The following is a 144179-nucleotide window of genomic DNA, read 5'->3' on the forward strand; positions in this document are numbered from 1 at the left end:
CACATGGAAAGGCGGACTATGAGAAAGGGGTGTAAGACCTCAAAAACATTCTAAGTTCCTCTATAGGGATACATTAGATAAAGTTGCATGATTGAATAAAGGTCTTTAGATGACAATAACAATACAATGATATAATGCTTGAAAGAGGAAGGTTTTGGATCCATGTAAACCCTATAATTTATCTATAAAACGAGGATAAATGTCATAATCAAGATATTCATTGTCTAAAATTTAAATATTTTCATTTGTCTCATTCAGTCACTCACTTAATAGTCGAAGTGTTTATAAGTACACCTTACTCTATTGGAATCCACTATTTCACCTAAATTAAATTATTTATCAATATTCTTTAGCTTTTTCTATATTGAATAAGTTATCTTAAGTTTGTAAGTGGCCCTTATAATGTGAATCACATATTCATTTTGAGCTCCAATACAAAGACAATCACAACTTCTATAGTACACCTTAGTTCAGAATGCGATTTTTTCCCTATATACCACAATATTGAAATAATTATCTCAAAATGCCACACTTTAAAAATAATGTCCCAAAATTCCATACTTCTAATAACTGTTCGTCCAATGAATGGTCGAACGAATGAAAAGAATTTTTGGACCCCATGGAACGGCCGAACGACTGAAGAAACTTTCTAGGCCTTATGGGTTCGTCCTTTGAATGGTCGAACGGATTTCTTTTTATAATTTTTTTTTTCGTTTTCAAATTTATTAAGATTTTTTACGCCATGTTACTTTTTTTAAACATTAATATCAAATTACTACACTCTTGAAAAAAATTTCCAACCATTGTCGAGCTAATTCCAATGTTTCCAAATTAAAATTAAAATTAAAATATTATTTATAATATTTTTAAATCAAAATCAAAATGAACCGCTTAAAATTTTTGTAAGTATATTAAATGCAGTAATATTATTATAAAATATTACATTCTTATTAAATTAGCATAAATAACATTGTGCGCTCATTTGATTTGATGCTTAATCACTTACCACCATCTCTCTATTCTTTATATAATTAGTTGTATTTAAATAAATAATAAAATTTAAATCTTTAACACAATTGCAATGTTTTTTAATCGACATAAAAATAAATTCTAATCAAGTTATTATAAATTAGATTTTTAATTTGCATAAAAATATCAAATAAACTTTTTAGTTTAAAATTATATTGCAATTGACTAATAGTTAAAAATGAATGAATTTTGAATACATAAATTTCATGTGATAAAAGAATCACATATTTTTAAGGTCACTTTATATTTATTACTAGTTTATTTCAAATTTGTGTTTTTTTTTTCATTTTTTAATTTATATTTAAAACTTAAGTTTATTTCACATTTTTTTCTAACTTTATCAAAATTCTAATTTTTTTTTTCGTCTTGACAACTCATTAAGCTTTATAACAAAATTAAATACATTGTGATTGTGTTAAAGAATTAAAATTTATTATTTATTTATATACTATTAATTATATAAAGAATATAGAGATGAGTGTAAGTGATTTATGTTTATTAAGTTTATTTATGGTTATTTAATAAGAATGTAATATTTTATAATAACATCATTAAATTTTGAATACATAAATTTCATGTGATAAAAGAATCACATATTTTTAGGTTTTTTTTTATATTTATTACTAGTTTATTTCAAATGTGTGTGTGTGTGTTTTTTTTTTAACTCATGTTTATTTCACAATTTTTTGTAACTTTATCAAAATTCTAATTATTTTTTGTCTTGACAAATCATTTAAGTTTTATAACTAAATTAAAAATGTTGTGATTGTGTTAACAATTCAAAATTTATTATTTATTTAAATATATCAAATTATATAATGAAACTATATAATAAATATATAGATGAGTGTAAGTGATTTATGATAATTAATGTTATTTATGCTTATTTAATAAAAATGTAATATTTTATAATAACATTATTGAATTTTGAATAATATAAATTTCATGTGATAAAAGAATCACATATTTTTAAGTTTTCTTTATATATATATATATATATATATATATATATATATATATATATATATATATATATATATATATATTACTAGTTTATTACAAATTTATGTGTTTTTTTTATTTTTTAAACTTAAGTTTACTTCACAATTTTTTGTAACTTTATCAAAATTCTAATTTTTTTTAGTCTTGACAAATCTTTAAGCTTTATAACAAAATAAAATATTGTGATTGTGTTAAAGATTTAAAACTTATTATTTATTTAAATACAATTAATTATATAAAGAATATAGAGATGAGTGTAAGTGATTTAGGTTTATTAATGTTATGTATACTTATTTAATAAGAATGTAATATTTTATAATAACATCATTGAATTTTGAATACATAAATTTCATGTTGTAAAATAATATAATCACATATTTTCTAGGTTTCTTTATATTTATTACTAGTTTATTTCAAATTTGTGTTTTTTTTTTATTTTTTAAACAATTGTTTGTAACTTTATCAAAATTCTAATTATTTTTTTCGTCTTAACTCATCATTTAAGTTTTATAACCAAATTAAAAATATTGTTTTTGTGTTAAAAATTTAAATTTATTATTTATTTAAATACAACAAACTATATAATGAAACTATATAAAGAAACTAATAATGAATACATAGATGAGTGTAAGTGATTTATGCTAATTAATTTTATTTATACTTATTTAATAAGAATGTAATATTTTATAATAATATTATTGAATTTTGAATATATAAATTTCATGTGATAACAGAATCACATATCTTAAAGGTTTCTTTATATATATTACTAGTTTATTTCAAATTTGTGTGTTTTTATTTTTTATTTTGAATAAATGTCCATTTTAGTCCCTCACAAAAATTGCAGAGGTCAAATTAGTCTCTGAGAAAAAAGTCATTAACCGAGTCATGTTAGTCCCTCTATTAATATTTTTTTCAAAATGGTTTTTCTTACTTTTGAACCGTGGTTGGACTGTCAGTGAAGACTGATTTTAGTTTCTCACAAGAAAAGTGAGTCCAAAATAATTCATAAAAAAAATATTTAATCTATTACAAAATTTAACTAAGCTATATTAGTCGTTCTTTTGACTAAACTTGACAAGATAGAACTGCTTAAAAAAAATTTGGACTCAAAAATTCCTTTCATTCGTTAGGTTGTTGATTGGATAATGATTATTAGAAATATGACATTTTATTATATTATTTTTAATGTGTGACATTTTGTGATATTTATTTCGACACTATAAAAAATCTCAAAATGCAAACCACCGTTTGGAAATATTTGTCAACATTAAAAAATCGTGACATAAACCTCGGTCCTGTCTTTTTATTTAAAATCCTGATTCTATGTACTACAAAATGCTAACATGATGTGATGTATGTCTAAGAATACAAAAGCAGAAACAAAGTGCAATATTGTGTTGGTCTCGGTCCCTCTGTCTCTTACTATATGTGCTAGACACTTATCCTTGTTGATATTTTTTTCAGTACATAATTCACTGTCTTCTTTAGTTTATCTTTTCAGATGCTGTTGCAGCTTTAGTCTTCAAATTGGTTTCATAAAATGCTTTTAATCTTTAATTTTTATAGGTTTATAATATAAAATTCATTTATTAATTAATTCAGAAAAATAATCGGTTATCAGAATATATTAATATGGTTAAAATTTAAGTTTTTTAAAATTTATTTATTTACTTACTTTTGTCTCTATATTTAACAAAAATTTATTTATTTTTAGGATAAAGCTAACATGTGCCCAAGGACACATGTTAAGAAATCTAAATATAGTAAATTTGTATTGGAAAACGTAATAAACACATTAATTATAAACTTTTTATGAAAATAATGCACAATTTTTAAGAAATTTTTTTTACATAGTTCTTAACATGTGCCCTTAGGACACATTTATTTTTATTAAGTTTGACCGTGACTAAAAGACATGTAAGAATAGCATTACTCTTTTTAATATTTATTAATTTATAGTATATGAAAAATTTATAAGTCTAAAATGAATGATTATAGGACCAACTATTCAGCAATTCAGCAATTGCACACACAAGTCACAATAAATTATTTTGTTCTCTATAAAAACAAATTTTGTCGCCAGTTTAAGGCCTTCACTTTTACAAGTGTGGGAGAGTGTGGCCCATATTTAACGTTTTCAACTTTATCTATGTCTTTTTTTTTTCTTTTTGCATTAATGTCAATGCATAAAAATACTAACTTTTCCTTAATTATTTTACTCCTTCAACTTTTTGTCTGTTTAATTAAATCTTCTTATACTTAGTTTTTCCCCTTTTGAATTAATATTAATGCATGATAATTGGTGCTTTTGCTTCTTAGTACTTAATTAATTTCCCTTTGTATCAATAAAGGGCCCTAACCAACATAATTCATTATATACACTTCTTATCCTCTGCCTATAAATACAACTCTCTTGGCTCCCATTTCAACCATCATAAATACCTTGAGAAACATCACAACTATATTTTTATCCATTTAGCTTCTACTTAAGTTTCACTTCATCAAATCACTTTCTCATGGGAGATAATGTTGTAGTGTCCAATATGGAGCTTGAGAGGTTGTTTAGCATGAAAGGTGGGAAAGGAGAAGCTAGCTATGCCAACAATTCCCAAGCTCAGGTAACTCCATTCTTATTTTTTTTTTTTCTATCCGGTCAATTGTCAATACTGCTGACTTGTTTCACTAACGACTAAGCAGAGCGTGAACATCACGCGCTCTGTTAAGTTTATTAGTGACTTCTTTTACTAGTGACTAAGCATGACTAAGCAGAGCAGAGCCTGTTGTACAGGTTCTGGTTCTGTTTAGTGTTTTTCAATGTTAGGTATAATAAATAATAAATGAGAAATAATTATTTATTCAAAATCAATTAAATTTATGTAGGCCATACATGCAAAATCTATGCTTCATCTTCTAAAAGAAGCACTAGACGGAGTTGAGCTTCATGCACCAGACATTCCATTTGTGGTGGTGGACTTGGGCTGTTCATGTGGAAGCAACACAATCAATGTTATGGATGTGATCGTAGAACACATCATCAAGCGTTATGAAGCATTGGGGCGCAATCCACCTGAATTCTCTGCTTTTTTCACTGACCTTCCGAGGAATGACTTCAATACCCTCTTTCAACTTCTTCCTCCTATGGCCAACTATGGTAATAGCATGGAAGAGTGCCTTGCTGCTAATAATCATCGTTGCTACTTTGCTGCGGGTGTCCCCGGTTCTTTCTACCGGAGACTTTTTCCGGCTAAGTCTGTTGATTTTTTTCACTCTGCATTTTCTTTGCATTGGTTATCTCAGGTAATATATTTACACCTCTCTGTTTTTATCTTCTGTATTCCGATTATTTAAATAGGTACGTTTGATAGGTTTAAAAAGTTTCTTTTGGACTCTGAGGCATAACTTTTTTAACTAAATAGATTTATATAAAAATTTAGGTATTTTCTATTTAAAAAAAATGTATAATCTGACCTGAGCCTGTATAGACAAAAAATGTATAATCTGACGTGAGTCTGTATAAACTAGCAGCTAGCCTATAAATCCTTATTATCGGCCTGACCTATTTCTCCACCGTTAACATCCCTACCCCACACCATCAAAGAATATAGTCATTATATATGCAGTAGTTAGAAGATAATAATACTATAATATTCTATATTAATGCATTAGTTAGAAAGTATAACCAAACAAATCTAACTAATCCATTATCTCTAGATTAGTTTCAAAAAAACAATCTTATATTTTTTGTCCCATGCATGCATGCATGTAGGTACCAGAATCTGTTGAAGTCAAGAGATCAAATGCATACAACAAAGGAAGGGTGTTTACCCATGGAGCTAGTGAGATAACAACAAATGCTTACAAGAAACAATTCCAAACAGATTTGGCAGGTTTCCTCACCTCAAGGTCAATAGAGATGAAAAGTAAAGGGACCATGTTCTTGGTTTGTTTAGGCAGGACTTCAGTGGACCCCACAGACCAAGGTGGGGCTGGTCTCCTCTTTGGGACCCATTTTCAGGATGCTTGGGATGATCTTGTCCAAGAGGTAATCATCAAAATTTTATCCAAAAGCAAAATCCAAACACTGTGCATGTTTTTTATTGGCAGACCAAAAAGAACTCGTGACACAAAAACATATAGTATCATACTTTCTATAACTTACCATGATTTAAAAAAGTTGATGTTATATGTTTCTTGGCCATATGCATCATCACAATAGAAATAATCATTGAATGCTTTGATCATGACATTTTCATATCACATGGATTATGATTTTAATTAATCATGTGGTTAATCACTTCATATAGGGGCTAATTACAAATGAGAAAAGAGATGATTTCAACATTCCTGTTTATGCACCAAGTTTGCAAGACTTCAAGGAAGTGGTTGAGGCTGATGGTTCATTTTCCATTAACAAACTTGAGGTTTTCAAAGGAGGGAGTCCTCTTGTGGTGAACCAACCTGATGATGCAAGTGAAGTGGGAAGGGCTTTGGCTAACAGTTGTAGAAGTGTTGCTGGTGTTCTTGTTGATGCTCATATTGGTGATAAGCTAAGTGAGGAGCTTTTTCTTAGAGTGGAGAAAAGAGGCACCAATCATGGCAAGGAGTTGTTAGAGAAACTTCAGTTTTTTCACATTGTTGCATCACTTTCTTTTGTTCAATGAGGTGGAAGGGAAATAAAATTGTTTTGAATTGTGTGTAGTGTGATTTTGTGGAATCAAGCAATTGACCGATTAATATTAATTGGACAGTTCGAATTTCAGTGTAATTTTGTTTTTGCTATTAAGTCTAAAAATCTGACTTTAAATTAGGATTGTTTAATTTTGGAAAGGGTAAATCTTGGGCTTGGGACAGGGGATAGGGAATTGACCGCGTTCATTTCTTCTAAAGCTTTCCAATTTCATTTTTTTTCTTCTAAAATCGTCTTCTTCTAAAAATTAACTACAATTTTTATTTTTATTTTAATTGTAATCTTCAAAAATCATTCTGTCCAATGTATTTTGAAAATGGATCGAGTGACTATGGATAATTTTAGGCTATTTTATGAAAAAGAAAAGTGAAAAATATAATTAAAAAACTAAAGAGAAAATGCGTAGGAGAAAGATAAAGACAAAATCACTGAAACATATCTCATGTATTTTAGAAGATATTCTTTTCAACAAGTTTATATAAGTCAACTATATATACATAATTATAATATATATATATATATATATATATATATATATATATATATATATATATATATATATATATATATATATATAAAAATAATATTTTTGGTCTTTATAAATATTTTAAATTTTATTTCTAGTTTCTATTAAAAAATATATATTTTGGTTTCTATAAAATTTTATTGCATGACAGTTTTAATCTCTGTAATTTTTTAAAATTCTTTAATTAACCTTTATGTTTTAAATTTTTAAATAATTTTATATATATATATATATATATATATATATATATATATATATATTTAGAATACTGTATAATATTTAAATATATTTTTGTTAAAAAAAAGTACAAATGCGTGGAATCTCTATGGTGGTAGGAGTGGTTATTATAGGCCTCTAGTTTTTTTTATCAAGCGTGTCGTCGAATTTCTGATATGTGTCGGTCATCTTGTTTTAGCTTTAATTTAAATTCTATGACTCCGATTAAGACACGAGTTAAAGTGTTTAAAAGTTGACACGTAGGACTATACCATAAAAATGTATCAAGAAGTAAAATGAAAATTTACTCAAATAAGTGTTAATAAGGATGAAAATGTGCAATGTAGATTGTGGACTAACTTGGGATGCTAAAATTGAAGGAGAGGTTCTCTTGTAGCTTCAAAAATGGATTGAAAGAATGTTGCTTACAAGTTCCATTGAAGGAAGAAAATTTAATCAAAAAATGAAAAAGGAGAAAAGGAAGGATCTACGCGCGTTATATATAGATTAAAAACATTTTGAGATGCATCTTCGAAATTTTTTTTTGGTTTAAAAACAAGAGTTAATTCGGAGGCACATATGCGAATAAATTCTTAAATTCATTAAGAGATGTATCTCCAAACTAAAATTTAACAAAATGATAATGCTTAACAATTAGCATTTATTTTGTGTGAATATAATAAATCCGGAAATCTATAATATAAGAAAATAACATGTTCTAAAAAATACTCAATTGTCTTTTTGTTATCTTAATCTAAATAAATAATTTAGGGGCAAAAAATGTCTTTTGTTAATTTTTTTCAACTCACTTTTCATTTTTTCACTTTCCAACTCACTTTTCACTATTCATTTTTTCACATTTTACATTTCACTTTTCACTTTTTCACTTTTAACTTTTAACTTTTAACTTTTTATCACTTTATTATTATTATTTCTAATAAATTTTTAATCAAAATATTTCAATAAATTATTTTTTAATAAAAAAATTATTATGATCATTTTGAATGATTGTCAATTACATTTAAAATAGTATTTAATTTTTAAAGATTAACTTTAGTAATTAAATATTAATAACGAAGAAATATAATTTGAAATAATTTTTATTTTAAGATACAATACTTTTTAAAAAAATAATAATAATTTTAGTTTAAAAAAATATTTCAATTAAAATGAATTTAAAAATATACTTAAAAATGTGTGTTATTGGATAAAATACAAAAGTGTGTGTCAATTATTATTAACTTTAATTCTATAATATAAGAAAATAACATGTTTTAGAAAATTTCCAATTGCCCTTTTGTTATCTTAATCTAAATCAATAATTTATGGGCAAAAAATGTATTTTGTTGATTTTTTCCAAATCACTTTTCACTTTTTCACTTTTTAAGTCACTTTTCACTTTTTTACTTTTTCACTTTTCACTTTTCACTTTTTATTACCTTATTATTATTATTTCTAATATATTATTAATCAAAATATTTCTATAAATTATTTTTTAATAAAAAATGGCTAAATTACAATTTTGATGTTTTCACGATTTTAGTCCCCTATTTTGTTGTTAAACACTTTTGGTCCATCATGCGTCACTTTTTAAAATATGTAGCTCATCCTCAAATGAGGATGAGAGACCAAAAAACGTATTTTAGCCACAAAAAAAAATAGAAGGACCAAAACTTTAATTTAGCCAAAAAATTATTATGATCATTTTAAATGATTGTCAATTTACATTTAAATAGTATTTAATTTTTAAAAGTTAATTTTAATAATTAAATATTAATAACAAAAAAATATAATTTGAAATAATTTTTATTTTAAGATACAATACTTTTAAAGATAATAATAATAATTTTAGTTTACAAAAATATTTCAATTAAAATGAATTTAAAAATATATTTGAAAATGTGTGTTATTGGACAAAATACAAAAGTGTGTGTCAGTTATCATTAACTTTAATTTATATGATTCAAAATATTATTATATTAATATATGTCATTAATGATCTAAATATTATTATATATGAAAAATGCTATTTATGATTCAAAAAAAATTTTATTCAAAAAATGTATATGACTATACGGAAAAAAAAACTATTATTAATCTAAATATTTTTATATACAGAAATTTACAATTGATTCACATATTTTGTAAACAACCTAAACATAAATAATATTTGTATATGAGAAAAATCTATTAATGATATAAATATTTTTATATATGAAAATTTGTATTTATGATCAAAAAAATTGTATTAAAAAAATGTATACGGGAAAAGTACTATTATTGATCTAAATACTTTTATATACGAAAATTTACAATTAATTAAGATATTTTTGTAAAATGATACCTAAACATAAATAAGATTTGTATATGGGAAAAATCTATTAATGATCTAAATATTTTTATATATGAAAAATTGTATTTGTGATTCAAAATGTTTTAACTAAAAAATGGTATATGGGAAAAAATCTATTATTAATTTAAATATTTTTATATACGAAAATTTATTATTGATCCAAATATTTTTCTAAATAATACCTAAACATAAATAATATTTATATACGGCAAAAATCTATTATTAATCTAATATTTTTATATTAAAAAAATGTTATTTATGATCCACAAAATTATTTTTATATTTGATTTTGATTTAAAATAAATATATTATTTAAACAAATGTGTGTACCAAACCAGAACCCGTGCATATGCACGGGTTTGTTATTATGCATGTATCTCTAAATATAAGGCAACATTTTTTAATTTTTGTCGGAGACTTTATAGAACATTAAAAGGTGGAAAATGAAATTGTCTAATTAATATTACACCTTACTTGTGAATGTAAACCACCATTTGAAACTATTTGCCAAAAACAAAATTGTTACATCATGACATAAATCGCGTTCGTCTCCTTTTATTCAAAATCCTGATTCTATGTACTACAAGATGCTAAATGATGTGACGTATGCCTAAGAATACAAAAGCAGAAAACAAAGTGCAATAAATCCAACCTTGCTTCAAAATTTAGATGGAATTTGTTTTTGTTTAAATAATAACCTGTCTGAATATGAATATGAAGTCTGTCGTTTATTCATTTTAAGGTATATTGTGTTGGTCTTGGTCCCTCTGTCTCTTATATGTTTCAACTAGTTTAGCAACTAGACACACATCTTTGTTAATGTTTTTCTGGTTTGTGGGATTGGCTCACTGCCTCACTCTAGACTCTAGTGGTATACTATTAAGTTGGTAGTATTTTTAATAATTTTTATTGTACTTATTTATTCTGTAATTCCAGTACATAATCCACAGTCTTTAATTTCTCTTTTCAGAAGTTGAGATGAGTACTGCATGTTTCAGATGATCAGGCAAGACTAGTTCAAAAGGAATGCGATTAAAGATGGTGCAGCTTTAGACTTCAAATTGGTTTTATAAATATTACTTTGAATCTTTAATTTTTATAGGTTTTATAATATAAAGTTCATTCAATAATATTTTCAATAATCCATTCAGAAAAATAACCAATTATCAGAATACATATTGTTGATTATTTAATATTGTAAAAACTTGAGGTTTAAAACCTTTTTTTAATTTTATTGTTGGTGACTTGATGGTAACTTTTGAAAAAATTTATCCAAATCTTACTTCATACCTATAAATTTAAAACTTTATTGCTATTAATTTTTTATTTTTTATTTAATTTAAATGTCCTAAGAATGTATATAATCAAAATTATACACAAATAATAGATAAATTGACCACAAATTGCGTTGTTATATTTTTTTAAATGGAAAAATTAATCATTTTAAAAAGGGTTAAATACTAGTCCCTATAAATATCTAACCCTGCAATTTTAATCACTCTAAAATTTTATCGTCCCTAACATTGGTCCCTCCCGTTAGTTTCCACTAACGGAGGCTGACGTGACACGCCATGTGAAAGACAACTTGACAAAAATCTTAAAACGTTTGAAATTGCAGGGATTTTAAACCTCCGCTAAACTAACCCAAAAAAAAAAACAAAAATATTAATTATGAACTTTTCTCAAACACCTCACAAGTAAGTTTGGCAACCCATAAATTTCGTCTCGCTCCATCCCTTACAAACCTTCGCCACAGATAAAAATCCCGCTAATGCCAACCTCTTCATTCTCCACCTTTCTAGTTATGTGCATCATACTTGAATTACAAAGATAGAAATAGCTATTTCAACCATTTCACGTAAGGGTTTAATGGATATGCACTGACAGTGTAAAAAAGTTTTACACTGACATCCAATAAACAAGCACCAATTTGCCATATCATTAAATTTTTTTTAAAATAAAAGAGTATTTTAATTGGATACATGGTTGTGATTGGTTGACAGTGTAAAACTATTTTACACTGTCAGTGCATCATCCCTTTTCTCTTCACGTAATTCTAAAATATATGTGTAATTTGACATAATACATATGTTTTATTGAATGTCAACGTAAAATTATTTTACATAGATGATGCATGCTCTATTTTCTTTATTAAACTAGTAACAAACCTATCCATACGCACGGGTTCTATTCGGTTATGCGAATTCTGATACATTATTTATTTTAAATAAAAATGTTAAGAAAAAAAAAAGATAAATAATTGATTATTTCGTATATAAAAATATTTAGATCAATAATATATTTTTTTCCCGTATACCATTCTCAGATTAAAAATATTTAATCATAAATACCATTTCTCGTATATAAAAATATTTAGATCAATAATAATTTTTTTTTCGATATACAGCTTTTTTTTTAGGTATCATTTACAAAAATATTTGGATCAATAGTAAATTTCGTATATAAAAATATTTAGATCAATAATAAAATTTTTTCCGTATGCCATGTTCGAATAAAAAATACTTGAGTCATTAATACAATTTTTTTTTGTAAATAATAGATTTTTTCCGTATACAAATATTATTTTTGTTTAGGTATCATTTACAAAAATATTTGGATCAATATTAAATTTTCAGATATTAAAATATTTAGATCAATAATATATATATATTTTTTCCGTATATCATTTTTGGATCAAAAACATTTGATCATAAATACCATTTCTCGTATATAAAAATATTTAGATCAATAATAAATTTTTTCGTATACAGACTTTATTTTTGTTTAGATATTATTTACAAAAATCTTGGATCAATAGTAAATAACACTAAATATTATAGATATTTATATAATTTTACAATGTTGTTTAAAAGATATAATTATTAAGTGTTTGTATAATAGCACTAAATGTAAATGAAAATAAAAAGTGACATAATATGGGCAAATAAATAATTTAAGAGAGTTTTATACTTAGAGATAGAAGTATAAAATGAAATAAACGAGGTAGGTTCGAAGACGGGTTTGGGATGAGTACTAATCTCTCATTACCCGACTCGTCTCTATATTTTGTAATCGAGAAAAACCTAAAGTCAAAGTCAAACCCAAACTCAATTAAAGCGGATTTTTCCCGTCAACTTTGAAGCGGGTTCGGTGGATATCCGCGGGTATGGATTTTGTTGCCATGTCCAGTACTCTCTTTAATATTTATTATAAAATGTTATATTTGCAATTTATTAAATAATTAATATATTTGATTTATATAGTAGTTTAAAAACATTAATAATTAGTTAATAACTGTTAAAAATACTGTAATTGTTAAATAAGACTGAAGGGAGTATTAAATACGTTTTATATGAAATATTGATTTGTCTAGTTGGGATAGACTTGTTTTATGTGCTAGACTCAATCCAATTGTTAATGCATTGCCTATTTTTAATTATGAAGCACTAGATTTCATCATAGAGATGAAAAACATTCTAATTAGCAAATGGTTACTTTGAATTTGAAATGATGAAAAGTTCTTTTGATTTTATTGAACTAGATTAGACTACAGTTATTACTTCGTCTAAAAAAGACTAGAGATATTATTTGGATCCAGCACACTAATAATCATTTATAGGCAATCTGAGACCCACAAATTATCATTTTTCGGATAAAACCAAATTAATATTTACTTTACCCTGATGTGAAATAATCATATTTATCAACTTATTATTTTAACCATTTTTTAAAAGAGAGAGGAGTTTGGGAGACTCATCAAAACGAATTTTTACTAACTAGTCATGATAATACACTCTAACGAGACTAGTTGAAGATGTATAAAGTTTTTATATTAAATAAAGGCATACATTTTTTTAATAAGAAAAGAGAAATAAAGTTGATAAAAACAATTAATACAATCTAATAGTAGCATACTCTTTTCATAACTCATCATCTATTTTTCGAACTATCTCTATAAAATTTAGGAAAACAATATACTACCAAAAAACAATATATTAACATAATAACAGTGAACGGTATCTAGCAACACATCATTGCTACCTAAGTTACGTAAATTTGATCTAACAAAAACCTTTTTGTGATAATGTTTATGTGTACAATTACTTTTTTGCTAGTATGTCTATATTGAACACAAGGCATAGATCTTGTCACCCTTGTCCTGTTCAATATTGGGCCCTTAGAAATTTATCCTATTATGAAGGATGGACAAATTTCATCTAGGTCACTCATGTCCCTCAACATGCTTTGTGAAGTACCCATCAACTGATTTTATGATCATCCAGTTACGGAGAACGTAATAAAGCACTTGACTATACTTCTAGGGTCCATAGTGGTTTTAGGTCGAAGGGTGGTATACACCACTTATCACCATGAGAATAACTTATGACACTTTGCATAACATTTTATGTAGTATTCTCATAGCAGGTCAATCCAATATAAATATTAGACTACAGATACTTTAAGAATAGTGTCCTTATGTTTAATGATTCTCATGATTTTTTTTTTTTGTGTAAGCAAGAGATGATATATATAAGAGAACTAAGGGTTCTCCAACCTTGATACACAAGAACGGAACGAGTCCGACAAAAAACGATATTACAAACCAATTACAATTACGACATAAAAGACAACGGGTCTTTACTAAACTCGTAAAAGTTACAATTGGAATAAGCAATGTCGCCGAAGGAAGACCACCTCCATATCAAAATCTTGATGTTCCAAACAATATTATTTACGTTCCACCCTTCATTCTTAAAGCAAAAGCTGTTTCTTGTCAACCAAATAATCCAACAAGTGGCCAACCAAAACACCCCCAATTTACCAATCTTGATACTTTTCACACAACCCATGGAATACCATTCCATAAAAGACGGAATACAATCTTCCTCTTTCCAACTAGAATGATCCACCCACACACCAATTTCTTTCCCAACCACTTTAATTACATCACATTTAAAAAAGATATGGTTTCTATCCTCCAAATGAGTATTGCAAAAAACACAATTTAAATTAGAAGTAGAAAAATCAATACCTCTAACCAACAAAAGATCCTTAGTCGGTAGCCTATTACCAAAAAGTCTCCACGCAAATGCTTTAATCTTGAATGGGATCTCCATCCTCCAAATCTTTTGCAAAGCTTCGTCGTGCCTATTAGGAGGGCCAAAAGGTGTACGATAAGAAGTATAACGGTGATAGCACGAAGAGACCGTGAAACATTTCTCCTTTTCAAGAAGCCAACAAACGGAATCTTTTTCGGTTTTTAAGCCCCCGAAAGCCTCCAAAAGCGCCTTCAAAACCGCAAGCTTATTAGATAAGCCCGCCTCCGCCGCCCCCGCCTCCGAAATACCTAAATCACCCCAAATCCACCCTCCATCGCACCAACCTCCCATAGCCGCTACGGAAACTTTCTTCAAAGAAGATAAGTCGTAAAGTTCCGGAAAAACCTCCATCAAAATAGAGTTATTCAACCAACAAACTTCCCAAAAAGGAGTAGAGAAACCATTTTCCACTTGAAAAGAACAATTAGAAACAAAAGGGTCATCATGAAAAGAATTAACAATACCGACCTTTAATAAATCCCGCCACCAAAACGAAGAGGAAAGAAGTTTTGATGAATCCCCTCCGCATAAAACAAGCAAACTAAGATCTCCATATCGGGCCTTCAAAACCTCTAACCACAAAGCACTCCCTCCATGAACAATCCTCCATCTCCACTTGTTATGAAGAGCTAGATTAAAGTCTTTAATATCTTTAATAGCTAAACCACCTTTTAAATAAGGCAAAGTAACAACTTTCCAACTTACCCAATGAATGTTCCTTTTCTCGACCACTCCGCCCCATAAAAAATTACTTTGAATCTTAGTAATTTTCTTAACCACTTTAGCCGACATCTTATAGAAGGACATGGTGAAAATAGCCAAGGAACTCAAAATAGACTTCAAAAGAGTAATTCTACCTCCGAGGTTTAAAAAACGATTCTTCCATCCGTTCAATCTATTTTGCATCTTTTCCACAAGCGGGAGCCAAGTTGCCTCCTTCCTAGGATTGCATCCAATGGGAATACCAAGAAAAAAGAAATTGCTAGCTTCAATCTTACAAGAAAGGTAGAAAGAGGCGGCATCCAAAAAATGAGGCGACACGTTAATCCCTATCAATTTGCTTTTATGAAAATTGATACCAAGACCCGAAACCAACTCGAAAGCTCTCAAAATAATCTTCATAGCCTTAACATGCTTCCAAGAACCTTCACCAATCATTAAAGTGTCATCTGCAAATTGAAGGATATTAACATCACATCTCCGCTTAATCGACAAACTCTCAAATTCGCCGATATCAATGGATTTTCGCACCAACCTAGAAAGAGCCTCCGTGACAATGACAAAAAGAAAAGGTGATAAAGGGTCACCTTGTCTTAAACCTCTCCTTACCACAAATTCCTTAGTAGGACTTCCATTCACCACCACCGACATGTCACTTTTAAAAATCAACAATTCCATCCATCTCCGCCATTTTTCTCCGAATCCCATCTTAATCAACATAAACCGCAAGAAATCCCAAGAGACTTTATCATAAGCTTTCTCAAAATCAACTTTAAAAAGGAGACAAGAAATACCTTCCTTCTTAGCATAATCTACCACCTCGTTTGCTACCAAGACTCCGTCAAGCAATTGCCTACCCGGAACGAACGCGCTTTGACAATGGGATACCACCTTATGCAAAACAAATTTTAGTCTCCCCGCCAACAACTTAGACAAAACTTTATACAAACAACCCACCAAACAAATGGGTCTATAGTCATCCAAACTTAAAGGGTTAGAAGACTTCGGAATCAAAGCCAAAAAAGAGGAAGTAATCGCCTTTGATAATTCGCCTCCCACAAAGAAATGATAAAAAAACCTCAAAAAATCTTCTTTTAAACTTAATATTTCATTAAACGAACTAGATATTCTAGAGACTTTATTATTTTAGAAAAATAAACATAATAAAGAAATGTCTTTTATTATTAATATATAATTGAATACAATTACCAAAAGTATTGACCTCAAAGGTTTACACACACATCTATCTATCTATCTATCTATCTATCTATCTATCTATCTCTCTCTCTCTCTCTCTCTCTCTCTCTATATATATATATATATATATATATATATATATATATATATATATATATATATATATATATATATATATATATATATATATATATATATATATATATATATATTGAGAATGAGTAAGTTATATGAGAATGTGAGAATGAATTTGAACCATTAGATTTTAAAATAAATGGTAGAGATTATATGTCATTCTTTTTTTCTCTCTACTCCATCATTTATTTTAATAATGGAGGAGAGAGAGAAAAAAGAATGACACATAATCTCCACCATTTATTTTAAAATCTAATGGTTCAGATTCATTCTCATATTTCCATATAACTTACTCATTCTCATAATATAAGTTATATATATATATATATATATATATATATATATATATATATATATATATATATATATATATATATATATATATATATATATATATATATATATATATATATATATATGGCATATCATATGATATGAGAATGCCTTTTTTATATGAGAATATGATATTGAATCTGAACCATTGAATTTTAAAATAAATTGTGGCGATTATGTGTGAATCTTTTTTTCTCTCTCCTACATCATTTATTTTAATAATGGAGGAGAGAGAAAAAAAGATTCACACATAATCTCCACCATTTATTTTAAAATCCAATGGTTAAGATTCATTCTCACACTCATATAAAAAAGATACTCTCATATAATATGCCTTCATATATATATATATATATATATATATATATATATATATATATATATATATATATATATATATATATATATATATATATATATATATATATATATATATATATATATATATATATATATATATATATATATATATATATATATATGAGGAGGGATATTCTTACTCCAAGAGTAAGTTATCAAGACTTACTCCTCATCATGACCATTGATTCTTTTCAATCTAATGGTTAAAATTAATGAGTATTATTTTTCCCTCTCCACATTTAATTACTTATTAATTTTAACCATTAGATTGAAAAGAATCAATGGTCATGATGAGGAGTAAGTCTTGATAACTTACTCTTGGAGTAAGAATATCCCTCCTCTATATATATATATATATATATATATATATATATATATATATATATATATATATATATATATATATATATATATATATATATATATATATATATATACACAAATCAAACTGTGACATCTTTAATTTTTTTTTAAAAACAACTTTTTCCTATTTTTTTTCTATAAAGAATTCACTCGAAATTATTATTAAAAATATAATTCTTGTAATAGATATTTTTTTATTATAAATAAATAAATTTTATTTTTATGTCATAAATAAAAATAATAATTGTAATATTTTATTATAATTTATTATAAAAATTATATACAAGAGAAATGTATGTCTTTAAAACCACTAATAATACCAAAAGTATTTCGACCCTAAAAATCGCAAATTCTCTCAAAGTCAACTGGGCTAAGTGTGAATCCAGCCAAGTGCAAATTGTATTGTGGTGGCCTGCTGGAGGAGGACAAACTGGAATTGGAGCAGATCACTGGGTTTACAAAAGGACAGCTTCCTTTCAGGTATTTGGGAATCCCACTTACTAGTAGGAACCTATCTAATAGCCAGTGTATGGCTTTGGCTGATAAAATAGGTGGTCGAGTAAGACATTGGAGTGCCAAATTACTCATTTATGCTGGGAGAATTCAGCTCATAAAGAGTGTTGTGTTTGGGATTGCAAGCTACTGGATGAGATGTCTGCCACTTCCTAAAGAGGTGATTAAAAAAGTGAATGTGTTATGCAGGTTGTTTATGTGGACTGGGAAAGGTGAAGTCACCAGGAAATCCCCTGTTGCATGGGAAAAGGTTTGTTGTCCTAGGAACAATGGAGGGCTGGATGTGGTTAATTTGGAGGCCTGGAACAAAGCATCGCTTGCGAAGTTGCTGTGGAACTTGGCTAACAAAGAGGACACACTGTGGGTTAGATGGGTTCATTCTTACTATGTTAAGAATCAGGACCTGATGAAAGTGAAGATCATGGACAATGGCTCATGGATTTTGAGAAGCATACTCAAGCTTAGAAATGAAGTGGAACAAATGGAGCAGTGGCAAAATCTGATCATGGAGAAAAAGTTTAAAATGAAGAACTTCTATGAGGCATTCCTGAAGCAAAACCAGAAGGTTGAGTGGAGGGGTTTGCTGGTGAGAAACTATGCTCGACCTAGGGCAGTTTTCACCCTATGGCTAGCATGCCATAAAAGACTTGCAACTAAAGAAAGGCTGGCAAAATTTGGTGTACATACTGATCAGAAGTCCGAATTTTGTGACTACAGTGAGAACATACAGCACCTGTTGTTTGAATGTAGGTACACAAATGAGGTATGGAGCAAGGTTCTGCATTGGTTAAATGTGAAGCATCAAGCCAAGGGTTGGGACCAAGTGATGGTTTGGCTGGAAAAAGTGTGTAGGAGCAAGAATTGGAGAAGTAGCATTGTCAAGGCTGCTATAGCTGAAACGGTGTATGCGTTGTGGATGCAGAGAAATGATAAAGCGTTTCATAATGAATATAGAGATACACAAATAGTTCAAAGGATTATAGATACAATTGTAAATAGAATTTGGGTGTATCCAAAATATAGGGACAAAATAGCTAGGATGCTAGTAGTTTAAGCTGTTTGGGACTGTTTTCGCTGGATCCTATGGGTCGCGATTTGCATTAAACTGTTTTTTTTATATATAATCATTATTTCCAAAAAAAAAAAAACCACTAATAATACTATTTTTCTCAGGACTTATTATATTTTTTATTTATTTCCACTAAAAAAACCACTAGACCTCGGTTCAAAAAACTAAATGCACTTTAAATTTTTAAGAGTTAGTCTTAATAATTTGATGATTGTTTCGAAATAAAATCATACTACCTCCGTTCCTTTTTATAAAAGAAAATTCACTTTTTAGATTCATTGAGTAATTAATGTATCTAGTCTATAAACAGACCAAATACATTGGTTATTCAATGAATCTAAAAACTCACTTGTCTCTTATAAAAAGGAACGGAGGTAGTAATAAACATAAGTATTGTATTAAGTCATATTACAAGTGCATAGTCATTGAAAAATAATATCTCTTTTATTATTTATATTGTTTAAATCCAATTACGTTATGAAATTATTAAAATAGTTATCATTTCCATATTTACAATACTTATCGAATAAATTTATCATAAACTCGTGCGATAGCACGGCTGTTAACCTAGTTTTGGCTATATTCTAAATCAGATTTTAACAGCTGAATTAGTTGTAAATTCTTAAGTATTTAATTTTAAAAATATAATTTAGAAAAATTGATATACTTAAAATAATAGATTTTGAAAACAAATTATGATTTTGCACCTCTTGTTAAAAAAAGTGTAAAATAGAGTTTAAAAACAAGTTGTATTTTTTATTTATTTTAAAAAATAGGACTAAAATATACTAATTAATAATTAAAAAAATATTTAGTAGACCCTGCAAAATCTGAGGCTCAGTACAGTAGCACGGGCTATACTTGCATTGAATCGACCCTAATTTTATGGATAAAAAATTGTTAGGGGTTATTTCTCACAATTTTTCTCTCGTAAAGTTGCCAAGAGTCTTGTATTAATTAAAATATATAATTAAATATATACTATTATAATTAAAATATAATAATAATATTAGCATAATAAATATTTAAATCAACATATTATTTTTATATAAAATTTATTAAAGAAAAAAGTTAATATAAATTAAAAACTATAATGTTAATAGGAGGATATTTTTAACATGATATGTTCATTAATTATAACGCATAATATTATAGTCATTTAAAAAATAATTACTTTTATAATTTATAAAAAATAAATTATTACAAAATTAAAATTTTATTTAATCTCTTTATTCCTTATTTATAATAATTTATATTTAAGTTATTCTTTATTAATAATAACTCACTTTAATTATATTATAACTATATAATAAATAAATATTTTTTTTTAAAAAAAAATTGTAGGGTGTCTTCGGATTTGTATATCCAAATTATCCAAAATCTCAAATTTTTTAGGGTGTCTTCGGATAGTAAACATGGACTTACCCTAGAAAAACACCTGATTTAGGCTAATAATTGAAGGAGTACCGTAAAATAACTTAACAAATTATATTCTAACATTTGTCTGATGGATTTAAGTTTACAATAGATACAAAATTATAGCATATATATTATTATAAGATTAAATCATGAACGGCGTATTTTTAGGATTGAGAGTTTTTTTTTTTTAAATTGAAACAACGTCAAAGACAATATGGGAGGATTATTATCCTCATTGTCGTTTATGATGATTCTCGAGGTTAAGAGAATAATATATATCTCGGTATAATAAAATAAGACTTGTTAGAATTATTGAATATTTTAAATTCTAATATGTCATATTTTATAGTGCACGCGAGAATATATGACAATATGAGAATAATAATCTAAGTTTTTTTTCTTCAGATTATATTATTTTGTGTGCACATGCACTCCTACTGATCCAACATAAAAAAATAGAATATACATTTATCAGAGCCCACTAGTATTAAATACTCGGATTATACAATTGGGTACTAATTTTATTTTTAATGCAAAACTAAACAGATAAGTGGTTATATAATATATCATCATTAGAGTTTAATAAACTCAACCACATATTTTGTACGTAAACAGAATACGTATAAAATTAGGCAATATATAATTTAATAATAAAATTAGGTATATAATTAGGCAATATATAATTTAATAATAAAATTATTATAAATTTAAAAATAGAATATTTACATCATTTAGATATTTTGAATTTATTATATAAAATTTTTTTGAATACGTATAAAATTGAAATTTATTTCAAAATCATAAAATATCAAATAATCAATTATAACACTTTGAAATATATCACAACGGCAAGGAATATTCTCCCAAAACAACAACAATATTTAATGTTAAATATTTAGCTGAAAAACATGGTCCTCCCTACCACGGTTCGCTTTATGCATAAATTTTTTTCTTAGTTTATCAAAACAGATTTAGTCCGGTTCGGGGTCAATTCTGGTATTAAGTGGTTTTAACTCCCTTCTGATCGTAGCTGCAGAGGATCAAACCATGGTCATTCCTACCAAGTTTAGGGTCAATCACCACTGAATCAACTAACAATTGGTTATGCATAAATATCTTTGTTTAAGCCATACAAAATTGAAATATGGAATTTGGACATTATCATGGGAGATAATAATTTAAAACACATTATGAATTCATTAGAGTTAACATTTGTTAATATTGGATTGATAATGTCATTTATCAATTTTGTCACTAGGCATATAAGTCATGTTTCGACAATTATAAGATTAAATAAATAACAAAAATCATGTTACGCTATATTAAAATTTCTACAAGAGAAACATTATCTAGAAGAGTAATTTTAATTTACAAGCTTCGTTCAAATTGACAAATAATAGGGCTATATAGAAAAACCAGAACAACACGATATATAAAAATTAAGGGTCTTGCTAATCAGTGCCCAGAGCAATGGTTAAGCATTCCAAAAAAAGAAAATATTTTATAGAAAATTTAATATTTCAATTTTCGAGATATTAAATACGTAGATTACCGGGATAAATTTACTATTTTTAAAGTCTTAACCATTGCCCTGAGGGCACTGGTTAGCATTTCCCAAAAATTAATCATGTTTCAAAAGTAACTCACAAGCAACATTCAATATGAATCACATAAAATTAGTGTATCAAATTTAATTATTTAACTTGCCTGACTCTAAACATATACAAGCCATACACCAATTCAATTCATATAAATAATAGCTATAAAACGTATCTATATAGCTCTGATACCAATTTATGGATTTAGCTTTACGATAGATACAAAATTATAGCATATATATTATCATAAGATTAAATTATGAATTACCTTTTAAGATAGAGAGACTTTTTTTTTTAAATTGAAACGTCCTCAAAGAGAATATGGGAGGATTACTACCCTTAATGTCGTTTAGATTTTCCACTGTGTCTTAATCATTTAATGAGGCAACGCTTAAATAGTTAAACGGCTGAGACCTTTCATTGGGCTTAACTGAATGGTCAAACTCATCATAATCCATCAATAATTAATATTTATTTATAATTGACCATAATATAATTAATTAATAATTAATTATTTCAATTCATATTTGATTAATTAAATAATTAATCTAACATTGTCTACCTGGATGGTGATGATTGGAATAAAGGTCGTTAGTCTTTAGAAAGCATAATAGAACCCCTATATAAGGGGCTGTAAACGTCAAATTAAGGTACACATTCTCTAAAACCTAAAAATGTTACTCCTTGCCTTATTAATTCAATAACTTGGGTGTCACACTATTTGCAGGTGCATCCTGTTTTCCCTTAGTCAAGAGGGGAGATTTTAAGATAAAATGCCATTAGATGTCATCATATTATCAATTTCAAACCTCCTTTTTGAATATTTTAGTCTAGAAGGATCATTGGCGCCTTATATAGAAATCTTTGTGTGTGACATTCTCTCTTTTCTCCTCACAATAAGATGATACAACCTAGTGGCATGCATGATTAAAATGATCAAAAATGGGAGAAACCCCATCGAAGGATAACACATATGTGATCCCTGATCAAGACTCTCACCCTCTAATTCAAATGAGTGTTCAATCGATATTAGTTTATGTCTGGCATGTGGAACGTCGTTGGACCTTCACTCGCCCGATGAAAAGATCTACCAGTAAAATTGATGTTCATCAGCAAAATAGGAGACCCATTTCAAAGTCTCATCATCAACGACCATCACTCACCTCTCTACAAGAGTCATTCTTTCCCCTCGCAAAGGAATTCACTACTCATAAACACTTATACCATCGAGAGACCTAATCTTCATTCCACGACAAATAGATGGTTAACGTTGTCCCAACCATAACCGTCAAGGTAAAAATGGTTGGTTGTGACGTTCGGCGCATACCGGTCAGGAGTCCTTTAAGGTACGTAAAACTTCCAGTGGCCTTTGGGACTAACAATGAAATGAGAATAATAAGGGTAAATTTATTGACCATTCACCTAAAGATCAAATTCCACACCCTGAAAAACCAATTCGAGGTGTTGGAAACTGATTTGGAATCATCATGGGCGTGTTTCCTAGCCTTTCTCATGAAGAAGACACGCATGAAGGAAATTCATTTCTTGAATAATAAGATCAAAGGAACACTAGAGCTAGATTATCAACTAGAAGAACCTTTCCCGATGAAGTTGAGGAAATAAATGAGGTGGCAACATCAAAGGCAAGAAGAAAAACAGAGAGGCTTGAAGGAATCAAGGATTTCACCGCACTCTTCATAAGGGGTTATGCATCTAAAACTATCAAAATACACTGCGCCAAAATTGATATTTTGTATCGCCTAATTTAATAGCACTTTTAAATAAAGTTCTATTGAAAAGGAAAAAACACATCTATAATAGCACTTTATGGTCGGGCGTTATTGTAGAATACAGACAATGTGGTTTTGATAGCACTTTGTAAAAAAACGCTATTATTAAACTTCAGTAAGATAGCGCTTTCTACAAAACGCTATTAATATTATACACTAAAATAGCACTTTCGTCAAAACGGTATTATTAGTATTCACTAAGATAGCACTTTCGTCAAAACACTATTAATATTATTCACTAAGATACCCTTTGTTAGCGTTCATAAAAAAGCATTATTGTTTTCACAATATTTAACTAATAAAATAAATAAAAAAATAAAATATGTTCCAATTAATGTACCTAATTGCTATTATTTTTATAATTAAATAATTAATAAAATAAAATAAAAACAAAACACATGTTTTTGGCGGAAAGTTTTCATTTTGCCGCATAAATTTTTGGCAAAGGGTAACCCTAAGCCACTTTCCCTTCTCCACTTCCACAACTCACTTCCACCGATTCACCACCCTCAACTCATCTTTGTCGTTATCTTCTGGTAACCCTAAGCCAGAAAAGAAGAAGCTCGGATGAAACACCAACGACTCACCACCGTCAACCATCGATTCTCACCTTCCGTCGAACCATCGATTCTCACCTTCCGTCGAACTCAGTCCTTCACCCACTCACAGCGTCGAACCCATCAACGCGCTATTCTCCATACATCTTCACCGAAATCTTCGAAGGTAGTTATACATATTCTTCTTTATTTTGAGCTTTTTTCAATTACTTATTTGTTCTGTTTGATTCGTAAGATTAGAAAAATATGGATTTCTTCGATGCGTGCAATTGAGATGATTTTGATCAAATATGATATTTATGTTTAAGGTAGTATCTTAAAATCTTATTTTCTCGATATAAACTTAGAATCATCCACAAATATCGATTGGTTGGTTTGAGCCTATGAATGAGAAGTTTTGATGCTGAGATCGATGTATCTGACTGTTCCTGCCGCTTTCGTTGGTATGTAGTCTTGATCATAATCCAGACTCATTAATGATAATTCGAAATCAGACACTCTCGCTGTCTAATTCGCGTCAATGAGAATGTTTGATGACTTTATGTCTCTGTGCAGAACAAGGTGTTGCTGATTGATTTGGTTGTGTTATGCATCATCCATTGAATTTAACAAACACCTTATGTGCGTTGAAGTTAGTGTTTTTTATATTTTTCTTTAATGTTTAGTTATTTTTTATTAGAATTATTTATTCTCTCACTGTTATTCTTAATGTGCTTGTTCGACTATCTACTGTTATTCTTAACTTGTAGTTTTGTTGGATTTTTTCTACTGTCACAACCTATGTTGTGTATGAAAGCCATGGCATGATAAATTCTGAAACTATCAAACATTTCTAATTTAGCTATTGAAGAAGATCTCTTTGCGAAGTCGTGTATGTCATGCATTTATTTTGTGTTGATTCCAATCTAGAGAAATTTAAGATTAATTAGCTAGAGTGCTCTTATCCCTTATCAAACTTTTTACATTCAGCTTTCTTCTTGGTGGCTCAACAGAAGGAAGATCTATGCCTTTTGTGTCAAGGAATACATTGATCCTCATATATGTGGAGATTATAAGGAGGTTAGTTAATTTTATACACGATTTGTTTTTTTCTTGGGCACAAGATGCAGCTTCTATGTTAAGCAATGATACAAAAATCTATGTAGAACCAACTTGCACAACCAGGGTAAGCATGTACCCCTGTTGACATCTACTGGAGCTCTTTCCAGGTCGATTTCTTAAAGAGGATTTCAAATTCTATTTACATAGTGTAATAAAAATACTCGAATAAGAGTATATGAACTTTTAATACCCTGAAACTTGCAATTGTTATGAACTTAATACCCTGAAACTTGCAATTGTTATGAACTTAATACCCTGAAACATGGGGTTATTGCTGTGTGATTCTCTTTAAAGTATAACTTTGTTAAATAAGTCTATTAAGTTTTGGCTATTGATAACATATATATTGTTGTATAAATTTATCTCAAATGGTTTCAACTAGGAACGTTATCTCGATCTGATTGATCTTTACAAACTTTGCCAAATGCATGGGCATGACTTGGTTGGGCAAAAAACTAACTGGAAAACAGTTCTTGCAAACTGTGTTGGTTCTCTGTTTAGGTGCAATGTAATTTTAATACCTGAACTGGAGTGAACTGGACTGCTACAATTACTAACTATAATTTGTTTTAACCGATCTTAAAACTTGATCTTGATTATGGCATGTCTTAAACAGATCAAAATGTTGCCTCTAACGCCCGGAAAAATAAGTATATGCTTAATTTGGACGTTTGTGACATTTATTGGAATTTTAGCGTTTTGAGTCGTTTCAGTCGGTATTAGTTCGGGATGGCGGGCTAATATTTAATTGAAGGTTTTCATATTTTTTGTACTGGAAATATTATTAAGGTAATATTCTGCGTTTTGGGGTTTTTCTGAGCAATTGAGTTTAGACCGTAAAGTAGATATTTTGTTGAGATATTTTGGAGAAGTAGGGGGAAGATAGAAAAGAATATAAGAAAAGAAAAGAAGAAAGGAAAACAAAAAGGAAAGAAAGAAGAGAGAAAGAAAAGGAAGAGAGAAAGAAGAAGAGCAAAGATGGAGAGAAAGTGAACAAGGGAGTTTTGGAGAAGATGAAGAATCTAACCAAGGTAAGGGGGTGAATCTAATTTATCTTGAATGTATGATTCTTATAGTCTTGTTTTTGTTCTTGTTCTTGTTCTTCTTGTTCCATTTCCATAACTTTCTTGTGTGGTCTTTGATTGATCTAAGCTTGTTTAAGAATGATTGTATGATGATTAAATGATATCTTTGTTGTGTGTGTTTGATGAGTTTCCATTTTCTTTCCCATTTCCATGGCTTGATTGAGTTTGAAGAAAATGTTAGGTTTTGAGAAAGATTAATGAATCAACCATGAAAAGTTTGATGTTAGGTTGTTTCTATAGTATGTATGTATTGTATTGGTGTTATAATGATGTTTTAGAGTGGTTTTGGTGGGTATAAGGGGATTAGAACAGTTCTGGTTCATGCTGGTTTTTTCTGGGTTTTCGCAGGTCCGCTGAGCGGAGGGGGGTCCGCTGAGCGGAGTTTTTGTTGGCTCGCTTCTGGCAGGGTCCGCTAAGCGGTGCTCAAGCGGCCAACAGCATTTTCTGTTTTTCCGAAATTTTGAAACTTCGTATCTTCTGAACCGTAACCCCGATTTTGTCGTCGTTCGAAGCGTTGGAAAGCTAACGCAATGAAATATACTATGATCTAATAAAATGATTCATAGGATGTAGTCTCCTATTATTTTTATTAGGATCAAGTGATGAACTGTGTAGTATGTTCAATTATCCAAACTTTGAAGCCTTGTAACTTTTGATCCGTAACTTCGTTTTATACGCCGTTCGAAGTGTTAGGAAGCTAGTTGGATGTTCTATATGATGGTATAGGCTTGGTTAGCTTGTGAGTAATTGGTCATGAGGTGTTGTTGACGAAAACACATAATTGTTTATATGCGCGATATGATTGGTAAATAATCATAATGCTTGGTTGTAATTGTTGTTGTTGTGTGGATTAACATGAAATCATGTTCGTATGTGTTATGTATTAATGAATGTTCATTCTTGATATGTGACGATGTTTGGTTGTTTGTTGTTAACACGATATGTGGCCTTATGGCAAGTAACTGTTGTTATGAGAATGATGTATAATCATTGTTGAATTGTTGTCATTACAACCTGTTATTGAGGTATTGATGAAGTTGTGGGCCGATGGCCAATATTAATTTGATGTGTTTATGTGTGTTATACGTTCATCTATGCCGATGCAGCCAGTATGTTTTGACGGTGAATGTGTGTTGTGTGCTTATGAACGCCTGTGTGGTAATTATGGTGTGATATAATTGATAACGATGTTGTTAACTTGTGATGTATCCTTTTGGATAGAATATAAACGGTGTAACATGAGTTTGTGACCGTGTTATATTGTCTATGATGTTGTTGTCATGTAATAGAGTCATATATTTGCACAGCATAACATTTCAATACGTTAATGGCGGAATGCTATTAACAGGTGGCCTGAATTGGAAATTTTTACCAGTAGGAGCTTAATGCTCAGTAAAGGTGTATTTGCCTGAGTGGCAAGAGGTCATCAGTGGGGGCTAAATGCTCGATGACGGTTTATCGTGGCTTACTGCTCGACAACGGTGTATTTTCCTGAGTGGAAAGAAGTCCCAGCATAATGCTCGGCAAGGTGTATTTGTCATAATGACAAGGAGGAGTTTACTCCGGATTTGGGTACCACATGCATATGCATAGTCGAGTCTCATTCAGCATTGTCTGTCTTTATAATTTATGTTATCATTCATGTGTCGCATTACTTATATATTGATTGTGGTTGACTTAGTGGATTACTTTGTTGTATGATTCTTGATGATACTTGTTGGCATTACTATATTTATCATGCTTCTTCATTATAAATTATATTCTCACCCTTCTGCTGATTTGATGCTTGAGTGGCATTCTGCAGATTAGCCACTTTGGGAGTCTTTTGGAGGAGGTAGTTCTCCAGTTGGTCTTGTCGGTTGCTCTGATACGTAACACCGGGTAGTCGGGAGTCTATTGTTATTTATTTGTATATGACTCTTTTGAGCATGTATATGTGTTGATGTGCTGATGTGTATTGTGAACACTTTATTTTGGAAAACTCCTCTTTGAGAGTGAGAGCTATACGCATGTATATATGTTCATATATTCCGTATGTTATGTATCGTTTTATAGGCAGGTGTTGTATGCTTTTGGCATCGCTGATGGCCGTTTGTTTTCTAGGTGTTTGTTTGGTTACTTAGTGTAACATCCTAATTGTGTTGTGTGAAATTTTAACACTCTGATATTTTCTTGCCTAAATGCTTGGGTAGAATTGGGGTGTTACATTGTCCTGGCTCAAAAACTTATTTTTAAGTTTTGAATTAGTTTTAGACAATTCCTAGACCACTTGCTTCTCTTATCTAAACTCTTCCATAACAGTTCAAAAAAATTCATTTATTAAACAAACCAGTAGCAGTTTCTGGAATAATATCACTACCAGAACAATTGAACTCCGGAGAGAGAATGTAATTATAAAATAAAATTCCATATTTTGGATTTAATAGTGCAGAATTATTATTAGAAGGTACACCTATTATAGACCCTATCAGCCACAAACATTTCTAATTCACTCTCTTTAAATCAATCATCGCCTAGTTGGATTTATGATGAGAATTGCGTTAAATCCCATAACCACAAAAGGAACAAATGAACACTTTGAAGTTTGAGAAAACACTTATAGGGGGGTTGAATAAGTGTTTTTTTAGGAAATATAAACAGAAAATAGTTATTTTTATCATGGTTCGGTTGCAACTCAAACTACTCCTGTCCATCCTCCTCGGGTGATTTTCCTCTCTCAATCGAGGACTTAATCCACTATAATCATAACTTGATTACAATTGCACAGCCAACTGTTGTGACCAACAATACAATGCACGAGCCAAACTGCTGGTGACTGACAATTTGCACAAACCAACTGTTTGTGACTAACCAACTTCTAACACTCAACTAGTCCTAGACTTCTTGAGACTTCTGACCCAACTGGTCTCTCAGGGGACTGTTACAGAGTAACTTCAAATGACAGTGCTTAGAATTGCTTCTATAAAGCTTTAATCACAACTGTGATATTTCACTAAGTTTAAGTACAGCAAGTTTGAACTCGGAATATGGATATGGACTTTTTCTTTAGCGAGTTTTGAAGGATCTTCACACTTTGATAGTTTTCAGACTTATGATGTTCGTGTGTGAGTTATTGTTGTTATTTTGTTGTTTCAAACGAACATGAATATATAGCTTAAGATTTTGTCCGTTAACTTGATTCTTGAACAAAACATTTAATGCTTTGCGTGTTGCTTTTTTTCATTTTGTTTTCTCCAATGAGCTGCATGTGGATAGCTTCTTCAATAAACCTTGGGAGTTGTGCTTTTTGAGTGTTGAAGTCGTCTTGCTAATCTTTATGTCTTTAACGGTATCTTTCTTTTTGAATTAGACTTCATAATCTTCTGTTCAGCTTGGAATAAATCATTTGTATCGGTATGCAACGGTTTTGGTGCGTTATCAGAAGTTGCTTTAGGACTTGAGCATTTTTGCATTTGTTCATCTTTGCACATCAAGTTCTGATGGTACTTGTATTGAATCATCTTCTGAAATTAGAAACACTTAAATTAGAGTGCCACATTTGCTTATACAAAATTTATTTGCTTGTTATCATCAAAACACGACAAATATGTTTAGAACCAAATTATGTTCTAACACACTTTATGCACTCCAAAGTGATGTTTAATACCTTAAGGAACAAATGGAATCATGTAGATAGTTCTCTTAACATTATTGAGAAGGCAAAGATCTCTCTTAATATACCATTGCGTTCACATGTTCCTTGCTCTGGCATTTTAGTAGTAGAAATCCTGAAATTCTCACTGACTTTTTTTTCAAGTGCAAATTTGTTTTAAGTGATTAATTTTATATTTTTTATTCATCTGGAAGAAGTAGCTTGATAACCTTAGTTTTTCTCTAAAGAGGAATCATAATACTAATTTGATAGCTATGGTGTGATGGTGATGCTACAGGGTGAACTAGAATTTAGATATATACTTTATGTTCCTGCCTATGCTCCATTAGGGAAGGATGACGTGATCAATTTCAAGATCACGAATATAAGAAATTAGGTTAAGAGATTGTTCTTTTGAGATGAGTTTGATGGAGAACTGGTATAGTAACTTTGTTGTACAATCATTTTGATTTGTATTTTGTCATACATAATCTTGTTAATAATATGAAGGTCCCTTAATAGTAGCTCTTTGGTTGGCTGAATTTTCCAATTTGAAAACAGATTGGGGATTGATTTTCTAGTGTTTTGTATGCTTCCAAGTACTTTGGTATTTAACGTTGCTTATTTTGTGTTTGAAACAACTGGATGTTGTTGTTGGAGGGGACAAAACTGATACTGACAAAAACATGTCAACCGTGTTTAACATATTGAGGGAAAATAGTAATGTGTAGCTTGAACACTTAATTTTGAATAGATTTTTGTTTGTCGAGACAATGGAGAATTTTATTTTCTTACTATCAACTGCCTACTTATTATTATTATTATTATTATTATTATTATTATTATTATTATTATTATTATTATTATTATTATTATTATTATTATTATTATTATTATTATTGTACCTTCTATACTTACATATAATTTGTCACTAAGGTGCAGTTGTGAAATGGTAAAGTTTATGAGATATGTTAAATAATCTTCATATGGCTACAGTATATTTCAAAATTTACAAGAGAAATACAATATTACATGAATTCAACAAGGTATAGATTTATATCATATTAATTAACTATATATATATATATATATATATATATATATATATATATATATATATATATATATATATATATATATATATATATATATATATATATATATATATATATATATATATATATATATAAGTGTATCAATTTAATTTATCTATGAAACCTTTTTCATTAAATTTATCTTTCTATCAATTATATCAATTATCAGTAGTCCAACTGCCACAATATTTAAGAGTGAAGGAGTAGAAGATTCAATGTCCCCTAATGTAGCTTCATTCATTTACATCAAAAGGTCCAAACCCAATTACACTGAATACTCTCAAGGTAACATGAAAAAGATATATATATATATATATATATATATATATATATATATATATATATATATATATATATATATATATATATATATATATATATATATATATATATATATATATATATATATATATATATATCCAGTGAGAACTAATATCTATCGTGAGAAACGAGAACTATCGATATCAACCATCTGATTTAATTAACGCTTAAGATTTAATTATTTCATATTAAGAGCACTTTATAGAATCTTTTCTATTATTCTTAATATTAAAAAATTTCATAAAAATAAAATCTTACCAAAAATATAATTCTATATGCTATTTAATTTTATATCAAACATATCAATTTTAATTTTTTTTTCATGTTATCTCGTTTTTTTTTCAAACTCTCTTGATTCTTTAGTTTATTATAAAAAATATTATATTCAATATTTTCTATTGTTGGGTATTTATTTTATTAAAATAGACATGATTGTAAAATAGACATGTCTAAGTGTAGAACTTTATTTAATTTTTTTATTGCAGACTTTATTTATTTATCTCCTATATATTCATTTATTAAAAGTATTAAAGAATTTGAAATTATTAGTTATATTTTACTTTGTTTGATTTATTTATTTACAAGTTAGAAATTATTATTTTAACAAATTCTACTAAATAAAAGTACATCATTAATTTATCATCTATATTTTTATTTGATTTTTATGATTAAAAATATTTCTTTTATAGAAAGATATTTTCATTTAATTTATCACTTATGTTTTATTAAAAATATTAAAGAAATGTGAAAGTATTGCCAATATTTTAATTTTGTTGATTTATTTATTTGCGTGTTTGGAAATTTTTTATTTTTATAAATTTTACCATTGTAATTATTTTAATAATTGATACTATTGTAATAGTTTTTTAATATTTGTGACCCCTCTTAACTATTGATAAATTATAATTTTTAATTTTATTATATATATATTTTTAATATAAAATTATCATTCTTTCAAAAATGAAAATATTATTTTATACGCTACTTGCAAGAATAATAACTTAGAAAAAATTAAATAAATAATAAGATTAAAATATCTAGTTTGTGAATATTCAAAAGAGTCACCTTAGTAAAATTTGTAAAAATAAAATTATAAATTTGGATATAAAGAAATCAACAAATTAAAATATTAAAAAAAATCCTTAACAATACAAAATTTAGAATATAATTTTTTTTACTAAATTATAAATTTAGACATGCATATTTTAGTAAAATAAATAATAAAAAAATTCCATAACAATAAAAAAATTCGATTTTATTTTGCAATAGATATAAAGGATCAAGTTAGTTTTAAATTTTTTTTACGAGATATCAAGGAAAAATTAAAATTTATATGTTAAAAGGTAAAATTAAATAGCATATTGAAAAATATTTTTGGTAAGATTCTATTTTATGAAAAGTTTAAATATTAGACATAATAGAAAAGATTCAATGAAATGCTCTTTATATGGAATTATTAAATCTTAAGCGTTAATTAAATCTGATGGATGATATTGATAGTTCTCGTTTCTCATAAAAGATATCAGTTCTCACTGGATTTGTTCCATATATATATATATATATATATATATATATATATATATATATATATATATATATATATATATATATATATATATATATATATATATATATATATATATATATATATATATATATATATATATATATATATTGTATAGAATATGCATAACTAAGTGATTGTACTTTTTGTTTGGAATTTGGTTTGAAGTACTCTTAGTTGGACCAAATTAATAACTTGTGGCAAAAGTTTTAGTTTAATTTCATTGAGACCAATGTTGAATATGGTTTGTTAATTTGTTTGTTATCATTTACGACTATTATGTAGTGTAGATTGGTCTATATACATAGATACAATTTCTTAAGTGTTTATTATGGCAGTGGTAGATATATATGGTATCACATTTGTTCTTGAATAAGTGGTTCTATTTCATTTTCAAATATTTTAGTAGGTTAATATTTTTTTTAATGAATTCTCATGTCATAAAATGCAAATGCCATATATATATATATATATATATATATATATATATATATATATATATATATATATATATATATATATATATATATATACATACCAAAAGAATGATTTAGTGTAAAAAAAGCGTACTACAATAGCGTTTTGTAAAGAGAGTGCTATTAATGAAACTTACTATAATAACACTTTTATGGAAAGAGTTATCAAACATGTGCCTTATAATAGCACTCTGTTTGAAAGTGCTATCAAAATCAAAGCAAAATAAGTATTATACAACACAAAATGTCTACTTCTGTAGCGCTTTTGAAAAAATGCTATTAAATACCGGTATTATAATAGCGCTTTTGGAAAAATGCTATTAAGTACCAGTACTATAATAGCGCTTTTAAAGTGCTATCAAACGCAAAATATTTACAATAGCACCGTGGTTAATAGCGCTTTTAAGCGCTATCAAAAACAAAAAATGCTATTAAATAGCTTTTCTGTAGTAGTGATAGGTGTATATCTACATGAGCTCTTGTGGGAGGCACTGGTAGTATGCCTACAAAGGAGCCATGGCCTATTCCTCTGGTCGGCATGAGAGATGATGGGTCTCAGTCCAAAAGTAGTATGCCACACTTTGGACCTTGAAGATGATTTCCCATATGTAGCGGATCATTGAAGGAAACAATCACCAGAAAAGGTTGAAGAAACCAAGAAGGGTGTCGAAGAGCTCCACAAGACTGAGTTCACACCCGAGGCAAAGTATACAACCTGGATGTCTAATGTGGTATTGGTGTAAAAATATAATAAGAAATGGTGCATGTGCGTAAATTATTTGGACTTAAATAAAGCTTGCCCAAGGACTCTTATAAATTCCCCAATATCGATAAGCTCATCAACATGTCATCCAAATTTAAGCTCTTATCTTTCATGGATGCATATTCCAAATATAATTAGATAGAAGTGGATCCCCTCGATCGCAACAAGACAACCTTTATGACGAATGAATGGAACTTTTGTTACAAGGTAATGCCATTCGGCCTAAAAATTTCCAGGGCCATATATCAATGAATGATGAACAAATTCTTCAAAAATTATATCAGGGACATCCCAGAGGTTTACATGGATGGCATGATTCTTAAATCCAGAGATCAAGAAGAACACATAACTTATTTGAGATTAGAAAGTATGGGATGCAGGTGAACACCGAGAAATGAACTTTTGGATTAAGGTCTAGAAATTTCTTGGGACATTACCTCACAGAAAGAGGGATATAATTAAACCCAATCAATTGTTGAGAAGTGGTCGACGTGGAAGCCCCAAAAACCAAGAAGGACATTCATAAGCTAAATGACATGTTGATTATATTGTCTCGGTTTACCTCTAGATCAATACATCTCATATTAATATTTTACAAACTCTTAAGCAAAGAAGCATCATTTAAGTGGAAACTTGAGTGCAGTATCACATTCATAAAACTCAAGGAAGTGTTATCGCAACCCCCTATTTTGGTCCGCCCAGGGGAAGGATAACCCATCTTCATTTATCTTCCTGTTTATCCCCGTGGAAGTTGTCTTAGTGAGAGAAACTAACTCTTTACAAGACCCCGTTTATTTAATTGGAAGAGTTTTACCAAGATCAAAATTCCATTATTATAAGTAGAAAATAACGCCTTAACACTCGTAATGACATCCATAAAAATGAGGCACTATTTCCTCATCCATACCATAGTAGTGACAATTAATTAGTCCTTAACACAAATACTCTACAAGCAAAACCTAGCATGAAGAATGACGAAATAGGGAGTGAAGCTATCAAAGTTCGAAATCTCATATGAGCTAAGAAAAATCCTTCAAAGCTCATGTGTTCACAGATTTTGTAGAAGAAACCACCATTAAGGAATGAAAATATCTTAGATAGATAGGTTGTATTTGTAGGTGGATCATCCAAAGTAAAAGGAAGTGGCGCATGACCCTTTCTTGAAAACAACTATGGCCTTAGGCTACAAGTTACAATGAGGTTTTAATTCTCTAACTCAAATAAGTAAGCAAATTATGAAACAAGTGTTGGATTACAATTGGAATTTGAGATAAGGGTAGAAGAAGTAATAATCAAGTCAGATTCGCAACTAGTTATGTCACAAGTCTGAGGCGAGTGTCAAGCCAAAGACACACTCGTGCAATAATATTTGAAAAAGGTAAAATCCATTATGATAATGTTATGGAAAACACATACTCACCATATCCCAAGAGAAGAAAATGTTTTGGAAGATCTCCTATCTAAGTTATCCTATTCAAAGACACAAAATAACAATAAGATTATCATACATGACGCACTGCCAAGCCCTAACATGAGCAAAGAAGTTAACATGGTGGGAGAAGATGAGCAAATCCCATTAAGCTGGATGACACATATAATAAGATACATAATAATTAGAGATCTTCTGGAGAACCATAAGGAAGTAGCAATAGTCAAAAGAGAGTATTGTTCATATTCATTGGTGAATGGCCAACTTTATAGGTGAGGCTTCACCAACCTGTTACAAAACAAGCTGTGTTTTAAAAATATCTAGTTAGATGAATGATTTTGAAAGGCTTACCATATAGTGTGAACATCCCCATAATTTCTTTCCATAATTGATAATTATTATTTCTCTTCAAAGCACGACGATATCCCCACACTTATAACTAGGTGTCCATTGCAACTTCGAGCTTGAATAAACCTTTGAATCAAAGTTAGTACTATAGTATTCATATTTATTATATTGTTTCGCAATGGAAGAAGAACGTTCGAAACTCATTTGTGTTCTTCGATTGAGATGACAAGATGAAGAGAAGAACATGCATGTATCATTTATGATCATAAATAGAAGTTATAGAGAAGATGAATAGAAGTGGTATGAAATATGAGGTTATGAAGATTACAATGAGAAACACGAACCTTGTTCTTGCCTTAATTCAATTTAGGTTTAAATGTGTCCGTATGGAGAAGAAACCAGAGAAACACAGTGAGGGTGATGACACATATGCCAACTGGGATACCATGTAGATCAAAATAAATCGTGTTTATGGGAATTAGACGGTAAGGATGTATCCTTTTTAATAAGTCCAAGGATCAGATTATTCGTTTTAAAAATTGAAAGACCAAAATGAACTTTGACTCAAAGTTACAAGACTAAAAGCATATTAAACCCAAAGAAATATAATAAATATATGCTTAGATGAGTAAGAAAAAATTGTTGCCATACAAAATATTTTTTAACTTTCCTATTTTTCTCATCTTACAACATTTGTCCTCCTTAAATTGGGGTTTGACAATAAGGAATAATTATGATTTATATGGTCTCCATAACAGCTCATTTACTATTGTGATTGGTGTAACTTCATCGCTATATGAGTTTACCCGTGGTAGACTAGTCGTCTAATATATTACACTAACTACAAATTATGCCCACTGTAATATTTAGGGGTGGACAATGGTACGGTTCGGGCCCAAACCACTGAACCGAGCCAACCCACGGGTAAGAAGTGCAGGCCCGATTTCCGACCATTTTGTCATTCGGTTTTTTCGGTTCGATTTAATTCGATTCGGTTAACAAACTCGATTTTTTTCGGTTAGCAATTTATTGGGCCATATCAAACTTTAGGCCCAAATTAAATATAATTAATTTCTTTTTCTGAATTTTTAGTTAGTCATATTAGTTACTGGGTCAATTTAAAATTGTGGCCCAACTTAAAACATTAATTTTTCATTTTAATAAATTTTAAAATTTGTAATTGAATTGCTTTCATATCATTTAATATATTTTGATTAAAAACTATTAAATATTGATTAAGCCTAAATTTTTCTTAAAATTATTTAAAATAAAACATTAAAAATATATAGTTAATAAAACATATTTAGTGATGTTCAAATCTATAATATTTATAGGTTCAAATTTGAGAGCATTAATATTGTAAGAATAATCCTGTTCTGTCTAATGTTTTTGATTTGTCCATTCTTTCTCCAAATGCAAAATCTATAAAAATTGATTTGTCCATTATCTATAAAAATTGATTTGTCCATTCTTCCTCCAACTAGATTCATGGGTTCATGTAAAACCTGTAAAAATTAAAAATTAAACCAAAGTGATAATAGTACAAAACTATAATTCAACTAATAAATCAATAATGAGTAAAATTCAAAATTAATAAATATTAGCAACGAACACAATTTTAATGCTATTTAAGTTTTATTAGAATTTTAAATTAAAACTCATAAATTCAATATATTAAAACCATAACTACTTTCTTATAATCAATATTTGATTTTATTATCTAACATTAAAATTCATAAATTCATAATTAAATATCCATTCTTATCAACAAAATTAATTAATCATCCATAAACAAATATAAAAACATTTTTATACATGAAACCAATAAAATGTTTATTTTGCCATTATAATATTTAGAAACATGAATATACTAAAACTATAAATAATTTTCTACAATCAATATTTGATTTGATCCAAACATTAAAAGTAATAAATTCTCAAATTTATTCATAAAACACATAAATAAGAATAAATGATTAATCAGAAGAAAAATAATATAACTTTTTTATTGGTTAACATAAAACCAGTAATGTTGATTTTGCTTAGTTTTAGTATCATTAACTCTAAAATCAAATGAATAAATAGAATATTTTATAAATAATTAAAATAAGCCAAAATAAGAGTAATAAAGGAATAGAGAGTTTAATTTACCTGAACAACACAATCATGGAATAATTTTCGATGTACACATTTGACATTTTTTTATTCTCTTCATCCCTCTAAGACCAGGTCAATAAAAGAAAGAAATGAAACAAATGAGTCAGGAAAAGATTAATAATGATGGATGAATAACAAAAGTAATTCTCAGATTTACAATAACTATGAAGATCTTAGGCAAAACAGATCCAGATCTAGAAAATTTTAAAAACAATTTCAGGTATAATAACCCATAGAAACCAACTGCAGAAAACAATCTATATGAAAGAAAAGAAGAATCATAACCTTAACAAACATAACTTTGAGATAACATTCAAAGGTTAGTGTCAAAATCTTAACAAATATTACCTTTAAAAGAAGAATCAAACATTCATTTCAACACTTCCTGGAAGAAATCAAATGCGATTATAAAATTATGTTAGTAAGTTTTGTAGAATTTTTTATTTCTTATATTGAGTTTGTACATAATAGAATAGGATATAAATAGTCTAGGGAGTACAAGTAACTAAAGAAACTAATTAAATCCTAATTAACTCTAATTAATTCCTATTTACAAGAAGGGGAATATTCTATATGGCTGTGTAAATGAGTATAACTGTATTCATATAATACAGCTATAAAATCTGTATTGTTGTCCCTTATTAATGGCTGCATAACTATGCCTTAATGGCTGCAGAACAACTAACAGGTCAGCAACCAACACTCCCCCTCAAGTTGGGTCATAGATGTCTATCATGCCTAACTTGAATCTTAAGTTTTCGTAGTTAGCTCTAGGAAGCGCCTTAGTCAAGATATCAGCTATTTGATGACTTGAGGATGTGTGCTGAAGAGAAATTAATCCATTGTCAATCTTCTCCTTCATGAAATGTCTATCAATTTCTACATGCTTTGTCCTGTCGTGTTGCACAGGATTTTTAGCAATACTTATGGCAGCTTTGTTGTCACACAATAGAGTTACTTCATGGTAAGTATGAACTTGTAGTTCCGCAAGCATCCTTTGGAGCCACATCCCTTCACAAATCCCATGAGCCATTGACCTAAATTCTGCTTCAGCACTGCTTCTTGCTACCACAGATTGTTTCTTGCTTCTCCATGTCACTAAGTTGCCCCATACATATGAGCAATACCCACTGGTTGATCTTCTATCAGTTACTGAGCCTGCCCAATCTGCATCTGTGAATATTTCTATTTTCCTGCTTGTGTCCTTATTGAAATGCAGCCCCTTCCCTGGTGCCTTTTTGAGATACTGTAGAATACGGTTAACTGCTTTCATGTGAGTCTCTTTGGGATCGTTCATGTAGCGACTAACCATGCTGACAGAAAAACCAATATCTGGTCGTGTATAGGTTAGGTAGATAAGTCTCCCTACTAGTCTTTGATACATCTCTTTATCAGTTGGTGGACTCTCTTTTTCCTCTCCTATTTTCACATTAGATTCCATAGGAGTGTCTGCTGGCCGACATCCTAACATCCCCGTTTCTTGAAGTAAGTCAAGAGTATATTTCCTTTGAGACAAATAGATTCCAAATTTTGATCGTGCCACTTCCATTCCAAGAAAATATCGTAACTGACAAAGGTCTTTAACTTCAAATTCCTTAGCTAGTAACAATTTTAACCCTTTAATTCCAATATAGTCATCACCTGTAATAATAATGTCGTCAACGTAAACAATGAAGATGGTTACCTTGCCTTCCTCTGAACGCTTTAGGAACATTGTGTGGTCTGTTTGGCATTGAGAGAAACCATGCATTCTAACTACTCGTGTAAGCCTATCAAACCAAGCCCGTGGGGATTGCTTGAGCCCGTATAGTGATCTTTTGAGTTTACATACCTTGCCTGAATTTTTTGACGTCTCAAGTCCTGGTGGTACTCTCATGTAAACATCTTCTTCAATTTCACCATTTAGGAAAACATTTTTTATATCTAGCTGATGAAGTGGCCAATCCAAATTTACTGCCAAAGAAAGGAGAACACGGATTGAGTTTAATTTTGCTACAGGTGCAAAGGTCTCTTCATAGTCCACACCATAAGACTGTGTGAATCCTTTTGCCACCAATCGAGCTTTATACCTGTTCACACTCCCGTCCACATTATATTTCACCGAGAATATCCATTTGCATCCAACTGGCTTCTTTCCATCTGGAAGGTGACAGAGCTGCCATGTACTATTCTTCTCTAGTGCCTTGATTTCTTCCACAACCGCAGCCTTCCACTCTGGAACTAGGATAGCTTCATGAAAATTTTGAGGAATGTGGGTGTTGTCCACTGCATTGATGAAATTCTTGTACTCCTGCGACAATTTTTCACTAGAAACATGGTTCCCAATTGGGTGTTTGGTACAAGACCTCACTCCCTTTCTTATGGAAATAGGTGAGTTTAAGCTTTGGTCATATGTGTCAGTATCCAATAAATTAGAAGATGAATCAATGCATGGTAATTTACCTTTGTGAGTAGGTTCAGAATCTGAATTTTGGGCAGAGCCTTGGTTATGCTTCGGAAGAGTGCATGTTTTTACTTCCTTAAGAGTTTGAAGCTTGTTTTTCTTCCTTGTGTATACTTGTACTTCTTTTCCTCCATTTGTTGTCTTGGTAACCGCAAGAGTGGTTGCTTGCTGGTCCAGTTCAGGTTCAAGTATTATTTGGGCAGATTCCGAATTTTTAGTGGTTGAGCCAGGTTTCGGTGGGTTAGATTTTGGAACAGATTATTGCAGGACAGATTCTGGTATATTTTCTGCAACGGTTTCTGGGACAGATTCTGGTACGATTTCTGGGACAGATTCTGGGACATATGGGACAGATTCTGGTACAGTTTCTGGGACAGATTTTGGTACAATTTCTGGGATAGATTTTGGTATAGTAATTTCCCAAGGTTGGTGTTCATCAATTGTCACTTTCTCCCCCTGAATGGCAACCTTGGAATAAAAAGCATTCTCTTCATAAAACGTGACATCTATAGTGTGATAGATTCGTCTTTTCTGAGGACAATAACATTTATATCCTTTCTTGGTAGGAGAGTATCCCAAGAATATACATTTTATGGCTTTTGGGTCCAGCTTGTTGGGATTTGGCTTTTGATCATGTACAAATGCAGTACATCCAAAAATCTTTGGTGGGAGATTTGTGATGAGTTTGGTAGAAGGATAAAAGGACAAGAGGGTTTGGTGAGGTGTGTTTAGGTTGAGTGTTTTGGAGGGCATTCTATTTATTAGGTATGATGAAGAAAGAACCGCATCTCCCCAAAAATGGATAGGTACATTCATGGACAACATGAGGGCTCGAGTGACTTCCAATAGGTGTCTATTTTTCCTCTCTGCTGTTCCATTTTGCTGGGGAGAATATGGACATGAAGTTTGGTGTACAATCCCATTTTTGGCAAGGTATGTACCAAGGGCGTGGTGGAAGTACTCCCCCCCCCCCCATTATCAGTTCTTAGGATTTGAATGTTGCTTTGAAATTGGGTTTGAACCATTTTATGGAAGTTCTCAAATATACTCCCCACCTCTGACTTTTCTTTCATGAGAAACACCCAAGTGACTCTTGTATGGTCATCAATAAAGGTGACAAACCACCTTGACCCAGTAATATTGCTCACTCGTGAAGGTCCCCACACGTCACTATGAATAAGGGTGAAAGGTTTAGATGGCTTATAAGGTTGTATGGAATAATGAGACTTGGTGTGTTTGGCTAGTTCGCACACTTCACATTTGAAAAAACTAGAATCTTTATTAAATAATGATGGAAACAACTTTTTCAAATATATAAAATTTGGGTGTCCTATGCGGTAATGCCATAACATTACATCATTCTCATTCTTTGATGAACACGTAAGGGCAGCCTTGTATGATCTTTTATTTTGTTCTTCAACTCTTAGGTAGTAAAGGCCTGCACTCTCCTCAGCATTGCCAATCATCTTCCCCGAATTCATATTCTGAAATTCACACAAATTTGGTAAAAACTTAGCTATACATCCCAAATTTTTGGTTAATTTACATATAGACAACAAGCTGCAATTTAATTTTGGAACATGTAAAACTGAATCCAGAGTAATATCTTTAGAGATAATCACTGAACCTTTACCAGCCACTTTAGAGGTAGTACCATCTGCTATTCGAACAAAAGATCCATCTTGACAGGAAGTGTATTTGGTAAACACATTGATGTCCCCAGTCATGTGATCCGATGCGCCAGAATCAACAATCCATTGGTTTGTTTTCTGGTGATTAACATGAAGGGCAGTAGGAAAATTACCTTTTTGAGCAAGAGTAGCAGTGGAAGAGGAAGTACTAGTGTTTTGTATTGCTTGCATCATTTTATGCAACATCTCTATTTGTTCTTTGTTAAAAGGGCCTGCCTCTGCAGTATTTTTTGATTTGCCTCCATCAACAGCAACAGCATATGCGCGTGTATCCTTGAATCGTGGTTTCAGATCCGTGGGTTTCCCATGAAGCACCTAACATGTTTCTTTTGTATGTCTGGGACGCTTGCAGTGATCACACCATCCTCTACCTTTCTTTGGTGGACCTCTTGCTATAAGGGCAGAGCCTTCAATGGTTGCTCTTTGACTTCCCAACATAACTTTTCTTCTACTTTCTTCCCTTCTTACTTCTGCAAATGCTTCACGAATACTTGGGAGAGGTTTAGTTCCAAGAATCCTTCCCCTTACTTCATCTAAATTTTTATTTAGTCCCAATAAAAATTGATAGATTCGATCCTTCTCGATCAATTTTTTGTATATATTTTCATCCTCCGGACACTTCCACTCTGTATCGGCATATATGTCGAGTTGCTGCCAATACTTTGTGAGAGTGTGATAGTACTCTGTTACTTGAGAGTCTCCTTGTTGAAGGTTATGTAAGAGGCTTTTGATCTCAAATATGGCTGAAGTGTTATCCACATTTGAGTAGGTCTCCTTGGCAGCATTCCAAATTTCTGCAGCATTGCCATAATACATGAAATTTTCACCACATTCATTTGTCATGGAGTTAAGTAACCACGACATCACAAGACTGTTTTCAAGTTTCCACTTTGCATGGTTTGAATCAGTCTTTGCTGGCTGCTTAGCGTCGCCGGTGATGTAGTCTTCCTTTCCCTTTCCTTGGAGGAAGAGTCGGACAGATCTGGACCATTGTGTATAATTCTGTCCATTTAGCTTGTAACAATTAATGAGAATTGTCTCATTATGACTGGTGGTGTTTCCAGTCGCAGCCTTTGGATCAACATCTGAGATGCTCGAGCTGTTTATTTTTTCCTCCATGGGAAAACCCTAATTTTTATTTCGGATCAGAACTGTAGCTCTGATACCATGTAGAATTTTGTATTTCTTATATTGAGTTTGTACATAATAGAATAGGATATAAATAGTCTAGGGAGTACAAGTAACTAAAGAAACTAATTAAATCCTAATTAACTCTAATTAATTCCTATTTACAAGAAGGGAAATATTCTATATGGTTGTGTAAATGAGTATAACTGTATTCATATAATACAGCTATAAAATCTGTATTGCTGTCCCATATTAATGGCTGCATAACTATGCCTTAATGGCTGCAGAACAACTAACAGGTCAGCAACCAACAAGTTTAAGAAAAAATAATTGACAATATATAGTTTGTAAATTAAATGTAACAAGAAACCTTATAATATGAAGTAATGAGAATACCAACAACTTCTATGATATTATGGAGTTCCTTTTACAAGCTGCAAAAAGATTAGAAAACAACTATGGTTAATGTCAAAAACTTAACAAACATTAAAGAATCACCCTTCATTCCAACATTTAGTTGAACTTCAAAATCAGAACACAACCAAAATCAAAACACATCTCTAAATTCATTTAAATTTCACCGATCAACCGATCCAGGAGATGATTCACTCATCCAATAAAACTAATGAAGTTAAGATTGTAAACTAGCTTATAATTACATGACGTCTAATGCTTTTGCTAATGCTAGCTCTAATCATGATATGACTTAAAATGGATTTAACTACATTAGAATCCAAATTATCTTGATTGAACACCTTCTTATTTCTTTGCTGCGAAATACCATACACACTTTCCGCGACGACAATCTTCAAAAGGCTTCTTTTCCACCATTTCCTTTTAGTTTCCTCTATAATCCACTGTTTTTCCTGTGACCACACCAATGGTGTCCTCTCATAACCAACATGCTTGAGAATCTCGCACCATATGTTGGATGTAACTTGACAACCAAAGAATAAATGCTCCATACTCTCGATACCACTATAGAAAACACACCCCTGATCCACCTGTATACCAAACAGCAACAATCGGTCTTTCGTTGAAAGACGATCCTGCATACACAGCCAGAGCATAAAATCTGACCTAGACTTCACATTATTCTTGTGCAGAACTCTGTTCCAATCAACTATGTTTCTATCACCTCGCAACCGCTTATAAACAACCGCAATACTACATTCTCCCTTCTGGAAAATCTCATCCCATGCACCTATACTTTGTATACTGTCTCGGCTTTTGATTATGCTAGCAAGAATCCTCGACCCTCTGTGATGATTCCAATCCATAGCAGCCTGGTTTTTCATATAGTACACACTAATCCATTTAACCTACAATTTGTCGGCTTTGGATTGAATGTTCCAGAATAGCTTCCCCATGGTGGAAATATTCTATTCCCTAAGAGATATGACATTCAACCCTCCTGCACTCTTTGGACTACAAACCGAATCCCACACAATCGGGGCCTTCTTTGAATTCTCCTCCTTGCCGCCCCATAGAAAGTTTCTACAGATAGCCTCAACCTGTTTTATTACACCTTTAGGCAAAGGGAAAACATTCATCCAATAGGTTGTGATTCCAAACAGTACACTACGGAGAGCTGAAACCTGCCGGCATAACTAAGAAGCCTCGACGTCCAGTGTCGAATTCTTGCCAAAATTCTGTCAACAAGCGGACTACACTGATGGATAGTCAACTTCCTGCTAGACAGTGGGACCCCAAGGTATTTGAAAGGAATATCCCTTGCCGTGAAACTCGTGATTATCGAAATGTCTGCCTTAGCTTCCTCCTTGAGCCCTCCACAATAAACTCTACATTTTGTTGGGATGGCCTTTAATCCAGTAATTTCTGAGAAATCTTCAAATATGTCTATCATGGCTTGTAAAGATAAATGGTCACCTCTGCAAAACAACATTAAATAATCCGCAAAGCAGATATTAGTAACTTTAATTTCTCGCACTTCGGGTGGAATTTGAAATCAGGCTGAAGTTGTAACTTCTTAAGGCAGCGATGCAAGTACTCCATGATTAACACAAATAGCAGAGGCGATATGGGATCGCCTTGCCGTAATCCTCTCCTGGCTTTCAAGCATTCACTAGGATTCCCATTAACGACATATCTATAGGAAACTGTACTTACACACACCATAGTCCATCTTACAAACTCAACAGGAAAATTAAGCTCCTAACCCTATATCACTTTTACAGTTAACTAAACCCTATCTAACAACCCTTAAAATTAAAAATCAACAAAAATAAACCTTAAAGTTAAAAATCGACAAAAATAAACCTGTGGTAGGATTTTGTTTCATCAGTGGTAGAACCAGATCTCGTAGCTTCGAATCCGTTGAACACCTGAAAATAAACATTATTAGTGGTAGAACCACCTCTCGTAACTTCCAATCAGTTGAACACCTGCAAAATAAATAATTTATGAAGATGAGATGAAATTGATAAAACTAAGAAGTAAACATGTGATGTTGTGATGATAATAGAAGGAAGTCAAGATGATACAAGGAAGGATGGAGAAGGAAGATACAAGGAAGGATGGATGAAGATGGACACGGCGGCGGAGAAGAAATACGAGTGAGAGAGTAAGAGAAAAATTTAGGGTTTTTTACTCTGCTGATGAAAAATAACCCCTTATATTACCACTAAATTTTAATAGTATAATATATATAATTGGGTTCGGTCGGGTTCAGGGTCCGACGGGTCCAATAAAATTATCCGAACCAGACCATACGTATCCACTTAAAACCGTAATCTTCATCCGTCCAACCCGTAGAACCGAAAAGAACCGACCGAATGGTTATATTTTCATTTGGATCGGTCGGTTACACACGGTTGGTACAAAGTTGTCCACCCCTCACTAATATTGATGTAAACTTCCTTCTAAATTATAATCAAGTGGCAATGGGATGCATATCCTTAATGAACATGTAATACTCTTAAGCTAGAATTTTTGCTATCCAATCGTATCTTGACAAATTTCTATCACAAACCTTTTTATTGGGCTAGTACGAAAGTACATAAGGTCATAACCCAATATCATATTTAATTGTGGATGATAATGTGACCTTTATCTAATCCTCCAAGAATAATTCATTAATTGAGGAATGAGAAACATTAATTGTTCTCTCACAATTAACAATCTTAACTACACGAGAGTTTACAATCTTAAAATAGTACAAATAGGAACAAAAGATTATAAATCCGAATACAAAGGAAAGGCATAAACTAAGAAAAGATTTAAAGGTTTGAAAGATAACGCGAATCTGGCAATGGCTAAAAATGCAAATAAGGAAATTAAGAAAATGAGTGATGGAAACACTACATCAACAATTGCAAATGTTGCTTATAAATTAATTATTATTTTTTTTTATAAGCAAAATATATTATATTAACAAAAATATTGAGTACAAAGGGTACTCGGCACGGAACATAGAGTACGCTCAACAAAACTTATACAACATTGATAGAAGCTAAGGGAGCTTGAAACCAATTATAGAAAGACAAAAACTTCCCCCCTCTCGTGCCAATCGCTTATAAACATTATAATCAAACTCCAAGACACAAAATCGGTAAATCCGACAGACATGACGGTGTCTAAAAAATACTATGATCACAAAATCAATTCGTCTAATTGTTTTTATATGCATATACATGCCGCCTTACTTTATTTTTGGTATAAATTGAATATCATATAAGCGCAATGTTAGAGAATAACTCTCGAGCCGGGGAAGACCATAATAGACAACAAAGCTTTAAGGACCATAATTGACGATAATATTTTTCCTCAAGAGATTTAACACTACTGCGTACCTAAAACTGAATTCAAACTTAAAACTTCTAATTAAACTCGAAGAAATCTTTTTATCTCAATCAAGTGTTATCAGATTATATCGGTTACTTTTGCAATTGTATAAGTGGGATTTTTAATATTTGGCTTAAATGCATTTTTGGTCCCCCTAATTTGATGATTTTTAACATTTAGTCCCCCCATTTTAAAAGCCAGATTTTTTATTCCTAAACTTTACTTTCCTTGGGATTTCCATAGTTCCCCTCTAGTTTTGCAGACATAGCATTGATGATTTGGACAAAAATATTATTATATATTATTTTCAATGACATTACATTGATGACTATTCTTAATTAATATTTTTTATAGATAAACTAGTAAAGGACCAGTGCGTTTGCACGGGTCGCGTAAAATCGATATAAATATTAAATAAATATTATATAGTTATGGTTAAAAATGTATATTAATTTATACGAATTAACATGAAAAAAATTTCAATGTTGATTGTCATATAAATATTAATTTAATTTATCAAGTTGTAGTAAATATTATAAAATAAAACATATTATACACCAAAAAAACATATTGGTTTAATAATTTGATTAAATTTAATGAATTGAATAATATTATGTTTGTTAAATTTGTGTAGTAGTTTAGAAGTTATATGCTATAGTAATTCAGAAGTTATTAAACATATGATCTCTAATATTTATTAAATTTAAGTAAATATTTAGGTTCAGCCCGTCGCGCATGCCTATAATTTTAAAATTCTTCTGTATTATAAATTTATGGATTCTATTGATATTATATGATTTTATCCATCTTTCTTATAAATATTTAATACATAATAAAATAAATTAAATAAAAATAATGACAAATTTGAGTATTTCATAAGAAAATTGTGTTTTCCATATATCATAATTGTCTCATGTTTTTTGTTGAAACAAATATTATATCAATTTTTAATATAAATGTTATTCCCTTCGTTCCTTTTTAAGACTCGTTTTAGAAGAATTTTTTTGTTCTATGTAAATGTTATTTTTATAGTTTAATGTTATAATTTGTCAATTATACCCTTATATTGTCAATTAGAAATATTAATGCATTATATTTTATCTAGGGTTGTCATGGTGATAACCCTAGACAAAAATCCTAGCCTTTGCTTATGTGTCATCATCACATAGCCTCATGTTTATGTGTCATCCTCACAAAATTCTACCAATTAATAAAATCTCATTTCTAATTTAATACATGAAGAAAATATGTCATCCTCACAAAATTCTACCAATTAAATATAATAATTATAATAATAATTATATGTTATGTGATTTTTGAGACTTATTTTGATAACAATTATTAAAACAGTTTCAATTCAGTTATAACCTAGTTTAAACCAGTTTTTATATATAAATTGGTTTAAAACTAGTTTGTAGTTGTAAACTAATTTTATATGAAAAATTGTTTTACAATCAATTTATTTTGAAATTTTATTTTAAAAAAATCATTATATATATATATATATATATATATATATATATATATATATATATAGAGAGAGAGAGAGAGAGAGAGAGAGAGGAGGGTTATATTTACTCCAAGAGTAAGTTATTATAACTTACTTCACATCTTGACCATTTATTATTTTCAATCTAATGGTTAAAAATAATAAGGACTAGTTTTCTCTCTCCACATTTAATTACTTATTATTTTTAACCATTAGATTGAAAATAATAAATGGTCAAGATGTGGAGTAAGTTATCATAACTTACTCTTGGAGTAAATATAACCCTCCTTATATATATATATATATATATATATATATATATATATATATATATATATATATATATATATATATATATATATATATATATATATACATATAGAGGAGGGATCAAATTACACCCGAAGAGTTACACCACGAGTTACACTCATTCAATAACTACATTTTGAATTAATATTTTTTAAATTCAACCGTTGGATTGAAACATAATATCATATAGATCATACCTATAAAGTTTGAGCTTAATCTATAATGCTTTACTATGTCATTGAATTACATCAAAATTAACGTTATATGAAAGCTCATTTTGACGTTAATCTTTGGATATCTTGATCGTATAGTAAATCATTATAGATTAAGCTCAAACTTTATAGGTATGATCTATATGATATTATCTTTCAATCCAACGGTTGAATTTAAAAAATATTAATTTGAAATGTAGTTATTGAACGAGTGTAACTCGTGGTGTAACTCTTCGGGTGTAATTTGATCCCTCCTCATATATATATGAGGGATATTCTTAATCCAAGAGTAAGTTATCAAGACTTACTCCTCATTATGACCATTGATTCTTCTCAATCTAATGGTTAAAATTAGAAAATTTCTTTAGCCACCTCCCTATGGGGGTCACCCCCAGCGAAAAACCCAAATTACCCCTGCTTCGGAAATGAACTTCCGAAGCTTTGATTTTTTAAAAAATATTTCTTCAATTCGGAAGTGCGTCTCCGAAAACACCTCATGGGGGTGTGTTCGGAGATGAACTTCCGAAAACACCTCATGGGGGGTGTGTTCGGAGATGAACTTCCGAAAACACATTTGTTTAGATTTTGAGGGGTTTCGGAAATGCACTTCCGAATTATGCAGAAACAGAGTTTTTTTTTATGTTTTTCTTAACAGTTTCGTATTTTTAATTAAAAGAAACCGGGAAATAAAATAAACGACATATAAAGGTGAAAATACTAATATGATAAAAAAAGAAATATATACAAGCTCAACCAAATCCAAATAATAATAATACTGTGCGAAAGATACAATCCGAAAACAAAAAATAAATAAATCCGACCACTACTGGGTGTGCCTAACCCTCTCTCCCTGGGACCTCCTCTGCCGCCTGTATGTCGCTGCACGGCCCGCATCAGTGACGATCATCTCCATCACGGCAACTGCCTCTGGACCGCCCTGCTGAACGACACCTCGATCCAACGCGTCCCGCCCAAGCATCTCTATTCGCTGGCAGATCGGCATGAGATCAATGGCGTGGTCATCCTCGGCCTGCTGGTTCTCCAGGATCTCCTCGTGTGCTGGCCTAGGAGCGCCGGGAACGTCGGGTCTCATCAGAGGATGTGACACCCGATAGAACCATGTGACGTATCCCTCCTCACTATGTCAGTCCTGTGTGACCCGAGTGAGACGGTACTCCTGCGGTACCACATGATGCTGCCAGTCCTCCCATATGGCAGTGAGCTGCACTCGGATCACTGTGTCGGGAGCAGCCTCAAAGGGTGACCTGGGTATCCGCTGCACGAATCCGAACTGACGCATGCACCGCTCAGGGAGATACCGGACCATGATGGTAGTCCCGCATGCCAGCCAGCCTGAATTTAGAGCAATGTCGTCAAAGGGGACAATCTGAGCGTAGTCGCTGAACGGCCTCCAGGTGACGTCGTCGTGCATCGTGCGGTCCAGGTATCCACGGTATGGTCCCATCGCATCGTTCCCTCTCTGGAGAACGTATCTGGCGGCCCTGGGCATGGCGTCCACGTACGCAGGATCGATGTGAAAGCCGTGGATGCGGGAGAAGTAGGAGATGATCCAGCTCTGAAACAGAAACACTATAATGTATTAAAAATAAATACGAAACATAAATAAATAAATAAATAAATAAATAAATACGATAATGTATTAAAATAAAACGTACCGTAAGTAGTATGCAGGATCCGACCAACTGCCTCGTCCTCCAGTTGGAGGCCTCATTCAGCTTCTGGTAGAGGTATGCCAGAGTAGCTGCCCCCCAGTTCCACTGGTGAACGCTATCCAGGTCCATGAAGTAGCGGAGGTAGGTCACGTCGACGTACCTTGCACTCTTGTCCACAAAGCATGCAGCGCCTACCACATGCATGTACCAACACCGGAGAGCGCAGCCGCGGTGATAGTGTGTGAATAGCTCGTCACCCGCCTCCTCAGCCTCGGTCGCCGCGTCCAGGTGGTGCTCAAAATAGCAGCTCAGTGTGGTGAACCGGACATGAGGCCCAGATGTCGTGACACACTCAAAGTGAGCAACCTCGTGCTCCATGCCCAAATAGAGCGTCATCCACTCAATGGCCTCGACCCTCTGGATCCGGGAGTGGTGCAGCAGCGGCCCCCTAATCGGCAGGTGGAGAAGACACTGCACGTTGTAACACACCGTTAATTCTTGTTTATTAATTTAATTATTATTTTTAATTAAATTATTAGAATTAATAATTTTTGGGAATTATTTGGAAAATGATGAAATATTGGCATTGGGCCTAGAGTGGTGGTTAGCAGTAAGGGGGTGTTAGCTAAGCAAGCCCATTATAATATTTTATTTTAGTTTTCATAAAATAAAAGAAATTAGGAAAAGAGGAGGAGAAGAAAAGGAGACAGACTCTGAGAAAGGAAGAACACGTGAAAGAGAGAAGAGCCAAAGGGGAAGAAGACCTTCGAAGATTCGACTCTGAGGTAAGGGGGGATTCTTCGGGTTAGTGATCCTTATGCGATTGTAGGTAGTATGATTGATTAGGATTGTTGTCTAATTCAATCGTACGTGTCGGGTTTGGGAATTTGTTAGGTTTTGATGAATTTGTATGAATTACATGATTCTGTTAATACTCATGATATATGCTGTTAATACTTGGATAAAACTTGTCTGAAATGTGTGATTATGGGAAAATTAATGGTATTTGTGTGCCATGTTCGTATGTACATGAAATAGGGGAAATGGGATAGGGTAAATGCTGTCAAAATGGTGAATTTGGCTGTGCAGGTACGTAGGAACCGGTTCCCATGTGGGACAACCCGGTTCCCCATAGTAAAAATCAGAGGCGTGTTTTGGGAAGCAGCCAGGAACCGGTTCCCATGTAGGGACAACCCGGGTTCTGCAGCATTTTTTCTAAAAATGTTTTATCTTTAAAAACCCATAACTTTTGATCCGAGTATCCGATTTATGTGCCGTTTTGGGCGTTGCGAAGCTAATTAGATGCTTTATTTGATAAAGTGAGAAAATGGGCAGTGGCCGACTTTATTTTTAAAACTCGATTTAAATTGTTGATGAATGGAAATATGGTGTATGTATATGTGCTTATATATATATGACTATTGGTGCATGTATTTATGTTGGTGATGGGATTATGATATCCAATGAGTGATGTTGTTATATGACATGTTGTAAATAATACATGTTTTTGTGATTATACTGTTGGGTGATTTTGGCAACTTATTACATTGTGTGTAATGATGATAGATTTAACGATGCATGATTGTGATGAGGATTGCTGATTTGTGAATATTAATATGTTGTTAATATTAATATGTTGATTTGTGATGAATGTGTGTGAATGATTGAATGATGCTTGGACATGTACATACTTGTTGTGATGATGTTGGTGAGATGAAATGAAGTGATGTTAAGCATCGGATTGGTGATGATATAAGTATGTGTCATGTGTGCATTATTCATAAATCATTTGCATTGGAAGGCTAATTCCCATTGTGCGGAGATTAGCGGGAAGTCATCGTGTGCCCATGTGGGGTGTGAGCGATGAGGCAGTAGTCGTGTGCCCATGTGGGGTGTGAGCGACTAGAGGGCAGTATCAAAGAGAGAAGTCCTGTGAATGTGATTCACAAATTTTGGTACCACATGCATAGTGTCAGTTGAATCATATGCATTGGTTATAACATGATTGGATGAAATCCAGTGTTATGCCTTGGTGTGTTTATGTGATTGATGTATTAAGGAGTTGTTGTTAATATAACTTGATCATTGATGAAATTGATGAGTTGTGGGCTGATGGCCAATATTGTTGAATTGATGTTTGCTTGTTGTGATGACTCCGATTATATGTATGTTTGAGTGGATGATAATTGCTATGAGATTTTATTGCTTATGACTGCATAATGGTTATTAATTCGAATGAAACTCACCCTTACTTTGATGATTTCAGATTAAGGATGTAGCGGCGTCTTGATTGGGTGAAGATAGCTTGTAGGCTAGCCCGTAGTTCGTGTCGAGTCATGCTCTGATTTGTAACACTGGGATCGATTAGTCTTAGCGTTACTTGTTATACATTGTTGCCATTTTGGCTATGGATTTATGTATTGAGTATTTGTGTGGAGATGTTTCCTAATACTGCTGAATTAAGTTCCGCTGTGCTAAACACATGTTTGATATTGGTTAATTTCTAATAAAGCATGACAATCGACTTGATGTTTTTATTTATTTAATAATTGTAGCATCCTTGATGTGTTATTACTCTGAATATATTATATTTTTCCGCGGGGGTTTAGAAGGGTGTTACAATAGTGGTATCAGAGCAGGTCGGTCCGTCCGGCCAATTGTAGAGTCAGTTGAGTTGCACGATAGTTGAATATTGTCGGCATATTATCCCTTGGTACGCGACATGTGAGTGAATCACTGTCGGTACTTGGTTGTTTGTTGCGGAAGTTGGTTTGAAACAAGTGGGGGAGAAGCTTCGTTTCTCGGTTATGTTTCAGTTGTAAGATGATTGGTTCAGTAGGCTGTTGTTGGCAACAGTGCAAGCGTTGTTGGAGTTGTTGTTTTCCGAATTGAAGGTGACTTGAAATTAGGACTTGACTGGTAGTTAAGTTGGAACATCTGGAAGGAAAATGATTAGAGGTAATTGATGATTATTTGTAGGACAGGGAAATTAAGAAGTTGTAATGTATCAACTCTGCTGATGGGCTGCGAAGTTGTCAGTTGAGTAGCCGTGCGTCTCGGAAGAGGCTCAGCTGCAAGTTTGCAAAGAGGATTGCTGTCGTAATGTTTCAGAAATCGCACTTCGGCAATGGGATGTGTTGCTCAAGTTATAAGAATGTTTGGAAGTGAAGAGATATGATGAGGGGCTGTTTGGAATATGATCGAGTTGAAGAGAATGAGTTTTGGAGTGAGATTTTCGTATGCTAAACGCAGGAAAATTGCTGAATAGTTGCAGAACTTCGAAAATTCATAACTGGAGTTCTGGACATCCGATTTGAGTTCCGTTTGAAGCGTCGGAAAGCTAACGAGATGAAATTTGTTATAAAAATGGTTGCAGCAGATGTAACATATTTAATTGTGACAGGATGATGTTGGAAAGAGGTGAAGTTGCGGTTACGCGTGCTCTTAGAACTAGACTTGTTTGTTGGTACGGCACGGGATGTCAGTGTCAGAGTTGAACGGAATAAAGGAATAATTAAAGACTTGTTGATAAGCAATTCTAGGAATTAAATGTACCAATTGAAGAGTTTGGAGATATTGTATAGAATGTCGCAGCATGGTGTCGGTGTTGCAAATTTGGATAACGATTGGAAACGTCGTATCTTGAGCTCTGAATGTCGGATTAATGTGTCGTTTGAACCCACGAAGATGAGAGATTATGTTCTACCTTATGGAAGAGTTATAAATACCATAGAGTGGTCCTATGAGGAGATATTATGATGTCGGTTAAAGAAGCATGAACAAGTGTTGAATAGGGATGCCTATTACCGCGATTGTTTGAAACGAAGTCGAGTAGAATATGTCGTTGATGAATAAGATGATAAAGATGATTTAAGTATCGATGGATTTGAGTGATGAGTAAATCAGTAGAAAGAGTGAAATGGACTTTGGAACCATTTGTGGTATATTGTGATGCGTCGTTGATGGGTAGTGTATTGATGTAAAATCAGTAAGTAGTAACTTATGCGTCGGGACGATTGAAAGCGCATGAAAGGAATTATCTGACTCATGATTTAGAATTGGCAGCCATGGTTTTGTTTTGATGTTGCAGTGACATTATTTGTATGGTTCGAGGTTACCTCTAAAAATGTCGATGCTGATGGTGAAAGAGTTGGATTTAATTGAACAATTCAGAGAAATGGTGTTCTTGACGAGATTAGAGAAAATCAGAAAGCTGATGTTGAGTTGATCGATAAGTCGACTTTGAATTACCAAGGTAAAGACGGTGAATTCAGAATTGACGAGGATGGTGTAATGAGGTCTAGAAGTTGCGTTTGTGTTCCAGATGTTACCAAGTTGAGAAAGAATATTCTAGAAGAAGGACACCATAGAGAATTTTTAGACTATGACAATGTTAATGAGTTTGGGTGCAAACTCGGAAAAGACACTATTATGTAGTAACAACGGTTTATGCTTAAATATGATTGTCGGCTATCTATTGACAAATTGAGGACTTGATCACCCTTAATCTCTTGTTGATAGTAGGCGGAATCATATAGATGGTATGAGATTGCTTGTTACCTTAATGGTATAAGATGTGATGAATGCTGAGATGTGAGAATAACCACTCACCATATTGTGGGAACTTATGAGGAAGTGAATATGAAGGAGTGCAAAGTATTGGACGGTGACTTAAGATGAGTAGTCGTAGTCGTACAGCGAAAGTATGATGTAGAGTGGTGTTATGAGTGCTACTCGTGAGCAGTGAGGAATTAATATGTCGGAATTCTACATAGAGAATATGTGTTTATCTATATGTTGGGTTTAGAATCTCGTGGACGTAAAGATGTCGTGCCAAAGGATTCGGACCCTTTTGAATAATTGCCGAGACGATGAATATGTTGTTATGGTTGTACGTAGTTAACGAGTATGTATTCGGAGAAGTTAAGATGAAGAGTTGATACTACACGATGCTATAATAATCTTGTGATGTTGTAAGGTGTTATGTAAATTTCTAAATATAATGAAGGATTATACTCTGCGAAGGACGAAGTTAATTTGATTCTTAGTGGAGAGCGGGACTCAGTTGAGCTATCTTGTAAGCAATGGTATATTGAGGATGATGAGCTATGTAATTATAACTACTGATGTGTGCTTGTTCCGATAGTGGGAATGTTTTTAATAGATAAAGTAACTCGGGAATTTGCTTTGAGTAAGTGTAAGTATTACTTTATCGCTCAATTGGAAGAGTGTGCCTAAGGTTGGTACGTGGGTAAATGGAATCCATTACTACAGTGTTGATCAGTTGTGATCATACCATGGATTGTGTAATTGTATTATTCAGTTATTGAGCGTATTGTATGGATCGCACCTCAAAGTTTCATTGTTGTTAACCGTTGGAGTTATAGCGAGTGGTATACCTGGGGATGGTCAAATGCAACGTAAGAACTGAGATTGAATGCATGAGATATGCTTATGTTGGTTATGTCAGATGAATTTTGAGACTCGACCAAGAAGGTGTTAACGGAGAATGGGAGAGTCAAATGAAGGACTCTTATCTGGGACTTTTCACTTGAAGTATGTTTTCGAGGACGAAAACTCTGTTAGTGGGGGAGAGTTGTAACACCCCGTTAATTCTTGTTTATTAATTTAATTATTATTTTTAATTAAATTATTAGAATTAATAATTTTTGGGAATTATTTGGAAAATGATGAAATATTGGCATTGGGCCTAGAGTGGTGGTTAGCAGTAAGGGGGTGTTAGCTAAGCAAGCCCATTATAATATTTTATTTTAGTTTTCATAAAATAAAAGAAATTGGGAAAAGAGGAGGAGAAGAAAAGGAGACAGACTCTGAGAAAGGAAGAACACGTGAAAGAGAGAAGAGCCAAAGGGGAAGAAGACCTTCGAAGATTCGACTCTGAGGTAAGGGGGGATTCTTCGGGTTAGTGATCCTTATGCGATTGTAGGTAGTATGATTGATTAGGATTGTTGTCTAATTCAATCGTACGTGTCGGGTTTGGGAATTTGTTAGGTTTTGATGAATTTGTATGAATTACATGATTCTGTTAATACTCATGATATATGCTGTTAATACTTGGATAAAACTTGTCTGAAATGTGTGATTATGGGAAAATTAATTGTATTTGTGTGCCATGTTCGTATGTACATGAAATAGGGGAAATGGGATACGGTAAATGCTGTCAAAATGGTGAATTTGGCTGTGCAGGTACGTAGGAACCGGTTCCCATGTGGGACAACCCGGTTCCCCATAGTAAAAATCAGAGGCGTGTTTTGGGAAGCAGCCAGGAACCGGTTCCCATGTAGGGATAACCCGGGTTCTGCAGCATTTTTTCTAAAAATGTTTTATCTTTAAAAACCCATAACTTTTGATCCGAGTATCCGATTTATGTGCCGTTTTGGGCGTTGCAAAGCTAATTAGATGCTTTATTTGATAAAGTGATAAAATGGGCAGTGGCCGACTTTATTTTTAAAACTCGATTTAAATTGTTGATGAATGGAAATATGGTGTATGTATATGTGCTTATATATATATGACTATTGGTGCATGTATTTATGTTGGTGATGGGATTATGATATCCAATGAGTGATGTTGTTATATGACATGTCGTAAATAATACATGTTTTTGTGATTATACTGTTGGGTGATTTTGGCAACTTATTACATTGTGTGTAATGATGATAGATGTAACGATGCATGATTGTGATGAGGATTGCTGATTTGTGAATATTAATATGTTGTTAATATTAATATGTTGATTTGTGATGAATGTGTGTGAATGATTGAATGATGCTTGGACATGTACATACTTGTTGTGATGATGTTGGTGAGATGAAATGAAGCGATGTTAAGCATCGGATTGGTGATGATATAAGTATGTGTCATGTGTGCATTATTCATAAATCATTTGCATTGGAAGGCTAATTCCCATTGTGCGGAGATTAGCGGGAAGTCATCGTGTGCCCATGTGGGGTGTGAGCGATGAGGCAGTAGTCGTGTGCCCATGTGGGGTGTGAGCGACTAGAGGGCAGTATCAAAGAGAGAAGTCCTGTGAATGTGATTTACGAATTTTGGTACCACATGCATAGTGTCAGTTGAATCATATGCATTGGTTATAACATGATTGGATGAAATCCAGTGTTATGCCTTGGTGTGTTTATGTGATTGATGTATTAAGGAGTTATTGTTAATATAACTTGATCATTGATGAAATTGATGAGTTATGGGCTGATGGCCAATATTGTTGAATTGATGTTTGCTTGTTGTGATGACTCCGATTATATGTATGTTTGAGTGGATGATAATTGCTATGAGATTTTATTGCTTATGACTGCATAATGGTTATTAATTCGAATGAAACTCACCCTTACTTTGATGATTTCAGATTAAGGATGTAGCGGCGTCTTGATTGGGTGAAGATAGCTTGTAGGCTAGCCCGTAGTTCGTGTCGAGTCATGCTCTGATTTGTAACACTGGGATCGATTAGTCTTAGCGTTACTTGTTATACATTGTTGCCATTTTGGCTATGGATTTATGTATTGAGTATTTGTGTGGAGATGTTTCCTAATACTGCTGAATTAAGTTCCGCTGTGCTAAACACTTGTTTGATATTGGTTAATTTCTAATAAAGCATGACAATCGACTTGATGTTTTTATTTATTTAATAATTGTAGCATCCTTGATGTGTTATTACTCTGAATATATTATATTTTTCCGCGGGGGTTTAGAAGGGTGTTACACACGTCATGCAAGGTGATCGTCATCTCCCCAACCGGCAAGTGGAAAAAGGACGTCTCCTTGTGCCAGCGCTCCACAAATGCCCCCTGCATGCCGGTGCTGATGGTGGTGTACCCCGTCATGCAGAGCCCGCTAAGCCCTGAACCTCGCACATGGTCGTTAAACCACTCAGCTGCTGGTTTAAACAGACTGAAAATTTTCCGGGTGTGGTTCACCATTTTCAACGGCTCTCTCTCCTATTACAAAAAAAAACAAATAAGCGACATATATTAAATAAGCGACAAATAAACGGTTAAATTATAAAAAATGGTGACAAATAAACGGTTAAATTATAAAAAATACCTCTCCCTCCCAGATACGCCGAGCGACGTGATCGTGGTAGTTAATCAGCACGGAAGTGTCAAAGGGCCCTCCCGGATAGCTGTCATCCTGCTCATCCTCCTCCCCGGCTGGAGGGTCAACATCCGGTACCCCCTCCGGCTCGTGGTAGGGCACTGCCGCCACCTCATCCTCCTCCTCCTCTCGCTGGCGGGAAGAAGATACCCGAGTCAGCCGACTCCTAGATCCTGAAGCAGATGTACCCTCTCCCTCGCCCACGGGAACTCGCACACGTCGTCCCCGGCCCTGCCCCCGTCCCTGTGTCGACGCCAGCTGCGCCGCCGCCCGCTCGCATCTAGCCGACGCAGTCTGGGTCTCCCTACCCTGTCTGATGCGTGCTGGTTGGTTGTCTGACATGTTCCTGTAAACAATTGAAATCGATTAATATGCGAGACAAAAGAAAAAAATTGCACTTCTGATACAATTCAGAAGTTCATTTCCGAAACTGGGAATGGAGGTGTTTTCGGAAATGAACTTCCGAAACACCCCTGCGCAGAACTTCTCTGCAACCTCCAATGGCAGACCCCAAAAACCTAAACCAAAACTACTTTTATGCCTACTAAACAACCTAATATCAGTACCAACCTATTTTAATGTGATTTTTTCAGTTTCTAAACACCATAATATAGTAATGTATAATGGATCTAAAAATTGAAAAAAAATGATAAACTTACCAATTAGTGTTTAAGATGAGTTTGGTTGAGTTTGGAAGAAGAGTTTGGCAACCTCTGATACTTCACACTTGCTTTTGCAGAATTTTTGAAGAGGGTTTGAGTTTGAAAGAAGATTAGGGTAAATGATTTGGGGGAGGGGGGCTGTTTTGCTTAATCTGCAAAACGCGCATTATTTCGGAAGTTCATTTCCGAAATGCTGTTTTCGGAAATGAACTTCCGAAATAAGACAATTTTTTCAAAAAAAAAGCGCTTTCGGAGATGCATCTCCGAAAACACCTTTTTCTTGCATTTCGGAAATGCATTTCCGAAGTCAGGGGTAGTTTGGGTTTTTCACCAGAGGTGGACTAGAAGGTTGGGAGGTGGCCAAAGAAATTTTCTAAAATTAATGAGTATTGTTTTCTCTCTCCACATTTAATTACTTATTATTTTTAGCCATTAGATTGAATAGAATCAATTGTCATTATGAAGAGTAAGTCTTGATAACTTATTCTTGGAGTAAGAATATCTTTTCTCCTATATATATATATATATATATATATATATATATATATATATATATATATATATATATATATATAATCCTAAATCTGCTCATGCTCTATTCCTAGAATAAGAATAAAAGTTGTAAATCAAATTTCATCAGTCAATTCTTTTTATTGTTTTTTATTTGCTCGTTTATGTGAAAAGAAATGTGAAATTTAAATGTTCTTGACTTTCTATGCCTGCAAGAAAGAAAAGGTTGGGAGAATTAAAATTGTTGAAGAAATTAATTTATTTGTCTTTGTATATCAAAAGTGGTGTGGGTGAATCATTTTCATATTGGTGGTAAGGAGTTGAAAGAAAACAAAGTGAACAGTAGGAAAAACGAAGACGGTAAATCGCAAGAGGCATTGCGAACATTGGTTTTTTTTTAAGGGATTTAATGTGATTTAGTTATTAGATTGGAATTAACAGGAAAGAAAAAAAAATCACGTCGCAAATTTAATGAAATAATTTAATTACGTGCCTAGAATTGATTAATCAAGATAAAAAATAATTTTATTTATATTTTCAGTCGAACAAATTAATTGGAAAGGAAATTTGACATGTAATACCTCAGTTCTGCGACACCGGTATTTTCCTTTAATTGATTATTTGAGTAATACAAGGATACATTGGTCTTGTTTCAATCTAATGGATATTGTGTATATTCACATGTCAAGAATTATTAAAGGAATTAGTTGGATTATAACTAGATGGCAAACTAGTAATTTTGGCATGGTTAGAGGACAAGTTGGTCATTAAACATGGTTGCATGAACTCATAAGGCCTTGTTTGGTATGATGGTGAGACAAATCAATTTTTCATAGTGGAAGAAGGGAGAGAGAAAGAAGAGAAGTTTATGTTCTCTCTCACAAACTCCATTTTCGCACTTGGGAACAACCTTCACAAAAAGGATAATAACTTTCTGTTCATAACTCCGATTGTAATGATTTTGGTCTTGTTGGAAAGCTTACGAAATTCTCTTCAATTTGCATATAAGTTTTATGCTCATAGCTTGCTTATTGATGGAGATAAACGCGTTTGAAGTTGAACAATTGATGCTGAAAGTTGGCAAAGAGAGAGTTACGGGTTTGGCTAGCTTGAAGGTGAAATGTTGGTCAAGAAGGATGTTCTATAGAAGCAAGAACACTATCTTAATCTCCATTTAGCCCAAGGTGAGTTCCATTAGATAGGACTTGGGTAGGAAATTGAGAATGATTTTATGCTTGGGATTAGATTGTGATTGAATCCTTGCATGTGAGACTAATTGTTAGAAATTGGGAGTTATTATGAGATAGTTTCTTTGCATGCTTGATCTAATTGATGGAATTGTGCTTTACAATGAGTTTGTATGTATTGGATCATTGCTATGTGTTATAATTTAGTCTGGAATGATATTGAGATGTTAAAGGTGTTTGGATTGAAGTTGTATTAGGGTTAGAACCTTCAAAATGCAGAAAAATCGATTCTGCTTCAGAGTAATCGGTTACTGGATTCTGGGTAACCGGTTACCCTGTATAAAATTTGCGTTGCTGGGCATTTTTCATGCGAGTAACCGGTTACTGGACTCTGGGTAACCGGTTACCCTGGGCAAAAGTGCAAAAATCAGCAAACTTTAGAAATTCGTAACTTTTGCGTCGTAAGTCCGTTTCACGCAAACTTTATATCATTGGAAAGCTAGCGACGTGTACTTTCTAATAAAATTAGTCCCTAAACCAAAATGTTTGATTTTCTAATATTGGAACCCCGCTTAGTGAGCCTTGTTGGGTGAAGTTTTATGTAACTATTTTCCCCGAGAGCAATTCCGTTCATAATAGGGAACCGAATGCCTCCTTAGTCATGTGAAACTGGTTTAAATTGTATTTGAACATGATATGTTGTATATGATCATGAATGTGTTAATTCCAAGTATGTGAATAACTATTTGATGCATTATATTGTTATGCTATGTGATGATCATATTGTACTTTCCGTTGTTCCGGTCGAACATTCGGAAGTTGTTTACCTGTGTGGCTGGATGATGTGATTGATGTATGCTTGAATTGAAGTAGACCTAGGCTACTAGGTGGTAAAGCGCACATGACAGATATTACCATTTGCGGCGGCTGAAGGGGTTACCTTCCGTAGGAAAACATCGGCATCTTGGTAAGTCATACACACCTGAGCTACCATTGCGATGCGCTCAGAGGATCTTTATGGCGTTCCTCTAGCAGGTAAACATCTGCGTGCTTGGTATGGTGGGGATATGATGCCATGTAGGCAATATCATGTCAGGAAAACTCACCTCTAATGATGTCACGTAGATAATCACTAGGCTTTCACCCAGTGGGCTTGTGTAGTCATTATGGCGTATTTGCTCTAGCGGTTACACATCTGCGTATAGATGATCGATGGGGTTGTGACGCCACTTAGGCAAGGTCACAATAGGAAAACTCATCGCGGATGAAATTCCATGCAGGAATGATCCGTTTCATCTAGCGGTGTGGTGGGCATGTGCAAGTCTTTTGACGCGTAGGCACAAGAGGTAACTCATCGAGGGTGTGGTATTGCGTAGCCAAAGTAGAAAGGTAGAACTTACTTCTGGATTCCTCGTACACGGGTACGGGTCTGCATACTTGCTTGTGATGGCGATGAGCATGTTGTTGTTTGTTGTTGTTACCTCATTGGATAGTTATGGGACTTCCAATGATGGTGTACCCTTGTTATGTATTTGTACCAGACCGTGAGGAAAACCCCGGGTCCACGGCGGATCCGTTTGCTTGCATGCACCTTGTAGAACCGAGTAAACCCATAAGATAGGGGGACTCACTGAGATTTAGTAATCTCACCCCAATCAACTTATATTTTTTTCAGGTGCAGTTTAGTAGATTTTGATAGATAGCAGGTTCGGATTGATGGCTTGAAGTGGTGTTGGCTCGAAGACCTCGTTGGTTTTGACATTCCGCTGTGCAAGATCCATTGAAGACTTATGTATTGTGCTACTTAGTAGAATTTCATGTAGTATTTTACATGGATCAAATATTGTATCTTGACTTATGTATGTACTTAATATCAATTTTAACGTTTCATGCATAATATACTAGTCAGTTATGTATGGGGTGTTACAGACACCATATAATAAGCATAGTATTAAATTTGTTATATTTAGCCTTTATAATATATAGAGAGTTGTTTTTTTAATTTTTGAAAATTTGTAAAAAGAAATTAAAAAATAAAATAGTTAAACAGTTCAAAGAAGTTTAAACTGGTTTATAAACTTAAATTTAACTAACTAGATTGTTTATAATATGTGGTTCAGTTCATTAACCATTTAAATGGTTTAGGTTTTTTTTTGTTCAATGCAATTCAGTTTAGATATATGGTTCAGTTAAACATATTTTTGCACACCCCTATCCTATATGCATTGAAACCAAATCACTAACCATTTCAATTGAGAGAGGAGTAGAAGTCTATAACTCATTTCGATTGAGAGAGGAGTAGAAGTTTATAACTCATTTGATATAATAATGAAGTAAATGTAATTTCATGAATTTGGGATCAATCTCACCTTAATTTAACTAAGGGAAATTGACAATCCATATATTTATAATATATCTCTCATCTACACATAATTTGATTCATCATTCTTTAGATAACTGAAAAAGCATAAAAGGGCAAATAGAGTAATCATTTGAAATTATGAGAATATTTTATTGAGTGGATACCAAATTTGTACCAACTTTCTTTCTTTCCTTAAATATTATCCTACGAAATATTGCCAAAGTTGTCCCATCTTTCTCAATTATTGAACAATTGCAAAAATAAACCAAAACTGCATAAAGATAGACATACAACCGATGTTAGAAAATTATAGTATTTTTCAGAGTAGTATTTTCGTTATTTCTCGTTATAATGACCCGGAAGAGAGCAATTTGGGCTTCATGAGCGGCATAATGTTCTTGTCTCCTACTCAATTTTTATATAATTTACTAATCAAATTGAAGAATTGAAGAGACAGTGAATAACACAAAAGAAGGTTAACAAATTTCACTAACAATTTCATTCAAGAAAAAACTAATCAAGAATCAGACTAAAAGATAGAAAATAACTACAACTTGTTGAAATGTTGAAATGAACGGAGCATCGAGTTTACTGAAAGATGATTGAGGCGCTATAGAGAAATGTGAATATCCCAAACAGAGACTTGTGGTATGAGAAACTACAACTTTGCTGCAAACAAAAATAATTTAAAAAAAATTAAAACTTTCTTAAACCACATGACAATTTCAATAGTACTAATCTCTCAACAGAGAAGCAAAAAACCCTAAATTTCAAAATGCAAGAGTTAGATCAGTGAAAGGAACAAATCAACCATACAGGTTTGATACGAAAATTTAAAAAATTAGGAAAGAAATTACTGCACGATGAAAAAGAAAAAAACTCAAAAATATGGTTTGATTCGAAAGTATCAAACACGATTTACCTTTGATTCAAAATTTATTTGCAAGAATTTCAAATCAAACGAAACTGGACGATAATGGAACAAAATCTATTGATGAAAAATAAAAGAGGAATAGAAAATGAAGAAGAAAATGTTTATATATCAGAATCAACTATGTAATTTAAATCGGTTTAAATAATAACAAAAATTAAAGAATATGATAACACATTTACCACAACATAATTTTCAAAGAATTGAAAACACAGTAATTAAATATGCGGAGTGAAGAACATAAATCTGATAGATGGACTGCCAACCTATTTTTGCAAAAAACGTGAAGAATTCTGGAAGTGGGATGGAAGAGGCAACAATTGATTATTTAGATGCGTGAAAGAAAATATTTAGGGAATAAATAATAAATAAAAGAGCAAAAGAAGGAATCAAAAGGAAAGTGTGAAAGGTTTATGAGTGTTTCCAATGCAATCTATACATTGAAATTAGGTTTGTTTCACATGGCTCAATGTCTGTATAAGCCTTGAAAAATGTCACACACGATGCATTTTTATAAGAAATAATGAGCTTGGTATGTGAATGGTTTAAAATTTATTATTTGAAGGATTATTTATTTAAATTATTGTGTAGTCATGATTACTTAGTGCAAATGACGATTAAGGGCATAAATTAATGAGAATTAGATGCGGTAATTAGGATAATTAAGTAATTATGGTAGTATACAACTTGCTTATATTGTTGTTAGATTAATAATTAATTATTTTAATTAAGTTTATTTCGATATACTTATTAATTAATACTATTTCAATTAAGTTTATTTCGAAATACTTATTAATTAATATAAACTAGTGTCTTACCCGTGCGTTCGCACGGGTACCCATCGTTTTCGCGCATTGTGATTGAGAAAAATAAAAGATATTAGTAAAAGATTAAGTTTTGGGTAAAATTGAAAAAGTTATAAAAATAGTAATATTTTATTTAACAAATTATAATGAAGGAAAAGTTTTAAAATTGCAAATTCACGAATTATAATGAAGAAATATTCAATCAAATTATATAATTCAATTAGTGATAACTATTAGCCCAATATCAAACTATCAGCTAAGGAGAATCGATTATTTTTTGCTAGATAAGGAGAAAATTAATTATTTCGGCTCAATTATAACTACAAACTATCAGCCCAATCTCAAACTATCAGCTCTGTCTTGTAGGCCAATGAGAAACCACTACAAACTCTATTTATAATAATGATTCATTCAAAATGCATAATTAATAGAAAAATACTTTGACCAGTTACTTCATGTTCCCGTTAATATTCATTATTTTGATAAGTAACTTCGTATTCCCATTAATATTTCAAATTTCTTCCCGTTAATTTTCAAAATTTTGATCAGTAACTTCATGTTCTTGTTAATATTCATTATTTTGATCAGTAACTCCTTGTTCCCGTTAATATTCATTATTTTGATCAATAAGTTCGTGTTCCTGTTAATATTCCAAATTCGTTTCCGTTAATATTCAAAAAAATTATCAATAACTTAACGTTCCTGTTAATATTCAATATTTTGTCAATAACTCCGTGTTCCCGTCAACATTTATTATTTTGATTAGTAACTTTGTGTTCCCGTTAATATTCAAAATTTGTTCCTGTTAATTTTTAAAATTTGGATAGTAACTTAATGTTTTCGATAATATTCAAAATTTTGATCATTAACTTTGTGCTCCCGTTAATATTTAATATTTTAATCAATAACTCCGTGCTCCCGTTAATATTCAATATTTTGATCAGTAACTCCGTGTTCCCACTAATATTCAATATTTTGATCAATAAACTTCATTTCCCATTAATATTCAATATTTTGACCAGTAACTTCATGTTCCCCTTAATATTTAATATTTTGATCAGTAACTTCGTGTTCTCGTTGATATTCAATATTTTGTTCAGTAACTTCATGTTCCCGTTAAAATTCAATATTTTGATCAATAACTTCAAGTTACCATTAATATTCATTATTTTGATCACTAACTTCGTGTTTCTGTTAATGTTTCAAATTTGTTCCTGTTAATATTCAATAGTTTGATTAATAACGCCATGTTTCCGTTATTATTCAATATTTTTAGCAGTAACTCCATGTTCCCGTTAATATTATATACTTTGCTCTGTAATTTAATACTCACGTTAATATTCAATATTTTGATTACTAACTTCATGTTCTCGTTAATATTCAATATTTTGATTAATAACTTCATGTTCCCGTTAATATTCAATATAGTTTGATCAATAACTTTGTTTTCCCGTTAATATTCAATAGTTTGATCAATAACTTCGTGTTCTCGTTAATATTCAATATTTTGATCAGTAACTTTATGCTCTCGTTAACATGCCATTTTTTATCAGTAACTTCATGTTTTCGTTAATATTCAATACATTTAATATTTTGATCAGTAATTTAATATTATCTTTAATATTCAATATTTTGATTAGTAACTTCATGTACCCATTAATATTAAAAAAAATTCTATTAATATTCAATATTTTGATTAATAACTACATGTTCCCGTTAATATTCAATTTTTTTATCAGTAACTTCATGTTTCTATTAATATTCAATATTTTGATGATATTTTTGAAACAAAAATAAATTAATTTTAACATTGTTTAAAAATATTTGATGATAATTAATTTTTTTTATAATAACAAAAATCTTAAATTGACAAATTATAATGAAGAAATATTCTATCAAATTATATAATACAATTAATAATAAATATTTAATATAATTGATTAAACTCAATTTACAAATCAAATATATTATTCCATATATAAAATATTTGAATCAATAGTTAATTATTCCTATATATAAATATTTTTGTTTTGGAATTATTTATAAAACTATTTAGGCTTAATTGCAACTTTAATCCTCCTATTTTGTCTTTTTCTTGATTTTAATCCTTCTATTTTAAAAATCACTATTTTAGTCCCTTTTTTAAGTTTTCTGTGCAATTTTCGTCCCTCTATTTTGTTTTTTTCTGCAAAATTAGTCCCTATTCCTGTCTCTTTTTCATTAGAAAACTCAAAAAGGGGACCAAAATCGTGGTTTTAAAAATGGGGGGACTAAAATCGAGAAAAAGACAAAATAGGAGGACCAAAGTTGCAATTAAGCCAACTATTTAAATCAATTGTAAACTTATTCTCGTTATTACATTTAATTAAATGTGTTAATATCAGTACCATATGTGCGTACCATATAATTACTTGTGTGTATCCGTAATATATTATTTTTGTATTTGGATAGAATTGACCCATTAAAGTTTTAATGGTAATATTTCAATTATATTATATTATATATAGATAAATATATATATTGATTATTGATGAACTTGTTCAATTAAATTTTAAATTTTATGAATGACAAACAAATTGTATGATTAATAAAAAATATCATACAATTTTGATATTATTTACTCATATATTACTTATGTTTCATTCTATTACTACTTATTCATACATTACTTATGTTTCATTCTATTACTATTTATTCATACAATATTTATGTTTCATTCGATTACTTATGCTTATTAACACCCATAGTTATTTTTAAATATTTTTTTTTTAAAAAGTCAATAGATCTAATATATTTATTTTATTTAATAATCTCTAAAAAATTTCATTTATATATATATATATATATATATATATATATATATATATATATATATATATATATTTATATATATATAACTTTCATATTTTATATTTTAAATAATTTAGTAGTATTAGTAAGAAATCTTATTAAAGTGAAAATAGAAAATAGTAGTTAGTTTTTCTATACAGAGAATGACGATGGCACATGTTGTATTTTAAATATTTTGAAAATATACTTTATTTTTATTATAATATCTATGAATTTTTTATCAAAAAACTCCATACAATATATAAAAGCAATGATATGCCTAAAACATTTTATTAAAATATGTATCTAATAATATTTATCCTTTTGTTAAATGAGAGGTTAAAAATCTTCTAACCATATGAAATTTGGTTTCAAAATTATGTTGATAAATTCATTATTTTGGAAAGTTTCTATTAAATAATTTTGAAGGAAATCAAGTGAAATTTGGTTTCAAAATTATGTTGATAAATTCATTATTTTGGAAAGTTTCTATTAAATAATTTTGAAGGAAATCAAGTGAGATAAATTATATTTATTAATTTTTAATGATAATATGATTCACTCAATTTTTGGTGATACAACATCAATATAATTGGAGTACTAAATATATTTGTAACGTATTTATTTTATACCAATTAAGATATTGGTAAGTAATTGATATGATTTTAATGTATTGATTCTATATCAATTAAATTATTCCCAACGTACTGATTTTAAGGTATGGGTCCTTAAAAAGGCTTTTATATCTTACAAAGTTAGATAATTTTAGGTAAATCATACAAAAGTACAATATTTACTCAAAATTATATTATTTTTAGGTAAATCATACAATATTGTAAAAACAATATAATTTTGTAAGATATAAAAGTACAATATTTTCTCAAATCTAATAATTTAAATATACATATGGTAAGTACTAAAAGAATAAGAAATCAAAAGTTGCAATCACATGCATTAAATCATAAATTAAAAGTTGCAATCAATCGATCAATGATTACTAAAGATAATTATGATATTTAACTTTTTTATAAGTAAATGATTTATGTCTTTTCATTCTAAACTCTTTATTTACCTAAAAAAATATACTGTTTTTTTCTTTATTCTTTGATTCTATTTTCTTATACATTTCAAAATTATGTATATGTTTTGAATTTGTAATATTTTATTATATTCTATATTTATTTATTTTTGTTCGACCTTAGAATAAATAAATATCAATAATATTTTATAAAACTAACTTTATAAATTATATATATATATATATATATATATATATATATTGATAAACTTAATTTTTTTAATTTGACCTAACTAAAATATTCTTTAGTTATATAAATTAATATACAATATTATGTTATTTATATATTATAATATCTATAATTTTTATAGCTACTAAGATTTGATATAAATATCACTCAAAGATAAAATCAATTAATCAATGAAATTTATTTATTAAAATTTGCAATAATATACCAATTATTTCCATATCAAGAAAATAGGTGTGCTGCTTCATTATTTCAACAAACCATTCTTTAAAATCACGTTCAAATCGACCATAATGCTTGGATTATTATGGATAAGAAGTTAAAAATTGTAATCACATTATATCAAAAAATTAAAAATAATAAATCAAAAGTTGCAATCAGATTAAATCAAAAATTAAAGTTGCAATCAAGTAAAATGATTATGATATTTAATTTTTTTATAGGTAAATGATTTATGTCTTTTCATTTCAAAACTCTTTATTTACCTAAACAAATATAATGTTTTTTTCTTTACTCTTTGATTCTATTTTCTTATAAATTTCAAAATTATGTATACATTTTTAATTTGTAATATTTTATCTTTATTTTTTATTTTGTTCGACCTTATAATAAATAAATATCAATAATATTTTATAAAACTAACTTTGTATATATTGATAACCTTATTTGACCTAACTAAAATATTCTTTAGTTCTATGAATTAATATAAAATATTATCTTATGAACTCTCCATTTTCTTATAAATTTCAAAAAAACTAACTTTTCTTTAGTTCTATGAATTAATATAAAATATTATATTGTATATTGACATCAGCCAACTTCAAACGAATCGTATTATAATATTTACAATTTACATAGTAAATAATTTGTAACTATTATTGGGCTTGTGGCCTTATATGTTTAGACTTTTTCTCAACCCATACCTAGACACTCCCAATTGTTTGAATAATCTATATAAACAGTGAGTATAACTTTAATAAAACCGATGTGGGACTGACATGATATAAGTAATATTATTTTTTTTTGCCAGTAATAGTTGAAGGATTGGAAAATATCACAACAAGGCTAAACTCTTTCATGGAAGAACTTTTACATTCTCAACAAACACTCTTTCATGGAAGAACTCTTTCATTCTCTACACACTCAACAAACACACTAAGAATTAAATAATCAAAGTAGGACTAAAAAAATCAAGGTAATTAATCGTGATCATTTAATGTGTTATGATAATGCTCATATGTTTAAGGTTGTTGTTGATTGTAATTATTAAAGCTTTTGCATGCAATTCAAGAATTAAAAGAAAAAGAAAGCCATGTTATTTGCTTGTAACAAAATAACACTTGAAAGTGGATTGTGGTTTCCATAGCATGAGCGCAATAATGTACTCACCATTGCTAGACGTATCAGTAGTTTTCTATCTGCAAACATGGTCGTATATTAAACCTAAGATAGAGGTTAAAGTGAGTGATTTGTCCCTTTTCATATAGTGTGGGTACATTTCTACATTCAAATCATTTGGAACTTGGATTTGTAGTTGAAATTTCATATTAAATACAGTGGTACTCAAAATTTTTGATTCCTAAGAATTACTCAAGGTATACAAATGGTACATGATTGCTTTTTTATTATGTCAATTTATTAAGTTGTGAAATTAAATTATTCATGTTTTTTATTGCTCTTTTTCTATCTTTACATACAGTTAAAAGGAAGGCGTGTTGTTAATCTACGTGCAGCTAAAGCTTAAAAATGGAAAATATAGAGTTGATGGAGCTTGCAAAAGAAGTGGTGGTGCGTCAGCTATGGCTTTGGAGCTTCTTTATGACTCTGATACGCCTAAAGGTTATTGGAAAAAAAACATTACTTATACAATGTTAGTCCCACATGGATTTTATTAGAGTTATATTAATGGATTATACAACTTATTCAAACAATGGTAAGTGTCTACAAGTGGGTTGAGAAGAAGTATAAGCATATTTAGGCCACAAGCTCATAAATATTTCTTTTAAAATTTGTATTAAAAATAATAATTAATTTGTAAAAAAAAGTAGTATTTTATGTATTTTGTTGTGGTTTCGGGATTCGGTTAAAAAACTCTAACCCAACGGATGTGGACGTGAGTGTTATTTTGCTACATGAACAGTCTTTGGGTTCGGGTGCTAATTTTGGATGCATGTTTAGATAATGTGAAATCTGCACCCGACCCGACCCGTTATCATCCCTTAATTATAATGGTAAAGCTATCTACTTTACACGCGGATACCCTTGCTCTCACTCTGCAGTCACCATCGCTCCTCTGAGAACCTTGACTTGACTGCAACAAACAAATTGACGACACTGATGCACCCATCTCTATAATCAACAATCCCTATTCCACCACACATCCTTTTTCTACAACAACCAATTCACTTGTCACTTTCTCACTACCTCTTCGGTGTCGCGTGAAGACGCTACTACACAACACTTTTCTGTTCCATTCGGTTCCATTTCACCGACAACACAATGGAGACGGTGGGTTCTACTAGGATGGGTCGAGCTTCCTCTCGCTACGGTGCACCCGCGGTGTTCAGTGGCCCTGTTAGGAAATGGGAGAAGAAATGGGTTCATGTTTCTCCTTCTTCCTTTAACAACAACAGCAACTCTAACAGCAAAAATAGTAATGGTTCGTCGCGTTTGCTTCTTCGCCGTTGGACTCCGGTTGCTAACCGTTCTTCCGCTGAGGATGCCCGTGATGTTTCTGATGAGCCACCCAGAAGGAAGTTTCGTTATACTCCGGTAAGTTTCAATGTTTATTTAGTTGGGGTTTGATTTTGGTGTTGTAAAGTTTCGATTTTTATTGTAATGTTTTGGTGGGTTTGTGGATTTATGTGGAGAAAGCTATTGTTATGTGATTGGGTTTGGTTGTATTGTATAGTATTGGAATTTATGCATGTGAGGTGAATTCGGATTTGAGGTACGTAATCTTGATTCTAAATTTGAGGTACTGACTAATTGTGTTCGAAATTGCGATTGTGGTTACGCGATGAATTTTGGTATTGCTGCAAAATGAGGTCAAATATGGTGGATGTTGTTGTAATTGCAGTTGTGATACCATTGCTGACAAGTCTAAAATCTAAATTATGTGTGTTGTGGTTTAAAGGGCGGTGTCTGATACAATTAAGAACTAAGCTGAGAAGAGAAGCTGCTTTCTTTGAGTTTATGATTGAATTTTACTTGTTATGTTACTTGTAGCTTTAGGGTTTGTTTGTGATTAGGGTGGAGTGAGATTGTGGTTATCAATTACTATTAGAGTTTTATAATTTTTTTTAAAGTAAATGAGACTATAGGCATGATTTATGCTGTTACAGCTGCTATCAGTATAGAAGATGAAAGAGAAACGAAAGTAAAAGACAATGAATACGATTGATCTTTGACTTTTTGTTAACACAGTTGGTCAATGGTGTCTACCTCTTGCGACTATAGAGCAGCTATAATTCCTTCTTATTTCTGCAATGAATTAGGGTTAGTGTTACAACTTACAAGCGAAGCAATATATATAATAATACAATTCATATTACAAAAAGTTGGGTCTAAGACACGTTTGGGCCAAACACAAAGGCCCAAACGTATCTTCTTTGCTTTGTAGTCACAACAAGATATCTTGTTGATGTTGTATTCGCTGTGTTCTTACCATATGAGTCATACTCAACATATGCTATAACATGATGGTATTGTTTGTTTTATAAAGATCATCTCATCTAAGCCTTTACTTTTCTTGTTGGATATAAAGAGGGTTGTGTCCTATGAGATAGAGAACAGAATTACAGACAACAATGCATTAGTAGAATTAGAGAAGAAAATAGAAACACTGGGATAATGATGTTGTAATTCATAGGTCAGACGTGTGTTTGTGTGAGTAATTCATAGGTCCTGCTACATTATTTTTGTGTGATTTTGTATGTGGGTGAACCAGTTAATTACTAGATTTCCTTAATTGGAGTTGCTAAAAGAACAACCAATCAAAAAAAGTTGTTAAAGAGAATCGTGTCCTGTCAAATCTTATTAACTACCATCTTCTTTGTTGGATGATTGTCAAAGTTAAATAACTGTTTTTCATTATAAGTGAGATTGGTCATCAATGTCATGATGCAGATTGCAGTGCTTGAAGAACAGAAAAAGGGAGCTGTGGAAAAGGTTGAAAATGAACCCATAATTGAGACTGACCAATTGACAGCTAAACAGACAAATGTGAATCGTGAGGTGCACAGGAAGCTGAATATGAATGAAATTTCGGAGGACTCAAAGGTAAAGTAACCAAAATTTTCCATTTCTGGTTTGTATGGTTTTTAACATTTCTCTAGTATAATATTTTACACTTACAAAGTGCGCACTAGGCTTGATGTTCTTCAAGTTTTATCTTTTGCTTCAGTCATTGGTTTACATATATTAACATCATAATGAACAATGTTAACATTGGTTTTCATATATCTGTCGGTGTTACAGGATTCAAACATGAGTAAGGTGGATCTTGGTTTGGACTTCCAAGGAAACAATGGTGAAAACAGCCAGAACAGCGATGAACCAGTGGGTGGTCCATGAACTAAGAATCTTGGAATTATAATTTCACTTGGGTTGGAATCCTATATTCACATAGATATGTAGTTAGGATTTTGTATATAGTAAGTAATTGGTTCTTATGTAGTGCTCTATATAAGCATTGGCAACTACTGTAGATCAGCATAGTTGCATTATGTGTTATGAATGATTTGAGGCTGTTTAGGACCTGAAGTGTAGGCAGATAGTAGTATGTGTAAATATTTCACCACTCTTGGGCATGTTTTATTTTCTCAGCTGCTTTGGACTTGTGGAATGTAGAAGTTTTAGAATATGAAAGCTAAGAAAATGAGTTTTAGTTTTTTACAAAGTAGTTGGTTGGATGCAAATAGTTAATAAGTTTCGGTTGAAATGGAATTGATAGGGAGTATTTGAATTTGATTCATGAACAAATCAATTTTTGGCCAAAATAAATTCTGATATCACGGCCAAATTATGGATTTGAGGGTCTTTTCTCCCCGATGGAATGTTGAAACTAGGCATCGCAACGGGGCAGGTCGGGGACGGTTTTTACCTCCGCCAAACCCGAATCCCCAATCAATTCCCGTTACCCAAACACGTCCTTAACGGGTTCGGGTTGGGTTCGGGTATCCACGCCCCGCCACCATGTATTTCTTAAAATTAATTTTTTTAATAAAAATATTTACTTTTTCAAAAATCAAATTACATTATAAATAATAAAATAAAACAATCTTAAAAAATTTCATACATATATTTCAAATATTTAAAATAATAAATATAAATCAAATTATTAAAACATTAGCCACATATTTAATAATATAAATTATGAAATATAAATAATAATGTACATATTGAAATAAACAGAGCGGGTTCGGGGTGGGTACTAGTGTCCCCATTACCCGACCCATTACCATGTTTTCTAATCGGGGAAAATCCAAACCCGAACCCAAACTCAAACCCAGTCAAAGCGGGTTTACTCCGTCAACTTCGAGGCGGGTTAGGGTGGGTACCCGTGGGTCTGGATTTTATTGCCATGTCTAGTTAGAAACTAAAAAATGAAGCTGAAGTTTGCTTATTTGGATGGATAATAGTAAATTAATAGGTGGGTCTGGATTTTATTGTCATGTCTAGTTGAAACTAAAAAATGAAGGCTGAAGTTTGCTTATTTGGATGGATAATAGTAAATTAATGGGGGATCGGTCCCTTTTTGAATGATAATAATAATAATAACTTTTAATTTTTTTTAAAATATCATTGGTCTCCTAGGTCGAGCTAGCTTGTTTTGAAATATTGCCAGTCTATAGATTTATTTAAGGGATATTCATTACACCATTTATTTCTCAAAAATTCTATAGAATTCCAAAAATATCCTCATTTGGTCCCCCAGACCGAGCTAACTTGTTTGAAAATAGGGTTATTGACATAGTAAAAAAAACATAGTACAAAAATATCAGAACAGGAAACCTTCTCCTTCTTTGGCTATTGAATGGATCTTGTTGCAAATGCAGCTCTCAAGAAATTGCTATAGATAGGGGTTGGTCTAAGCTTTGGGTGGAAAGTGACTCTAGTTTGGTTGTCAAAGCTTTCTCTAACCATAACTTAGTTTCATTCGTTTATAGAATTCGTTGGCGCCTTTGCGTCCTTCACTCTAATTTCACGCATCTAACTTTTATCCATATATTTAGGGAAGGTAATTCTTGTGCCGATTGCAAAAGGAAGAAAATATGTTCATTTCTTGTTTGTTTTTTTTTCATTTTAAAAAAAAAAAAATTCCATGTAGGCGCTTAATTTTGATTCCACCAAGTGTTGAATCAAAATATTAAGCGCCTACATGGAAATTCTTTTTTTTTTAAAAATGAAAAAAAAAACAAACAAGAAATGAACATATTTTCTTTGTATGTTAATATGTTAAAAAAATATTTTCTTTTTTTTTTAACTGAAAATATGTCCACTAGGCCACATCTATTCTTTGTATACTAATTGCAATGCATTTCTATATATTACATAATGCAGAAATTTATTTATTAAATAGATTATTTTTTGTTTTGAGTTTTGGTATTAATTTTTATTTTTATTAAAAAGTAATAATAAACAATAATATATACAGTAATATATAAACTATTAATATTTTAACTATTAAATTTATCAACTAGATTAAGCACTCATGAAAGAACTCACATTGGTCTTAGATAGATTAAGCAATGAGATGAAAATATTAATAGATGAATTATTTACTAAATTAAATAATTATTAAATAGTTAAAATATTTAATAAACTAATAATTTTAAATACTAATTAGTTAAGGTATATTTAACTATTGAAACATATTTTTAAAATGGAATTGGATATTTCAACTATTAATATTTAAAATATTAATAGTTGATAGATTCAATAATTAAAATATTAATAGTTTATATATTAAGTAGTTGAAATATTTAATAAATTAAATAGTTAAAATATTAATAGTTGAAACTCAGATTTAGGGATCTAAACAAAAAAATACAATAGCAGAAATTCAAAATTAGAGACCTAAACCAATATATATATATATATATATATATATATATATATATATATATATATATATATATATATATATATATATATATATATATATATATATATATATATATATATATATATATTCAGGGACTAAACAAAACACACGCCAACAAATTAGGGACCTAAACCAAAAAATATATAAATTAAATAATTAGTTTATTAAATTCAATAGTTAAATATATCTTAACTATTTAACATTGAAAATAATTATTTTTCTAAATATACCTTAACTATTTAATATTTAAAATAATCAATTATTTAATAGTTATTCAATATTCAGTTAAAATAATTAAGTTTTAATTAAAATAATTATTTAATATTTAATTAGTTTATTAAATTCATACCTTAACTATTTAATTTTTAATTGATTATATTTAATATTTAACTATTTCATATTTATTCGATATTAGTATTAGATAAATATTTGAAGTCTTAAATAAATATATTTTTTTATTAATCTTTCAACTATTTTTAATTATTTATTAATTATTTAATTATTAATGTTTCAAATATTTTAACTATTTATTGATACTGAATCATTTATGTAATATACATGTTGTTGCATTCCAATGACAGAATAGAAAGCGTGGATTAGCGGTTGAACATTAACATGTGAGGGTAAGGGGCATGGGTTCAACCTTTGCTGGGATCAAAATTTTAGACGTCTGAGCCGTTAGCCACATAAGCGTTTGACCCTAACTTACAGGGACAAAAACACTATTTAAATTTAAAAAATGCCACGTGTACAGCAATTACACAGTCAGCAGATATGGCAGGGGTAAAAGTCATTTAAGGGATACTCCTTGCAATATTTATTTCTCAGGAACTCTATAGAACTTCCAAAATATCCTTATTCATTTGGCACAAGTTATGTCTGTTTCAGACATATCACTTATATTATTGTTCATTTGATCTCGAACAATAAAAAGGAAAGGGCGTGTCTGTAATTTATTTTTTGGTTAGTGTCTGAAGAAATTCACACACACTTATTATCCTTTGTTGTACATTTGACATCACTCTAAAGGAGTTTGTCTTGAAGATAACTTCCTGACTAGGGGTGTTATAGGATCTTCAGAACCGAGAACCAGATCGGTAGAGCCGGACCAATGGACCGACAGAGATACGCATTGGACCGGTACTGAATAAAAAATTTATTCGTTCCCGGAAGCAAGAACCGGACCGTTTATGCAACGAGTACCCGGTAGCTTATCCTATTTAAAGTTATTTTCATTCATTTTGTTAAATTTTTTCTCACTCCCTTTCAATCACTCTCTCGTCTCTCTCCCTCTTTCCCACTTCCTCATCCATCTGTCTCCTTTCATAACACTATGGTCCCTATCTGATTTTACGTTGTTGTTTGTTATTACTTAGTGTTTCTTTGTTAGAAACTTTGATTCTTAGGTTGAATCGTTGAACTTGAAGCCATTCATGTAATGTATTCTAAAATTCCTTCCTTTTTATTTTTGTATTTGTATGTATATTTATTTTGCTTGCATGTTTCTATCTTACTGAAATTATATGTTTGCTTGCATGTTTGATACACAATGTTTCAATTTTAACCTAAATGGAAGAGTTCAGTGAGTTTGACTTAGATTTTACCCTAATTTTTGTTGCGATAACAATAATTCTTTTGTTGCGATTTGAGATTGTTCTGTGTTGCTGAGGGTTTTTGAGTAATTAATTTTGAGCATGATTTTAATTTGATTCAATTATTCTTATCGAAGAGGTTGTATACTTGAACGTGATTTTGATTTGATTCTTAGTAAATAGTTTGGATTATTTTATGTTGCTGAGGTTGTCTTTGACCTATTATTAATTTTGTTGCTGAGATTGTTCTATTGTTTGATTGATATTTTATTTTATGCCATGTCTTTTCAAGATTCTTCACTGACTCCTCCTCAAACTATGACTGATCTTATTGATATTAATATGTTGTTTGATTTGGATGAAGAAGAAGAGACCATGGATGGAGGAAATTTAGAGGTTGGAGAGATGATTGACATGATGGAACACCCAGTTCCTATTCCAACTGACAACACTACCAGTACTCAAAACATAACTACTACTCAAAATACAACTACAACTACAACTGATGGGGCAACCCTTCCAGTTGACCCAGAACAGAATTCTCAAAGTCATTTAAATTATGTTGGTAAGGCCCCTCGTCCTAAGAAATTTGTTGTTCATATTGAAATGGTTCTTGTTGAAATGCCAGATGGTGCCAAGAAGTGGAAATGCAAATGGTGTGGCAAGCTGTACACCTATGATGCAAGATGGAAAAGCACTTCTAATGGTAAGAAGCACTTAGAGGCTTGTGTCCAAAGAAAGCTGAGGTTGAAAGGTAATACTAATAAAGATGTGGTACAATCTAGGTTAAATATAGGTGGTAGTAGTGATGATAGTACACCTAGTATTGCAACTTGGACTTATAATAATGTTAGGGTTAGAGAAGTTGCTGCACATATGATTTTAGGTCATGAATTTCCTTTTTCTGTTATGGATGGTGTTATCTTTAATTAGTTTCTTAGAGAAATTTACCCTTGGTATAAAAAGATCACTAGGCAACAAGTGAAATTTGACTGTGAGACATTCTATGAGGCTGACAGAGCTAAGATGAAAAAATCTATGTCTTTGATTAATAGAATTAGTCTTGCAACTGACCTTTGGTGGTCTAGTCAGCAGAAAATTGGATACATGACTGTGATTGGTCATTTTATTGATTCAAAATGGCAACTTCACAAAAGAGTTTTGTTTTTTAAGAACGTGCCACCACCACATTCTGGGGAGGTTCTTTGTAGGGAGTTGATTAATGTGATGGATGATTGGGGTATAAGGGATAATGTTGTATCAATTTCTGTTGATAATGCTAGTGAAATTGATAATTGTATTGCTAGGTTGAAGAGAGATTATTCTGGTAGGAGAAATCTACCATTGAATGGAAATTTGTTTCATGTGAGATGTTGTGCACACATCTTAAATTTGCTGGTTCAAGATGGTCTTGATATGATTAAGGAGACTGTTGATAAAATAAGAAATGGTGTCAAATACTTATTAAATTCTGATACTAAGACTAGGTGGAACTCCACTTGGTTGATGTTGTCCACTGCATACCATTACAGAGATGTCTGGCCTAGATATGCTGAAGAAAATGGTGCATTTCTAAATTTTTTGCCAGATGCAAATGATTGGGAAGATGTTCATGATATTTGCAAGTTTTTGGAAATTTTTGTTGATGTTACTTCTATTATTAGTGGCACATCTTACCCTATTGCTAACTTGTTTTTGGCTGAGCTGTACAGGGTTAAGGTTTTACTTGATAAACAACAAGTATATCTAATAATCCCCAGCTACAGGCCCTTTCTAATGAGATGAAGGTGAAATATGACAAATATTGGTATGAGTCTAACACATTAATTTCTATTGGTGTTGTTCTAGATCCAAGGTATGATGATTTCAACCTTGATTTTTGATGCCTGTCTCTGCCTGTGATGAATTTTGAGGCAATTAGGTTGCTTAATTATGTTGTTATTTATGTATGCCTGTGATGATTTCTGAGGCCAATTTTGTGTGACTGAATTGTATCTTGATTCAATTACGTTGCCTGTTTGCCTGTGATGATTTATGGGGCAAATTTTGAGTGACTGGGTTGTTTCTGATTCAATTATTTTTCCTGTCTTCCTGTGATGATTTATGAGGCCAATTTATTGTGACTCAATTGTATCTTAATTCAATTATGTTTCCTGTCTGCCTGTGATGATTTCTGAGGCAAATTTTGTGTGACTCAATTGTTTCTGATTCAATTATGTTGCCTGTCTTCCTGAGATGATTTTTGAGGCCAATTTGCCTATGATAAATATAATTTCTAAGGCCAAAAATGTTTAAAAATATACTTGTTCAAATAGGTATAGATGAATTTAAGTTAGTTAACAACTCTACTTGTTCAATTAGGTATAAAATGATCTTCATCAAATGGGTATAACCCTTCTTGTATCCAAATCCTACTCAAGCCACTAAATATGAACAAGAGTTGACAACTAACTTGAATTCTCTCTTTGAATTGTATCAAGAAACCTATGGAATAACAGATGATATATCCCCTGTATCTGGAACCCTAGAAGTAGGTTCTAGTTCTGGGTTGGGAAGGAGGGGTTTTGAGATATTTTTAGAGACTGTTGTGAGTAGTAATTCAAAATCTGATCTTGAATTGTATCTTGAGGAGCCTCCATTGAAGGTTCCACCAAAATCAAAATTTGATGTATTAACTTGGTGGATGGGGAATGAAGTAGTATCCTGTTCTTAGTAAATTGGCAAAGAATATCCTAATTGTTCCAATGGCCACTGTTGCTTTTGAAGCAACTTTTAGTGCTGGTAAGAGGATTATTGACCCTAAACGATCTTCGATGAAAACTAAGACGGTTGAAATGGTTGTTTGTGGGGGTGATTGGGTGAAAGAGGGGTATAGAATCTAAAAGGGTTGCACTGCTAGTGCTCTTGAAGAACCACGTGATGAACCTTTATCGTATCATTTTGGTGAGGATCCAAATGTCGCCGCTTCTACAACTGCATCTTGAAAATATTTGATGCCAATGATGAGATTGTTCTGAGGCAACACAAAATGTAATCTTATTTTGTTGTTCTTTTAAAACAATGCATGAAGAATATGTGTGGCAAATCTTATTTTGAACAATGTTCTCTAATCCTTTTTTGAAATATTTTGAAGTGTAATGTTATGTTATTTATTTGGTATCTATTGTGTACTTTTTTTTTCAACATTATTATATTAAAAGTGAATATAATTTAAGAAAAATTGAAGTTATGAAAATATTTAAAAAATTCAATTATTTCGGGTGGACCGGGTATCCATCCGATTAAAATCGGTCCGGTCTCAGTTCCACATAACTTTCACCCAATAATTCGGTTCGATTTCGGTTTACCCGACCGATCCGGTCCGGCTTCGGTTCTTTTTTTGGACCATCAATGTTATGGTCCGGTCCTGGTTTACCCGATAAGAGCCTCAGTCCGACTCTCGGGACCCTTAATATCCAAACCGGTCCGGACCGATAACAGACCTATTCCTGACACACCCAAACAAAATCAATTGAAAGTAAAGGTGAGTGGGAAAGATGATTTTTCAAAAAGAGGAATTTACCATGAGCAAATAAAATTGTTTGTGGTAGTGTTAGCAAGGTGTCTACTTCAAAATTACACAGCATAAATAAACAAAGACAATTTCTCATCTTACTCCATAAGTTTCTTACGCACCACTAAATTAATCAAAATGTCCTCGTGTTTTCGTAGATACAATTTCGGAAACATTCTTTTTTCAAAAAAAAAAAAAATTTCATAGATGTATCTACAAAAGCTTAAAACATAGTAAAATTTGAGATCCGTAGATACATTTATAAAACACTCTTTTCAAACTCTTCCGTAGATGTAGTTACAAAAGATTTCATGAACTTAATTAATTTGGAATAAAATTCCAAATTAATTTCTCAATTAATGGAGAAAATCTCAAATTTATTAAATTCATGAAATCTTCCATATTCGTAGATGCATTTATGGAAGAAAAAAAAAAACTAAATTTTTCAAAAAAATGAGATGTTTCTGAAAGTACATCTACGGAAACAGAGAATAAAAATAGAATTTCGCGCGGTGTGTAAAAGATTTGTGATAAACAATATATGATACATCTCTAGAAAAAATTATTACAATATACTATATGATCCGTAATTCTTTTGGTTTGACACATTTTCTACTCCAATCTTGAGACTTGATATCTTGAGAGAATTTTTAAACTTACATCTAATTCATCTTTTGGACAATTTATGAAGTTCAGATTCACACTTCTTAAGATGAGGATTTTTTAAATGGCGGGGGCGGGGCAGGGATAGCCCAACTTCTTCACTTGGAAGTGGTCAGCCAAAATGACAATTACACACTAGCAATACAGGGAGAGTTCCTTCCAGCTAGCATGGTAACCACACATTTAAAATGATTAGAAAAAAAGTAATAAAAAAAGAGCACTCATTAACAAGGTCATCACTTATCACCCTGTTAGGGTACTTATTAGTATTTTTCCCATATAAAATGGAAGGGCAAGAACAATGCTAGATGCTTTTCAAAACAAAACAAAAAAGAAAAGAGCAACATCAGAAAAATAAAAATAAAACGGTTGCATCACCTCAAAACTTACTTAAAATCTTACAATGATTGACATTCTCCCCCTACAAATCATGATTTGGCAACAGAAAGGGACACAAGACCAAACTAGAGAGCTCCTGAATTATATGTGGGGTATGTAAAGGTACCAATATAATGAATAAATAAATACCATGAATACAACCAAAATCTCATGGAATCAAATCCAGATACTGTTTTGTTATGATTATTAAAAAAGAACTCCGGATATAATATAAAGGGAAAAAATAGTCCTCTCCATATTGACGAATTATAGCTCTGCAAAAGAGAACTAGAGTGTGAACTACATTAAAAGACATTGGATGATATCCAATAAGTACCCAATTACTCAGGCATTTCTTCATGCCATGATCATTCATCAGTTTTGTTATCCTCAACTTCGTGTGTTACCCCAACTTCTGCTGGACGAAGTACGCGGTCATAAAGCATATATCCTGCCTGCAAATATAACCAAAGCAGTCCCTTTTCATTCACATGCAAAACTACTATTTTGATTGAAGATATGAGAAGGGGAGATATCATGAATGGAAGGAATGGAATGAAATGACAAATGGCGGTATTTACAATTTTTATTGCTACACCAAGCAAAATAAAACCTCCTATTGAAACTGTTTGGAAAACGCATGGCCTTTGACAATCAAATGAAAATAATCAATATTTTGATGCAATAAACAGAAAGTTTGTCATAAATAATGACACATCCAACCTAGACCTAAACACACGCCATTTGTCATAAATTACCATTGAAATTTGGCTGAAAAGGTATTAACACCAAATAGAAAACACGAACAATTTTGAAGGTCAAAGCCAATTTTGAAATCGTAAAAGAAAAACTGAATCACAATACCAACAAACAAACATATGTAAAGTACCTTCAGAACAGCTCCAACAGTGCCTGGAGGCTTGGAAGCATCGGGTATTTGGAATATGGCATTATGCCTGTTTGGATCAAATGGTTCATTTGTAGGATCAAATTTCTCTACACCATGCTTTTTAAGTACCTGTAAACAAATAATAGGATTGAAAACTGTATTATCCATTTGAAGCACGTTTCTTCAAGAAAACAATAATACAATGCAACCAGTTTACTCTCAAAAACATGGTAGTCAATTTACAAGATTGTTGTTATTTATGTTTTTTTAGCTTTACAATGCAGTTACTTCTATTAATTCTATACTATTCAAACTACATTATTACAGGTATTTTTAATAACTTCAATATTTAGTGGTATAGATGTATGGACTCATAATTAAACAGACGGCCACATCTAAGGTTTTTATGTGTGTCGATGATCTATTGGGATTTTAGTATAATAGAGAAAATCTCAATCTCTTGAGATTCTGATTCTATTCCTAACACTTGTTGGATGAGTAATAGGAAACACTTTACTCTTAAATTGAATGATCACATCTATAAATTATCAAAGCGTATTCATATGTTCTTGGAAGCATGACACAATCAAACACGGTGGGTGATTTTCTAGTTTTCTTTTGTTCTTTTCTAGTCTTCTATGCGCTTTCATTAATTTACTAGACAACCAAGACTTGAACCTTCGAAGAGGATAAGGAAAATTCAACCCATCACAATCAAACTTTCAGAATCCACCTATTTTCTATCACTAAACAGAAATAAAAATCAATCAAATGACTCAGAAAAGAATGGACATAGATTAGCTTTGAGTCTAACAACTAAAGAGCTACAGCATAAAGTAGAATAATAAACCTCTGCAAGTTGTTTCTCAGTCATTTCAACACCTTCCAGAAGCGTTTTCAGGAGTGGTGCAGCTTCATCAGATTCTTTAGGTGATTCAATTTTTGAAAAACTTTCCTTTACAACTGAGGAAGCTCTTCCTAGATTGTCAGCAACATCCAGTAAACTCTTGGCGAAATTCTACATCACAATAGAAATCACTGAGCAAAGACTCGAAACTAAATCATTAGAAAGCAAGACGGCTACATCACAAAACAAAAAATGTCAAAACATAAACCTGTATAGCAAACTTTTTTGAATTCTCTGCATTGCGTTTAGTCCTGTCCATGACATTCTCCATCTCTGCGTAAGTACGTAAAACTTTATCCTGCATTTTTTCAATCTCTTTGTGCTTCAACTTCAAAAGTGCTTCCTTCTCAGTCACAAGCTTAATTAACTCGTCTCTGGATAGATCACATTCAATCTCTGAATCTGAATTAAAAAAATGAACACATTTTCGTTTAAAATCTGCACACTTTCTGTCGACAGATTGACATCGAAAATGAGATTCTGAAATAAACCTTAACCTGATTCTTTCGTTTGATCTTCACCATTATCTTCTTCATTCCGATTAGTTGCATTAGCCTCTTCACTTGTTTTTGAAGACTCCGATGAGGCCGAGGAAGAAAATCCAAATCTTGGAGTCAAGGATGAACTTATTGAAGGACAAAACAAATTGGCTTGAATCGGAATAACCTGGAACATTAGAAATCACACATAGAACTTAATGAGAACTTCACAAAGCATAACTAAAACTAAAATTACTTAGACAGATAATTAAGAGGAAAAACACAATCTAGGAATATACAACAACAATAAATTAAAGGTTTTCAGTAAACCAATGTTTTCCCAGACGCAACTGCACGGTTGTTCTAAATAGCAGAAATCCATTTAAGAGGCTAACCTCTCCCAACCATGGTTTTAAATTGCAATCATAAATTGCAATTGTGGCCGCAATATTGCTGATCCAGTAGACTCCACAACCGCATCGGACCACAATTGCGGTGTGAATTAAAACCATGCATCCGGCCGCCATAAGAAATCACATCCGACAATTTCGCCCATGTTTCTTCAAGTAGTTTCATCAAAACTCAAAATTTCATAAACCCAAAACTCAATTTACTTCCTATATAATGAAAAATCTTAACATTAAGTGTTTTATAACCGTAAATTTCAAACACCTCCCGATTAAAATTCACACTGCAACAGCCGCATTGAGCATCACAGCGACCGCAATTGCAACACCCGCAAACGGCATCCACAATTTAAAACCATGCTCCCAAAATTATGTTTTTTTTCATACATATCAAACAAGGATTGAACCCGACCAACTGGAAAAGAAACCTAAGTATCTACTACCACTTGGGTCATATCATCACGTTGTACAATAAATTTAAGGGTACCCTAAATTTAAACTTAGTTCAATAGTTCCTAGCCAAAACATCAAAAAAATAGCAAAAGAAAATGTAAAGGTGCAATAAATTTAAAATTAGTTGAATAATTCATAGACATGACATCACATAATATATATTAAAAAAAGAGAGAGAATCTAGGGTTTATGGTTTATGACTAAATCCTAAAACCCTAGCAAAACCCTACAATACAAAATTGAGAAAAAAATTACATTTTTCGTATTCAGTATTACAATAGAGATACCTTATTAGCTGATTGATGAGGAAAAGAACTGAATTGATGGAAGAAAGTGGTGGAGAGGGGTTGCGGCTTCTGCAAAGCAGAGAGAAGCGTGAAGCTTCTGGAAGCTCGAGAAAGTACCCTATAGATGGACATGCTGAAGAGGAAGAAATTGAGAGGAAATTGAGAGGGTTTGGGAAAAAGGATTGGAGAGGGAAAGGGTTTATGAAACTGGGGCGGTGGTTTTGGAGGAAGAACGGAGAGAAAGTGAGGGGAAATTAATAAATGGTGGAAAATTTGCTTGGAAAGAAAGAAAGAAGAAAAGTGTATTGGGTCGGGTCGGCGGGGGAACGTGGGTTTTGGCGTCGTGTAAGAATGGTGTGGTTGGAAAATTGAGATCAAATATTTTTCTTAATAATTCTTTTTTTAATAATTTTTAAAATTAAATCTAGTATCTACTATTTTTTTATAATTTTCGAAAATGTTCAATTTTGTTTTTATTATTTTTAAAAATATTTTTTCTTTTTTATTTTTAAATTACAACAGTTGGTTTGTGAAGGTCGAGAAACTTGACATTAAATATCAAGTGGAGAAGGGACAGACTCTAAGTCATACATCATTCATTACACCTTAAATAGAAAAACGCTCACTACAGTTTCAACACATGACCGTCTGTAACTATACGCTTGCTATCAAGCATCATCGGTCATCAGCAGAGTCTCTCACCTCACGTGAGTAGAACTCCTAAATTATCTCAAAACACTATTGTATAAGACTTATCATAGTTGTGGGCAAAACCTAACCATCATATCCTGTTATAAATCTACTAAGGTCTCTGAGTCTCCCTTTGATGAAAGATGCAAGTTGCAATCTTAGCATGGTGGATTGGTGACTTGTCCCAAATTCGAGCAGGGTGGAGTTTGAGGTTCGAGAAAGGTGAACTTGATTCCTAAATGAACCAATTGTTGATGACATGGTACCATATGCATATGAGTCTAGTTGATGTTATGAGTCTCATTGCATAATTTAAATGATGAATATGTGATTGTATTGAGTATGTTGATGGATTGAGTGTGAGAATGAATATGTGTAAATGTTGTGATATATGTGTAGATGTTTGTAATCTCCATTTTAGCTTATGTCGTTTATCTTAGTGATGTGAATTCTCACCATTTGCTTTGATGTTATCCACCATGGTTATCTTGCAAATACTCGGGAGTAGAGTTGTTGCTGTGAGTGGAAGATAGCTTTGAAAGTTATTTCCATTTAGTTTCGTTGTTTATTTAGTGGCTATGCCCTGATCATGTAACATAGGAGCTGGGACACTTGTTTTAATTGTTGAATTTTAATTAAAGTTTTGAGGAATTTTTATGATGTTATTTTGTAGTTGAGAACAAACATGATTTGGTCGAGTATTTTAATTTAATTTTCCGCTACTATTTGAATAAAGTTGAGATGTTTTGAATTTGGTAACACTTTAATCAACGTATAATTTTTTATATATAAGTATCAAGGTTAGGGCGGTATAATGGTCGTACCACACCACTTCGCACTCCACCACCAAGGAAACCTTATTTTCCATGGTATACTGAGGCGGATGTCGTGCTACCCGTAGAGATCAACACACCTTTATGGTGACAATCCCAGTTTAATGAAGAGGCGAATGAGATAGGCTTAAAATGCGCAGCAGACCTAATCGGCGAAGTGAAGGAAGTTGCCCATTTCCGAGAATTTACCGCCAAACACATGGTGGCAAGGCGATATAACTCCAAAATCTAACCGAGAGAGATGCAGGAAGGTGATCTGGTCTTAAGGGAAGTAGCTCTAAATGCATAGTAGGTAAAGACACAACCTAATTAGGAAGGATCATATCGCATATATCAGAAGCTCATCCACAGAGCGTACAAGTTGTAGGAACTAGACAGACTGCTTTTGCCCAGAACCTAGAACACTCTTCATCTTAGATATTATTATAGTTATAATTATTTGTAATTTTCTACTAAAAATTATATATCTTTGAACAATTACAAAGTAATTGGTTTCCCATATGGATGTTCTTTCCTGAAAATGCTTCTTTGTTGGACTTCATAGTGAAGATCCTTACCACCCTTCTGGTCAACATCTCTCATGTTAGACATCACAATAAAGGTCCTTACCGCCCCTCTGGGCAACATTTGTTATGATTGACTTCATAGTGAAGATCTTTGTTGCCCCTCTAGGTAACATCTCTTATGTTGGACTTCATAGCCAGAATCCTTGTTGTCACTCTAGGAAACATATCTTATATAGAAATTCATAGCAAAAATCCTTGTTGCTCCTATGGGAAACATCTCTTATGCTGGACTTTATAGAAAAGATACTTTCCACCCATATGGGCAACATCTCTTATGATGGACTTAATAAGGAAGATCCTTGTCTCCCTCTGGGAAAAATCTCTTATGCTAGACTTCATAGTGAAGATCCTTGTCGCCTTCTTGGCAACATCTCTTATGATGAACTTCATAGAGAAGATCATTGCCTCCTTCTGGGCAACATCTCTTATATTGGACTTCATAGCAAAGATCCTTTATACCATTCTTGCCGCCCCTCTAGCCAACATCTCTTATGCTTGACTTCATAGCGAAGATCCTTGCGGCCCCTCAGGGCAATATTTCTTATGATGGACTTCATAGGGAAAACCATGGACACCTCTCTATGCAACATCTCTTATGCTGGACTTCATAGTGAATATCCTTGTCGCCTCTTAGGGCAATATTTCTTACGCCGAACTTCATGAGGAAGATCATGGCCGCTCTATAGGATCATGTTGATAAGCTACTCTTACCTAAAAGACTTAGTGCACCATTAGGAAGGACATGACTTAAGAATCACGCCTAAGAGGAGCGACAAACATTTAACTTTAGAAACTTAATTACAAATTTTTCTTGAGGGCTCAATGGAATTCTCGCCCAAGTAGGTAAAATGCCTCGCTTGAGGGATTTATAATCTCATCAGTCGAGCTATATACAATTATGCATGGAAAACTTAGATTCTCTAGACTAACTAAACTTTCGCTTGAGGGACTTAATGTCTACTTAGGCGAGAAATGTCTTAAAAATCACGCCTAAGAGGCGCGATAAACATCTAACTTGAGAGACTTGATAACAAGTTGATCAGTGGTTTTTACACATGTTTTTACCATTGTTTTTAGTTGCATTTGAAGTATTTTAATTAGTGTTTTATTTCTTTATTCCGCATTTTATGCTTTAGTTGTGTGTTTAAGTGTTTGCAGACTCAAATGAATGAAGTGGAGAAAATCAGTGCGAAACGTGAAGAAACTGATGAAAAAGCACATGGCCTGGCTATACGCGTCTCCACACGCGTGTGGAGCTTGTAAAAGTACATCCTGCTACTCAAACGCGTCCCCAGACGCGTGTGGAAGTGAAATATTGAGGTCTGCTGAGCAAACGCGTCCCCAGACGCGTCTCCTGACGTACATGGAGACAGAAATCACTATTATGCCCAAACGCGTGCCCAGACCACAAGATGCGTGCCCACACGCGTCCCAAAAGCCAGAATTGCAAAGGAAACTTCCCCTCTGCCCAAACGCGTCCCAGGACGCGTGTCGCCAGCATCAAACGTGTCCCCACACGCGTGTGCACGTGAAGATTTGGGCTTTCTTGCTGAAAAGCCTAGTCAGACAGAAATAAAAGGACCAGAATGCGTTTGGACAAGGGTTGGACAGTTTGGAGTGCGAAAATAGATGAGAGAGGCTGGAGAATTCAAGATTGATGCAAGGAGTGAAGAATTCTATGAGCTTTTGCCATTGAAGATCTGATTCCTTCATTTATCTGTAATGTCAACAATCAAAACTATGGTTTTTGTTATTTTTATGAGTAGCTAAACCCCCCATTGCTAGGGGGTGATCTTGATTCTGAATGTGATAACTTTATTTCTTTAATGCAATAACAATTCGGTTTTCATATAATTGGTTTGTTCTACATCTGTTCTTCATGCCTTAACCGTCGGAAAAACGGATAATGAATTTGTTTGAATTAATTTAGCTGTACAGCAATTATTCATTGACAAGAGTAACAACATAGGATAATAATTATCACCTAGGTCTAGGGATATTTTATCTTAACCGGAAATTGTCGGTATTGGAATGCTTGATCATAATTATAATTATCTATGGACATAGTAATTAGGTTGTGACGTCAAAGATCTTTTCACTAAGGACTTAGGATTAGATATTCTTGAGAACCGGTAATTAATTGTGAAACTATGTTATTGCATTGAGAAGGATAGTTGTTATAGGAAGAATCATTCACCGACCCCTAGCAACCTACTCATCTCTGTTCATCGTTTTAATATTTTGCGTATTTACATTATTTGCAAAATCAACCAAAACCCCTATCACTTTTGTTTAATTGAAATACTAAAAAAAAAAACTCTGTATCGTCAAGCAGTCCTTGAGATTCGACATTCGGGGAATTTCCCCTTGTATTACTACAGAGGCAAGATAGTACACTTGCTATTTTCTTATCACAAGTCTTGCACGAGGACTCGATGGAAGTGTTCTCTAAGTAGGTAAAACGCCTCGTCTTAGGGACTTGTAGTCTGATCAGTCGGGCTATATACAATTCTACCTAGAAGACTTAGATTTTCCAAGCTAAATAAACTCTATCCTAAGAGACTTAGTGTCTCCTCAAGAGGGACATGACTCAAGAATAACGCCTAAGAGGTGAGACAGACATCCAACTTGAGAGACTTGATAACAAGTCTTTCCTAAGGACTTGATGGAAGTCTCACCTATGTAGGTAAAATGTCTCGCCTGAGGGACTTATACTCTCACCATCAAGACTATATACAATTCAACCTAGAAGACTTAGACTCTTCGGGCTAACTATACTGTCTCATGAGGGACTTAGTGTCTCTTAGAGGCTGGACATGATTTAAGAATCACGCCTAAGAGGCGCGACAAACATTCAGCTTAAGAGACTTGATAAAAAAAATTAATATTTCATCTTTTTTCTTAATGTCTATTATTTTTGTATTATGCTTGTCGATCTATGAAGTGCGTATAAGGTCTCATAGGTTTAGACCAAGGATACTTGTGATTATGCTTTGTAAGACATGATAGTTTATAACATGATATATGAATTTAACTTATGTTGAGAGGTGATGTTAGATTTACACCTAGATAATCGTCTATCATGAGTTAGAGTCTAGACACAGATCTAGACATGATATTCACATATATTGTTGAAACACAATATTGTTGTATTATTTATTAGGATGGGAGATTGTCTAATAAACAATACGACTCATATCACAATGTGTGTTATACTTATATCATGCTTGTCGATCTATGAAGTGTCGAGAGGGTCTCATAGGTCTAGACCAATGACAACTTTAAAGAAATGATCATTTATAACATAATATGTGGATTTAGCTTATGTTGAGAGGTAATGTTAGATTTACACCTAGATAATCAATCATTTATCATGAGCTATAGTTTAGACACATATCTAGACATGGCTATAATCTAGACACAGATCTAGACATGGTATTCACATATATTATTGAAACACAATGTTGTTGTATTGTTTATTAGGTTGAGAAATTGTCTAATAAACCATATGACTCATATCACAAAATTAATTCTGACAAGGATTAATTAAATTAAAAAAAAAAAGTCTTTTACTTGTACTTGTACTTGTTTAACCATTAAAAAATACCTTAACAAATTTGATTAAAAAAACACAAATATATTAACATGCACAATAATATAGGAACTCATAAAACCTTTATTTTCTCTTTCTTCCTGTTCAATTTCATTCCTACCAAACAACTAAATTTTCATCCCATTTTCCACTCACTTTCCATCTATCGTTCTGAATCAAGTTGCACATTTTGTTTGCAGGGTTTCCCAAACATTCGAGGACTCCTCTTCCTCTTCCTCTCAAGTTCAAATTTTGATAAACCCATCTCGCAGTAATAGCCATTACAATTCGCGTATTGAAGTTCAAAATGCTTCCTCAGCGAATGAAGAAAGCTGTTACCGATAACCCTAAAAAACTCGCAAACTTGATTGATCTCGTTAACCTTCCTTCCACTCTCAGAGACTTCGTCGGTCAATCTCAGACTTCTCGATTAACCTGTTTCATGCGCGTTTGGTCCTACATCAAAACCAACAATCTTCAGGTTCTGCTTTGTTTTTACAACTTTATGAAATTGATTCACATCAAAGTAATTTTCGGTATTCGAATGATTTAAAGTTATTGTTATTATTCTGTTTTCTTAATTAAAAGGGGTTTACTTTGAATTTGAAACCTTGCTTTTCAAATTGATACTTGTTTCACTTCTTAATGTGTGGAGTGGTATTGATTGGAATGGGGCTGGGATATTCAAGAACTAGTAGTTGTGACTGATAAGGGAAGAGGGTGAGAAATGATAGGAACAAGAGTGAAATGAAAGTGGAGAAACCCTATCACTGTTTTGGTGTTTTTCAATTGTGAAATTCCTTAAGTTCTCCCAACAAAAAGTCCAAACATTTAAATCTTTAGGGCTCTTATGGAGCTACCTCGCTGTAAAAGCTACTATAGTACCGACCTGAGCTGTTTTAAATTTTTGGTGACCATGTGTAGGTTAGCTATGGTACTATCAAGAGGCCCTATTTAACCTCATTTTAACAATCACAAAGATTTTATGAGGCCCTGACAAATTTTAGGTTATGTGCGGTAGCCTGCCTTGCACGCCCTCGAACTCTCTGCTATCGTGTGTCCTTTAGTAACCAAGGACCTTTTCACTAACCGCCATAATCTGCTATTGACTGCGCTGATGCATTAGTAAGCATTGGTTTAGGCTAGTCTAAACCTGGAAGAGAAACTGTGTTTTATAATGTCCTTTGTCTTTCGAGTCTTTATTAGTGTATTAGTGTGAGATTGTTTTTAAAACTATGCTAGTGGAAGAAGGTCATTAACTTTTAGAGCTCACTACTTTGTAATCTGGATCTTGTTTGAACCATGCACTATGTTAGACCTCATTAGGAATTTCTAAAGTCAGTTCTGTGGAAGTTATGTTTTCATGTGTGATGTTTTTATGATGTGTTACAGTTATGTGTGAAGTTTTGATCATATGTTTATAGTTTTATGTGTTTTGTGAATCATAATAAATAGGGCAGTTTGACAAAGGGACGGGGACTCAGTTTTTTGTTTAAGGATTGAGAGGGAGATATCCAAGCTCTCTAAACTTGGGATTGGGAGGGAAACCGTGTATTATAATGTCCTTTGTATTTTTAGTCTTTCTTAATGTATCGGTGTGAGATGGTTTTTATAAATATAATAGCGGAAAGTCGGGCACTAACATGGCAGTCTATTCGCTTTTCTATTACACTTAATTGTATGGCTATTTATTGTACCTGATATAAATTTTTTGGCATGTATCAAAATCAAATAATTTTGACAAATAAGATCAAAATAAGCTCCTTGACATTTTTCCTATTGCAATGCAATGTAAACACACTCAACATAATATTCCCCAATAAAGAAGGCCTCTTTCTGATGTTATTGAGCAGTTATATGTTTTTTTTTGTTATTAAACTTACTCATATGTGAAGTTATGAGTTTATAAAATGCGTGTATCCAGTTTCAAGTTTAAGTTGGGGGTTACCGCCATATTTTCTATGATGTCTTGGCTTTGGTGTATTTATTTAGTATGATTAGTAAGTTCAATTGATTGACTAAAAGATGGATTGTTTCTTTGCTTGAGCAGGATCCAAATAACAAAAACGTGGTAAACTGTGATGAGAAATTAAAAGGTATTCTACTTGGGAAACCTCAAGTTGAGTTAGCAGAACTTCCAACACTTATCAAGCTACATTTTCCGAAAGAGCCCAAGTGATGATGCATGTAATACGAATCAAGATGTATGTCTTATAGGAAATGGAGAACATGCATACTCTTCCTCATGATGAGTCTCTCAATTGTTTCCGGCATTTCTTCCCCCCCATAGATTCCGCACCAACATTAGTATAGGAACCTAGCAGTAGAAACACCAAATTGGCAGTTTTCTTTGTTGTGTATGAATGTATTAGATTAATCTTATCACATGTGATCCAATTTAAAAATGTCCTGTTTCGCTGCATGCTTTTGCAACTACTTATGTTGTTTTGAAGAAATTTTCTTGTTGGGGTTGTGATTTGGTCTGCATAAATTGTGTATATTATTATCATTTAAGCTGAGTCGTTTTATTTTTCCTTAGGATTTGGAACCTCTGTAGCGGCTGCAGAACTATTGCATCCAAAGTCTCTGCAGTCGATACAAAGGATTCAGATAATCCCCTACCCTCTTTCATCTCCATATGCATACTTCTTTGTCAAGAATCATCTTGAACTTTTGCAAGTTGTGATTTCTCTGAAATTCGATAATGCTATCTATGGCTTCTCCACAGTATGCATGAGTAGCGTCGACCACAGTTACGATAAGGAGATTGTATGCATTGCAATCGGTTGAGTTAAAATTTGATTGCTTCATGTTTCTCCCAAAAGCATAAAATTTCATAGTCCAAGTGCTTGGCACTCTTTGTTTACTAGGAATGAAACCTTCCTCATTTGTAAGAAATCTCTGTGTGTTTACTATTAGGGTGTGTTGTTTGATTTGCTAAAAAACGAGGTACTGGACAGAATAACTTTTTTTGTACTCTGTTTGATGGAGAAACTAATCATGGTACTGGACAAAAAATATGGCAAGGTACTGGACAAAATCATAATTTCTTGTCCCCCACTAAATCATGGGACAACTTTTTGTCTCAAACACTAATTATCAACAAAATATCAAAAAATTAAGTTTACTCTCTTTTTTATTATTTAATATTTTAATTCATAAATATAATATTAATATTATATATCAAAAAAATGTTATAATAAAAATTATACTATTTTTATTCGGTTCATTGACATATCAAATAAATAAAGTAGAGAAAAAAATCTCAATTTATTATTTTTCTTCTCTTCTCATTATTTAATATTTTGATTCAAAAATATTATATAAGAAATTATATTATTTTGTCTGCTGCATAAACATATTAAATAAAGTAGAGGAAAAAAATTATTTCTTCATCTTTTTTCCTCCTTATTATTTAATATTTTGATTCATAAATATTATATTTTATATATCAATAAATAATATTATATTAAAAATTATATTATTTTGTCTGGTGCATAGACATATCAAGCAAAATCGAGAAAATAGTTGTCCAGTTCAATAACCATCAAACACAGTACAATACAAAAAGTTGTCCTGTACTGTCCAGTATTATTCTGTCCAGAACCTCATATTTTGCAAATCAAACGCAGGGTCAAGTTGTTTGTTTAAATCTGCATGAAGGTTTATATCATAAAGAGATTTTATTAGGCTCAAGAGATAATCTCGATCTCACACAACCAAAGTTCTTGTTCAGCTCTTTCTATAATGGCCTTGAGTTTTGTTTTTTGTAAGAACTTTTTTTCTCCTTCATAGTTTATTTATGGAGAATCAAATATACTACGATGTCGAGGTAAATTGTTGAATGATTTGGAGTATGTTTCCTTCATAGTTTATTTGTGAAGAATAAAATATACAACAACGATGTGGGAGATAAATTGTTGAATGATTGTATGATCACACATGTGGATTTTTGTTGGTAGTATTAAAATTGGAATGTTCCTTGGTTGGATGAGCTTTACTCTCAGAGAAAAAATTCATAGCCTTGAAGAAGGATCTCAAGCGGTGGAATAATGAGGTTTTCATTGATTAGGAGGTTAAGATTAATGCGGTTCTGCAGTAACTGTATTAAAATGGGATACATGATTCAGTCATGTAACAAAATTCACCAAACCAAAAAAATAGAAGAGTAAAATCATAAATTAACAAAATTAAGAGGTTAAAAAATGTATTGAAAGCTTAAAATTAAATGATTTTAGAATATCAAAAGTGAAAATTAATTACATTAATATACAAAGATAGTTTATGACTATTCACATAAATTCATTAAATATCAGTTTTGGTAAAAATTGTAAAATGTAATATACTGGACAGTTGTCTCTGTATGACTACCAACTGAATTGATTTAACAGGACACAAATTTATCATACTTATATGGTGACCTATATGGAGACCTTGAGAGGAGCACACTCTCAAGACCCAAGCGTTTCACCGTTGGACCACACACTCCCACGATCCATATCTTTTTTTTTTCTTTCTTTTTGATTATTTTTCTTTTAATTTCATCATTGAATGCAGATGTAGAATGATAATAATAAAGCTTCTTCATTGAAGAAAAAAAAATCTCTTCTCAACAATTAGAGCCATGATGGTGAAGTCATTACATTGATATACACCACATGATACACATATATGTCACAAAGCATGTACATAACTATGCTGATATGTATGCATTCTTTCTTCCGTATCATTTCTCTTGCAAACTTAACCATATGGATTTCTAAAAGACTTTAACAGATTAGGAATATCATGAGCAAGCATTTCATCCACTGCTTGTATCGTTTTCGGTTTCAATTTCTCAAACTTGTCAATGTTATAACCACTCAAAATTTCTTTAAAATGATCAATATCAGGAAAGTCTCCGGCCGGTAGATGGAACTCTCTTTGTACCTGTAATAAATGTATTTCAATTTTCATTCTCTTTCTCAATATCATAACATTTTGAGAAATACAGAGTTTGAGGATTCATTCATATATAATATACCTTTGCAAATTCGTCCTCCAAATTATCAATGAGTTTTTGTTGAGCTTTAGCTTTCCCCATCATCGCAGGCATCTGCTTCTTTAGATGACTGATAATATACGCATGTATAATGGCTGCTCGAGCTCGTTTTACAAATTCATTGATCTACATTATGTATAAGTGTTGTAGTTGAGATTATTATTACTATAAAAAAAAAAGTTGATAAAATGAAAAACCCACTTTACGATCACAAGCCTTCTTCGGTATGTCTTTTAGATCTGCAAGAAGGTCGTCTTGTTCTCTTTCGAAGAGTTCATTGCCAAGTACACCGTTGACACTATTATTTCCTGGCTTGTCATTGAAAGAACTGCCAAAACAAGTCAAAGGATCAAGACAGCATTCAAGATAAGCACTTATAAGATAAGCATTTATGCTATAAGCGCTTCCTATTTATTCAAAAATTGGTATATATGAAGTGACCTACCCTATATACACTCGCATGACTTCTGGAACATTGAGCACCTTCCCAAGCGACCACATTAGTGCACCATAAATTCTCATTAACTGCGACGTTAGGACACAATCACATTTACAATATGCAAGTAAGATTTCCCTATTGATGTTGCCAAAGATTTGTTAAGTAAACAAAAAGAAGATTAATGGCTTATGTTATCTTACTTGTTGAGTATCAACTTGATCCGCCTTGTTCAAAACCACTCGGATTTTGTCATCGTGTCCGTGTAGGGATGAAATCACACGTTTGAACTCGTCGCTTATATCAAGTTTGTGAGGATCAAATAGAAGAAGTATTAAATCTGACTTAGCGGCAAACCAAGATGTAACACCCGTAAAATCATATGATCTTTGCGACCGTTGCTTTTCTCCTGATAGAACTCCTGGACTATCCACAAATGTAATGTGCTCCAGTAACTTCGGACAAATGAGATAAAGTAAGCCCCAAATGAAATTACTCATTTTTGGGTAAAATTCTGTAGAGAGACTTACAGGATGAGGCATTTGAGAACACTCAAATTTGGACAAAAATGCTGTGCCAAAAGTCGTAAGCCCACTAAACGGCATGTCTGCTTGGACAGCAACAGTATTACCGGGAATACTTCTCTCATCAGGTCCCGACTGCGTACATAAAAATCACTTCATGATATTAAACTTGGCACTCAAGCTATCTTAGCAATCAATTTAAGATCTAACAGCTGAAGATTTGTGACCGTCTTCTAAGAATCTATCCGCAGTAATTGGTAATCGAGAGTAAGTGATTTCGTACATACCATGACAACAACAAACCTATCGGTTGTTGGTTCAGGTCCAATATGAGCTCCTAATGACAAAAATAGGAAAACAAGTAAATAAAATCAGTATTATATCTTGTTTATCACTCGAGTAAAAATCGACAATGGTTTGAACAACTTGCCTGGATAACTACTTTGAAGCATATGTTTGATAAAAGTTGTTTTCCCTGTTGAGTATTGACCCAAAAGCATAACCATAGGTTTGCAATCAAAATCACTATTTGTCTGCAAGAATTCAATGCAAAAATAAGTGAATACTTTTGTCGATATTTAAAACACAGTCATAACACGACGACGTAGGGAAAAAAAGTTACACGAAATCACCAAGAGCCGTGTACTGACCAATAAAGGAGATACAAAATCATTGAACCGATAAGCAACTTCTAAAGGCTTCAACTTCTGTATGTAAAGTCTCTTCAAACCATCGATAATTGACGTCACAGAGGAACCAGACATCTAAGGACATAATGCACAAAGTGTAGAAGTGAAAATCTCTACGAATGCATTTGACAATTTTTTTTCTCTAAAGTTAACAATAGCAAAGAATTCGCAAAGAATATAAAGAAGCATATTCAGTCCCAAGAACATGTCTAGAATAATATCAGAAACCAAATTAGAACGATATGAGAAAAAGGCATATTTTGTTAATCCGAAACAAGACAACAGTAACAAATTCAGAGTAATAATACTGACGAAATGTGTACCTTTTTTGCTGACTTTGCAGTAAACCACTTATTCGAGGGCGGTGGCTGAGTACTTACTGCATTATTGCAAATTAAGTGAACTTGGAATTTCAAGAGAAATAAAACCAACCAAAATCAATGTGAAATTGTGAATGACCTTAGCCAATAAAATGAGAGATATATATTACCATTATTATCTTTTTGTTTGCGCTTTTTCTTCTGTAGAAACAAAGCCAATTATGTACCGATAAGTACTTTAATTAAATCAGCTTAAATTATTAACATAAAAATGAAAATACTTACCGCAACTAATGCATCCAAACCTTCCATTATTGGTGGTTTCACATCTCTCAAAACTGAAATAGAAGTTAAGCTTCTGTTAGATAACTTTATCGCAGAGATACTCACAATCACAAGCAACAAAAACATTCATTGCAATTCTATAAAGCGCCGACGCAGAGACAAATATCAGACACAATATTGATACTAACACGTAGATGTAAGTAATAATTTAAGAAAATGTAAGTGATTGGATGTAACCAAGTATTCTAGTGTCATGGTTGAGACAAAACATGGCATGTGTCGGGCTCTTGAAACGCCTTCATTCTGACGTGGCGGTGCTACGTAGTTGCAAAATCATTAACTAATACATACATAGAGTTAACCACTTATACAATAGAGGAAAAACCTAAAGATACATAAGTAAGAAAACTTACTATCACCAGTTAGAAGATCATGTGTTATTGTGTATCCATTTTGCGCCAAAGAAACAAGCTACAATTCAAATGTGTTAAGAACAAGAAACCGATTAGTATCAAGCTTTGATAAAACAATGATTCTCATTTTAATGAAAAAAATAACCTGCATAGAAATGACAAATTCTTTGAAACCAAGATATCCTTCTCGCTTTGAATCTGCGATCGCCCACACCTTAGTAAGGGGAGCACCAAAGAAACAATTTAGATTAAAGGAAGAAAACAACAGGTGCAGAAAAGGAGAGACTAAACTGTCAACTTGGACAATGCACAAACTAAGCGCGTGTTTGTTTGCACGACAAAACATGCCACAGACGCGCATCGAGCTAAAGCTAAAATTTCTAGCTTCTGAATTCGCGGCAAAAATGGCGTTGAAACGTACATTTTTTATTCTAAATGCCAAACCATACACTTACTACAATAAACAAAATTCAAAACCTGCTTAAGATCTTGTCGAGACACATTCGACATGGCGAAAAACTTCGACGCTTCATTCCCAGTAAATCGACCATCACCATCTGCATTAACAAAACAAACCAAATTCCCAATCATCATAAAAATTTCAATTCTCACATGCATTTATCATATCCCTTGATAAAAAGCAACACAACACCATAGAAATTTCAATTAATGCAAAAGTGTAAAAAGATTGAAATTAGGTTTAAAGATGAACCTGCATCTGCATAATTGAACCACTCTTGATAAAGGTTAAGATTCTCTTTCGAACATGATTCATTTGGAATTGTATCAATTTCCATGACACGCATGAACAAAAATCAATAGAATGAAATTGAAAATTTGGATTTTTTTTTTTATGATTTCTGTGAAAGAGAATTGAAGAGGGATTGCAAAATGCAGAGAGAGGTTAATTGATCAAACGAGAAGAAGGGGTTCCATTGTGGAAACAAGAAATGGCGCAAAATTGGTGCTTTTTATTATTAACCAGAATCAAATAATTTGAATTCTCGTTAACAGTTGGACACGTGTTATATATATGAGGTAAAAATATGTATGTGTTTTTTTGGGTTTAAATTGGGTATGGTTTTGGGTTGGTAATATTATTCAAACAACTCATTGCATCTTTCCTTTTACCACATGTTATTGTAGTATACCTTCAAAGCATATAGCACAAAGCCTAATGTGAGCTTTGTCACATGAATTTAAGCACAATCTTGTATGACTTGTGATGCAAGTTTACTACAGTGATTCCTTAATTATGAACCTCATCTTATTCCTTCAACCTTACATTCTTATTCATAACATTGTGGAAATTAAAATATATATTTAAATTTTTAAAATTTTCATTTTATCAACTAATCCTGTTGTGGTTCGAACAATAGTTTTTCAATATCTTTATGAAACTTGTGATAGATAAAAAAGTTGGATAACCCAAACCCAAGTTATTAGGATTTAGGGTTGTTATTTAGTACTTAGTTATATATAAATAGACATCATGTAATTCAATTTTATCATTCAATAATATCAATTATTATTTCTTTATTCTCTTTTTCTTTCATCATTAAAAGTGTCTCACGCACTAACATATTGGTGTTTAGAACTCTGATTAGGTTTTTGATTGTTTTTTCAAGAATCACGCGTGTTTCTGAGATTGTGGATTGTTAATCAATTGCCACAAAGATGAATGGTACTAATGACATTCCGAATTCTATTTCAATTCTTGACGGAAAAAATTGGAACCGATGGAGCAAGCAAATGAAGTCCTTGTTTGGTTTTCATGAAATCCTAGAAGTGGTCGAAAACGGTGTTCCTGAGCTTGCTCAGGATCCAACCGACGTGTAGAAAACTGCACACAAGGAGGCGAAGAAGAAAGATGGCAAGGATGCGTATTGCATTCAATCGGCAGTAAATTTGGCGAATTTTGACAAGATCTCTCATGCTGAATCACCGAAGTAGGCATGAGATATTTTTTTCAAGTACTATGAAGGAGGTGAGAAAGTAAAAATCATCAAACTGCAGACTTTGCGACGACAGTATGAATTATTGCAAATGGGAGAAGATGAAAAGATTCACATTTTTTTCTTCCTCGTAACTGAGTAACACAAACAATAAGGGATAACTATTATTTTGAAATTTGGGATTGAAACGATTATATAACCAAATTAAAAATTAGGGATTACAAATTATCTTGTTCAACCCACATCCATAGAACCTGCGATCTGGATTATGAGATGTTCAGACAATCACAAGTGGTGAGTCCAACCCACAATAATATTGCATCCTTCTCCTCCTTGAATGAGAGAAGTTGCTTGAGATGCTAACAGATTCAGATGCCATCAAAATGATTTGGGAAGAAAACGAAATTGGATAGTGGATAGAAAAAGATTGATGAACATATTTAAAAATGAAATTAGGTATTAGGATGAAGAACTAAAGGTAAAAGGGGAATGGGTTTCACTTATTTTTAAGTCATTGCACCATCTCATGTAAATTTGACTGAAGAGGATCTATGCCCCTAATTTGACTTTTCATATATTTATTTTGATTATCTTTAATAAATTATAAAAATTATAATTATAGTAATAATATTTGTATCCAATATGTTTTACACAAACTAGGTTAAATAAAAAAAAATTGGTTTAATAATATAATGGTTGAAATTTCACTTCTCTCAAATGTTCTCATATTGTGAATAATGAGATGTCCTTATAATAAAATATATCTTAGCATATCTGTCAAGTGAATATCTTAATGCTATAATACCATTTCATTATTGTAACATAATGTTGATTACAATATTAACAACAGGAAAAAAAAGGAGAAAGAGACCTATTGCTATCCTCTCATCCATTCTCAAAGTAAGCAGCCGGTAATTGAGTTCAACAACTCTAAGATAAGTGGCTCACAAACAACATCTATTTATATTTTGTGCCATGATACATAACCTATAATGAAACCAAATAGAGATTCTTCAAGAAATGCCTATGGTTTTTCCAAGCAGCCAAAGAACTAGTGATAACTGAATACCAAATATGGTGTGGAGTGTACTCCTATCCAACATGAATCCATATACAGTAATTCCTGCCTTATTGTTCTCAAAGTAATTTACTGCACAAAAAATATCAAATAGTTCTTCAAACATGTTTATTTATTTACTTAAAACACAAGAAATCACAATTGGGTGTGAAAATTTTACCAAGAGCTTGTCTTTTCTGATAAGAAATAGTACTGTAAGAATATGATGCAATCCACTTTGTGTTATCAATTTCATCTTCTTCATCACCAGCATCATCAGCCTCCGATTCCCCATCCGTTCCAACCCTAGGATAGATTATTTCGTGAGAGATCTGAGCCGATAGTCTTCCACCTTCGTCCGCTCCATCAAAAGAATCCAACGTCGCACAAACATGCCACTTGGCAGCTAACCCTGTGATCGCTTGTGCTTTGTGTGTTATCTTTGTCGCACTACGGAACATTATGGACAGTGCAGAAAGTAGCGTTACTGAACACAGCTGTAACAAAGTACAAAAAACTATCGTAACAACTTGTTTACATTAATACATAAATATAAATAAATACTGTCTGACAAATATTGTACTCAGAACCTGCAATTTACAACTTGAGAAAGTGATTACTTACCACAAGCTCACCGGTTTTGTAGATACTAAGACCATATTTAGCCTTAGTAGTCTCGAGCAAACACACAAACTGGCTTCCAGTAATCAATATAAGTGCGAATAGAATAAACCGTCGGTATCTATGACTTATGATTCTCAAATGCCTTCTAATCCTCAGGTGTTCCGACATCACTGATTGCACGTCCGAATCAACATGAAAGTACGTGGCGAAGTCTTGTAGCCGTAGGATCTGAAGCTGACAGATCAAACGGAAGAGAACACAAACAAGGAATATGACAGTGGTTCGGTACAACCATGAGCAGAGTTCTAATATGCAAGCTACTGTATCACTGACATACACATTTCCTAAGAATGAAATATGTGATCCTCCTGATGAGTACCACCAGATTTTGTATGCAGACATTGCTATAAAGCATGGACCCGCAAAAACCGAAAGGAGCTTCAATGATCTCTGTGTAATAAAAATATGAAAGTTATATAAGAAAAATATTGAAACAATTCTCGTCTAGCTCATTTGGTAGGCGTGACATCCAACATCAGGGGAGTTCGAACTTGCTACATCTATTACACTAAATTACTAAAAAAAACTATATTGAAACAAACAGAGAAAATTTCACAATTGGAGATAATAGAGAGATGGAGGAAACTAACATTGAGTTGTGCCATGTAGTTCATTCGAACGGTCTCGCTCTCATCACAAAGCTTATCCAGAAACAAGAACCTCCGAAGCCCATACTTTCTAACAAACGACGAAAGGCACAAAAACGACAGCGAAGCAACCGAACTCAGCGACAGCTGAACGACGGCGTCGTACGGCCGGGAGTGTCTCGAATCGCAATCGGGACAGGCGATAAAGAAGTGCGAGGCCGCGGGAACGGCCAGCGCGAAGATGAAGAAGACGAACCAGGAGAGAGTGGCGGTGAAGGCGTTGGATTGATCGACGCACATCCAGCGGAGGTAGCATCGGAAACTGTAGAGCTCATCGTTTACGTGGGAGAGGCTGCGACTGTATTTGCCTTTGTTTTTTATGTTGGTGTTGGTGTTGGTGGCTTGTAAGAGTGATTCTTCTGTGAATCGGGTTTTGGGGGTGGAGGGTTCGTCCATGGTGAGAATTTGGGAAAATATTGGATTGATGAAGGAATGAATTGGGGAATGGAAATGATTTGATTGATGAATAGAAATTTTGTGATTTGTTACTTGTTGTGTTTGTGTATCTGTATCTGTGTATAAATAGGTTGGCCATAACTTGGAAATGAATTTGGGGATTTTGTTTTATTTTAATGGAAAGTTGTTAAACTTCTATTTGTATTATTGTTATAAGAAATTTAGGCCTAACTATTAAGTAATTTTATTACAAAAATACTAATTTTGGCCTAATTGATTTTTACAAGCAAGAAGTACTAGTTACTATACTCTTTTTAACTCTTCTATTATTTGCATCTTTGTGCTGTTGTTAAAGTTAAACATATATAACATTTATGTATGATATTTATTTAATTAAATTTAAAATAATTAAATTATTGAAGAACTTTTATTTAAATTTTAATTGATAATATTTTTCAAAATAATAAATTATTTTATCATGGAAAATTAAATATACAATGGTGTTCTTTCTTGTAAATAAAAAACATTTATCTGATAATGAACTTAGTTAGGTCTATATTCACGCTTAACAGGTTGGGAGTTGTACTTGCAGGATGTAGAGACTTTGATACCCAAATTAGTGACTACAAGATGCGAAAGGTATAAAGATTAAAAAACTTTATGTGTATGTTAGATTTGACATTTCTGGTATTTTATATAGGAATTTCTCTAGGATTTTTGGAGGTCTAAAATCATTGGTTGAATAATCGTCATCCATAAAGAAAAATGTTAGAATATAAAGCGTTCTATCATATGACGATCATTCTCCAATCGTTTTCTTGGATCAAGTGCTTTGATTGTCTATGTTTATTCCTAAGGTCTTAGAACATCTTTTGGTTTACATTTTGGACTTTGTGAGAATCAGTATTTCGTCCTCTAACGTCATTATGACATATCAACATGAATTTCTCTTTTTTATTGGGCTTCATTCCTTTGAGTCTCATACATCTTTGGGATGTGACGCTGGTTATGTACCACAGATAAGAACAATTTCCCCCAAGCCTAGTCCGTTGTAGTCGGGGTGGTGCTTGCAATCTCATACAGTCCATGCCTACTCCCTTGTGGCTAGAAGTCTTTAGACTTCTATTAGATTTTGATTGGTGCCCTATCTCTTTCTGATACGATAAGTAAACTCGGCCTAATACAATTTGTTTATCATCTTTTAGTTTTGGATACCTGGTTAGATCTTTTTACATATACCTTTAAGTTATTTTTTCGTCTGGACAGAGCTTGCATCATTAGTGAATAATCGTGGCGAGTAGAGTTTCCATAGGAGATGAATGTTAATTTGGATTATTCTTCTTTTCCAATTTCGTTGTTTAATGTGACATAAGGCACATCGATCATATTCCAACAGTTTGTAGGTTCGGGGCGCTCTCTTTTCTTGGTGGTGATCATTGTGACATGGGAATATAGCTAACTACCTAGGATTATTGGTGGTTGGTGTTGAGTGGTGATTTTCGCTTCATGTCTAGGGATCTTTTATAAATACCACTTTCTTTGTTTTAGACGTTTTAATTTATTCTAATTGATTCATCTTCTTGTCTCCATTACTTATGGTGAAGTTTTTCTGATGAGTTTTTTTTTTACTTACTTTTGAGAGTTTCTTTTGCTTCTTTCATTTTCTTCATACTTTTCAATTGTGTAGATGATTTTCTCTTTTTGTAATGTTTCTGAAAAAAATAACAAAATAATTCTAATTTCATATTCCTCAAAGTAACAATTATATATGCTCTTGTGTTTGAAAATATCTAATATAAATTTTGTGTTTGATAACGATGATGATTTGTGTGTAGAATTCAACTTGAAATTCATCAAAAATACAATTATCTACAAACAAAATGAGAGAATGTTGCACATACCATACAAGTGTTGCTTATGTTTAAGTAAAATGGAGCTCCTCCTCTTCTACCCTAGCCGTCACTTTTCTTCTTTATCCTTCCTCTCTCTCAAAGAGGGGTGATTTAGGATCAATTTTGATCCAAAATCACCCCTCCAAATCGTTTTTGTTTATCTATTACTTAAATAAGTGATTTTCACACCTTTTCTTTTTGTCTTTTTTGTGATTTTGTGCGTCATCGTTTGTTTTGATTTCCCATATTTCTGTGGTGTATTTTGATTTCTCGTCTTTGTGCGGGTATTTTGTTTTTCCGTTTTTGTGCGGTGTTCATTTGTTTCAGGTTGAAAGATTAGTTTCGATCTAGTGCAGATTCAATCAATGACATTGGTGCCGTCAACGCTACAGATCCGGAAGCATGAATATTTCGGACATCTCAATACATTCAATACATTAATATTTGTAGGCATATGCAATTTGCCGTTTTATGCTATTAACATGGATGCTGTGGATTTGTTCGCAGATTCATCCTTTTTGTTTTTGGCGATTTTGAATTTGTATTGCAACGATGTACTCTATCGATTTAAATGAATGAATATCATTTATTTTCTGTTAAAAAAAAAAGTAAAATGGAGTTTTTTTTTAATAAGCCAAAATGCATTAACAAAAATGAATGTTATTTCAATAATTGTGAACTAAAATTTAAAAATAGTTCATGTGAACTATTTTCTATTCTTTTGGTGACATTAATTTCTGACATTAAATAAAAATGAATGTTAATCATTGAATAATTATTGTTTTATAATTTTAAAATTATTAGTGAAAACATACTGAATAATACTTTTAATAAAAAATTATAAAAAATATCTAATGGAATAATAATATCTATTTATAATATATTAAGGCTTAATTATATTCTTTGACCCCTAGTTTACCTCACAATTTACATTCTCTTCTCATATTTTGAGGTGAAATTTAATGATGCATCTATTTTTTTAATGATATTTATTTTATATTTTTTTTTCATCTTTAAGGGTTAATAAATATTTTTAATTCATTTTTCAAAATTTTGCACTGAAAGTTGATGGTGTTATTGTTTTTTTTAATGACATGTAACTTATATTTATTATCTTTGAAGTTTCACATAGATTTTTATAGATGGTTTATCATATTTCATAATATTTCATAAGTGATATGTTATTAAAAAATAGACACATAATCAATTTTAAATGCAAACATGTGAGGGATCAAAATTATTTGAATTTGAAACATTAATTTTGTAAATAAAATAAAATAAAGAAATCAAAATTATAATTAAGCAGAGTTTTAATAATATAGCATGAAACATATAGATAAAAAAACTAAATAGAAAGAAACAAAATAAGCATGATAATAGAAAAAGAAAGGCTTTTGAAAGAGTTTAAAAAAATTCATGGATTTCGGTGAGATTGTTCATATTTAAGGTGACAAATAGGTCGAGTTGCCTAGCATATTCATCCAACCTAATATTTTTTATTGACTAAGTCAAGGTTTCTGACTCGCATCTTTTACTATGTCCTCCCTCTATTGTATTCTTTTTTTTGCAGGCTTTGGTATATGGGAGCAATAATCGTGTGAACATGAATTTTTGTCACTTTTAAGTTTTAGGAGTGCAGTTTCGCGTAAATCATATTGTCTCGCTTATTTTTTTTTAATGACAAATCAAGATTTTCAGCCCACCCTCCGATATATTCGTCCCGTCCAATCTTATTTTTGATGGACTTAAATAGAACAAGCTTGCTCATTTGTCACCCCTAATTGATTTATGAATTTTTTACTAAAAAGTCTCAAAATTCATTCAACTGACATTTTTTAATTATGATTTGTGAAAGATTTTAATTGAATATCAACAAAAAGCTCTGAAAAAATCGTGATTATCTTAATTGAATATCCCAATATTTATTTGAATTTTATAAACGTTTGGATAAAGTATCACAAATTTTTTTATCCTAAAAAATCTTTCGAAATTCTTTAAAATCTAAATCTACTACATCTTTCTTTTTTATTTTATTTTATGAAATCAACAAATTATACCATTAGAAATCATGATAATACATAAAATGTATGAAGTGTATTGGATTGGTATTTTATATGCTTATTTTGATTTACAAAAGTTTTAAAAATTTTAAAATAATTTATAGGATTATATTGACTTTTTAGATTTTTTTAAAGATTGTTTACATTAAAATATTCAGTTTGAATTTTAAGAGTTTATAGATTTTTAAACATTGAAAGAATTTAATATATTTTTTTTAGAAATGCATAAATAAAATAAAATATAAATAAGTTATAAAATAAATACAAATATTAAACCTTATAATAAATCATTTTTTACTTAAAAAATTAGTAAATTGATTCTAAATTATCATTATCAAGTAGAGCTAAATAAAGAGATGACAAATCTTGCTGACAAGCAAGATACTACATGTTTTGTCTCTTTCATCATTAATCGCCGCAATCTAATAAGTAAGTGTTTTTAATAATGAAATAATGAAAAAAGAAAGGAATAAAACATCATAAGATACCAGCTGGAGATGGGGCCATAACATGGGAGTAGTGTGGTAAGAGAAAAAGAGAACCAATGCAACGCATCCATTTGTATACTAACTATAATATGTGTTACTACCATAAAGCACCTGCCATTAATGATGGATTCTCTCGGTACAAATAATACAAATTAACGAAGTCATAGGTAGGGGTGTTCAAAACCAAACCAACCCAATAGAAAACCGCAAACCAAACCAAACCAAACCGAAACCGCAAAAAACCGCATTTGGTTCGGATTAGTTTGGGTCATTTTTTAACAAAACCGCACGGTTCGGTTCGGTTTGCGGTTTGTATTTTGTAAACCGAACCAAACCGAATCAAACCGCATTATGTTACAACCTAAAATTTACTTAACTCACATCCAACCCAAACTTAAACCTATTATACATTAGCCTTATGATTACAGACAATTTTCTCATTCTTACACATATAATTTCAGTCCTGATCTTCTCAAATCTCTAATAACATTATCGCACCTTCTTTGCCACATACATCTTCTTTCTTCTTCTATAGTCTCTGTACTCTCTTATATTCTTTCTTTTTCAACTTCTCATTTTTATGTAAATGTTATGTATTTCAGTTTCGTTTTTATCACACATCTTCTTATCTAATCTCTCAACACTTTTTTTTTCACCTTCACTAATATTTTGTCTCTTCAATTTTTTGTTTCATTATAATAATTTTTATATTATTTTATGTTTAATATTCCACTTTTGTCTAATTTAATTTTTACATATTAAATGGAAAATTGTTGTCAAAATATAACGAGTTTTGTTGTTATTTGATAGTGTATGAATGTCTAAATACAAAATTATATTGTCATCTATATGTGTATTTATGGCTCAATAAAATATTTGTAAAAAACCGAACCAACCGAGCCGAACCAAACCGCATTATTTTGGTTTGGTTTGGTTCGGATTTTTTTTAAAAGCCAACCGAACCAAACCAAACCGCACTATTTTTTCTCTTGCGGTTCGGATGATTTTTTTCGTCAAAACCGCCCAAACCGCACCGCGAGCACCCCTAGTCATAGGCATAAAAAAAAGACAAGAACTTGCAACATGGATCAATTTCATTTGCAAGATTTAGTTTATTTTGGAGACATTCTATGATTCTAGTTCATTTTTAATGACCAATTATTAGTAGCCAAAATGCATAGAACAAGTAAGAGATGCGTTGCAATGTTGTTGTAAGGTGGTTTGAAAATTGTTGTTCAGATCCAATTACATAATTGACAGCTAGCATTTATGCTTATCATTCATTGAGTTTTAACCTATTCATTCCTAGGAAAATTGAAGAGAATAAAAAACAAAAGATCATTGACATAACATACCACTACATCAAATTTAGATATGTTTAATTATGATAGGATAGGTTGAGTCATTTTTAAATTAAACGATTCTAAAAAAATATTCGTCAGCATAACGAAAGGCTGAAAAGTGAATTTTTATTAGAAAGACGTTTTTCAAAAGTGAAATTTTACCAGAAAGACGGATTGAATTAGTCAGTATTCTGGCTAACAATAGATAATTTTGTCTTGTAACGCACCAAACGCCGACCAATTTAATTTGTCTAGAAAATACACCGCATATTACACATTACGCACGAACAATTTTAATTGCTCTTTATATATAAAGGGAAAATGCATTATTTTAAATATTCAAATTCATTTCACTATTACAAAAAGTAAATACAACAAAGTCAAAGTAACAACGGTATCCTATTCATCGTTGTAATATGTTAAAGTTGAAGTGCTCAGTGATTATAAAAAGTAATTTAATGATGGTTGTTCTTGAAAATTGAGGTGATAAATTATGCGTAACATGCTTCGATTTCCAGCAACTACATTTTTTCTATTTTTTTCGAGTACATTAAGCTTGTGTCACCTAAGTCCATTATTGAAAACATAAATTGAAAATGATTTAACAATGGTGGATTGACTCAATCGTGGTTAAAGATTTTACTGATAAATTAAAACAAAACTTATTATACATTTCTTTCATAAGGTGTCCTAAGCGAACAAGTGAACCAGAGACGACAACGGAAACGTAGTCTGTATCGTTATCATATACATTCATTGGGAACTCAAATCTTTACCCTCTTCGTTCATTTGAATCGCAAATCTTCAACATCTTCATTCTTATTCTCGTCCTCATCTTCGAAGTACGGTACTCTTCATCTTCGATTTTCATTCCTTTTTTTCTGGATACATGTTGCTTGTTTCAATTTTTGTTCAATGTTGTATATTGTGTTTGGTTCATATTTACCGTTTGTTTGTTGTTCGGTTTGTGTTCATGTTGTATAATGTACATGTTTTATATGCTTCAACTTCATCATCATTATCATCAAAATCGATGATGATTAGCCTTTTCACCCTTCTTCTTCTTGATCTCCTCTTCTTGAGAGCTCTCATGGATATCAAATGTTCGAGAGTAGGGTCTCTTTCAACACTTTGGACCTCTACAAAAAAGGTTGAACATCATATTTTATTCTCTTAGCATTGGATGAAATACTCGTTTTGATTTCTCTGGATGGAGTTTCAGCAAAAGTACTCATTTTATTTCTTCTTCTTCTCTGATTTCTTCGGATGAAGTTCTTTTTGTGTTTTGGTTCAAAGAGGTTTTCAGCTTTTATATTGGTTCTTCTGACTCTTCCTTTTCTCTGATCTTTGAAAATCTAAAAGCCAAAAGATTTGCTCGCATGTCAAGTTTCCTTCTAATTATTGCTTCTTTAAATCTCCACGTTTTCTTCTCTTGGAAGTTGGAAATATCTTCTGGGAGACTAGTTACCTCGAGCTATTGAATAATTACATCTCTTTGTCCTTTCAAATTTCTTTTCCCTTCTTTGATATCCCTTCAACTCCTTCTTATGCATAGTTTGATGTTCTCATATGTACATTGTAGGTTGTTTGGTTCCTAATAGAATTATGTCATTGATGTAATACAAGTTTTTATATTCAATTCACAAATGGGTGTATATTTTTAAAAGCAAAGAATTCTTTTTTTAAAACATCATATATTTTGATAACGGTTATAAAAACTAGTCGTGGTTGTATATTGAACGCCAAAATAATATAAACTCCAAAATTTCACTGCAGATAGTCGAACTTGGGACCTTTAGGTTTATCACAACGGTTGAGATAGCTAACCATTGTGATATCGTGTGCACTTTCTAGTATACTACAACGGTCCCAAGACCGTGATTGTAAGTAACACATTTACAACAACACTCTACATAACAACACCAAGACATGCGTGGTTATATATCTTTTTCAACCATTATTAAATGCCTTTTTCGTAGTAGTGTTTTCACTCTTACATTACTTTTGATTCTCTCTATGACTTGAAAATTGGAATGCTAACCTTTTAGGCCCGCTATGCTTTATCGCATAAAAATTATTACTCCACCGCAATGAGACACCACTCCACCACCTTAACTTTTATTTCTAGTTCCTAACCTTAAAATGACGCCTTATGTGTGAATCGACTTCTGATTCTTACTAGTTTCCATGAAAGAACATAGTTTCTCCACCAAAGATTCAAATCACCGATCTCATTTCTTAAAGCTTCAATCTCTTCTTCATACATATCTATTATCAGATTCATCGTGCATGGTGACATATAAAATCACTCGATCTGCCACCCAACGACAAGCCATTGTTGCGACTGCTGAAGCTGCCAAAATCCACCACTTCCTCCCCCATTTTTGGTGGAAGGCAATCTAATTCTAGCAGTATCTCCATCTAGCCTTATGTAATAAGATCTCATTCCTCCAAGAGTTAGTCAAATATCATTCCAAGCTCTTTCGTTCTTCAAATTTATATAATAACCTTGTCAGGGAAAACAATAAATCGACCATCTTCACAAACTATTGTACAGGAAATATTTCCAAGCCTTGAGCTGTTGCAAAAAAATTTTGAAGTACATGGATCCAACGACTTGTTGAATAGTGTCTATAACATAGTACGCCATCAAAACTCATAATTCCATATTGATAAGATACTCATGATTGAAGAAAACCTCCAAAACGCTCCACCAAGGGAAAACTTTGTACAGTAGGCAGTCTCTCGCTCGGGGCAACCAAGTTGCCACACTAGAGCTAACCCACATTGGAACAGTTGCGCTACTCGAAGAGGCCTTGAGATCACCAACTTTTAATCAACACCAAGGACATTGGCCTCTGCCACCCGATTTTGAAGGAAGAAGTGGTAGCCATTGAAATTATGTTCAAACCATACCTAATTTCTAGGACGTGTATACCAGAAAAAACAATTTGCAAGACAGATAGGAAATAACAATTAAAGCAATAAATAACACCAAGGATTGGTAACCTAATTCGGTGAAACATCATCTACGTCTGGAGAGCATTCAACCCAAGAAAGGAAACCCACTATTTATAGTATTAATATAATTAGTCTTAGATGAACACACCTTGTTCAATGCCTCTTCCTAATAGTATATATATTTCTATTTAGGACTCCCTAGAGAAATATTTCACTCTCAAAAGTCAGAAGGCCAAATGAGCTTACTCTGAACTCTCCCAGTTCAAGGCCACTTTCCTAAAACTACTCGTGAAGCTTTGTTATAAACTCCCCCTAAATATGAGAACCCTCTCACTTTCACTCAAATGCTCTTTCAAGTGTTTATATATCAAACTTTGGCGCTTAGAGAGGTGCACAAATAACAACACAAGCAAAGACTCAAAATAGAAACCCTATTCAATCCCCGCACTCCCTCTAATGTGAGGTTGAGTCTCCTTAAATAGCAATGCAATTATGGGCTTTTCTCCTTTGGATATTAGTTGTGATCTCGTCCAGATTTGTAGAAGATTTAGTTTGATTCTATTTTTGATTTGTTCCACAAAAGCCTCTATCATACCCCAAATTTTGACCCTAATATCCCACTTCATTTTCATTGAATTCAAAATAGTTTGATCATTAAAATTATCATTCATCTCATATAAAAATCATTCATGCATTATTTGCTAACCTAAAAAAATATTAAAAAAATATGTTTGCTTGTTTCCTTGTTCCAATTGATAGGTGATTGTTCAAGGAGCTCAGGAAATAAGGGATTTTATGGATCACAGAGGGACTCAAGCTTCTCACGTGCTCAATTTATCTTCCTTATCAATATCCAAGTTCAACAATGCTTCAAATCAAGATCATCAACTTTCAAATTCATCTGGTACACCAATTAGGGTTTTGACCAATTTCTCTGGAAAGTTGAATCTTGGTCAAAGCATGATCTTATGGTTTAAAACATGATTTAAAGGTCTCAAGAACCTCATCATAACCCACTCATATCATTCATTTGGATAGAGGAACTTGATCCATTGATATTAGAAAGATTGCAATTCAATTGGTAAAAGTTAACTGTCCAAGATCAACTTTGACTTTTGGTATTTTTGGTCAACTATGAACTTTTAAGGTCAAGGATCATAAAATATGGTTAATAAAGTCATTTGATCAAGTTTAATCAAGAAATAAATCAAAAGTTTCAAAAGATGGAATTAGGGTTTTGAAAATTTTCTCTGTTATGGGAAAAATCATGTTTAAGATTTCAACTTTGGAGGCTCATAACTTCTTCATCAAGTCACCATTTTTCATACTCCAAAGATCAAATTGAAGATCTAATTTTCTACAAAAACTTTGTCCTAGAGGATAAGTTCCCAAAAAATGCAAGGATTTTGAGTTATGAAGCCATGAAGATGATGTATCAAAAGAAACACTTTTAATCCCTAAAAGTAGCTGACTTTGAGGCCATTTTTAACAATGATCCCTTTTGATTCAAGAAAAAATCCAAACATGAAAGTTGTAGAAGATGTTTCAATCTTTCCAAAATGTTCAAGAGCATGAATTTATCATGTGTGAGATAGGAGATTCGAATTTATGAAGATGGCACTATGGAAGTTGTTCTTAAGGTCATTTTCATGTTCAAACCAAGTTGCAAACCCAACCAAAGTTGCATAATCTTTGTTTATAGGACCTATAAATTTCTTATCCTTCCTTAATCATATTATTACACAAAATTATGAAGCATTATCCAAGTTTTTAAGCTTTTGTTCACACGATCATTCCATTTTAGGCATAAAGATGACACTTCCATTCTTGAAAGGGCACTTTAATCACAAAACTTTAAGCCTTGAGCCCATACCTTGTTTCTTCTGTTCTTAGAACATCATAAAGCCAACAAGAAACCTCATAAATTCAGAGGAGCCTCCCTCCCTAATGTTCATGAATAAATCATGCTAAGATCATTGGAACCATAACTTTCAAGCTTTCTTCACCATGAAGCAAACAATGTTAACTTAAGTTAGAGACATCCAATTAATCTAATTTTTTCGCGCACAACTCACATTTTGTGCCTATAAATAGAAGGCCTTGTATCTGAAATCAGAAACACCCGAAATCTCCAAGTCACTCTCTCACTCAAAGCTTCATTTTTCTCCACTTGCATAAACTTAAGAAATTCAAATTCCAATCAAGTTCTTTGCAATCTTAGCATTCAAACACCTTACATATATCATATAGAGGTTGTTAGAACCATCACATTGCATCTGTAACAGCTCTAACCTCATCCTCCATTTTTAACCTTCACCATATGGAACTTGAAGTGGACAAATCCATTTGAGCATCTTCAAAGCAAACCAACCATTTCATTAGCTCCAGGAAGGTCCCAGGAAACTTTACATATCATTACATTGCTTCCGGAAGTGCTAGAAGAAGCATTAGACTTTCTCCAATTTGTAAGCTTCTTGAACTTTCGAGCTACATAATTTAAGCATCCTTTTCAAAAATTATCGATTCTACGTTGTTAGTCATCGTGTGAGGATCAAAAGCCCTCAATCACCTTTCATTTATCACGGATATATGTCATTTAATTAGATTTTTAAAACTTAGGGTTCATAGATTTTTTTGAAAAATTCATGAATTATAGGTTTAATAAATTTATGAATGATACATGGTTAGATTCGTGTTGAAATTCTACACAAGTTTCATGTTTATATTTATGCAATTGGTTGGGAAATGAAGATTTTTCGAAAATCTAGAATCCATGGTTGTCTTGAGGAAAAAGATGAAGTTGGAAATTTGAATTCTGGGCATGTTTTTAAATATATTTGATTGTTTTCATATTTACCACTAGATGTATAGCCACCCCAGTGGTAGAACGCGCGCTTATTGTCACCTTGTGCATTCCTTAGATCTAGGGTTCGAATCCCCCTTGCCTCAGACCCTTTTGTGTTATTTTATTTTTTCACCGATTTGTAACTTGTTCAATATTTTACCAAATGGCTGCATTGTTTAGACACCAATAGTGCGTGGTCTGATGGTTAGGATTTTGAGACGTGATCATGAGGGCATGAGTTTAAGACCCTTTGGCCACAAACCATTTTTTTACCACTATTTTCTTTCATTTTTCTTCACAACTTGACTTAATTGTTTTACCTATCAAATTAATTTATTTTTTCTTTATTTTTTTTGTACACTCCTCATTTATAATATCTATTTTGAGAATATATTTTAAAATCCCAAAAATATTATTTATTTTATCACTTTTTAATTAATTCAAAACTAATACTTTTTCATACTTTTAAAAGACTTTCTATCAAATATTTACACTTGTTTCCTTTATCAAATGAATCGATTATACTTATGTGCTCCTAATAGGGTTAAGTTAAGTTCCTTTTGAAGATGATTACATGATCCCAATTAATTTTCAACTAGGATTTAGTTTGTTTCTAAATGCATGAACTTAGTTTGTACACTAAAACCATAATTTTGATCCATGAGTTTTCTCTTTCATTTTGATACTTCATCTTGTAAATATTTAGTTATGCATAGATGCCATGATCAATACTTGATACCCATGATTAAACCTTGATAAAATTAACCATACTCTTGAACATTGAGCTTGTGTGATAAAATGTCCATTAGAACAAATGATTGTTTCTTACCATGTTTATACTTAACATCCATTGATGCTTATGATCCTTTTGATTGATTGATCATACCTTGTTTGTTTACTTGTGTACATGCTTGGTTGATCCATATACTTGTACCATACACTTTTTTCATATATTTGATCTAACCATACATACATGAGATACTTGTCCATATATACTTATCCATGTGATCGTATGGATCATATTCATCCATACATGATATGATTGATATCAAGATATGTTCTCCTTCATTCATTACCCTTATACTTGAGTATATTTGTACACTGTAATGCCCCATATTTTATATTTATTAATTTAATTAGAATTTAAATTAATTATTTGGATTATTTGGCATTTTATTGGATTTAATTGGATCAAATTGAGAAATAGAGCTACTGGGCCAATTGTGGTGTTAGTAAAGAGGGGGTGCTAAGTGTAGGCCTTTTACTAAGGTTATATTTTATATTTTTTTCATAAAAACAAGGAAATAAGAAAAAAAGAAGGAAATTGGGAAAAATAGAAGAGGAGAAGAGAAGCAAAAGAGGAGAAGAGCAGAGAACGTGAAAGAGCATGAAAAGAAGAAGAAGGATTTCAAGGAATTTGACTAAGGTAAGGGGGGATTCTTCTGATTAGCATCTATTATTGGGTTATAGATGGTAGGACTGAATTAGATGCATTGGTCGTGTCAATTGAGTTATATGTTAGGTTGGGGTTTTGGGATGATTTGATGAAAATTGTATGATTTGATAAAATTGCATGATTTGATGATGTTATGATGTTAGAGGATCCATAATATGTGTTACATTTGTATTATAATATGTATTTTATTGCTGTCCGTAATGGTTGGTGTTTTCGACTTGATTTGGTTGAATCCCGTACTGTTGTCATCTGCTATGAAATTCTGAATTTTTTTGCCAGTTCGCTCCGCGAACCCTGTTGGCGCCGCGAAGGCGTCATAAATTTTCCAGTTTGCGCCGCAAACCTTTTTGGCGCCGCGAAGGCGTCGTTTCCTGGCAGCGCATCACGAACAATGTGTGGCGCCGCGTGCTGCTAGTGAAACTTCAAAAATTCATAACTGGAATTCTGGACATCTGATTTGAGTATCGTTTGATGCGTCGGAAAGCTAACAAGATGAACTCTATTATAAAAATGGTTGCAGCAGCTGTAACATATTTAATTGTGTTAGGATGATATTGGAAAGAAGTGAAGTTTGCGGCTACACTTGTTCTTAGAACTAGACTTATTCATTGGTACCGCACGGGACGTCAGTGTCAAAGTTGAGCGGATTGAAGGAATAATTAAAGGTTTATTGAGGAGCAATTTTAGGAATGAAGTGTATCATTTGAGGGGTTTTGGAGATATCGTATAGAGTGTCGCTGTATGATGCCGATGTTGTATTTCAGAGAACGTTGGAAAATTCATATCTTGGGTTCTGAGTGTCGGGTTTATGTGCCGTACAGCCTAGAAGAGGTGAAATTATGTTCTACCTTATAGGAGAGTTATAAATACAGTAGAGGCGATCCTATGAAGAGAGAGTCCAAGGTCAGTTATGGAAGCGTGAAACTTGTTGAATAGGAATGGTTATTACCGCAATTGTTCGAAACGAAGTTGGGTAGAACATGTCGTTGATGAATAAGTTGATGAGATGTTCGGTATTAAAGATGATTTGAGTGCCGATGGATTTTAGTGAGAAGTGAATTAGTAGTAAAGGAAAAAATAAACTTTAGAACAGTTGAAGTCGTATTTGTGATGCCAAGGTAACGACATGTATAAAAGAAGAATTGTAGAGAATTTCTAACACCTATTGATGCGAGGAAGACTTTGTTGAGATTTTGAGTGGAATGATATTTGGACGCGAAAGATGTCATGGGATTTAGATTAAAACCACGAGTTATGAATGTTGTTGCGGTCTTTTGCTAAGATGAGGATTTTGATTTGGAACGAGATGAATAGTAATGTACGAGTATATTAGTGATTATGAAGTTTGGAAGTACTTAACAAGTGTGTGAGGCTAAGTGACTATGAAGCAGATTGTGTAAAATGTTTGGACGTTGGTGTCTCACTGCCAAGATCCAATGAGAGGGAAGTGTGCGAGTTGTAAAGACTCAAAGTGAATTATTGGGCTATGACGATGTTAATGAGTTTGAGTGCAAACTCGGAAAGGATACTATTATGTAGTAACGACGGTTTATGCTTAAATATGTTTGTCGACTATCTATTGAAAAATTGAGGACTTGATCACCCTAAATCTCTTGTTAGTAGTAGATGGAATCATATAAATGGGACGGGCTTGTTTTGTTACCTTAATGGTATAAATTTTGATGGATATTAAACCGTGAGAATAATCACTCACCATGTTGTGTGAACTTATGAAGAAGTGAATATGAAAGAGTGCAAGATAATGGACAATGACTTAAGACGGGTAATCAGAGTCGCACAACAAAAGTGTGATGTGGAGTAGTGTTATGAGTACTACTCGTGGGCAGTGAGGAATTAAAATGCAGGAGCATACGTAGAGAATATGTATTGATCTATATGTTGGATTTAGAATCTAGTGGATGTAAGGATGTCGTGCCGAAGAATTAGAACTCTTTTGAATAATTTCTGAGATGATGAGTATGTTATTATGGTTGTACGTAGTTAACGGGTATGTACTTGGCAAAGTTAAGACGATGAGTTGATAGTATATAATACTATAATAATTTTGTGTCGTTGTTAAGGTGTTATTGTAGATTCCAGATATAATGAGGAATTATACTCTATGAAGGACGAAGTTGATTTAATTCTTAGAGAAGAGCAGGACTCAGTTTGAGCTATTTTGTAAGCAATGGTATATTGAGGCTGATGAGTGTGATTATAATTACTTGTGTGTACTTGCTCTGATGGTTAGAATGTTTAAATAGAGGAAGTAAATCAGGAATTTGTTTTTGAGTGCGATTAAGTATTGTTAAGTGGTAAATTAGTACCATGTATGATAAAGAATGATTCTTGAACGAATGAGTAAAGAGAGCCATAATCGGGTAAAAACTCGGAAATCTAATTGGTAATGATGATTGTAATGAATAATCAGAGCAGTGCAGCGAAAATAGAACGTAACGTGTTTGATGATTGCTGGTGTGACTTGAGAGGAGTCAGATAGTTGAAATTAAATGGTATGAGGAATACGATTATTGAATTTTCTTGAAGGAAGCAGTTGGTGAAAAGTGTAAGTATTATTTTATCACTCAAATGGAAAAGTATGTTTAAGGTTAGTACGTTCGGTAGATGGAATGCATTACTGCGGTGTTAATCAGGTGTGATCATGCTATGAGTAAGGAATTATATTGCACAACCGTGTGCAGCGGAAATCTATATTAGTGTTGAGTGAAAACCTTGTTGATAGATACAGATAAGTTAATGTCCTAATGACAGTGCTATTAAGTAGTAGGATATTGAGAAGAGAGGATAGGATTATGGAAAGATCCTTGTCCTAAATGAGGTTATGATCTCACTTTCTAGGATGGGATCCTAGTGCGTATGTATAACTTCTACGATGGAGAGGTTAAAGAAATGCTACACTTCTTGCTGATGTGGATGTTGGGTTCTCTTTCGGTTTGAAAATGAATTTGATTTCGAGGTGGTAAGATGAAGAATAGCGTACAACTATGATTACGCGTTTGGTTGACTATTCATGTCTTATTCAGTCATTGGGCGCATTGTGTGGGTTGTATCTCAATGTTTCATTGTTGTTAACCTTTTTGGAGGTATAACGAGTGGTACACCTTTGGATGGTCAAATGCGACGTAAGAGTTGAGATTTGAATGCATGAGACATACTTTCTATTGGTTATGTCAGATGAAATTTTGAGGACCGGCTGATGGAAGTGTTACCTGGAGACTGGAGAGTCAGATGAAGGACTCCTATTCAGAACTCTTCACTTGAGGTATATTTTCGAGGACGAAAACTCTTTTAGTGGGGGAGAGTTGTAACGCTGCATATTTTCCATTTATTAATTTAATTAAAATTTAAATTAATTATTTGGATTAATTGGCATTTAATTGGATTTAATTGGATTAAATTGAGAAATAGAGCTATTGGGCCAAGTGTGGTGTTAGTAAAGAGGGGGTGCTAAGTGTAGGCCTTTTACTAAGGTTATATTTTATCTTTTTTCATAAAAACAAGGAAACAAGAAAAAAGAAGAAAATTGGGAAAAATAGAAGAGGAGAAGAGAAGCAAAAGAGGAGAAGAGTAGAGAACGTGAAAGAGCATGGAAAGAGGAAGAGGACTTTCAAGAAATTTGACTAAGGTAAGGGGGGATTCTTCCGATTAGCATCTATTATTGGGTTATAGATGGTAGGACTGAATTAGATGCATTGTTCGTGTCAATTGAGTTATATGTTAGGTTGGGGTTTTGGGATGATTTGATGAAAATTGTATGATTTGATAAAATTGCATGATTTGATGATGTTAGAGGATCCATAATATGTGTTAAATTTGTGTTATAACATGTATTCTATTGTTGTTCATGATGGTTGGTGTTTTCGACTTGATTTGGTTGAGTTTGGGGGATTAGGGGTTGAATCCCGTACTGCTGTCATCTGCTATGAAATTCTGAATTTTTTTGCCAGTTCTCTCCGCGAACCTTGTTGGCGTCGCGAAGGCGTCGTAAACTTTCCAGTTCGCCCCGCGAACCAATTGGCGCAGCGAAGGCGTCGTTTCCTGGCAGCGCGTCGCGAACAATGTGTGGCGTCGTATGCTGCTAGTGATTTTTGGAAAAGTTTAAAGATGCATAACTTTCGAACCGTTGGCCTGTTTTAAGTGCCGGCGAGCAGGATGAAGCTTATGAAATATTGTTTGTGTTATAATGATGAAATGAGCAGTAGCTCGAATTTATTTTTAAACCATGATTTGCTTGTTTTAATGAATGATGTGTTGTGGACATATATGATGAGATATGACGATACACACTATGTTTAAAACATGAGTCGTGTGATGATTTGTTTGATTGTATGATGAAGCTTATGAGACATTCTATGCGAGGATATGAGTATGATGTGAATATTTTGTTAGTTTCATGTATGATGTATTGTTGACATATATGATGAAATGTGACAATATAAGATGTGTTTGAAAACATGATTATGTGATGATTGTTGAGAATTGTATAATGATGATTGATCTATTTTGGATGATGTGGATACATGTATGTTCTTAATGATGATGATGATTGATTTGTATTGAATGATGCTGATACATATACATGCTTTTTGATGATGATGATGATGGTAAGGGTATGAGACGATGTTGTTCATCGGATCGAAGATGTAATAAGTATGTTATATGTGTGCATTCATTCATAAATCATTGACGAGGGCTGTATCCAGATGATGTGTTGGATCAGTGAAGGGCATAATTCCCATTGTGTGGAATTTGTGCTGGCAGAGCCGTATCTTGACGATGTTGGATAGTTCGATGGGTTAATCCCATTGATGATGTTGGTACCACATGCATAGTATCAGTTCATTACATATGCATGATTGTTATGACTTGTTTGGATAAATTATGGTGTCGTATTTTGGTAATGTATTCTGTTTGTTGTTGTGTGTTGATGAGTACCTTCCTGACAATCTGAATATAATGAAATTGGGTGATTAATGTGACTATGATGTGTTATTGTTTATGATTCAATAACATTTGATAATTGTGAATGAGACTCACGCTTACTGTTGACATTTTCAGATTGAGGAGTAGCGACTTGATTTTGGTGAGGATAGCTGATAGGCTAGTCCATTAGTTCTAGTCGATGTCATGCTCTGATATTGTAACATTGGGGAACGCTAGTTTAGAGTTCAGGATTGATAAACCTATTTTATTATTTTCGGTTTAATTGTGGGATATAGTATCAATGATGTTATGCTTATCCGTATGATGAATTTTCCGCTGTGTTAACATGAGATGTTTATGAATATGATAAACTGTTCCTTAGTGAATGCATGACAATGACGTACAATAATTTGTTCTCGATTGAATTGTGGCACCCTTGTTTCATGTTACTCTGAATTATTTTTAAATTGTCGTGGGGTTTAGAAGGGTGTTACAACAGTGGTATAAGAGCAGGTCGGTCCGTCCGACCAAGTTGTCGAGTCAGTTGAGTTGTGCGACTGTTGAATACTGTCGGTGTATTATCCCTTAGCACGCGACATGTGTGTGAAACACTGTCGGTACTTGTTTGTTTTGTTGTAGGAGTTGGTTTGAGCAAAGTGGGGGAGAAGCTTTGCTTCTCGGATGTGGTTCAATTACGAGTTAGCAAAGAGGATTGTTGTCGTGATGTATCGGAAATTGAACTTCGGCGAAGGAATGTGTCGCTCAAGTTATAAGAAGTTTTCGAGCAAAGAAACTTGATAAGGGGCTGTTTGGAATATGATTGAGTTGAAGAGAATAAGTTTCGGAGTGGAATTTCCGTAAGCAAAACGCAGGAAAGTTGCTGAAGCGTTATGAAACTTCAAAAATTCATAACTGGAGTTCTGAACATCCGATTTGAGTTCCGTTTGAAGCGTCAGAAAGCTTACAAGATGAACTCTATTATAAAAATGGTTGCAGCAGTTGTAATATATTTAATTGTGTCAGAATGATATTGTTAAAGATCAACACCCAACAAGATTTTTATCACTTTGGCTCTTTATTTTACTTTTAAGGGGGAACTACAAATGCTTTGACCTCCCTATTGCACTTAAGGGGTGTGTAGGAACAAGATGCAATATCTTGCCGAGTACACAAAAAATTCTTTTCTCACCATCCCACTTTATTTCAAAAAACCAAAAATAATAGTATATAAAAGAGGTTCCTATAGAGTACTACAGATGTGAACGGTGCTAATACCTTCCCCTTGCATAACCAAACCCCAAACCTAAGATCTCTGTTTATTTTATTAATTTTAATTTAAAAGCTTCTTTGGGTTTTACTTCGCTCTTTTCTCATTTCCTTTGGAAACAATAAAGTGTGGTGACGACTTTCACTAAAAATACGAGCTGGGTCAATCCAATGACCTCAGTCTCAATTTTTCACTGCTATAGCCTCCAATAAAATATATGATTTATTTTTAATTGAAATTAAAATTTGAATCTCCAATTTATTTGATTTGATCTTAAACCAAACTGTAAAAAAAACTCATAAATGCATTGTTATGAGATAACAATAAATATGATTAAAACCGGAGCTCTAAATACCAATTGTTGGTGCACAAGGTTGAATATAAAGATGGAGATGAAGAAGATGATGATGGAAGAGAGAGAAAATAGAAACTCTAAGTAACTTTTTACTCAATTGGAAGACAGTTACAATGAATGATTATTATTCTATACCATTACAAAGCAAAAATGCAATATATACTAAACCCATACTTGACCAACTTGCTAAAGCCTAACACATGACCCAAAACAAACTAACAACAAACACTGAATGTGTAATTACACTTCAACAAATCCTACCACCATAGATATCATAAAAAACTCTATTGTTTTTTGTTGTACATTCCCAAAGATAGTAATATCACTATCTTTATGATTTGCTGCAAACGCCAAACAAACTTACTTCAAACTCGATGCAATAATTATCCCCGACACGGGAATCTCCACTATGAAAACGCCACGAAAGAAAAAACTAATCTTCAGAATAATCACAGTCTTAGTCCTACTAAAATCATAACATGTATAAAAAAGTACCACTTGAGAGACTTGCCCCAACCTTGGTATGAGGGACTCACCCTAAGTTATGCTTGAGGCCGGACTCACTATAAACCCCCATCAAGAAAAAGGTACCTAGAATAGATTCGTACAAAGAGATCTTAAAGATGTGGCGCTCTTATTAATCACGTCGTCCTTTTGCAAAGCACTTGTGCTTAAGGGAATGTGCCGGGATATAAATTTACTAGACATTAAGAAGGGATAACTAATGGGAATTAAGATAAGTGATATTGTAATACGGTGGGAGAACTGACTTTTTGTTTTGTTATTTCACAAAACATGTTGCGGTAAGCAAGAGTCGCCACCGACTTTTATTTTATCCAATTTTTAGGAAAGGCAAAAAGAACAAGAAAGACCTTTTAAAGATTTTGAGTCCGGGGGTAGGTTATACGAAGGGAAGGTGTTAGCACCCTTTGTATCCATGGTTATCCATGGGCTCTTAATTGCTTAGCTCACTTTATTTTTGTTTCACTTGTGTGTGTGTGCTTGAAAATATTTTATAAAAGAATTAACTTTGTAATGATTCCTCATTTGAATATATACAAAGTATTTATCTTGAAAATAATTTGAGAAAGATTCTTGAAAATGCTTTTACTTAATGATCCTTGTACGGATATATACAAAGTATTTATTTGAAGTTGTTTTGAAAAACGTGAGGTGTAAAGAGTATTGTGAGTAAGCAATCAGGAGGACCTACCTATTAAGGATTGTCTTTCCTATTTTATGCCTTTTCTTGAGAGAGAGAGAGAGAGAGAGTACTATCTATACCATCAGTGGGTAGGTAGTCCTATCTATTTGATGTGAAGGGACATCGAAGGGTCATCTAATGGTCATAGAAGGTAACATGTAAGGATACCTTAGCAATTCGAAGGGACTATCATCATTTTATCGTAGCGTCATGAAGGGACAAGATCATCTTATCGTAGGCAACTCGAAGGGACTATGATGATTTAAATCGTAGGCAACTTTGCTAAGATATCCCTACGCTCGAGGGACTTGACCATGTTATCGAAAGGCAACAAGAGAGGATACCCTAAAGGTTAATGTGTAAGTGTGTTAATTTCAGATATGTTATCTTGAATTTAAGGTTAGCTATGTTCAATTTTAGTCTTACCATACAATCCTATTAACATACATCTAACAGTTAAGTGACAGTTATAAGGGGTGCGGAAAATAAAATCCTACGCTATTACAAGGCTTCGGGATGGGGATTACAAATTGCCAAACGAATGGGGATAGGAAATTATTACAACAACCGAATGAAAATAAAACGATTAAGTGTGAAAAATTAAGTAACTTGTAAATATCCATGAAGATAATCCGAAAGCCTCAAGTGTAGTACCTCGCAAAATAAAAAAGTGTTAGCAAAATAGCAATGCATAAAATGATATATGAATAATGGAAAATATGAACAAATACAAATCAAGAATTAACCAAAATATATTAAATTCTAAAGAGAAATTAGCAAATTAAGACATATTTTTTTTGTGTTTTTAATTATCAAAGCTAATTAGATAAAATGCATATTTTTTATATTTTTTTCACTAATTAGACTAAATAATCTAAATATCCTAAATTAAGTTAATCTAATTAAATAGAATACACTATTTTGAATTTTTTATTTTATGTACATGTCATGAGTAGAAATATATACAAGACTTGTTTTTATTATTTTAAATATTTTTTGGATTTGTGTTGTTTTTTGGAATTTTTTTAGAATAATAAATTAACCTAAACTAATTCAAACTAATTAACTTAAATAAATTTCTAACTAAAAATTAGTTTCAATTACAATTACTAAAAGATAACAAAAAGTAACAAAAAGTAATGAAACAAGTTAGGCCCTCTAAACCCAGGTTCACGGTCTAACAAATGGGAATGATGTGTCCCCATAATAAATTGACTCAAAGTCAGTCAAGAGAAAAATCTGCTTCCTCCTGATTCTAGGAAGAACAAATTAGATCTTCCCTTACCGCTTTCCATGGAGCAAAAGCATAATCGTCCATTAATTCTTCAACTTAGGCCCAAGAGAGCCTCTATACCTTTGTTCATAGCTTAGGAGGAATAAATCTCATGTTCACATAGAAACATCCGAAAAGCAGAACTTCTCATTCTCGTGAGCTTGCATTAATTCCTTAGAAACACTAAAGTCTTTGAAAACCCTACTAGCCTATGAATGCTATGCATCTATACTTTTTTTGACAAGTATAGAGTTTATTTTCATAAAAAAAATCCAACCACAAATCAATCCATACATGAAATCAAATTGAAAAAATTGACCCAAGTTCATCATAAGAAAACGATTAAAAATCATAATTATTTTAGCATTAGTTAAAACCGTAATTTAAAATAAGAAGTTCTTGTAATGACATATAGAATCTTACATTTGTTTCAAGATAAACATCTATGAACAATTGCAATTGCAAGCAATTACACATCACAAAGACATCAATTTATTTATGTTATATATTTCCCACAAAGTCTTCTTTAAACAATACATAATACAACTTTTCCAACTTTTCTTCCACTTTATTTTTAATACTACTCAAACCCTCACATGATTATTTAGTGCTAATTTGCAATAACATTGAGATTCATGGATCAAAATATTTTAAACTAACTTCACTTGCAACCATTTGAACCAAACCCAATCCTACCACCACCGATATCATAAACAACCTCTAGTGTTGTTTGTTGTACATTCCCAAAGATAGTAATATTCCTATCATCAGGATTTGGTAAAAAAGCCAAACAAACTTGCTTCAAACTCGATGCAATAGTTTGTTAGAACAAGAATTGTTCTGATCAATTATCTTAGTTTTGATGATAACAATAATATGAATTTTGCTTAAGATAATATGGTACTCTAATCCAATGCAATTTCCTTTTCAGGAAATATATAAAGAGTATGCATAATTCAGCGCTCAGAAGCTTTGTCTCAAAGGGTTCAGCATGCAACATCAGAACATGGTCTGGCAAGACATCAGAAGATGGTCGAAGCAGAATCAGAACATGGGTCTATGGAAGCATCAGAAGAACATGAGATCAGAAGCACTAAAGTTCTGATGGTATCACGCTCAGAAGCACTTCAAGGTCAGAAGAACAGAAGATGCTTTGCACCAAGCTGTTTGACTCTGATGATATTCAAACGTTGTATTCACAAACATCAGATCAGAAGGAAGTACAAGTGGCAAGCTACGCTGACTGACAAAAGGAACGTTAAAAGCTATTAAAGGCAACGTCAGTAGACACAGCGTGAACAAGGCTCGAGGTAGTTGACAAAAGCATATAACATTAAATGCGATGCTGTACGGAACACGCAAAGCATTAAATGCACTCAACGGTCATCTTCTCCAACGCCTATAAATATGAAGTTCTGATGAGAAGCAAGGTTAACGATTCTGAACAAAAACAACTCATATTAACTTGCTGAAACTCTGTTCTATTCAAAGCTCAGAATCTTCATCTTCATCAAAGCTCACTACATTGCTGTTGTAATATATTAGTGAGATTAAGCTTAAACGTTAAGAGAAATATCACAGTTTGTGATTATAGCTTTTAAGAAGCAATTGTAATACTCTTAGAATTGATTACATTAAGTTGTAAGGAACTAGAGTGATCGTGTGGATCAGAATACTCTAGGAAGTCTTAGAGGTTATCTAAGCAGGTTGTAACTAGAGTGATCGTGTGGATCAGAATACTCTAGGAAGTCTTAGAGGTTATCTAAGCAGGTTGTAACTAGAGTGATCGTGTGGATCAGAATACTCTAGAAAGTCTTAGAGGGTATCTAAGCAGTTGTTCCTGGAGTGATCAGTGTGTGATCAGAAGACTCTGGAAGACTTAGTTGCTGACTAAGTGGAGAACCATTGTAATCCGTGCGATTAGTGGATTAAATCCTCAGTTGAGGTAAATCATCTCTGCGGGGGTGGACTGGAGTAGTTTAGTTAACAACGAACCAGGATAAAAATAACTGTGCAATTTATTTTTATCTGTCAAGTTTTTAAAGCTACACTTATTCAAACCCCCCCTTTCTAAGTGTTTTTCTATCCTTCAATTGACATCAGAGCGCCGGTTCTAAGGTGCAAGCACTTAACCGTGTTTAGAAAAGATTCAGGAAGAGAAAAACGCTTCAGTAAAAGATGGCTGATGAAACTGCAAAGTCTACACCTACATCTGGCTCTGCTGAGCAACACAACGGTAACAATGGTTATACTAGACCGCCGATATTTGATGGTGAAAACTTTGAATACTGGAAAGATAAACTGGAAAGTTACTTTCTTGGTCTAGATGGTGATCTATGGGATCTTCTAATGGATGGTTACAAACATCCAGTAAATGCCAGTGGCGTAAAGCTGACAAGGCAAGAAATGAGTGATGATCAGAAGAAGCTTTTCAGGAATCATCATAAATGCAGAACTGTTTTGCTGAATGCTATCTCTCATGCTGAGTATGAGAAGATATCTAACAGGGAAACGGCCTATGACATATATGAGTCCTTGAAAATGACTCATGAAGGAAATGCTCAAGTCAAGGAGACTAAAGCTCTCGCTTTAATCCAGAAGTATGAAGCCTTCAAGATGGAGGATGATGAAGACATTGAAAAGATGTTTTCAAGATTTCAAACTCTTACTGCTGGATTGAGAGTTCTTGACAAGGGATACACCAAGGCTGATCACGTAAAGAAGATCATCAGAAGCTTACCCAGAAGATGGGGTCCTATGGTGACTGCATTCAAGATTGCAAAGAATCTGAATGAAGTTTCTCTGGAAGAGCTTATCAGTGCCTTGAGAAGCCATGAAATAGAGCTGGACGCAAATGAGCCTCAAAAGAAAGGTAAGTCTATTGCATTAAAATCCAATATCATGAAATGCACTAACGCTTTTCAGGCTAGAGAAGAAGATCCTGAAGAATCAGAATCTGAAGAAGAAGATGAACTGTCCTTGATCTCCAGAAGGCTAAATCAACTCTGGAAGAACAAGCAAAGGAAGTTCAGAGGCGTCAGAAGTTCAAAGAAATTTGAACGTGGAGAATCTTCTGATGACAGAAGATTTGACAAGAAGAAGGTCATGTGCTATGAATGCAATGAGCCTGGACACTTCAAGAATGAATGTTCAAAACTTCAGAAGGAAAATCCCAAGAAGAAGTTTCATAAGAAGAAAGGTCTTATGGCAACCTGGGATGAGTCAGAAGATGATTCAGACTCTGAAGATGAGCAGGCTAACTGTGCGCTGATGGCGACAGAAGATGACGGATCAGAATCTACATCAGAATCAGATTCTGAAGAGGTATTCTCTGAACTTACTAGAGATGAGTTAGTTTCCGGTCTAACAGAACTTCTGGAATTCAAGTCTCAGATTAGTCTCAAATACAAAAAGCTGAAAAAGCTATTTGAATTTGAAACAAAGAAGCTTGAGTTGGAGAATTCTGAATTAAAAGAAAAACTTTTAAAATTATCCAATAATGTTGGATCTCCTTCTGATTCAGAAAAATCCACTCCTAGTCTAAACCATATTCTGAAAGAATATGATTTAAGTTTCAGGAAGTTCTTATCTAGAAGTATTGGCAGAAGTCAGCTAGCTTCTATGATATATGCTGTGTCTGGAAACAAAAGAGTCGGCATTGGTTTTGAGGGTGAAACCCCATACAAACTTGAACCTGTTGATGAAATGAAATTCACATACAAGCCATTGTATGATCAGTTCAAGTATGGCCACTCCCATGATATTAGGCACACTTCACATGCTCAAAGTTTTCACATAACACACACCAAAAAGCATGTGACACAACCTAGGAAATATCATGAAACTCACATTAAAAATTATCATGCTGTTCCTCCTATTGCTTACAATGTTAAACCCAAGTTCAATCAGAACTTGAGAAAATCTAACAAGAAAGGACCCAAGAAAATGTGGGTACCTAAGGATAAGATTATTCCTATTGCAGATATCCTTAGCTGCAAAAAGGACAAAGCACAACATGTCGTGGTACCTGGACTCTGGATGCTCACGACACATGACAGGAAGAAGGTCTATGTTCCAAGACCTGGTGCTTAAGTCTGGAGGAGAAGTCAAGTTTGGAGGAGATCAGAAGGGCAAGATAATTGGCTCTGGAACTATAAAGTCTGGTAACTCTCCTTCCATTTCTAATGTACTTCTTGTAGAAGGATTAACACATAACCTCTTATCTATCAGTCAATTGAGTGACAATGGTTATGATATAATCTTTAATCAAAAGTCTTGCAAGGCTGTAAATCAGAAGGATGGCTCAATCCTATTTACAGGCAAGAGGAAGAACAACATTTATAAGACAGATCTGCAAGATCTTATGAGTCAGAAGGTGACTTGTCTTATGTCTGTTTCTGAAGAGCAGTGGGTCTGGCACAGAAGATTAGGTCATGCTAGTTTGAGAAAGATTTCTCAGATTAACAAACTGGATCTTGTCAGAGGACTCCCTAATCTGAAATTCAAATCAGATGCTCTTTGTGAAGCATGTCAGAAGGGCAAGTTCTCCAAACCTGCATTCAAGTCCAAGAATGTTGTTTCTACCTCAAGGCCATTAGAACTCTTGCACATTGATCTGTTTGGCCCAGTCAAAACAGCATCTGTCAGAGGGAAGAAATATGGATTAGTCATCGTAGATGATTATAGCCGCTGGACGTGGGTAAAATTCTTGAAACACAAGGATGAGTCTCATTCAGTGTTCTTTGATTTCTGCATTCAGATTCAATCTGAAAAAGAGTGTAAAATCATAAAGGTCAGAAGTGATCATGGTGGTGAATTTGAGAACAGATCCTTTAAAGAATTCTTCAAAGAAAATGGTATTGCCCATGATTTCTCTTGTCCTAGAACTCCACAGCAAAATGGAGTTGTAGAACGAAAGAATAGGACTCTGCAAGAAATGGCCAGAACCATGATCAATGAAACCAATATGGCTAAGCATTTCTGGGCAGAAGCAATAAACACTGCATGCTATATTCAGAATAGAATATCTATCAGACCTATTCTAAATAAGACTCCTTATGAATTGTGGAAGAATAAAAAGCCCAACATTTCATATTTCCATCCTTTTGGATGTGTATGCTTTATTCTGAACACTAAAGATCATCTTGGTAAGTTTGATTCCAAAGCACAAAAATGTTTCCTTCTTGGATATTCTGAACGCTCAAAAGGCTACAGAGTATACAATACTGAAACATTGATTGTGGAAGAATCAATCAATATCAGGTTTGATGATAAGCTTGGTTCTGAAAAACCAAAGCAGTTTGATAATTTTGCAGATTGTGATATTGATATATCAGAAGTTGTTGAGCCAAGAAGCAACGCATCAGAAGCAGAGCTTCTCAGAAGCAAAGAATCTGAAGATCAAGTATCAGCTTCTCTGGAGAATCTAAGCATTTCTGAAGAACCATCTGTCAGAAGATCATCCAGACTCATCTCTGGTCATTCAGAAGATGTCATTCTTGGAAAGAAGGATGATCCAATCAGAACAAGAGCATTCCTTAAGAACAATGCAGACTGTCAATTAGGTCTTGTATCTTTGATCGAGCCAACTTCTGTTGATCATGCTCTAGAAGATCCAGATTGGATAATTGCTATGCAAGAAGAACTGAATCAGTTTACAAGGAATGATGTTTGGGATCTTGTTCCTAGACCAGATGGATTCAATATAATCGGTACAAAATGGGTCTTCAGAAACAAGCTCAGTGAGAAAGGTGAAGTGGTAAGGAACAAAGCCAGACTGGTGGCTCAGGGTTATAGTCAGCAAGAAGGGATTGACTATACAGAAACCTTTGCACCAGTGGCCAGGTTAGAATCTATTCGTCTATTAATTTCATTTGCCACTCAACATAACATCACTCTCTATCAGATGGATGTTAAGAGTGCCTTCTTAAATGGTTATATAGATGAAGAAGTTTATGTCCATCAACCTCCTGGTTTTGAAGACTCTATGTCTCCTAATCATGTTTTTAAACTAAAGAAATCGTTGTATGGATTGAAACAAGCTCCCAGAGCTTGGTATGAACGCTTAAGTTCTTTCCTTCTGGATAATGGTTTCACTAGAGGAAAAGTGGACACTACTCTCTTTTGTAAAACCTTTAAAAGGGATATTTTAATTTGTCAAATATATGTAGATGATATTATTTTTGGAACATCTAATGCTACACTTGGAAAGGAGTTTGCTGAGTCTATGCAGGCTGAGTTTGAAATGAGCATGATGGGAGAACTCAAGTATTTCCTTGGAATACAAATAAATCAAACATCAGAAGGAACGTATGTTCACCAAACCAAGTATGTGAAGGAACTTCTGAAGAAGTTTAATCTTCTAGACTGCAAAGAAGCCAAAACTCCTATGCATCCAACATGCATCCTAGGTAAGGATGAGGTAAGTAAGAAGGTAGATCAGAAGTTATACAGAGGTATGATTAGATCTCTTCTATATTTGACTGCTTCTAGACCTGACATTCTGTTCAGTGTTTGTTTGTGTGCTAGATTCCAATCAGATCCTAGAGAATCTCATTTAACTGCTGTTAAGAGAATTCTAAGGTATCTGAAAGGTACTACTAATGTTGGCTTAGTTTACAGAAAATCTAAAGAATACAACTTAGTAGGATTCTGCGATGCTGACTATGCTGGAGACAGAATTGAAAGAAAGAGTACTTCAGGAAGTTGCCAATTTCTTGGAAGTCATTTGATCTCCTGGTATAGCAAGAAGCAAGCAACTATTGCTCTATCAACAACAGAAGCAGAATATGTCGCTGCTGCTGGTTGCAGTACACAGATGCTCTGGATGAAGAGTCAGTTAGAAGATTATCAGATATATGAGAGTAACATTCCTATATTCTGTGATAATACTTCTGCTATATGTTTATCTAAGAATCCTATTCTTCATTCAAAGGCTAAACATATTGAGATTAAACATCATTTCATAAGGGACTATGTTCAGAAGGGTGTTATATCTTTAAACTTTGTGGATACAGACCATCAATGGGCTGATATCTTTACAAAACCCCTGGCTGAAGATAGGTTTAAGTTCATTCTGAAGTACATCAGTATGGATTTATGCCCAGAATGAGAAGATGAGAAGTTCTTACGTATGAGTATCTTCTGAAATGAATGTGGATTTTTTTTTAATCAGAAGTTCTGATTGAAATCTTTTAGAAATTATGATTCGGTTATTACTAACGTTTCATTGTCTAAGTTGATTCAGAACCTCTTTTAAAGCAAAACAGCTGTAACGTTTTATCTCGGGATGGTAAACCTGTCGTTACTATTCATGGATAAGCGCGCGTGCAGTTGAAGGGACGCCGACCATAGGTAACTGTGCTAGTCACCTCATTTGTCTTTATTATCTCTCCTCATGTCACGTAACATTAAATGCTATCCATCACTTGTTTCATTTTATTTTCTTTTGAATACTCTTCAAACGCTTCTCCTTCCCTCTTATATTTTCTCTATACACTCTGTCTTTGTTTTCCTTCTCTATCTCTTTGCATTCCTCATCAAGTTTTTTTTTTCTCTTGCTCAAACATTTTTTTTTCAAAAATCCTAGTTCAAACCTAGCGTTCATCTTGAATCCTTTGTCTGGATCTCTTAATCATGCTCTAAGCCTGTTGAAGATCTATGACTCAAAGGCGGCAGATCTCTGCATATCTCGGGATGGCTCTCCTAATACCTCTCAAGTCAGACTTCTTCTTTGATGTTGTTATCAACTTTCACCCAAAGACAGAAGACTTTCTTGAGTTATGGGAAGAGGTTAAGAATGATATTCTTAACTTCTATGTTAAGAGAAAGCCCCGTTTGCAACAGCAGTTCTCTGTCTGTGAACTGTCCCTCTCTTCCTCTTTGGTCTCTTGGATCTCTCTTACAGTGGAGGTTCTAGTCTGGAAGACAAGAAGACCACAGGGATTCTTGATGGGTTGACACAGAATGTGTCTTGCTAGGGTTTTGTTTTTAATTTTTGTAGTCATTTCCTCTTGGGATGATTTTTTATGTATTTGCTAGGAATGTTTCTCATCTTGTTAAACGTAGGAACATTTTGTAATATCTTTTGATTATCAATGAAAAGTTTCTTTGTTTTTACATTCCAGTGATTTTATTTGTCGTTTTATTCATCTGAATCTTTTGAAATATTCTTTTTGATGTTATGACAAAAAGGGGGAGAAGATAAATGATAAATGATTTGATTAATCTATCAGTTGCTGGGTAAAGCTCCCACACATTTACTAACAAGAACTGCAAGTTCTATATGGTTTAAGTGTTTTGCAGGTATAAAGAAGTGAAGAGAATCTTCAAAGCAAACACAAGAAGCAAGCTAAGTGCTATCAAGCTTCAGAAATCAGAAGCAAGAAAGAAGAATAAATCAGAAGCACTGATAATAGAATTTGATCCATATTTGTCTATTTGCTCTGACAAAATTCTATTTGCTCTGATACATTATTTTAGCCTATATGGCTCTAATACATATCATGTGTTCTAATATACATTTTATGTTCTGACTCGTTCATGCTGACTTTTGTCGTTTAGTTTTTGTTCTGTAACATTTCAGGATGTAGAGATGCTCTGATGATGCTCTGGTACATTCAACAATGTTCTGATACAAATCTAGCATGAAGTGATGTTGGTAGAAATTCAAAGCTCTGAAGCTATCCGAGGGAAGCAGAAATCAGAAGCTGTGAATGTTCTAAAGATCCAGAAAACTCAAGTTCTGAAGCTGTCCTAAATGGAAGCAGAAATCAGAAGCTGTGAATGTTCTGAAGATCAAAGAAATTCAAGTTCTGAAGTTGTCCTAAATGGAAGCAGAAATCAGAAGCTGTGAATGTTCTGAAGATCAAAGAAATTCAAGTTCTGAAGCTGTCCTAGATGGAAGCAGGAATCAGAAGCTGTGAGTGTTCTAGGGATCTAAAGAAATTCTAGTTCTGAAGCTGTCCAATGGAAGCAGAAGTCAGAAGCTATGAATTCTCTGAAGACAAAAGCTTATGTGATCGTCTCTACCGAAATAATCAGGGAAGTCTTTTATTAAAGTTCTTTGAGTATTTATTTCAGGGGGAGATTGTTTATCTCAGGGGGAGATTGTTAATCTCAGGGGGAGACATATTCATATGCTTATGCTATAGCTGTGTAATTTGTCTTTTGCCGTCTGCTCTTTCTGATCGCAAATTCATATCATTTATATATGTTTTTGTCATCATCAAAAAGGGGGAGATTGTTAGAACAAGAATTGTTCTGATCAATTATCTTAGTTTTGATGATAACAATAATATGAATTTTTCTTAAGATAATATGGTACTCTAATCCAATGCAATTTCCTTTTCAGGAAATATATAAAGAGTATGCATAATTCAGCGCTCAGAAGCTTTGTCTCAAAGGGTTCAGCATGCAACATCAGAACATGGTCTGGCAAGACATCAGAAGATGGTCGAAGCAGAATCAGAACATGGGTCTATGGAAGCATCAGAAGAACATGAGATCAGAAGCACTAAAGTTCTGATGGTATCACGCTCAGAAGCACTTCAAGGTCAGAAGATCAGAAGATGCTTTGCACCAAGCTGTTTGACTCTGATGATATTCAAACGTTGTATTCACAAACATCAGATCAGAAGGAAGTACAAGTGGCAAGCTACGCTGACTGACAAAAGGAACGTTAAAAGCTATTAAAGGCAACGTCAGTAGACACAGCGTGAACAAGGCTCGAGGTAGTTGACAAAAGCATATAACATTAAATGCGATGCTGTACGGAACACGCAAAGCATTAAATGCACTCAACGGTCATCTTCTCCAACGCCTATAAATATGAAGTTCTGATGAGAAGCAAGGTTAACGATTCTGAACAAAAACAACTCATATTAACTTGCTGAAACTCTGTTCTATTCAAAGCTCAGAATCTTCATCTTCATCAAAGCTCACTACATTGCTGTTGTAATATATTAGTGAGATTAAGCTTAAACGTTAAGAGAAATATCATAGTTTGTGATTATAGCTTTTAAGAAGCAATTGTAATACTCTTAGAATTGATTACATTAAGTTGTAAGGAACTAGAGTGATCGTGTGGATCAGAATACTCTAGGAAGTCTTAGAGGTTATCTAAGCAGGTTGTAACTAGAGTGATCGTGTGGATCAGAATACTCTAGGAAGTCTTAGAGGTTATCTAAGCAGGTTGTAACTAGAGTGATCGTGTGGATCAGAATACTCTAGAAAGTCTTAGAGGGTATCTAAGCAGTTGTTCCTGGAGTGATCAGTGTGTGATCAGAAGACTCTGGAAGACTTAGTTGCTGACTAAGTGGAGAACCATTGTAATCCGTGCGATTAGTGGATTAAATCCTCAGTTGAGGTAAATCATCTCTGCGGGGGTGGACTGGAGTAGTTTAGTTAACAACGAACCAGGATAAAAATAACTGTGCAATTTATTTTTATCTGTCAAGTTTTTAAAGCTACACTTATTCAAACCCCCCCTTTCTAAGTGTTTTTCTATCCTTCATAGTTCTCCCCGATACGGGAAGCTCGACACCACCACCGAAGAAAAAACTAATCTCTGGAAAGATCACAGTCTCTGTTCCACTAAGAACATAGCATGTATCAAAATCTTCTATATGTTATTACCATTCAACAATGTTCTGATACAATCTAGCATGCAATGATTCAAGAAGAGATTCAAAGCTCTGAAGCTGTCCTTTGGAAGCAAGAAGCAGAAGCAATGAATGTTCTGAAAATCTAAGCATAGGTGATCGTCTCAGCTAAAATGGAAAATACTCAGGGAAGTCCTTTATTTATAAATTTCTTCCAGTATTTATTTCAGGGGGAGATTATTTATCTTAGGGGGAGATTGTTAATCTCAGGGGGAGACATATTCACACACTATGTTTATATGCTTATGCTATAACTGTGTAATTGTCTTTAGCCGTCTGATATTCTGATTGCAAATTCAAATCATTTATATATGTTTTTTGTCATCATCAAAAAGGGGGAGATTGTTAGAACAAGATTTGTTCTGATCAATATTCTTAGTTTTGATGATAACAATGTATATGAATTTTGTATGAGATAATGTGGTACTCTAATCCTATGCAATTTTCATTTCAGGAATCACATAAAGAGTATGCACAAAATCAGCGCAAGAAGCACTGACTCAGAAGGTTCAGCATGCAACATCAGAACATGCTCTAGCAAGACATCAGAAGATGGTCAAGCAGAATCAGAACATGGTCTATGGAAGCATCAGAAGAACTTGAGATCAGAAGCAGAAGCACTGAAGTTCTCATGGTATCACGCTAAGAAGCACTTCAAGGTCAGAAGACAAGAAGATGCTCTGCACCAAGCTGTTTGACTCTAATGATATTCAAACGTTGTTTACACAAACATCAGATCAGAAGCAAGTACAAGATGGCAGGCTACGCTGACTGACAAAAGGAACGTTAGAAGCTATTAATGGAAACGTCAGTAGACACAGCGAAAGCAAGGCTCGAGGTAGTTGACAAAAGAGTGAAACATTAAATGCAATGCTGTACGAATCACGCAAAGCATTAAATGCTCCCAACGGTCATCTTCTCAAACGCTTATAAATAGAAGTTTTGAAGAGAAGCTGAATACAACACTTTGCGCAAACTTACAGAAATGCTGTCAAATTCAAAAAGCTCTCAAACTTCATCTTCAACCTCACTACATTGCTGTTGTAATATCTTAGTGAGATTAAGCTTAAACTTAAGAGAAAAATCACAGTTGTGATAATAGCTTATTAAGAAGCATTGTAACTCTTATAAGAATTTGTTTACATTAATTTGTAAGAACTAGAGTGATCAGGTTGTGATCAGAATACTCTAGAAAGTCTTAGAGGGTATCTAAGCAGTTTGTTCCTAGAGTGATCAGGTTGTGATTAGAATACTCTAGAAGACTTAGAGGTTATCTAAGTGGAAAACCATTGTAATCTTGTGTGATTAGTGGATTAAATCCTCAGGCGAGGTAAATCACTCCAAGGGGGTGGACTGGAGTAGTTTAGTTAACAACGAACCAGGATAAAAATCATTGTGCAAATTGTTTTTATCTTACAAGTTTTAAAGCTACACTTATTCAACCCCCCCCCCTTTCTAAGTGTTTTTCTATCCTTCAGCCATTGTTGCGACTGCTAAAGCTGCCAAAACTCTACCACTTCCTCCCCCCTTTATGGTGGAAGGAAATCTAATTCTAGTAGTATCTCCATCTAGCCGTATGTAATAAGATCTCATTCCTCCAAGAGTTAGTCAAAGATCATTCCAATCTCTTTCGTTCTTCAAATCTATATAATAACCTTGTTAGGGAAAACAATAAATTGACCATCTTCATAAACTAATGTACATGTACAGGAAATATACCCAAGCCTTGAGCTGTTGCAAGAAAATTTTGTACATAAAGCTAATGACTTGTTGAATAGTGTCTATAACATAGTACGCCATAAAAACCCACAATTCCTTATTGATAAGATACTCATGATTGAAGAAAACCCCCAAAACGCTCCACCAAGGGAAACCAAGTTGCCACACTAGAGCTAACCCACATTGGAACAGTTGTGCTACTCGGAGAGGCCTTGAGATCACTAGCTTTCAATCAACATTAAGGACATAAGACTCTGCCACCCGATTTTGAAGGAAGAAGTGGTAGCCATTGAAATTATGTTCAAATCATACCTAATTTCTGGGACGTGTATACCAGAAAAAAAAATTTGCAAGACATATAGGAAATATTAATTAAAGCAATAAATAACACCAAGGATTGGTAACCTAATTCGGTGAAACATTATCTTCGTTTGGAGGGCATTCAACCCAAGAAATAAAACCCACTCTTTACAGTATTAGTATAATTAGTCTTAGATGAACACACCTTGTTCAATGCCTCTTCCTAATAGTATATGTATCTTTCTATTTTGGACTCCCTAGAGAACTATTTCACTCTCAATAGTCAGAAGGCCAAATGGGCTTACTCTAAACTCTCCTAGTTCATGGCCACTTTCCTAAAACTACTCGTGAAGCTTTGTTCTAAACTCCCCCTAAATATGAGAACCCTCTCACTTTTACTCAAACACTCTTCCAAGTGTTTAGATATCAAACTTTAGCGCTTAGAGAAGTGCACAAATAACAACACAAGCAAAGACTCAAAATAGAAACCCTATTCAATCCCCGCACTCTCTCTAATATGAGGTTGAGTCTCCTTAAATAACAATGTAATTATGGGCTTTTCTCCTTTGGATATTAGTTGTGACCTCGTCCAAGTTATGGCTGGTCAAAGTTCAGTTGACTTTCTTCCATCAAAACCCTAATTTAGAAACTTTTGGTTTTGTTGATTTCTGATCTTTTCTTGATTAATCATGATCAATCCTTGATCAAATGATGAATGATAATTCAAAATAAGGTTGTTGACAAAAAATCAGGAATTTTGACTGTACTTTGACCACAGTTGACTTTTTAGGTCAAACTAGTCGACTGTTTACTTTCTGAGCAATTGAGTGGTCAATCCTTGGAATGAATTTTGTCATGGAGGTAGCTTGAAACATCATAAGCCATATAAATTCCTTTGTAGACTTTGATTCACTGATTTTTCTTTAGAGGAGTCAAAACCCTAGTTTAGAAGATCATTGTTTAGGAGAGTGTGCTTGAGGTTAGACCTTGATTCTTGAACCTTTGTCTGAGATGAAAAAGTGAAATGAGATGAGCAAATTTTGGGGTATGACAGTATGTTTTTGTCATCATCAAAAAGGGGGAGATTGTTAGAACAAGAAATGTTCTGATCAATATTATTAGTTTTGATGATAACATTATAGGCAAAATACCCTTTTTGGTCCCGTATGTTAATCTCGAGGTTCATTTTGGTCCCTTAATTTTAAAAAGTTTCATATTGGTCCCATAATTCTTCAAAAGGTGTCATTTTAGTCCTTTTTGTCATATTAGCGACGAAAAAATTGAAAAATTGGTCGCTAAATCGGTCGCTAATATGACAAAAAGGACTAAAATGACACCTTTTGAAGAGTTAAGGGGCCAATATGAAACTTTTTAAAATTAAGGGACCAAAATGAACCCCGAGGATAACATATGGGATCAAAAAGGGTATTTTGCCTAACATTATATATGAATTTTGTATAAGAGAATGTGGTACTCTAATTATTCACGTTTTCCATTTCAGGAAAAGTCTAAAAGAGTATGCACAAAATCAGCGTTAAAAAGCTCTGACCCAGAAGATCTGGATGGCTTCATCAGAACATGGTCTGGCAGACATCAGAAGATGATCCTCAGAATTCAGAACATGATCTGGAAAGCATTAGAAGATGGCAGTCAGAAGCAAAGCTCTGAAGATCTGATGGTATCACACTCAAAGCACTTCCAAGTCTGTTGACAGAAGTTGCATCTGCACAAAGCTGAAGACTCTGATATTCAAACGTTTATTCTACATAATCCGAGTCCAGAAGCAAGTACAAGATGAAAAGGCTATAACGTCAAATCTCTTACTAACAAAAGGAGCGTTAGAAGCTACAAAAGGCAAAGTCAGAAAAAGCAGTTGAAGCATGGCTCAAGGTAGTTGACAAAAGAGTGAAACATTAAATGCAACAGTGTACTATTCACGCAAAGCATTAAATTCTCCCAACGATCACATTTCCTCACTGCCTATATATAGAAGTTCTGATTCAGAACCAGCAACAACTCTTGAACGCAAAGTACCAAAATGCTGCCAAAACGTTATCACACGAAAGCAAAGAAGAACTTCATCTTCAACCTCACAACTTTGTAATATCTTAGTTAGTGTTAGAACTTAAACTTAAGAGAAAAATCACTTTGTGATTATAGCTTATTAAGAAGCAATTTAATCTCTTGTAATATTTATTTTACATTAATTGTAAAAGGAAGTTCCTAGAGTGATCAAGTTGTGATCTGTAGACTCTAGAACACTTAGAGGGTATCTAAGTGGAGAACCATTGTAATCAGTTTGATTAGTGGATTAAATCCTCAGTTGAGGTAAATCACCTTGTCAGGGGTGGACTGGAGTAGTTTAGTTAACAACGAACCAGGATAAAAATAACTGTGTGATTTATTTTTATCTACCATTTTTTAGAAGAAACCCTTATTCAATCCCCCCTTTCTAAGTGTTTTTCACTCCTTAAACGCCAAACAAACTTACTTCAAACTCAATGCAATAATTATCGCCGACGCGGGAAGCTCCACTATGAAACCGCCACGAAAGAAAAAACTAATCTTTAGAATAATCACAGTCTTAGTCCTACTAAGATCATAACATGTGTAAAAAAGTATCGCCTGAGAGACTTGCCCCAACCTTGGTATGAGGGACTCACCCTAAGTTATGCTTGAGGGACTCACTGTAAACCCCGATCAAGAAAAAAGGTACCTAGAATAGATTCGTACAAAGGCATCTTAAAGATGTGGCGCTCTTATTAATCACATCGTCCTTTTGCAAAACACTTGTGCTTAAGGGAATGTGTCGTGATATAAATTTACTAGACTTTAAGAAGGGATAACTAATGGGAAGTAAGATAAGTGAGTTTGTAATACGGTGGGAGAACTGACTTTTTTTTTGTTATTTCACAAAACATGTTGCGGTAAGCAAGAGTCGCCACCAACTTTTATTTTATCCAATTTTTAGGAAAGTCAAAAAGAACAGGAAAGACCTTTTAAAGATTTTGAGTTCGGGGGGTAGGTTATACAAAGGGAAGGTGTTAGCACCCTTTGTATCCATGGTTATCCATGGGCTCTTAATTTCTTAGCTCACTTTGTTTTTGTTTCACTTGTGTGTGTGTGCTTTAAAATATTTTATAAAAGAATTAACTTTGTAATGACTCCTCATTCAAATATATACAAAGTAGTTATCTTGAAAATATTTTGAGAAAGATGCTTGAAAATGCTTTTACTTTGTAATGATCCTTGTACGGATATATACAAAGTATTTGTTTGAAGTTGTTTTGAAAAACGTGAGGTGTAAAGAGTATTGTGAGTAAGCAATCAAGAGGACCTACCTATTAAGGATTGTCTTTCCTATTTTATGCCTTTTCTTGAGAGAGAGTGAGAGATAGAGAGAGAGAGAGAGTACTATCCATACCATCAGTGGGTAGGTAGTCCTATCTATTGGATGTGAAGGAACATCGAAGGGTCATCGAATGGTCATAGAAGGCAACATGTAGGGATACCTTAGCAATTCGAAGGGACTATCATCATTTTATCGTAGCGTCATCGAGGGACAAGATCATCTTATCGTAGGCAACTCGAAAGGAATATGATCTTTATATCGGAGGGACTATGATGATTTAAATCGTTGGCAACTTTGGTAAGATGTCCCTACGCTTGAGGGACTTGATCATGTTATCGAAAGGCAACAAGAGAGGATACCTTAAAGGTGAGTGTGTGAGAAGTGTGTTAATTTCATATATGTTATCTTGAATTTAAGGTTAGCTATGTTCAATTTTAGTCTTACCTTACAATCCTATTAACATACATCTAACAGTTAAGTAGCAGTTATAAGACGTGCGGAAAATAAAATCCTACGATTAAGTGTGCAAAATTAAGTAACTTGTAAATATCCATGAAGATAATTCGAAAACCTCAAGTGTAGTACCTCGCAAAATAAAAAAGTGTTAGCAAAATAGCAATGCATAAAATGATATATGAATAATGGAAAATATGAACAAATACAAATCAAGAATTAACCAAAATATATTAAATTCTAAAGAGAAATTAGCAAATTAAGACATTTTTTTTTTGTGTTTTTAATTATCAAAGCTAATTAGATAAAATGCATGTTTTTTATATTTTTTTCACTAACTAGACTAAATAATCTAAATATCCTAAATTAAGTTAATCTAATTAAATAGAATAC

The 144179-nt window shown here is 32.6% G+C and overlaps 6 protein-coding genes across 6 annotated transcripts; 3 read left to right on the top strand and 3 right to left on the bottom strand.

Moving 5' to 3' along the window:
* The first annotated feature begins 4415 nt into the window (after positions 1 to 4415).
* On the top strand, positions 4416 to 6799 carry LOC131656553 (indole-3-acetate O-methyltransferase 1-like). Its single transcript, XM_058926247.1, has 4 exons — positions 4416 to 4652; positions 4915 to 5331; positions 5801 to 6076; positions 6339 to 6799. The coding sequence occupies exons 1-4, from the start codon at positions 4551 to 4553 to the stop codon at positions 6693 to 6695; spliced, it is 1152 nt and encodes a 383-aa protein (XP_058782230.1). The 5' UTR covers positions 4416 to 4550; the 3' UTR covers positions 6696 to 6799.
* Positions 6800 to 72668: 65869 nt separating this feature from the next.
* Positions 72669 to 75197, top strand: LOC131656554 (uncharacterized). Its single transcript, XM_058926248.1, has 3 exons — positions 72669 to 73141; positions 74498 to 74650; positions 74849 to 75197. The coding sequence occupies exons 1-3, from the start codon at positions 72869 to 72871 to the stop codon at positions 74942 to 74944; spliced, it is 522 nt and encodes a 173-aa protein (XP_058782231.1). The 5' UTR covers positions 72669 to 72868; the 3' UTR covers positions 74945 to 75197.
* An 8443-nt stretch (positions 75198 to 83640) lies between these two features.
* LOC131662363 (grpE protein homolog 2, mitochondrial-like) lies at positions 83641 to 87374 on the bottom strand. Its single transcript, XM_058932130.1, has 6 exons — positions 87086 to 87374; positions 85957 to 86125; positions 85668 to 85861; positions 85403 to 85570; positions 84553 to 84681; positions 83641 to 84118 (listed from the first exon to the last, which is right to left on the bottom strand). Exons 1-6 carry the CDS (start codon positions 87215 to 87217, stop codon positions 84032 to 84034), a joined length of 879 nt encoding a protein of 292 aa, XP_058788113.1. The 5' UTR covers positions 87218 to 87374; the 3' UTR covers positions 83641 to 84031.
* Positions 87375 to 92911: 5537 nt separating this feature from the next.
* LOC131656555 (upstream activation factor subunit UAF30-like) lies at positions 92912 to 95222 on the top strand. Its single transcript, XM_058926249.1, has 2 exons — positions 92912 to 93247; positions 94817 to 95222. Exons 1-2 carry the CDS (start codon positions 93074 to 93076, stop codon positions 94943 to 94945), a joined length of 303 nt encoding a protein of 100 aa, XP_058782232.1. The 5' UTR covers positions 92912 to 93073; the 3' UTR covers positions 94946 to 95222.
* Positions 95223 to 97337: 2115 nt separating this feature from the next.
* Positions 97338 to 101421, bottom strand: LOC131662364 (EH domain-containing protein 1-like). The gene is made up of 16 exons (XM_058932132.1): positions 101187 to 101421; positions 100952 to 101031; positions 100620 to 100688; positions 100475 to 100532; positions 100062 to 100114; positions 99947 to 99977; positions 99780 to 99835; positions 99418 to 99531; positions 99198 to 99300; positions 99055 to 99104; positions 98774 to 98902; positions 98447 to 98698; positions 98253 to 98332; positions 98009 to 98135; positions 97790 to 97933; positions 97338 to 97695 (listed from the first exon to the last, which is right to left on the bottom strand). The coding sequence occupies exons 1-16, from the start codon at positions 101278 to 101280 to the stop codon at positions 97510 to 97512; spliced, it is 1626 nt and encodes a 541-aa protein (XP_058788115.1). The 5' UTR covers positions 101281 to 101421; the 3' UTR covers positions 97338 to 97509.
* A 1790-nt stretch (positions 101422 to 103211) lies between these two features.
* LOC131662365 (uncharacterized) lies at positions 103212 to 105361 on the bottom strand. Its single transcript, XM_058932133.1, has 4 exons — positions 104761 to 105361; positions 104111 to 104560; positions 103668 to 103983; positions 103212 to 103579 (listed from the first exon to the last, which is right to left on the bottom strand). Exons 1-4 carry the CDS (start codon positions 105211 to 105213, stop codon positions 103443 to 103445), a joined length of 1356 nt encoding a protein of 451 aa, XP_058788116.1. The 5' UTR covers positions 105214 to 105361; the 3' UTR covers positions 103212 to 103442.
* Positions 105362 to 144179: the final 38818 nt, after the last annotated feature.

This window comes from Vicia villosa, linkage group LG3, assembly GCF_029867415.1.
Source record: "Vicia villosa cultivar HV-30 ecotype Madison, WI linkage group LG3, Vvil1.0, whole genome shotgun sequence".
NCBI classification, from domain to species: Eukaryota; Viridiplantae; Streptophyta; class Magnoliopsida; order Fabales; family Fabaceae; genus Vicia; species Vicia villosa.

Bases quoted from the DNA above. Each gene is read 5' to 3' on its own strand.
- LOC131656553 (XM_058926247.1), top strand. From the start codon at position 4,551: ATGGGAGATAATGTTGTAGTGTCCAATATGGAGCTTGAGAGGTTGTTT. The intron at 4,653-4,914 runs GTAACTCCATTC...AAATTTATGTAG, and splicing joins CCAACAATTCCCAAGCTCAG to GCCATACATGCAAAATCTAT. The intron at 6,077-6,338 runs GTAATCATCAAA...CACTTCATATAG, and splicing joins GGGATGATCTTGTCCAAGAG to GGGCTAATTACAAATGAGAA.
- LOC131662364 (XM_058932132.1), bottom strand. From the start codon at position 101,280: ATGCGTGTCATGGAAATTGATACAATTCCAAATGAATCATGTTCGAAA. The intron at 99,301-99,417 runs GTCAGTACACGG...GAATTCTTGCAG, and splicing joins ATTTTGTATCTCCTTTATTG to ACAAATAGTGATTTTGATTG. The intron at 97,934-98,008 runs GTGGGTTTTTCA...TACATAATGTAG, and splicing joins AGAAGGCTTGTGATCGTAAA to ATCAATGAATTTGTAAAACG.
- LOC131662363 (XM_058932130.1), bottom strand. From the start codon at position 87,217: ATGTCCATCTATAGGGTACTTTCTCGAGCTTCCAGAAGCTTCACGCTT. The intron at 86,126-87,085 runs GTATCTCTATTG...CTAATGTTCCAG, and splicing joins CTCATCAATCAGCTAATAAG to GTTATTCCGATTCAAGCCAA. The intron at 84,119-84,552 runs GTACTTTACATA...TTATATTTGCAG, and splicing joins CTGTTGGAGCTGTTCTGAAG to GCAGGATATATGCTTTATGA.
- LOC131662365 (XM_058932133.1), bottom strand. From the start codon at position 105,213: ATGGACGAACCCTCCACCCCCAAAACCCGATTCACAGAAGAATCACTC. The intron at 104,561-104,760 runs GTTAGTTTCCTC...TTTATTACACAG, and splicing joins ACTACATGGCACAACTCAAT to AGATCATTGAAGCTCCTTTC. The intron at 103,580-103,667 runs GTAAAATTTTCA...TTTTTTGTGCAG, and splicing joins TCAGAAAAGACAAGCTCTTG to TAAATTACTTTGAGAACAAT.
- LOC131656554 (XM_058926248.1), top strand. From the start codon at position 72,869: ATGGAGACGGTGGGTTCTACTAGGATGGGTCGAGCTTCCTCTCGCTAC. The intron at 73,142-74,497 runs GTAAGTTTCAAT...GTCATGATGCAG, and splicing joins GGAAGTTTCGTTATACTCCG to ATTGCAGTGCTTGAAGAACA. The intron at 74,651-74,848 runs GTAAAGTAACCA...TCGGTGTTACAG, and splicing joins AAATTTCGGAGGACTCAAAG to GATTCAAACATGAGTAAGGT.
- LOC131656555 (XM_058926249.1), top strand. From the start codon at position 93,074: ATGCTTCCTCAGCGAATGAAGAAAGCTGTTACCGATAACCCTAAAAAA. The intron at 93,248-94,816 runs GTTCTGCTTTGT...TTGCTTGAGCAG, and splicing joins TCAAAACCAACAATCTTCAG to GATCCAAATAACAAAAACGT.